This window comes from Engystomops pustulosus, chromosome 7 (genome assembly GCF_040894005.1).
Source record: "Engystomops pustulosus chromosome 7, aEngPut4.maternal, whole genome shotgun sequence".
In the NCBI taxonomy this organism is placed as follows: Eukaryota; Metazoa; Chordata; class Amphibia; order Anura; family Leptodactylidae; genus Engystomops; species Engystomops pustulosus.
The window spans coordinates 136244240-136383234 of record NC_092417.1 but is presented as its reverse complement, the minus strand read 5'-3'; the positions used below and the strand labels follow the sequence as shown (position 1 = coordinate 136383234).

General features: G+C 43.8%; 3 protein-coding genes across 7 annotated transcripts; 1 reads left to right on the top strand and 2 right to left on the bottom strand.

Annotated features, from left to right (window-relative positions):
• Positions 1-11316: 11316 nt before the first annotated feature.
• LOC140070880 (transmembrane protein 272-like) lies at positions 11317-34558 on the bottom strand. 3 transcript variants are annotated; one of them, XM_072117905.1, is made up of 8 exons: positions 34189-34558; positions 33839-34042; positions 31017-31232; positions 29450-29482; positions 24807-24866; positions 17702-17878; positions 16533-16680; positions 11317-12042 (listed from the first exon to the last, which is right to left on the bottom strand). In XM_072117905.1, the coding sequence occupies exons 3-8, from the start codon at positions 31168-31170 to the stop codon at positions 12018-12020; spliced, it is 597 nt and encodes a 198-aa protein (XP_071974006.1). In that variant the 5' UTR covers positions 31171-31232; positions 33839-34042; positions 34189-34558; the 3' UTR covers positions 11317-12017. The 3 variants fall into 3 exon arrangements, with proteins under 3 accessions (XP_071974006.1, XP_071974007.1, XP_071974008.1); XM_072117906.1 differs by having other exon boundaries at positions 33955-34042; XM_072117907.1 differs by having other exon boundaries at positions 33839-33922.
• A 7564-nt stretch (positions 34559-42122) lies between these two features.
• LOC140068969 (transmembrane protein 272-like) lies at positions 42123-99584 on the bottom strand. 3 transcript variants are annotated; one of them, XM_072114314.1, is made up of 7 exons: positions 99483-99584; positions 93194-93267; positions 92257-92292; positions 52502-52561; positions 52247-52423; positions 47757-47911; positions 42123-42307 (listed from the first exon to the last, which is right to left on the bottom strand). In XM_072114314.1, exons 2-7 carry the CDS (start codon positions 93258-93260, stop codon positions 42245-42247), a joined length of 558 nt encoding a protein of 185 aa, XP_071970415.1. In that variant the 5' UTR covers positions 93261-93267; positions 99483-99584; the 3' UTR covers positions 42123-42244. The 3 variants fall into 3 exon arrangements, with proteins under 3 accessions (XP_071970415.1, XP_071970417.1, XP_071970416.1); XM_072114316.1 differs by lacking the exon at positions 52247-52423; XM_072114315.1 differs by lacking the exons at positions 92257-92292; positions 93194-93267; positions 99483-99584 and adding an exon at positions 89660-90089.
• LOC140068821 (uncharacterized) lies at positions 93629-112087 on the top strand. Its single transcript, XM_072114207.1, has 4 exons — positions 93629-93727; positions 104907-106754; positions 109138-109197; positions 112040-112087. Exons 1-4 carry the CDS (start codon positions 93629-93631, stop codon positions 112085-112087), a joined length of 2055 nt encoding a protein of 684 aa, XP_071970308.1.
• Positions 112088-138995: the final 26908 nt, after the last annotated feature.

Sequence of the window (138995 nt, the reverse complement as noted above, 5' to 3'; positions counted from 1 at the left end):
ACAGTTCCCTCTGTTATTGTGCCCCCCCTGCAGCCCCCCATCTTTTAGTGCCTTCACAGTAAAATAATAAACTGACACTCACCTTTCCACATCCCCTACAGCAGATACTCTCCCCTCTGCTTCTCCTGTGTGTAGCAGTGAAGCTGGCAACAGGGATGACATCATCAAATGATGTGATCCACTGCCAGCTTTGCTACATACAGCAAAGAAGAGAGGAGCAGCTGCAAGGGAACATAGAACAGGTGAGTAGATGTTTTTTATTTTGTCAAAGAGGAACATCTATCTGCATTATCACTGTAATCAGCGCTGTCTATGTCCGGAGGTTGTGGACAGAGCTGATGTCCCGGCACATACCTCCTGCCGGGCAGGACAGATCCTGAAAACCGGGACTGTCCCGCTGGATCTGGGATAACTGGGAGGTATGTTTGCCGCCTAGCCTGGCAGAAAAGAGAGATGGAGAACAGGACGTGGAGAGAGGGAAGGCTAGATGGCATACTAGTGGCCATTTTGGTTAAAGGCAAGCTCTGCCTGTCAGTCTGTCAATGTACTAGTTTAAAATATCTGAATCTAGGATTTAGATGTGATAGGGGAAAGTGAGGAGTCAGCTAAGCTGAGGAGGAATTGTGTGTAGAAGACACAAAGACGAACTGGTATGTGGACTGCGGAAGATCAAAATACATTATAACATTAGATTAACCCCTTAAGGATGCAGCCATTTTACATCTTAAGGCTCAGTCCCATTTTTTGGATTCTGACTTGCGTCGCTTTATATGGTTATAACTTTTGAACTCTGTTAGTTACAATATTGTCACGGCAGGGACGCCGCCGCCTCGTCACATGACGTGGGGTGCAACTGTACGGGTTCATTTAGCCTACTCAAACTTGCGCTCACCTTTCATTCAGGACACAAATTGAGCATAAATCACACCTCATACAGCTTCAGCACCCCCCAGACACGCTGCCACCACTTATTGCATTTATACTGGGACCAATAATATCCCACTCTTCTCAGGCAGTCACCTTGTCACACCACTAGACATGCACACTCAGCACTCTAGCAGTCACACAGCTAACCACACCTCACAAGGCTATGAGTTCGCAGAACATACAGGGACCAAAATTTAAGTGAAAATCTTTAAGTTGGTCAGTGCATAAAAAAAGATATTAAAAACAAAAGAATTACAAAATAAAATGACACACAACACGGCAAAACAGTTATAAAATAAAAAGGAAAAATAACAGAAACTTATAACTTAAAGTAAATCCTGATTCCCGTGGGAGAAATAAGGAACACACTCAGCTTGTCAAGCAGCCCCCAAAATGTGAACACCATTTTTTGTATTTCATATTGTTTTATATCTTCTCAGTTTGGTTCAGGTTTCAGAACCTCCCATTCATTAATTAGTCCAGAGGGTCATTCAGGATTGGGCACAGTTTTAATGAGTGCGGAGAGTCCAGGAATATTAAACAGTTTCTTTGTTTCCAAATCCCTAGATTCAGGGATGGGGGTAGGTGCACAGAAGAGGTGACCAAATGGCTTTTGAGGTCACCACAGAACATTCTGCAGGTCAGAGTAAGGATCTCCAGGATGTTGTAAAAGAGGCCTGGACGCTTCAATGGATGCCATATATTTCAACAAAGTTTGTAATTGCCCAATAGTTCAACAAATCTTACACATTCAAGAATAATATTTCCTTGACAGTTATCAAAGCGATTCTGAGATATTTTTTCCCCACATGTTGTACTTCATTTTAGTGGTAAATGTTGGCTGATAAGTTTTACGTTTATTTTCCAAAAAAATAAAAAATGATGAATTTTTTAAAAAATTAAACTTTTTTGAAATTCGAAATCATTACATTTTCAGGTACCTTATATACTCGAGTATAAGCCTAGTTTTTCAGCACAAAATTTGTGCTCAAAACCCCTAACTCGGCTTATACTCGAGTCAACTAAAAACATAAAGACAAAACTCACCTTTCTGACGTCACCCATAGGTCCTCTTCTGTCTGAGACAGTCTGAGACAGAAGAGGACCTATGGGGGACGTCGGAAAGATGAGTACAGTGTTATTTTTTTTCCTACTACAGGGGCTGGGCAGGCTGTATGATACAGGGGCTGGCAGACTATATACTGGGAGGCTGTAACCAATGCATTTCCCACCCTCGGCTTATACTCGAGTCAATAGGTTTTCCCAGTTTTTTGTGTTGAAATTAGGGGTCTCGGCTTATACTCAGGTCGGCTTATACTCGAGTATATACGGTAGATAGATTTACCACCTAAATAAGTTTCTGGGTAACATTTCCCATATGTCTACTTTACATTTTCATAATTTTTGAAATGTCTGGATAATATATTTTTATGTTGCACGGCTTACAAATCGAATAGCGATTTTCTGTATTTTCAGAATTTACTTTTTTGCGAATAAATACTGTTTTGAATGAAATTTTACATATTTAGCATCAAAACCCCCTATATAATCAACCCATTTTCAAATCTGCACCCCTCAAACTATCAGAAACAGCTTTTAGGAAGATCGTTAACCCCTCGAGATCTTCATAGTAATAGAATGGTCAAATTGTGCCGGTTATACGTTCATTTAGCCCTAAAATTTACACATTTCCAAAAGATAAAAATAGAAAACCCACCATACAATTTGTTCTATAATTTCACCTGAGTACAGAAACCCCCCACATGTCGACGGTGAGACGCAGAAGAGAAGGAGCCCCCTCCAGCTGCCAGGATTTTAGTTTTCTCGTTGCCTCCTTTTGTATGCTATAACATTTTCGCTTTTTCGTTATTGGGGCCATGTGACAGCATTTTTTTTGCGGGATGAGATGCTTTTTCCAGTGTTGCCATTTTGGGGTTGGTATCACCTGTTGTTGAAAATTTAGGAACTCGTTCTTGAGGGCAGGAGTAGAAAAGCATCAATTCTGTACTGGATTTTTTACTTTTTTTTTTTTCGTGTTCACAGTTTAGCTTAATAATCATGTTATCTTTATTCTATGGGTCGATACAATTACGGGGATAACAGGCTTGAATATATTTTCTTACATTGCCGTCTTCCAAGTGGCATAACATTTTTACTTTTTTGGCTACGGAGCTTGATAGCTTGTTTTTTGAGGGACATTTTGTACTTTGCACCAGTATCATTCCGGAGTACATATGTTTTTTTAATCACTTTTTATTGCATTTTTTTAAGATTGAATAGGTAAAAATGATAATTTTTGGTGGGTTTTCAACAGTTTTTTTTATCGGCGTTCATGGTACGGGTTCAATAATGATTTACTTTTATTCTACGGGTTGTTACGGACGCAGTGATACTATATATGTGAGGTTTTTGTTATGATTTAGACTTTTTTGGGGTTATATGTCTCTTTATATGTTATGGGGCTTATGGGCATTTTTATTGATTTATTACTTTATTTTTTATTGAATAACAACACGCGGCATTTAACGTGTTGCACTGGGGTGTCGGCTATTAGTTACAGCCGGCACCCTGTGTTTCCCGATGCTGTTTCGGCTCCGATCCAGAGCCGAGCTGGCATCTGCTCAGTGGCAGATATATCCGCCACTGAGCACTAAGTCACTAAGGGGTTAAATACATACAATTACATGAAAATAACTATAGAAAATTTTAAGCAATAAAGTTCTTGGAAACATGCAGTAAAAGTTGAATAAAATACAAATAAACAAACAGAAACTGAAATGATAAAGTAAAAAAAATTCAGGTTTATGAAGAAAGCTGGGTGAGGGCTGTGTCGGAGAACCAAGGGTGAGACTGGTGGGATCAAACAAGGTAAACATTGATATATGTGAGGGAATGCGGGTGGTGACAGAGCAGTGTGAAGAAGCAAATGCGTAGACTATTATTAGAATCAGAGGAGGCATGGGGCCAAACAGCTGCTGAAGAGAGGCAAATTGCTTGATGGCAAGTAGCCATATTTGTTAATGGCAAAACCTCTGTCAGTTTTATTTAGTTGAACATGACATAAAATATAGAGATGAGAGGGGAAACAAAAGGAGGGGAGTGAATAGATATTGTAGGATTGTATGACAGGGAGGGTAATAATATGTAGGTTCAAAAGGTTGAACTAGAATGATGGAGTGATGGAGATCAAAATACGTTACAGTAAAAACAAATGTGAGAAAGCTCGTGTTTGAACAAATCCTGTAAAAAAGGAATAAAAATACATTGAAATACATTGATCTTAAATAAAAATAAAATTGCCCGTCATGCAAAAAGAAATTCCTCATAGTGATATACAGATACCGTACATTGATACTGTATCAATCTTCAAAAAACTAGTTTGTAATATTCTGCAGCATTTATTGAGCTCATCTATACAAAGTGGAAGTAAAATGTTTTGTACTTTACATCGGAATTTAAGAGACTGAGGCAGAGTTGCACACATATTTACTAAAAGTAGTGAAAACTGCACTAAATGCAGTTTGCCTGTGAATAGTGCAGGGTGTGCCATATTCAGGATTTCTGGCGCCGATTCATATTGCACTGTGTGAAAGGTGGACCAAAAAAAAGTTGGTGCACCCTGTCGGAGCAGTGCAGAGGACACCAGATTAATAAAGAACGTGCATCACATTTCATGAATCTGGAGCGCTCTGCAGGCAGATGACACATAACGCCTTATGATAAATTTTGGCCAATGATTTTGTCTTTATTTGAACAAAGTAAAATAATTACCAAATAATTTCAAGCAAAACACTGTACAAAAGGCTTAAAATTGAGTCAGTATGGAGAAGCTTATTCACAAATGTATTAATGGTCAGTCAAACAGTCCAAAACTACTCTATTGAACACATGGTTGTCCTTAAAAGATTTCTATCGACGGGGATCATGCAATAATTGCAAGATCATGCCATTCTTAATGGAAACATCTACCGTAGTCTAATATCCACATCCAATAATTTTGAGTATAGTATAAAAGAAAAATTTTCAAACAGAGAATTGGGGAACATTTATTAAATCCTATTTTGGTCTCAAGGACTCAGACCCATTTTTCAAATTTCCCCTTTGTCACTAAAGCAATAACGCTTTAGAACGCTTTAACATATCCAGGGGATTTTGAGACTGTTTTCTCGTGAAAAGTGTGCTTCAAATAAATTGAAAAATTTGAATGATATCTTTTGTGTTTAGTTATTAAAAAAACGGAAATTTGGGGAAGAATTTAAAAGATTCATTATTTTCAAAGTTCTAAATTCTCTACCTTTGAAGCAGATAGTCATAGCACCCAATTTAATTCATAACTTACATTTCCTAAATGTCTGCTTTATGTTGGCATGTTTTTAAGATACAACATTCTAGTAGAATACATGGTAAGGCTTAGAATTTTTTCACATTTTTGGAAAATCGTCAAAACTTTTATTTATAGTTCAGCTTTCAATTGACTTTGAGAGGCCTAAATAATAGCAATACAGGCGGTCCCCTACTTAAGGACACCCGACTTACAGACAACCCATAGTTACAGACGGACCCCTCTGCCCACTGTGACCTCTGGTGAAGCTCTCTGGATGCTTTACTATAGTCCCAGACTGCATTGATCAGCTGTAAGGTGTCTGTAATGAGGCTTTATTGATAATTCTTGGTCCAATTACACCAAAAATTTTAAAACTCCAATTGTCACTGGGGCAAAAGAAAAAAAATTGTCTAGAACTTCCATTATAAAATATACAGTTTCGACTTACATACAAATTCAACTTAAGAACAAACCTCCAGACCCTATCTTGTATGTAACCCGGGGACTGCCTGTACTCGTATATTACCCCATTATGAAAACTAAACCCCTCTACGTATGAAAAAGCACTTTTAAGAAGTTTGTTAACCCTTTAGGTGTTTTATAGAGGTTAAAAAAAATGGAGGTGCGGTCTACAAATTGTAATATTTTTGGACAATACCTTAATTTTGGGTGGAAAATTGAACATTTGCAATGGATTAATTGAAAAAAGGCTCCACAAAGTTTGAGCTGGGTTGTCACGGGTGCTCTCACGCTCCCTGTCCTGGATCGCGGGCATACCCGTATCCCTCCGTGTGCCCCCGGAGCCCAGCGGAGCTCACCTCTCCTGGCTCCAGCGGCAGTCTCCAGGGCCAGCACGCAGATAATTGGCACTGGCCTAACATAAATTCCTGCCCCTTCCTGTGACCCTTTCCAGATCTTTAAGCAATCCCCTGAAGAGAAAGCCCTCCTGTGTTCCTGCGTTCCTGTGAATCCTGTGTTCCTGTGTATCCGTTGTTGCTGTGTTCCTGATCCGTGTGCCAGCTCCTGTGATTCCTGACGTGAGTCCTAGTGTGCCTTCCTGTGCTGTTCGCCTACTGTCACCCCGGGTACAGACTGTCACCTTGACTGCCACCGCGGGCTTGTCGCATCTGTGGAGCGACCTGGTGGTAACCTCCGGCAGCAGCAAGACCATTCCGCTTTGCGGCGGGCTCTGGTGAAGACCAGGTGCCACTTAAACTCCAGTCCCAGGTGTCGGCTAGTACCATCTCCCGCGGTGCTCTAGAGGGTCCACAGACTCACAGTCCTGACAGGGGCTTATTTTTTGCCACATGAGATGCACTTTTTTGGTACATAATATGGCGGCATCTGTAGCGAATTGATGACATTTATTAACTCCTTACCATACCATAAAAATAGTATATTATTTTTATTCTATCGGTCGCCATGATTATGAAAATACCTCATTTATATAGATTTTTATTTTTGCCCAATTTTACTGAATAAAAAGTAATTTGGAGAAAATGTTGTTAAAGAAAACCTACCACCACATATCTACCTATAAAGGTCGCCCTTTTAAGTATGTAAATTTTCTAAAGTGTTTATTGGGGCGTGGAGTAGCCGGAGCTGAGGCTACACGGTGCGGCTACTCCACGCCCCAGTAGCTTCTTTGTTCCTCCTACCAAAAATCTTTGGCGCGGCTCCTCGTACCTACGTGCCCTAGTCCGAGAATGATGTAGTCCGCGCATGCGCAGTGGCTCCGGCTTCGGAGCAGTGATCGCACGGCCACGGACTGCTGTTCTGCGCATGTGCTGACGGCAGAATTCTCAGACGAGGGTGCCAAAGATTTTTGCTAGGAGGAACAAAGGCTACTGGGGCGTGGGGTAGCCGTGCCGTGTAGCCTCAGCTCTGGCTACTCCACACCCTAGTAGCCGCTTTAGAAAAATTACATATTTGCCCAATAAAAGTTAGCAAAAGATTGTGGGGACGTGAGGATTATCCCTGTAAAGGGCTATCCTCATGTCCTATAGATGCACCTACTACTTGATCATTGTTATGGACGCAGTGGTACCAAATATGTGGGGGGTTTTGTGTGTTTTATTTAATTTTACTGAATAAACTAATTTGGAGAACATTTTGTTCATTTTAGCATCATCATCTTTTCAGATGCATAATTTTTGAAATTTTTGGCTGACGATTCTGGTGAAGGCTGCCGCTTACACAGCTGATTGGGGGCGTATATACCGCTGAAGTATATATGCCTCATATCCGTCCCACCATCAACTGCAATGGGCGCACGGCACCCTGCGGGAGCGTTACGGTGCAGAACACATGCGGCACCATACTGCTCCGTACCATGTGAAAAGATAGGACATGGGCAACAGCAGTGTGAATGCGCCCTAAGAATGATTCTATCTAATGGACGCGTCAATACCAAATATGTGGATTTTTTGTGTATTTGTGTTTTTCATACTTTATTAAGTGTTTGTGTGGGAAAGTGACATTTGAGGGGCTTATATTTTATTTATTGTTTACCATATATACTAGAGTATAAGCCGACCAGAGTATAAGCCGAGACCCCTAATGTTAACACAAAAAATGGGAAAACATATTGACTCGAGTATAAGCCGAGGGTGGGAAATGCATTGGTCACAGCCTCCTAGTATATAGCCTGCCAGCCCCTGAAGTATCTGGAGCATGTAGCCTGTAGGCCCTGTAGAATGTAGCCTGCAAAAAAAAAAACAAAACTGTGTACTCAGCTTCCGAGGCCCACCTCCTGGCAGGTCCTCTTCAATCGATCGATGCTCCGGTATCTTCTTTGTGTGCTGATGCTAATGCATATAGTAGAAAGTCAGGGAGCGACTGACGTCACGATCCCTGCGTCGGACGGCACAGGGACACAGAGAAGATGCAATGATCAATTGAAGAGGACCTCCTGGGAGTATACACGAGTATAAGCCGATTTAGGGTTTTTCAGCACATTTTTTGTGCTGAAAATCTTCTTTATACAAACTTGGTGCTCTGATCACTGGTTCAAGTCCAATACACTGCTCTACAATGCTCATGAATTGTAGAGCAGTGTAAACTGTCTGGCATGCTCACGTGTAAGGGCCACTTGTGAGCCGGTGCCAGAAGCTGCGTGCAGTAGCGCGTCCTGGTTCAAGATATATCTTCCCGCAAGGACATGCTATTACGCCCTGGTGCGCATAGGAGTTAAATATTAAATCAACTTTTAAAAATCATTCACTTTCACTGCACTTTAATTGTTTATTTTTATACGTATTTTATATTTTTTTATTAGGATATCTAAACATTAGAACCTAGGCTAGAACCGCCTAAGACCCCTTAGTGACCGAAGTAAAAACTTGTATGGGTAGTCACTAAGGGTTAATTTGGGTGCTATCACTATCTGCCTGAAAAGTAGAGAATTTTGAACTTTGAAGACTGGGAGTCTTTTGATTTTGCCAAATCTCTGGGATTTTTTTTATAACTAAACACAAAAGAGATCATCCAAATGTTTAAACTAATTTGAAGCACAATGGGGGTCATTTACTGAGGGTCCAATTCGCGCATTTTCGCCAGGTTTCCCGTATTTTTCCAATTTCCGCCGTTTTTCCCTGAATTGCCCCGGGATTTTGGTGCACGCGACCGGATTCTGGCGCATCAGCGACGGCTTTCATGCGATGGAAATCGGGGGCGTGGAAAACCCGTCGGATTCGGCAAAACCGCAGAATTTTGTTTAAAAAATGTGTCGCTTGACACACACTTACCTGCACCAGGAATAGGATAGTAAACTCCGGCGGACTTCAGCACAGCAGTGACACCTGGTGGACATGGGCGCACTACCTTAGTGAATCGCCGGAAGACCAATAAAGGGACTTTTTGAAGATAATCAAAGTGAGTGCTCTTCTAACTTGCATTTGTATTTGTTAAAAAAAAAAGTTAGTACACACTTCCCAAGCAATGCACGGTGCTCAAGATAAATGAGGACCATGCCCCAGTTTTCAATAATCTGTGTGGTCAAAACTTGATTGTCGTTCACCTACTGACAGCCATATAGTATATATTAAGAAAATACTTGTATTCCCTATGAACTCTTGGCCATTTCTCATCGATATATATATACACTCACTGGCCACTTTATTAGGTACACCATGCTAGTAACGGGTTGGACCCCCTTTTGCCTTCAGAACTGCCTCAATTCTTCGTGGCATAGATTCAACAAGGTGCTGGAAGCATCCCTCAGAGATTTTGGTCCATATTGACATGATGGCATCACACAGTTGCCGCAGATTTGTCGGCTGCACATCCATGATGCGAATCTCCCGTTCCACCACATCCCAAAGATGCTCTATTGGATTGATATCTGGTGACTGTGGAGGCCATTTGAGTACAGTGAACTCATTGTCATGTTCAAGAAACCAGTCTGAGATGATTCCAGCTATATGACATGGCGCATTATCCTGCTGAAAGTAGCCATCAGATGTTGGGTACATTGTGGTCATAAAGGGATGGACAAGGTCAGCAACAATACTCAGGCAGGCTGTGGCGTTGCAACGATGCTCAAATGGTACCAAGGGGCCCAAAGAGTGCCAAGAAAATATTCCCCACACCATGACACCACCACCACCAGCCTGAACCGTTGATACAAGGCAGGATGGATCCATGCTTTCATGTTGTTGACGCCAAATTCTGACCCTACCATCCGAATGTCGCAGCAGAAATCGAGACTCATCAGACCAGGCAACGTTTTTCCAATCTTCTACTGTCCAATTTCGATGAGCTTGTGCAAATTGTAGCCTCAGTTTCCTGTTCTTAGCTGAAAGGAGTGGCACCCCACTGCTGCTGTAGCCCATCTGCCTCAAAGTTTTACGTACTGTGCGTTCAGAGATGCTCTTCTGCCTACCTTGGTTGTAATGGGTGCAGATTGAGTCACTGTTGCCTTTCTATCAGCTCGAACCAGTCTGCCCATTCTCCTCTGACCTCTGGTATCAACAAGGCATTTCCGCCCACAGAACTGCCGCTCACTGGATGTTTTTTCTTTTTCAGACCATTCTCTGTAAACCCTAGAGATTGTTGTGCGTGAAAATCCCAGTAGATCAGCAGTTCCTGAAATACTCAGACCAGCCCTTCTGGCACCAACAACCATGCCACGTTCAAAGGCACTCAAATCACCTTTCTTCCCCATGCTGATGCTCGGTTTGAACTGCAGGAGATTGTCTTGACCATGTCTACATGCCTAAATGCACTGAGTTGCCGCCATGTGATTGGCTGATTAGAAATTAAGTGTTAACGAGCAGTTGGACAGGTGTACTTAATAAAGTGGCCGCTGAGTGTATATATACACACACACACATATTAAAAATATGATGTAGTGCAGCAATGTTCAGGCATTCTCCAGTCTCTTCATTACGTAGCTAAAGATGGCCATATAAATTACAGTCGTGGCCATAAGTTTTGAGCAATGATTGCTTAGGATGATTTTTCTTTAAATAATTACCAGCATATACATTTTTTTTCAAGACCACAAAATAAAGAAATGTATAAAGCAAAAAATAACACTTTATTAAATCAATTAAAACCCATGCACAGCTAGCCAAGTAGAGTTTGTATGGGAACTTCGGATCTGTCATAGATTTAAAAAGTACAACTAGCTTATAAAGGGTCAAAATCACCCCCTCCAAAAAAAAAAAAAGAAAGAAAGAAAAAAAAAAAGATACAACATAAGCTTTCCAGACCAGAAGAACTGGTACACCGGTTTTCCTACTTTTGTGCTGCTCATCATCACCACTTTACACAATGATTGCTCAGGATGATTTTACTTTAAATAATTACCAGCATTTCAATTTTTTTGCTAAACCACAAAATAAGGAAGTGTAGAAAGCAAAAAATAACACTTTATTAGATCAATTAAAATAATGCATTTAAAAAGACAACATACATAGACAAGGTTCACCAATGGTCAAATAACTAAATATACATGATAAATATATCACAGTAACCTGTATAGAGGTCTAGAAGCTATAGTTCTTGAAACACGTCAAGGTATTTCCTTACAAACACCTGCACAATACACATACAGATATATACAAATCAAGGGTGGACACACACCACCCCATGTGTTTCACTTGCTTTGTCATTTTTTTGCAAAAAGAGAATTGCTCCTATTGTTCTTTAGGCAAAAAAAAATCTCTAATGTACCAACAAAACCCAAAGCTAGGAGGAAGAAAAGTTACTGTGCTTGTATGTACTAAAATAAAATGACAGGTATTTACGAAGAATTCAAAGATCCTCAAAATTATGAGACTTGTACTGAATGTATACTCCGATTGACAACTATAATTATTACTTTTTACATTAACATGAACGGAAAAGGAGTTAAAATACAAACTAAATTAAGGAACACAAAAGTCACAATAATCATGAGACTACAGCGGATCTGTGGCATGAAAGATGCAGTCCAATCTATCATTCAAGTTATAGAGCAGAAAGGGCTGGGGTGATTGACATATACATGTAAGGGACAAGAAAGGCAAGGAATCGGTTTATAAAATTTCTGCTGTGAAAGAGGTAAATTGTTGTTGTTGCTGAAAGAATATGTGCACACATTGTTTTCTGGGTAGAATTTATATCCCAAAATTTTTTTATAATTCCTCGGTAGAATGGAAAGGTCAATTGGTTTGCCGCAGGTCCTAATGCTGATAACTCCATTGATTGGGGCTGGTGAACTGGTGTCCACCACTATGACTGTCTGCCTACTTCTGGGCATGGACTCCGTAGAAATTCATCTTCAATAATTATATGCAACCATTTTTCTTGGACCATATATATGTGAGAGAGAGAGGACAAAATAAGGAGATGACATGTAAGTGGGAGTCACTAAATGTTCAGTTGATGAAGTATGAAGAGATCCAGATGTGGTCAAGTCTAAAATTTCAAGGATGAGTGAATTTTGAAAAAACACTACAGGCGGTCCCCTACTTAAGGACACCCGACTTACAGACAACCCCTCTGCCCGCTGTGACCTCTGGTGAAGTTCTCTGGATGCTATACTATAGATCCAGACTGCAATGATCAACTGTAAGGTTTCTAATGAGGCTTTATTGATAATCCTTGGTCCCATTACAGCAAATAATTTTGAAACTCCAATTGTCACTGGGGCAAAAAAGGTTTTTGTCTAGATCTACAATGATAAAATACAGGCAGTCCCCAAGTTACATACAAGATATGGTCTTTAGGTTTGTTCTTAAGTTGAATTTGTATGTAAATCGGAACTGTATATTTTATCATTGTAATCCCAGTCAGAACTTTTCTGGTCTCTGTGACAATTGGATTTTAAAAATGTTGGATTGTCATAAGAACCAGGATTAACACTAAAGCTTCATTACAGACACCTGTGATAATTGTTACAGCAGATCATTGTAGCCTAGGACTAAAGTACAATAAATTACCAATATCCAGAGGTCCTTTTGTAACTAGGGGTCGTATGTAAGTCAAGTGTTCTTAAGTAGGGGACCGCCTGTATACGGTTTCGACTTACATACAGATTCAACTTAAGAACAAACCTATGGACCCTATCTTGTACGTAACCCAGGGACTGCCTGCAATGGTATTTTCCGTAGCACTTCAAATGTCCTGCTACTTCATCTATAAGATGATAAAAACTCAAACTGCCCACAGCCAATATTAGAAGCTCTTTGCATAAAAACGTATGTAAGTACACATGAACACAAAGGGAACTGTATATAAAAAGTTGTTAAAACAGAGTTATACATGATAACATAAATTATATCTCTGCAAAGCACTAATAAGACCACAAAATTACCTCTTAACTGTACGTTATATGGGACTAAGAAGGTAATATTTTAGACGAGGTGTCATTCAGAGTATTTGTCGCATGAAATTCTTCAATGTCTAAAAAAATCCTATTGCTCATGGCCAAAGTTCATTATAATTATATTCTATCTTCTGTTTCTCCAAGTTATAATACATATATTGGTTAACACATGAAATTAACACATGAATTTATTGATTATAGGAAAAAAGATAGCAAAGATACAACTGATATAAACAAAACTAAACAATTTTCTATATGTGTGAACCAATTTCAGTTCAGTTTTCTTAGTGCACAGAGCCAGAAAACGGGGGTGAATATGAGCCCCAGAATGCAAATGATAATTTAAAAATCAATATATATATTTATATGGTGGATGAAGGATATGCATGAAATACAGAATATGTATACAGTCATACACATATATGTATACTGCCACACATAAACTGGCATACAAACGTTTGGAATCATATGGGCCTCAATGTTCAGCAGAATATGGAGTCTGTAAGGTCTCAGTAGACTGCTACATCAGTCTCCTTGAAATGTCTTACAGCTTTTACTTATAATACAGTTGAAACTGTATAAAGAGGTAGATGCTAGTCCCTTTCATTGTATGCAGATTTTCATTAATAATAAAAAAATGTTTAGAAACAATTCTGGAAGAATGTGCATTTTTCCCTTGATACTACATATATGTTGGTCCTATAAAATAATAATAATTTTTGGACAAAATACAGAGTATTCCAATACAAATTGTCGGATCACAATTCCTCACCTTAGATGATTTTAAAGTGAACCTGTCACCAGGAATGTCATTCTTAGCTGGTGACAGGTTCCAATAGTCTATGCTATGCTTATTTTAAAAATGGCTTTGTCAGCATTCTGAAGCATTTTAGTACTTTCTAACAGTTTATTTTACATTACCTAGCTTTTTGCCTGCTGCATGTGGTGAGTCCTATTGGGGAGGAGGCAGCTGCCGCATGTGTATTCCTGTTTCAGTCTCTTCTTCTCCACACTCATCCAACTCCCTCACCTTTGACCACTTCCTGTTATTTGCATTGAGCAGGCAAAGGAGGGCAGGGGATGCTGTGAAATAGAGGAGGAGTGCATAAGGAGACACAGAAACAGATTGCTACAGCTGCCCCTCTCTCGGATTAACCACATGCTGTTGGCAGGGAGCCAGGTAATGTGAAATAAACTATTATAAGCTACTGAAATGATTCAGAATGCTGACAAATGCATTTTTAAAATCAACATAGCAAAAGCTATTGGAACCTGTCACCAGTTAAAATGACATTCCTGGTGACAGGTTCACTTTAATGACTATGATTATCTGTAGGGCGGCACGGTGGCTGAGTGGGTAGCACTTCTGCCTTGCAGCACTGGGGTCCTGGGTTCGAATCCCACTCAGGTCAACATCTGCAAAGAGTTTGTATGTTCTCTCCGTGTTTGCGTGGGTTTCCTCCGGGTACTCCGGTTTCCTCCCACACTTCAAAACATACTGTTAGGTTGTTTAGATTGTGAGCCCCATGGGGACAGGGACCAATTTGATATGCATGTGCAGCGCTGCGTAATCTGTGTGCGCTATATAAATAAAGAATTATTATTATTATTATTATTATTATTATCTGTATTATTCACTGTAGAACATGATATATAATTATATTTGTCTCTTGTCTCTGATTATAGTACATGAGTACAAGGTTTTATTTCCTAAAATAAAATAAAAACTGTTGAAAGTATATACAGGCAGTCGCCAGGTTACATGCAAGATAGGATCCAAAGTTTTGTTTTTAAGTTGAATTTGTATGCAAGTCAAACCTGTATAGTTTATAATTGTAGATCCAGACAATTTTTTTTTTGCCCCAGTGACAATCGGAGTTTCAAAATTTTTTGCTGTAATGTGACCAAGGATTATCAATAAAGCTTCATTACAGACACTTACAGCTGCTTATTGCAGCCTGGGACTAAAGTAAAGCATCCAGAGATCACAGTGGGTAGAGGGGTTCCTCCATTAACTAGGGATCGTCTGTAAGTTGGGTCTCCTTAAGTAGGGGACCGCCTGTAAATATATATTTTTAACAATATATTTTTGTGGCCTACTATGTTTTAATATAAAATTTTCACAATTAATAATAATTCCTTTATTTATATAGCGCTCACAGTTTATGCAGCGTTACACAGAGCTTGCCAAATGAGTCAATTGTCTTAATATGTTTGCCATGATCAGGAAGGCATTGCATTGATCAGGGAAGCAGTGATGCTTCATTATTTATGTCACATGTAAGTGTTGCTTCATTTATGTACCTAGAGCTGCCCTTGTTCATACCAGGCCATGCTGATAATTGTCCTGGACCGTGAGTAATAGTCTTGTGTTTATTTTGGTGTATACTGCCAGCATGTACCCATGTCCAAAAGTTTTTTTTACAGTGTGTTGAACTAGAATTCATATCCCTTTGACATTTCCTCATTAAATGTTAGCCACAAACTTAAAGGGGTTGTCAGAGAGTTCCATTAAATTAAGAGTCAGGTTGGGGCAGGCTTTTTAAAAAAATAAACATGTACTTACCTCTTCCGTCACTCCTGATGTTCCGCGCCATGCTCTGACCGATTTGTGCCCCTGTTTGTTTACAGGAGCACGGAACATGAGCTCGGAGAGCTTCACCATATCCCAGCTCCGGATTCAGTGCTGGAAATAGGGATAGGTGGGTGTGGCACGCACCACGGACCGGGACATCAAGAGCAATGGAGGAGGTGAGTAATAAAGTATTTTATTGATCTTTTATGAGATAAAGCAATCCAAAGTATAAAGCATCTTTGAAATGTATAGCTTTTTCACATTGTTTCATATAAAAAATGAAAATAAATAAAATCCAAGCTCTGAACTGTAGTGTAGCAAAACAGTTAAATTAAAAAGGCAGAGCTATCTGTGAAGCATGACAAATGAAGCAGCCAAGAGGCCCAGGGCAGGGGTAGCTGCAGAGATCCACACCTCAAGTGGGAGAATCTGTTTTACTCCAAAAACATGGCCATTGCCAACGTGCCATTTGAAGCATGAAAATTCTATGCAAGGGACACAGCAAGCAATAGTCTTGCCAGAGCCTCCCGGGATGTGAATTAAACTTATATAAACTACTGAAATGATTTAGAATGCTGACAAAGTCATTATTAAAATCAGCATAGCATAGGCTATGAAACTCGTTACCAGCTAAAAATAGCATTCCTAGTTCGCTTTGAACTGCAGCCTCAAGGCATTGGATTCTCTTTTTAGAGCATGCTGTTGTATGCTGCCTGTCATAAAGAGTGCCAAGGGATTACCATACACTGGTACTATGACACCATGTATTCAATTACCAAATTATGTTTGCTAGTATTTTTTAAGGCATCAATACTATGTAAATACTGTAATAATTATATACTTATTTTTATAATAATTTAATAAGGTATTTAAGTATTTCATTTAATACTTACTTTTGAGGCTTGGAACAACAGTAATAGCACAGACATGCCAGCCATAAAATAATCCATTCAAATGCCATAGAGCCATAAGCAAATAAGTAAAGGTTTTTAGCACATTTTCCTTCTTTTTGGTCAAACATGTCAAAAATCCAAAAGCTTCCTATAAAAATAAAAATAATTATACATGCATTTGCCAACAGTTTTTATCTTAAGTATAGCATATCTATTCATCTATCTGGCTCCATCCTGCACTCCTTTGACTGCTAAAGGACTTCTCACACAGCATAAAGTATGGAAGTTATTCCAAATTATGGAAGTTGCTCCAAATTATGGAAGTTGCTGCATTATGCAAACAACATCCACCACCGACACCTGTGATTGGTGCCAACGTTAACCATTTAGCTGCCGGCGGCAATTAAATGCCAACACTATCTTGGATAGAATCATTGCTCCCTGGAACATTATTAGAGAATGACAATCCATTCCCGTGGCAGCCTGGAGTCTGTATACGTCCTGTTATTCATCCATATCAAATTCTCAATATACTGCAATACTGTAGTAGGACTGATTAGATTCCATTGGGTACACCCAAGGTTTTCTAAAAAAAATATTTTAAAATATGCCAAAAGATAAATAAAAATCACCCCCTTTATTTGCCATTTTAACGTGTAATAAATTGAATAAAATGTGATCAAAATGTAGTAACACCCCAAAATGGTAGCAATGAAAACGTCTTCACATCCTGCAAACAATTACACATTACACAGCTCTGTACGTCGAAGTATGGAAAAGTTAGTAGCTTCAGAATAAGGCAAAATGCAGACAAAAATTTTTAATTTGGTAAAAATCTATTAAACATAAAAAACCTATGTTAATTTGATATCCCCCTCGATTGTAACAACCACAAAAAAAAATAAAGTAGGTGTCTTTTGGAGGGTAAGGTGAAAAAAGAATTGTGCCCACAATGCGTTTTTTTCTACAATTTCATGGCATTTGGAATTTTTTGCTGTCATCAGAGGAGTACATCGGGCCACCTTTCCTTAGTGTTGTGACCAATAGCTTTAGTACTTGATCAGCCAGAATAGACTGCCCAAATACTAAAGATTTAGTAATACATACTCAATTGTACCAGCTGTAAATCTGTTATTTGAAGTACATACCTACAATATTAAAGTACATACCTGCAATAAACCAGCAAAACATGAAAAAAAAGATTACTGTGTCTAAAAACACGCTATATAGTTGGCGCAATATTCTCAGAAGCAGATTGGAGGAAATAACTAAATGAGCAACTCCTGTCACCAGTAAGAATATTGGTATGTTGGGCTGAATGAGGCAATCATCTTTGTACAGACCTCCTGTTATGGAAAATAAATCAGAGTGTTAGTACTGTATTGGCTGCACATGGAAGTTAGTATAATATATAAATAGGATATCCTAAGTAGCCTCTAGTTTTCAGAAGTAAGATCAAGTTAAATATACACAAACCTCCATTATTATTGTTTTATAATCATTATTGTTTTTTTTAAAAAGCACAACACTTTTAAAGGACACCTGTCATCAGGTCTATGTCACTATTTCTGTCACCACTACCTGTTGGAGCAGCTCACAAGGAACCCATCACAGCCTTTATCTAGTCAATTCATACATTAATCATTGTAAAATCATCTTTTCTGTATGATGTAAATGAGGCTGGTCACATGTGGCAATTTTTATCGGGGTCTGAATATGGACTGTATACTTTAACAGTGTATTACTTATGCAGAGGGCGCAGCTGCCTACGTTTTGTTCTCTTTGAATGCTTATCACTTGGATTACTATCAGCTGTACGTGCACGTGCCATCTTCTGCTAAACACTGAAGGATTAACAAAGTTTCAGCAACCAGTACACTGTGCTCCATCATGCAAACTGAGATGGAACAGGTTAACGACCCTGACAATATCGATACAGCCTTAAATGCAGGTAGAGAGGATGCCGGCACGTTTTTTGATCTTTGCAACTCACAGGACTCACTGCAAGTACTTAGTACTAGGAATTTAGAAATGAAGATACAAGTTTTATCAGAAAAAGAAATCCGGCTGTTCTGGACGATCAAATCTCTGAAATCATACCAAGCCAACCATCGAGTTCCTCGAGGACGGAGGTGTTTTAAAGAACCTGCGATATATCAGTCTGACCCAGTGTTTACTCTAGAATGGAATAAATTATTCAACCAACACTCCTTGAACCTTATGCAATTAGTTATGAGGCGAAACGAGATGGAGTATGAGAAAATCGTTACCGAACTGTAAAGCCAAGATTGAACTTAGAACAAGATTGAACGAAACTCAACTACAAGTATTCTTTAAGAAGTTAGAAAAAAGGATCACGATAGTTCAAAACGAAACTAAAGAAAAAAAACGGGATAAGTTTCTACGTGATAAAGCAGATTATGACAACAACCAAATCTTCACCTGGAATACTAAATCGAGAAAGAGTGCCTCTATGCAACGGAAAAAAGGCTCCAACAAGAAAGGGAGAAAAGTCTCAGAATATTGGGTGACGGAATCAGATACAAGCACCTCTGAGGAGAACCTAAGCATGGAAACACTCCCTTCTGCAAGTCACACACAGCAAAAAGAGAAAAGCCAAATCAAAGAAAATAATGATTTTGCACCCCCTTTAGGAAGAGAGTTCGAAGAGGGCGCCACTGTAGGAAATCGAAAGAGAAATGGAGGAACGGAACGAAAAACGGTATCTTGGAGAAAACAACAATAGAAGAACCTGAGAAGATGGATAGGAAACATGGGGACATGGGAAATAAAAGAGTTATTAACTTATCATCTGTCACCCTGTCACAGGACTGTATTAATTTGCTATCGAAAGGACTGAGCTATGCATTAGTCGAAGATTTCAATGAGGTGGACTTTGAGATAGACCTATATAAAGCAATCAGAAAAATTAACTTGCACAAATGGTTTATTAATAATCCACCGCGTCCCTCTAGCATTAGAGAGGGTGAGATCCCTGTTACTATAGGTCCCCTAGGTTTCATAGCGGGTATTTCGTCCTCAGAAAAAGACAAGGAAACTTTAGAATTACTACTAGCACTCAATGAGGATGAAGTAGAGGAAACCAACACGATTGAAGTACAGGGCTTCAGAGGAGGCATAAAATCCAGATTCCCCCCCCCCCCCCTTGTCCGCAGGAACACCCCTCGAGATCTTTCAAAGTCAAGTACTTAGGGATGTTCGCTCTCAAATATACCCCACAATTGAGGACAATTTGTCCATTGGGGAAAAGAAAGCCCTTAAGACTCTGAGATCTACTGAGGGAATTGTAATAAAACCTGCGGACAAGGGGGGAAATGTTGTGATCATGGACCAAGCATATTATGTACACGAAGCACATCGCCAATTGTTCGATCAATACACCTATACTGCATTAGACAAATGCCCCTTGCAAAAGTTTAAAGAGAGGTTACAATCCCATCTTAGGAGGTACGTAGAGAGAGGAGTCCTGTCAGAACAGCTTGCCAGTAAATTATTTCCCTCTTTTCCACGCAAACCACAATGGTACTTTCTACCTAAAATTCACAAGTCACTCACAGATCCCCCGGGCCGCCCGATTGTGGCTGGGATCGGGTCCCTGACAGAACCACTCTCAAAATATATAGATTGGTTGCTTCGCCCACTATTGAAAGATGTTCCCTCCTATTTGAAGGATACGAATTCCTTCTTGAGATGCATTGAAGAGATAGAGTGGATAGAGGGTTACGGGATGGCATCTGTTGATGTGGAGAGTTTGTATACTCGGATTCCTCAAGCAATGGCGGTTCATGCAGTTAGAAAAGTGTTAGAATCTACTAACAAAAGTGAAATGTACATTGATTTTGTCTGTGATTCCCTCCTCTTCATCCTATCCCATAATGCATTCCAATTTAACAACAAATGGTTTTTGCAGGTAGTAGGTACAGCTATGGGGACCCCAGTAGCCTGCACCCTAGCAAATATCTTCTTAGCGGTCTTCGAAGAGGAATATATTTTTACGATTCAAAATCCATATATTAAATATATTAAAACTTTTTCTAGATATGTGGACGACATATTCCTGATATGGGCGGGTTCAGAATCGGAATTTGAGGGCTTCGTGATGTATCTTAACAGTAATAACATGAATATGAAATTTACTACCAAATTCAGCAAGGAATCATTAGAATTCCTAGATGTTAGGGTGACTATCCATGCAGACGGGTTATCCACTGAGGGCTTTAGAAAAGAAACCGCTACGAACTCTATTTTACATTATAAGAGTTTTCACCCCTTACACACCAGGGATGGCATCCCATATAGTCAACTTCTACGACTCCGTAGAATTAACAGTAGAGAAAATACCTTTAACTCCCAGGCGGACAAGCTAGAAACCCGTTTGAGAGAGTACTAAAAAAAGCGAGAACCAGAATCATGAAAACAAGACTATCCGAATTATTAGAAAGATCAAAACCACCTCCGACTAGGAAAGACACACAACAGAAGAGGTTCACTTTTACATTTGGGTACAGCCCTCAAGAAAATATTATCCGTTCTGCTATACTCAATAATTGGCACCTCTTAACTACAGACCCTGATTTGCAAAAAATAGTTGATACTAGACCTCTTATATCGTTTAGACGCAGTAGAACACTTAGAAGCGAATTAGTGCATAGTCGGTTCTCTCCAACTCAAGACACATGGTTAGACCGTTCTATCCCATATGGTAACTTTAAATGCGGCCAATGCAACTATTGTAACTATAATTTAGGCAAAAAGACCATAACCATGGGTGACATCTGTCACACTGTAAAACATTTTTTTAACTGTAAATCACAGTACGTGGTAAATGTCATTTTTTGTCCTTGTCGAAGATTTTACATTGGGAAAACGATTAGACATTTACATACCCGGTTTCGAGAACATATTAGCTCCGTAAGAACCGGACACGGTTCTCCTCGATTCATAGAACACACTAGAATAGCCCATTCAGGACGCACAGAAGCATTGCGCTTCATGGGCATTGATAAGATTAATATGAATCCGTCAGGCGGAGATAGGAACAGAGAACTCATGAGATGCGAGGCCATATGGATTATGCGCACTAAAGCGACGGGACCGATAGGTCTCAATGATCGCAATGAGTTAAGCGTATTTTTATAATCCACGATAAAGAAACATGAAGGAATTACTTAATTTTCTTTCCAGTACGGTAATTGCAAAGTAACCTGTGTTTGTTGATCATTTTATTATGTGGTGGAGGTTCACTGTTTATCGTTTCCATGGTAACCTGGCCGGAACTCGTCTTATACGAAGTACCAGCCCATTGCATGATGTCACAGACTTGAGAAAGCGCGTTACGCGCGAAACAGCCTGTTGTTTGTGGCGTGCCCGGCACCTCTCTCTGTCATCCTGCTGGCGTGAATAAAAAGACTGCTTTTTCGGTGAGTGACCCGTCTACTGTTTTCTTCTTTATCTATTGGATATTATATCAACTGGTCTTTCGACAAAAGGAGTGCACCACCGTGGCAATTTTTATCGGGGTCTGAATATGGACTGTATACTTTAACAGTGTATTACTTATGCAGAGGGCGCAGCTGCCTATGTTTTGTTCTCTTTGAATGCTTATCACATGTCTGTGTGTAATGTATAGTAAAGCATTACTAGTGTCTGTGCTTTATCTGCTGACATGCTTCTCCTCCCATACATATGTGTGAGACACAGACATCAGCTACACATGTACCTGACATGTTCTGCTATAACATGGCTGCCTGGAGCTGATGTATCTCTCCTATACACACACACACACAGGCTGCAGGGGATGTGGCCGCCAGCACCAGGAAGCACATGGAGGAGCCATTACACCATTATATCTCACACCATTATACAGGCTGTCAGTCATGTGTATAAGAGTATCTCATACACACACAGGCTGCAGGGGGTGTGGCCGCCAGCACCAGGAAGCACATGGAGGAGCCATTACAACATTATATCTCACATCAGTGCCTCCCACTCATGAATAAACTGGACAGCTTGAATATGATAATGACTCATTGGACATCACACAGGTCATTTTCATACAGCTTTAGGACCTCTTTGCTTAAGTTTACAGGCATGTAGAGGGACGATGAAGGGATAGAGGCAATACTTTCTAATGGCAGTTTATGAAAATATATTTAGTTTAGGGGGTTAATTTGCCTGACGGGTTCTCTTTAACCATATAATTTATATTAATTTCTTTCCATAAAAACTGTTCAACTTATTTTTTTGTTCAAGTACACAGTGAGAAATTTGTACAAATGCTGTTTTTTGTATTGCAGTTCATTCATTTGAAAGATACCGAGCTGCAAACTTGCGAGGTTACAAATAGACATGACATCAGTGAGTTGTGAAGAGGAAGTGGTGGACAATGCAAATCGTTCAAATTGATGATTGTTGGGGGGTGCCTGGTGGCAAAAAGAATAGGTGACTAGTTTTAGTAAAGCAGTCTTCAGTTGCACAGCCATTAGGTGTCTTGATTGGCCTGCCAATGGCTATGTGTACTTGCTTACTACCCAATGGGAGCATTTAACTACCTATCAACAAGCAGTCCCAAACCACCAAACTTTGGAATATTTATTGTAAAACCAAGCAGCCATGGCCAGACCCGGAGATGAAGCAACAAAAAGACAGGTAAAAACAATCAGGCTACATAGCACAGTGGTAGAGAACCGATTAGAAAGGCCACAGGATGGCCGGTTCAGGATTTGAACCGGCATCCTGTGGCCTTTCTAATCGGTTCTCTACCACTGTGCTATGTAGCCTGATTGTTTTTACCTGTCTTTTTGTAACTGGTGTCTCTGTATTACCTGCTGGAGTTGCAGCGATACATACTTCTCCCATAGACAGGCAATGGCCGCAAGGAGCGATACGATACTTCTCCATACACAGGGAAAAGATAGGACATGCCCTATCTGCCCCATGTTGTGGGCCGCGCCGTGGAGCACTATAGAGAGGGGAGGGGTCATCCCTCCTACTCTCCATCGAGGTTGACGTATGCCCGACACCCGCAGCCGATGGGCATACATCAGTGTGCATGTGTTTAGGAGTGTTTGTGCTCAGGAGAGAGAAGTTGCCGGGTCAGAGCTAGCCTGGGTAAGCTGACCATTTCCCGCAGGCATGGACTAGCTTAACCTTAAAGTAAGGGGCAGTTTCCCAGTTTTCCTAGTTCTTTCTGCTCTCTTTATATGGTTTCCCGCTTCCTTGTAAACCGTGACACCTGGGTTGTGACTTAAAGTACATCTACCACCAGGATGAAGAAATGCAAAAACCAAGCACACTTACATGCTGGTGTGTGCCCCCTAGGGTAGGATCCACTCTTGTTTTATGTTAGTATGCCCTGATTTTTTAAGATCAAAAGGATTTAAGAATTAGGTGAATGAGCCTTAGGGGCTCCAGGATCCATTAATATCTATGAAGCCTGGAGCTTCTTAGGCTCGTTTTAATAATTTTAAAAACCTTTTTAGTAAAAACCAGGGAATAAGGAGATAAAAGAAGAGCAGATCCTGCCAGAGTGTGCTTGGTTTACAATCCTTTATACTGGTGGTAGATGTCCTTTAATACCAGTACTGTACTTTGCATGTAGCGCATATATGTACCATTATCAATGATAACAGCAGTATCAGCAGTACATAGCACTATACTGTAACTGCTGTCTTTTTTTGTCTTGCCTGCTCCTTATTCTACATGGGTATAAAAATATATCAGCTACAGTGTGCCATCTACAGATTTCCTCCTAACAATGTGACATACACAGATCAACCCAATGTGTAAATAACAGATGCTCCAAAAAGAGTTTGGGACTATGGTTTTAAACCAAATACCATATATACTTAAGTATGAGCCGACCCGAGTATAAGCCGAGGCCCCTAGTTTTACCAACAAAAATTGGAAAACCTATTGACTCTAGAATAAGCTGAGGGTGGGAAATGCATTGGTCACAGTCTCCCAGTATATAGCCTGCCAGCCCCTCCAGTATATAGCCTGCCAGCCCCTCTAGTAGATAGCCAGCCTGCCCCCTATAGCATATAGCCAGCCAGCCCCCTGTAGTAAAAAGAAATTAACACTGTACTCACCTTTCCGACGCCCCCCCGTAGGTCCTCTTCTTTCTTAGGATTTTTTGGTTAAAAAAATGCAAACATGCATATAGTGTTTTTGATGAAATCTGTCTTTTTTCTGCAGCATACTGTATTATTTAATGCAATATCCAGGAATGAGCTTTACTTGTTTGTAACTTACCCATTACAATCATGGCAACACCTAGTATAATCCAGACTGTAACAGCTGATAACTGTAAATCTAAAAAGATATATTAACACATTACTAATAAAATATTATGTTTAAGGCTATATACATAACACCTTTCATTTGTTTGGGAAACGCAAGATGCATTCCCTGAAGTTGCCTAAAGACCTCTGATAAATGACGATAAATGCCACAAGTGTTCTTAAAACCTTTGTCATAGGTAAACATAAGCACTAGACATTTCTTGTCATGTTAATGCAATGTTATTGTCCTTGCCTACTACGGGAGAGAATCTAAATGGTGAAAAAAAGTGTAATAAAACTTAACTTTTACTTACGGTATATCAGATAAAAAAATGCTGCATAACCTTGGAGAATAAGATGATTGGGCACCTCAATCTGCAGTATACTTATTGTCACTCAAATTCTCTTGTTTTCCAAGGGTATGCGGTATGTGGAGCCACAGAGGGGTGAAAGACACACTGGGGCAGATTTATTAAGTGTCTGAAAGTCAGAATATTTCTAGTTGCCCATGGCAACCAATCACAGCTCAGCTTTCATTTTACCAGTGCTCATGAATATTTTAAAGGGGAGCGGTGATTGGTTGCCATGGGCAACTAGAAATATTCTGACTTTCAGACACTTGATAAATCTGCCCCACTGAGTTGTTAGCTAGTGGGCTACTTTGGACAGACAGGACCGGGTTTGGAAGATTATCCAAATTTGGCACTCTGTGAGTTATGGAGCCTGAAATTCAAAAGTGTAAAAAATTGTAGCCATTTTGTTTGTCAGTGTATGCGAATTGAAAATAAATGCTATTGTACTGTGGGAAGTATAAAACACAAATGCAAACATGGAAAAAGGGAACTTGTCACTAAACAGGCAGCCTCCACAAGTAGGATATGAAATGTTTTGTTTAGAAAGCTTCTTTAACCACTTACCAATGTGTGACCTAATAGTTGAGCCAATATTGAGCCTCTGAGCCCTCTCCATACAGCCGAAATCGACGATGTACTGTCTCCAGGGCTGGATTATAGGGAAGGCTTCCAGGGCACATACTAGAGGTAAAAATCAATTGTGGGGAGGGCTCCCACCACTAGAACCTATCTAACCTACTTAACGTGGGGACTGCCTGTATATGGATCTGAAATGATGCAGTCTTACAGTTTTCTCTTCATTTTTAAATTACTTGGGAGGAGCTTTTTATATGTTAATGGGGAGAGTTCACATAAAAGCTGCAATTACAAAAACTGCTAGTTTAGTTTGGTAAAAATAGGTGAAAGGTTTTCTTCGAAGTTAAAGTAGCTGCCTAGTGTATGTTTGGTTAACCTAATATTGCTTAGATTGCAGAATTATTAGATCTGTACATTAACCTCTTCACGACTGCCATACGGCTATATGCCTCCTATTTGCACATGCCCCGTGCAGAAAGGACGTTTATAAAGGTCATGACAGTGACCAACTTCAAACGGCCATATCTCCTGAACCATGGCACCTAGAAACATAGTTTTTTAAACAGAAGATTCTCCCCTTTAATATAATTGTTTATGTATGCATAACAGAACCATAGATATCCAGACTTTAAAAAAAAATATTTTTATGTACAGCTTTCTATTACCCGGTTGTAACTTTAAGGCTGCATTCACACGGACATGTATTTCTCCAGTCCTGTATCTACAGGCTGTATTTCTGTATAAATACGTGACGTTTTTCATCCGTATGCAGCATGTATTTAACCCGTATTTTATACATGCCCACAGACTTTTAGGGCATACAGAACTGAAATACGGGAGAAAATAGGACATGCTCTATATTTTTATACGGCCAGTATACGGTCCGTACACTCCAGTGTCAAAAGCGGCAATATAAATGGTTGGACGTATTGTCCATTGAAATTAATGTGGCCGTATGTAACCCGTAAAAAAACGGTACGTATACGGCCGTTTTTATACGTCCGTGTGAATGTAGCCTAAGAGTGGATATCTCCAGTTCTGTTCAGCATCCATAAACAATTATATAAAGGGGATATTCTTTTGTTAATATGACACAACAATTTTGTCTTTAGATGAAAAGGTTCAGGAGATATTGGCATTTGAAGTGTGACCCCCATATAGCCGGTCAGCTGAAGGCAGAATATAGAATAAGCTGCAGGAGACTTTCACTTTGCAGGAGTACATGCACCCTCTGCATCTGTAGCTGAGTCTGGGAAAGGGCGATGGAATAATTCTGTACATATTTATTTACCATTTCAGATCGTCGGTGTAAGCTGTAAACACTGAGCACCAGCTCAGGTTGAGCTGGTGCCGGTGCTTAGTTTCGTTAGTGTTATAAACCGCGGTATCGCGGTTTTAACACTTTTTAAACTTTATAGCAGAAGCCGCTTCGGCGCTGCGCGCGACCGTGCGCGCGCAACGCCTGCGGCATTTCCTATGTAGGCGCACGCACGATCGTGCGCACGCAGCGCCGAAGCAATTTCTGCTATAAAGTTTAAAAAGTTTTAAAACCGCGATACCGCGGTTTATAACACTAACGAAACTAAGCACCAGCACCAGCTCACCCTGAGCTGGTGCTCGGTGTTTACAGCTTACACCGACGATCTGAAATGGTAGGTTTCCTTTAAAGTGACTTTAATTGGAGAAATGACAAAAGCTTTTTTTTCCAATTTTTGTCAATTATTGGCAAATTTTTAACAAAAAAATATGTAATTAATAAAACTACCCCATCAAGTTAAAGGGGTTGTCCGAAGGTTGTCGTGTCCGGCCGGAAGCTGAATCCAGCGCTGCTCCGGCGCCCATGTTTGTTTACATGGCGCACGGACCGGATACGGGAGGGCACCGGGAGGTAAGTACAGCTTTATTGTTTTAGTCAGCCCGCTCCCGGCCACATATATTTTTTTATCAAAACTCGGACAACCCCTTTAAAGTCTCACATGTCATGCAAAAAACAAAGTGAAAATTGTTATGATTTGTAAAGCTTTTCCAGAGATATCGACATATAACCCCTTACCGACATACTACTACATCACATGCCAGCTGCGGGGGTATGGAGAGGGCTCACGGCCTGAGGCATATTGCAGCAAACACCCACCAGTAACACCTGTGGTCAGTGCTAGCACCGATCGAGGGTGCTGACCCTTTTAAATCCTGGCAGCGTGTGGGTGCCCCATTTTGGATTAGATCACCGCACCCACCCATGACATCATCGGAGGGCGGTGATGGGTTGCCATGACAGCTTTGGGTGTGTTGAAGGCCCAAGGCTGTCGAATTTTAACCTATCCATTACAATGTGCGATTTGGACATTGAAATGAATGAGGAGGAAAATCGCAATATACTGCCATACTGTAGTATATGGTAGGATCAATCATAAAATCTAGGTTTAAAGTACCCTATAAAATAAATACATTAAAAAGTATGAAAAAAAGCATTATATTGAAAAACCCTCAAAATTCAAATCACCCCCCCTTTCCCTAGAAGTCATATAAATAAACAGCAAAAACATAAACATGTTAGGTATTGCCATGTTTCAAAATGTCCAATTTATCAAAATATAATAACAGTTTTTTACAGTGTTTAACCCCATAATGGAAAGACAAAAATACCACTTTTTTTGCCATTTTGAACAAATATTAAATTCAATAAAAAGTGATCAAAAGGCTGTAGAGTCCTCAAAATGGTAGCATCGAAAACATCACCAAAAGTCACAAAAAATTACACCACCCACAGCTCTATACACCAAAGTATAAAAAAGTTATTAGTGCAAGAAGATGGCAAAATGATAAAAAAAAATTGTACAGGAGGTTTTAATTTTTGTAAATGTATGAAAACATATCCAATTTCAGTATTCCAATGAATGAAGTAGACATGTCATTTGGGGCTCAATCCAATTTTTTCCCAATTGCACTGCATTCCTAGTACATGTCATGGAATATTAAATACCGTCATTATGAAGTGCAATTTGTTATGCAGAAAGCAAGCCCTCATACAGCTTTTCATATGGAAAAATAAAAAGGTTATTGATTTTTGAAGGTGGGAAGTAAAAAATGGAAACGCAAAAATGAAAAAGGTCCTCGGCATTAATGGAAACCTACCACTACGGATCTACCTATTAAAGTAGATCCGATTGTACTACTGATCATGCGCAGAACTCCGGCTGCAAGGGTGAGTGTGCGCAGCTCATTGTAGCTGCACGTTGAAGATGTCTGGGTAGGGGAATCAAAGAGTCCACTGGGGTGTGGAGTAGCCATGCGGCATAGTCTCAGCTCCGGCTACTCCATGCCCCAGTAGCCTCTTTAAAAAATTTGTATATTAGCCTGATTAAAGATTAGAAAGGATGGAGGGAAGTAAAGGATTAGCCCTAAAAAAGGGCTATCCTTACATATGTTAGATGCAGCTACCACCAGATCTACCTTAATAGGTAGATCCATAGTGGTAGGTTTCCTTTAAGGGGTGAAAGAAGGGCATAGCAGAATGCCAAAAATTGACCTGGACATTCAGGCACCAATGACCATCGGTCATGAAGGGTTTAAAATAAAAAGCCTAAATGTAATATTTTCATGAGCTGCTCACCATACATTGGAATCCAGATGGTTTTATTAATATTCTATCTGTGAAAAAGATATTGAGTGAATTCATACTCACAGAAAATGACGTCATTGTGCCAATTTTGTACTTCTAAAAAAAGAAAAAAATTACATTTTATAATACAATATATATTGCTCACTAGTTTTTGTTTAAATTATTACCTACTGAAATAATAATATATAAATATTCATGTGCCAACTGTGTGTATATAAGCCATCACCCACCAATCACCACCCATTTAAGAATATTACAACAGTCACAGTGCCTGGATCTATGAGTAAGGGCTCTTGCATATGAACATGTGCAACATGTGAAAACATGCTGTATGGTGGCACAATCCCACGGGCTGCACAAAGTGCACAGTGCCAGGAGAACACCTGCGCTGGAACTGTATTAACTATTAAGAAATGCTGGGCCTCCATTCCACAAGCCTAATGATAAACTCACGCTCCTAAGTGTCCCTGGTTTATCATGCTTGATTTTGATTGAAGATTCAATACAGAGCTATGGAAGGTATAATTTTTTGCAGGATCAGCTGAGGTTTTAAATTGACACCATTTTGTGGACCGTGATGCCACCACCACTATATGTGGTGAAAGGGCTGAAAGAGTAAATTTGGAAGTTTTTTCCTTTACGGAGTTCACCACAGAGAATAATCATTTATATATTTGAGCATTTTCAGACGCAAGGAATATCTAGCATGTTTATTATTGTATTTGTTTATTATCATTCTAGAGAAAGGGAGGCATTTTAAACTTCTAGGGTTTTTTTTTTTTACAATTTGTTAGTCTCCTTGGGGTACCTTAACCATAGGAGGTCTGATTGCTAATAGATGTATATTGCAGTACCACTGAATTGCAGTATATTGTGAATTTGCAAAATCTGAATGAATTCAAGTTTCGAGGAGACTTCTAGCTGTCACAGCAACAGAACTCTGCTCCCTGATGAGTCAAGATTAGAGAAGACAACCACCAGGATCGGGATGAACTGGTTGTGTTTTACTTTTCGGAAGTGGTAGATTTCCTTTAAAGCTCAGTTCACAACTTCGATTGAGACTCTATGCTGTATAATTTTTTTGAAATGCTAAAAATTACATTGGTTATTATTAGTATCCATCTTATATCTGGAAGCCAATTCTTATGTGTGACCAGAGCCTAAGTATCTTCTCATATCTTCCTTGCAAAATATGTTTGGTTTTTAAATCCATTCATTGGAGTTAAAGAGTAGATACCTTTCAAACTGCTCTGGCAATATCCTATAGCAGGGATGCGGAACCTATGGCACTGGTGCCAGAGGCGGCACTCGGAGCCCTTTCTGTGGGCACCCAGGCCATCACCCCAGAATGAAGTTCACCAGACAGAACTCAAAGAATCTTCCTACAGAATCTTCCTACAATGACAGATAAATTTGCCCTCCTCTTTTCAACTGTGTTGGTGTCCTTGGGAGGCTGAAGGATTGAAAGTTGTCAATGAACAAGGAGAAATACATTACTGCTTAAATTGCTGCTCTGGCACTTTCCAATAAATATGTGGCTTTTGGTTGAAGTTTGGGCACTGAGGCTCAAAAAGGTTTGCCATCACTGTCCTATAGATACTACACTAGGACCAAGTTGGTAGCTTCTTACCTTGTATCATTAAAAGCTTCGATTCATGGTTTATTCCAGTACGAGCTCCCATTGAATCCAAATGGTGTGTTATGGGTTTAACTATGTTACTTTGAACAGATGCCATTGAACAACTTCCTTGCATGAGTAAAATTGAAAAGAACATGAATGACATGATCCAAATGGACAAGACCAAGTTCACACCTGCATTTGGACCTTTTTTATTATTTTCAGTCACTAAAACGAGAAGAACGAAAGTCCAACAGTTCTGTTAGAATGTGCAAGGATTCCAATGCAATTTTAATGGCCATTAGCGTCCATATGCACAACTTACTGTAGGTTTATTGCATCCAATTCTCATCAAACTCAAAATGTGTGTTTGCTGGAATGTCTGGCCTGAGCGCTTATAAACTGGCACCGAACTGACATGTTGAATTTACTTTCAGTTTTTGAGCGTTTGGGCTGAAAATTCCAGCAAACATACAATACGAGTTTGAAGCAAGTTGCACGCTTGTGTTGCTTTTACACTTACGTTTACATGATGTTTGCAATTAGTTTGTTTGCGCGACTTTTGCATTGCATTTATGTTGCATTTGCGTTTTATGTGGCGTTTCATAGTGTTTATGTACCATTTACATTTAATTTGCGCTTATGTCGTGTTTGTGTCACGTTCACACTTACACTGCACTCACTTCACATTCCTGTGATGCTTCTGTTTGTTGCGTTGACACTTACGTGGCGTTTGCGTTCTGATTAACCGACATTTGCGTATACACTTACATGGCGTTTGCATTTGTGTCGCGTTTATGCTTATGCGCCGTTTGCGTTTGAGCATAATTACGCTTACCCTCATGTAGCATTTGTGTTCCCTTATGCTTACATGGTGTTTGTGTTTGCATTGTGTTTATGCAGCGTTGGCGTTTATGTCATGTTGCTTTATGTTTACGCGCCATTTACGATGATGTGGTGTTTGCATCGTGTTTGCGATTACATCCTGTTTGCGTTTGTCGTGTTTGTGTTTGTTCCGTTTACACTTATGCCGTGTTTGGGTTTATGTTGCGTTTGCATTAAGTTTACGCTTACATGGCGTTTGGCATTTACACTTATGTTTATGTGGCAATTGCGATTATGTCTCGATTACACTTACATTTACATAACGTTTGTGTTTGTCGCATGTGCATCACATTTACGCTTGTGTTTACGTTGCATGTATATCTCATTTGCATTTTGTTTACATTTACATGGTTTATGTGGCACATGCATCACATTTGCATTTACGTCTGTGTGGCGTCTGCATTCACATGGTGTTTACATTGCATGTGTGTTTACAATGCATTTACATTTACACTGCGCTCTTGTTTGCATCCTGATCGCATTGCAATATGTAACATTGTATTTTTTTTAATGCAATTTTAATGGAATTTTTTTTTAGATGAGGATAGAGAAATCACAGCTCACTGCTTTTCATAGCAGCTTCTCTGACATTGTCTGCCATTGATTGAACAGTATAAGAGAAGATTAGTATAACACACGCCTCCAGTCCTAGCTCCTCCTTTCTGACCGAACACTGATTACAATGGTCAGAAACTGGGACGGTTATCTCTGCAACCGTGGGGGCTACACAGAAAATTCAAAGTGCCCCTGAATCTGTGTAGCCACCTGTACAAATCATATGCTAATCTCCATATAAGTGAGGCTATAAAAGCTCCTCTTTAAGTCCACCGATACAAGGTTCTATCCCGGAAATCCCACTAGCATATGGAGTTAGTTTCTCTGACTGAACTTGCTTGTGAGAAACTGGACTTAGGAACCTACACAATCCTTTAAAGAATATTACTTAGCCCAGTGTTCTGTTGTGTGAGGCCAATCCCTTGTTTATAATAGTTTCTCCATCCTTTCCAATATGCACATGAACTGACCCCGACATCTGGGGCCTTCATTGAATAACATTGCACATAGCACTGTACATATTTTATTTTTTCACAATGAAAAAAAGAAGTGTAAAGAGAATTTGTAGCATAGCCTGCATGATGTCTACAACAGAAAACACAACATTTAGGCTGCATTCACATGACCCTAAGGAGACCTGTGTATGGCCGAAAGCTTTCCTCTGTAGTTACGCCCCCCATAGACAGCAATGGCCGCACGGAGAGAGATACAGTGCTGAACATGTGTTGCACTGTACCGCTCCGTACACAGGAAAAAAATTGGACATGTCCTATCAGTCCCCGTGTTCCGGGCTGTATGTAATGCTTTACAATGGAGAGGGGTCACCCCTCCCATTCTCCATCGCGGCTGACATATGCCCGGCCGTAGCCGTGCGGACATATGTCAGTGTAAATGCAGCCTTAGCATGTATTTCTCTTCTATTGATTTTCATCATAGACCCTGAATGATGACTGACCAATGACTGAGAACGATACATCCCCATGAAAATTATATAAAATCTGCTGCGGGTTAAAAAAAAAAAAAAAAACAGGAGGAACTGAGAAAATTAATATATTGTTTTGTGGTAAACTTTTCTGTATCAGGGCATTTCCATTGCATGTGCGCAAAAAGGCAAAAGTTTGCAGTCTGTTTGATTTACATATCTTCATTGCATTCACATTCTTTTTCACATCCATTGGTTTTTATTTGTGGTTTGCAAAAATTATATGTCAAAACACATGCTAGGGAGCATCACCAGAGACTGCACACAAAGGTCATACATTTTATCAGACATGCGAATAACCTCATTGACAATAAAAAGGTCAGTATGCTAGCCGCAAAACAATTTCTGAAAACAAAAAAACAAAACTATGGTATATTAACCCGTTCAGCCTGTCCTGCTATATTATATTTACCTGGAGTTCATTTTCATGGTGACTTGTTACCTTTAAAATAGTCACTGCCTATCAGTACCTTTAAACCAAAACCAGAAGTAGAACCTGCAATGAAATGTATAAAGTAGTGAACACACCTCTTTTGTGTTTTGGACTGATTCAATGTTCGTGTTTACAGTTCCTAATGTAAAGCACATGAGGAGCAAATATTGGAAGGAAAGTAGCCTGAAATAAAGGAAAGTAATTAACCCTTGTTTTCATCTGACATGTACAAGCTTTTTTTAAATCAATAATTCCTGTTAAATGTCTGTTTCTTATTGTTCTCAGATCAGGTAGGTACTGCATATTCTTATACAATATAAACTACTCACCTTTTCTCAGGTAAAACAGCAGAAGAAAATACATATGAAAATCCAATACGAAGAAAAAGGCTTACTAGTCTGCTAACCAAACCCAAGTTTGCATTTGTTTATGAGGTCCTTCCTTAAACTGAGGAAGAATGCAGTCAGTCTACTCTTTCTTATAAATTGTTCTTGAGCTAAAAATGTAAACCCCAGGTTAAACTGTCACACAGGATGTAAAAGACTAGTGTAAAAATGCATAAAGACATCTAACATCAGTTTCACAAATAGTAGACTAGTCCTACAAACCAGTCCATGAGGAACTATGCTTCTCAGGACTTCATTTATTATAACCCTATACGCATTGATTTTGGCAATATAGAGTTATTATACTAATCAGTCTTGGGTGCTCCGGCTACATCAATGGAGAGCCTCAGAGCACCTTTATTCACTCTCCCGTTACGCTTCCAGTCCCACCTGTTCTCTAATATCACCTGCTCGATGCACGGAACCCCTTAAGTGTCCCCAAATGCTTTGGTAATAGCGCTGCATGGGGCTCCCATCTTGGATCCACCTAGCACCCCATCTGATCTTATTGGTGGCCATTGTCCGGTTGCTATGACAGCAAGGACCCTTACACAGGGCCCTTCTGACAACTTAATTGTTTGAATAACCCTCCAATTGTTGAAATTAAAATACGCTTGCAATTAACAGCTTAAATAGTATTTCTTCACCAGGCCCACATTCACTGGGTAACCCAGCCTGCAAATCCCTCAGCTGTATATTCCTTAGCCGCCTTGCCCTCCATATTTTAACCTATAAGGAGACTAACTTATCCTTTCACAACCTATACTCCATCAACTTTGGATATACAGTTGAGTTTTTTAGGAATTTCAAGTTATTCTACTGCAAATAGTATCCCAAAACTGTTGCCATCTTCTCAACTGAAAATAATCCAATAGTGAATAAAAGGACATCTCTCAATACCAACAGCAGGAATTACACTCAGTGGAAACAAAGCAACAGGTCTGCCATGCAACCCCAAACCACTTTTAGACAACTTGTCTGCCATCACCTCCACAATATACCTTGTGGAACTTAAATTCTTCCACATCATAATCCCAACCCCTTGAACAATTTCAAATCTACAACAAAATTGTCCTCACTATTTTGAAATGGTATAGTCTTGCACAGCCAAACTGGTGATATCCCCTAAATTCCCTCCCATTGGCTTGATGGATTTAAAGCACCAATTAACTCGGTGTGACCCGCTACTGGAGGTGCACTCCAGATATCAAACATAGCCACAACCCAATATCGCTGTCTACCCTGTGGACTAAACCCCCTTCTGCTGATGTAATCTTCTCCAGCAACAATGAGAAATATCAATGTATTCACCCTACCAAATACAATCCCAAGCCTCCCGTTTTAAATTTAACCCTTCCCCCCATGTCCCCTCATGGCAGACATAAAATTCCTTTTGCTGCATCAACCAGAAACAGATCTGCCTCCCACAACACCACTTAACAGACACAGATGACAAGTCACTAATCCCTCCTCAGTCCACACTGACCCCTGGCCAAACCCGACCCTTGTGACGTAACAGTCTCCATTCTGCTCCCTTGTGCTCTAGGATGTTCACCAATTTCCCCTTTAACCCTCTGCTACCAGGCTCCCCCACTTGGAGCCAATTATGAATATGGAATGCGCCACCTGGCTGTCTGGGGCTATGATTTTCATAGCTAAGCCATCCTGTTCCTGGTTTACATCAATTGCCATCATCTACAATCTGACTTTCCAGCAATGCTACTGCTAGAGGCAACAGAAGATGCTTTAAAGATAGTACCAGACATTGAAGGGGCAGAGCGCTTTCTCTCCATACTGAAACCAGGCCAGGAAGTAAGCCACTGGCCCTAGATGATTGTACACTTCATTAAAAGGCTCTCCAAGAATGTGGAGAGGAAGCAAAGACCCACTGTTGGCAATCCCTGCAGCAAGAATTGGAGCGCCCACATTTTTTTCAACCACAATTTAGACTCTAAATGGTCTCCTCACCCATAAATGTTCGAGGGATCACCTAATAGCTAGGGTGCTCCAGAGGCCTCATCCTTCATGGCAAAACATTTTCAAAAGTTTAGTCAAGCTCCCCAGCAGCAGGCTCAGCACTTAGACCTGCAACCACTGTGGCTCAAGCACCTCATTAACATAATACAACACAGGAGGTAAGCAGTAGTGCAGGGCTTAAACTGATGACTTGTGACACAAAAGGGACTCCATCAACTTAAATTTTTTTCCCCTTATAACTCATCCCTAAACCGAACGGTTGCCTAATTAACTCAATTTCTGTGAAGGGACTTGCATGAACAACACAAGCCCCTTGTGTCAGGTAGGCTTACAAAGTTAATTTTCTGGGGGAGAGAAACTATGCATTTTTTAGCTAAAAAAGGGGTGGCAATAGTTATCAGAGTCCTATGGAAACATGTAATTAGGTTTATTAGTGAACATTTTGTGACAGGATCCCTTTATGGGAAAACATATGCTAAAACAATAATTTCATTAAAGGTTTTGTCCAAAAGTATAAAAAATAAACATGTACTTACCTCCTGGCATCCAGTGCTACAATCTCTTCGCCAATTGCCCTAAAGTTGGCCAACCAAATATAGCTTCCCTCTATATTTATAGGATGCAAATGATTGTTAATATCATTATTAGTTATTATTAGGAAATATACTCATATACTGATATTTACACATCATGTAACTTTTAAAATGACCCATTTGTTAAGCTGCAGGACTACTCTACCATTCAGACTTATTTCTTTTGTCACATGGTAATACGTATGATTTCATCTGTGTATACTTTTCAGATATGATTTTCAATGACATCTGGCTTTTAATTCCTGTCAAGTGCTAACATTAAAATCACTAAGTAAATAGGTTTCAACTTCATCGACAACACAATATAGAATTCAATTTGAATGTCACTTGTTCTTTCTCCGTATTTATAGTATGTGGTTTTAATGTACAAATATAACCCATGTGATTGTGTTCAACTATTTACCCAGGTCTGTGCGCTGCAGGTTTTTCTTGTTGTAACTATGGTTGGTGAGTATCATCAACAGACATATGAATTTGCCCAAGGTCATTATCTCCTCCTCATACGCATTATTAAGTATACAGGCTGACAAACCAGTTCTCTTTCCTGCATTTGGATTTCTTATTTTATTAATAAACTTAGGCCTTAGAACCATTTTCCTCAGAGAATAGGGTTTCTTTTACTTTGGAGGAGAGTACAGCAAAAACAGTAAAATAAAAATAAATAATGAAAAATAGTTAATGAGTTTTGCAGGTCTGGAGAGTAGATTCTTCTTTTTATCCATTAATAGAACTACCTTTGTCCATGGTCAGTGTCTGATTTTATTTCTAATTTTGGACAATTTCTTTAATTATTTTTTTGTATTTCATTTTACAACTACATCGAATGAAAACATAGGCTGTTGGTTGTAGTATCTTTTTCTCATTTCAATGAATTGTAATAGAAGGATACAAACATGGACAGCGCCCCATGTCTGAGCCCCCCCAAAACAGTGAACAAGCTTCTCAAAGGATTTGGCTGTGTGCTGGATAACATGTGCTAAACTGCCATAAAAAGGTTGACAATGGGGGGGGGTGTGGCCTGAACATGGTAGCATGAGGAAGCACTGTGCCAAGCTCCTCTGTACCCCAGCACATTCAGACATAACTGGGCCTCATGACTGCCCCACCGAACCCCCAAACACCTGTGGCACTTGCCAGCTCGTCCATTGGCAACTCCTTCAGGGGGAAAGCCGCTACAGCAAAATGCCTATGCCGGCTGTCACCATGCAGACCCAAGATGGCCACCTGTGCTCCGGACTGCCAGCGCCTTTCAATGGGGTATCCCCAGCCTCCGACACCTCCTTGCCCTGCCCCTCAACTGGCAGAGCCCCAGCGGGAAGCCCACAGACACCTACCCAGTGCCAGCTGACACAGAACAACGGCAGCACATATAGCAGCAGCAGCACTGCTCCACAGCCTGCCCGACATCCGCTGCCAGGGAGCGGAGTGCAGGACACCCGTGATGCACCACTGCCTACTTTGGCGCTACAGCCCGGCGCTGAAATACCCTCTCCTGCCGTACAAGAACCCGCCTTGCCAGATTACCGCCCATCGGATGCCTCCCAGCACTCTACCCAGGACCATCCACAGGCTGTAAGTACTGCAGTGGCCCCAGGGCCTATGGTACAGGCCATGTCCACCCTAGACACCTCCACATCAGCTCCCATGGGGGAAAGCACATGACATTAAATCTCTACTCTCTTTCCTACCCACCAAATAAGACATGTCACAATTTGCTTCTCAAATCCTAGCCCAATGCCGACAGGAATTAGCACATTTGCATTCTGACTTGTACTAACCGGGGTCTGGAGACCATGCAATATACCATTCATCAACATCAAATGCAACTACAGGCACTGCAGCAACACATAGACGGTATTAAGAATAGAAGCAGGTGCAACAATTTGCGTATTAAAGGCCTGCCAGAATCCGTGCAACCTGCATCGCTATTCTCCTCTGTTACAGAAATTCTCAATGGAATCTTTAGTCCACCCTCCACTACACATATAGAAATAGAGAGAGCTCACTGGGCCCTCCGTCCCCCAGACCCCAACACACTGAACCCAAGAGATGTAGTGTGCCAAATCCACTTTTGCTCCCTCAAGGAACAAGTCTTGGCAAATCTAAGGAACCAAAAGGCAAGTTCCATACCATGGAGTCCCGAACAAGATACTGCCAGACCTATCTCGCTTCACTCTGGCGCAAAGAGTGGCTGTTCGACTGGCACAACTCCACCTACGGATGAGGTTTCCCACTCACACTTCACGTCTGCTACAGGAGGGGGGGGGGGGGAGAGGACGTTACTCTGTGAGCTCCAGAAACCTTTTCTACAGGCTCTACATCTACCTCCCGTGTCCCTGGGCTTCTGGCCCTCATTTCTTCCTCCCTCAGCTACCCCACCAATGGACTCCTCTGCTAATCTCACCTCGCTGGGCTTTCCCAAAAAAAGGCCCCGGAAATGCCAGATGTCAACTGGTAATGGAAGTGCGAGAAGCCCTGCCCACTCAAAACCTGTCTCACCACCCTGAGCAGCGTTCACCACATTGCCTCAAACTGGCTATCCATGGCCCCTGGCATAACAGAACATGGTTTAACAATGCTCCTGTTTAAACCACAAGAATGTGCCCTCATGTGTATGAGGTTTTCTCACAACCCTTCTCTTTAGGAAGCAGCGTCTGCAACCCTCGTCATGTGTTGAGATGTCGGTAACGGCTCATTGATTCTACCAATACACATCCCGATTAGGATACGGGAACTCGGACGACATTTGTTGTTAGTCTTTCATCTGGTCCACTGGTCGCCCTAGAATCCGGAGGGACATCCTGATTTGGCCCAAAGACTTAGGAGGAATTGGGTTACCTCTATTATTTGTCAGCAGCCTAAGTCCGTTTCCAAGACTTTTTCCAGGGCAAGGCCTCTAAGACGTGGGTAGGGCTGGCACAGGAGGTCTCGCGCATGAACCTTATGATGTTCCCCTGGACATCCTCCCTTGACCCAGTCTCCCTTTCTTTCACCACAACCCACACCCTCAGAGCATTAAGAGGAGCGAAACCGAGCCTCTCCCCAATAGACCCAACAGGACCTCTGCTATAGACTACTGATAACCCTACATTTCCACCAGGAACATCCAAAGGTCACTTTTAGCCCCCCCCCCCCCCCCCCGCAATAACCCACTTAGATTCCCTCAGGCGCTTATGGGATCTACACTTCAACCCATACAATTCCTAATACCCCATGAGGCACCCACTCCCACACACTACCTCCAATGCAACCAATTTAAACATTTCTATAACAACATCCTCACTCCCCCCCCCCCCCCCCCCCCCCCCCATACTGAGCTGCCTGTGAGGCAGAACTGGGCAAACATTTCTCCCAACCACGGTGGTCAAAATGTTTCTGTCTATCTCAAAGATCTGCAATTGCCACCAGACACCAGCTACAAAATCCTCTCCAGGTGGTACAGAGTGCCTACAATTGCATTGTACATCAGGTACCCAGAGGTCCCTGGTGTTTGTTGGCGATGTGAGGCCAGCAAAGGCACCATGACCCACATTTGGTGGTCCTTCCCACAACTAATGCCACCCCCTCAACCCACCCCTCCCCTTTCTCCTTTTTTCTTTCCTCTGGTTTTCAGTTCTCATGTTATAGATATGACTAAACAAGTTAATGTCCTATTTTGCATTGTAACTGTACCATGCTGATATAATCATGGCTTTGGATTCATATTTACCTAAAAGGCGCTAAATTGCTTTCATATGTATGTCATGCCACTGTTTTACCCATGTCTGCTGTTTAATAAAGTTTTTTCTTGAATGGAAAAAAAGGTTGACATTGGAGGAGGTAAACAGGAGCGGGACGGAATGTCTGATTCTTATACAAACTTGAACAGCCCATAGTATAAAATATTGGTTCGTCACATCCAAGAAAAAGCCACACAAAAAAGGCTTGATATTAGGATAGTTAACTCTAATAGAGTTTACTCCAAAAATGTGTTTCCTTTTGCAAGCTTATCTGCATATATTTTGTCCCATGGATCATTACATTTCCTATCCAACTCCCAGCTGATCATATTCACAAGGAGAACAGTTTCTTTCAAGTCATAAATCAAATACTTCAAACTACCTAAATGATGTGGCAAGAATCCTAAAAATATATCTGCTTAGTAGTTATGTTGTGGAGCATGTTGGGGTTTAAACGGTAACTAAGAAGATGGCATGAGTTAAGAAATAAAAATAATAATTAATTTATATGGCGCTCACAGATTACACAGCGCTACACAGAGCTTGCTAAATCGGTCCCTGTCCCCAATGGGCCTCACAATCGAATCAACCTACAAGTATGTTTTGGAGTGTGGGAGTTAAAAAAAAGTTAATAAAAAAAAATTCTATATATTGTAGTTAATTCATTTATGTGCACTTTGTGTTTTTTCATTTAACAACTGCACAAAAAAAAAAAATGGTGTTTTGCAATGAAAACTAAGTATTTCCAAAAAAAAAAAAAAAAAAAAAACACATCTCGGACAGTAAGAAGGCTTATGGGTTTTGGGACAGTGGCCAAGCTAAAACAAAGGTTTTCTTGTTTATTGTAAACTTAATACTGGGGATATTAAACCAATTGTATTACAGGGTGTCCCCAGGTTATGAAGGTTTGTTTTTAAGTTGAATTTGTATGCAAGTCGGAACAGGTATAATTTTGTAAGTGTAATAGCGGTCAGAAAAAAAAAAAAAAAGTTTGTCACTGACTTGGGTTGCAATTGAAACAGAATTAACAATAAACTCCTCCTCTTCCCTTGATCCCAGAGTGTCTTTGCTGATCTTGATACACCAGAATCACAAAAAAAAAAAAAGAAAAAAAAAGGAGCCTGGAGCATCGATGTTTGGCGCTCTGGGCTGCTAATTATTCTTGCCTTCAGCAACATCCTTCTTGAGGTGACGTCACACAAGAGGCGTGAATGAACACCTCCTGCGTGCTAAATGCCTCCCTCTCCCATGTTGGAGGAGGAGGTGTCGTGCCAGAAATTGCGTCCCCACACACCAATATGTGTTTTATAGATATAAAGTGATCTTGGCAAGTCTGGATTAGCAAAGGCCATGCCGGGATCAAGAGGAGAGTAGGTGAGTATTTTCAGTGCAATTTGCCTTCCAGCTACTGATAGATTAGAGGTCATCGAGGGCACAGAGTTGTATGTGTAACTAGGAGTCTGTTAATTGCTGGTAAAAATGCTACATTTCACATGTTATTGAAACACAAAACAATTCATAAATGTTACACAATTAAATATGTGCTTTGCAAAAAAAGTAGCATTAAAACCATGAGCAAGTCCGGAAATTGCAATTTCAAAATAGTCAAATAGGTTTATTTTAGTATATCTTAATATGTAAACATGAATAATTTTATTACATTTTTAATATAATATTACATTGAAATGCATTTATTTAATTTATAATGTTTTAACGTTTTTGGGGGGACAAATGTTCCTTTTCATCTTCGATATTTATTGCAATCCTTGCCGTCTGAAGGTAGAAAAAAAAAATTAATGTTCTTCATTTCTGCAATGCAACATTTAGTAGCAAAATATCCAACCCAAAAATCTTATAATATACAAATTAGCATATTTGGATCCTTTGTTTTTCAGAGGCCCTGCTGCAGCACACAACTGCATTGAAATCATAGAGTCTACGTGCAAGGCATTTTTATGGCATTTTAATAATTTTAGACTGAACCAGTCTAAGAGGGTTTTTCACAAACATCTGTCTTAAAAAGGGGTTTCTGACCAATTACAGTTATCCCATATCCAAATGGCCAAGAATGTATAGACTGCTCACAAATGGTCAAGATGGTATACTTCAATTTTAGATTTAAATCATAAAAACAAGGCTATAAAAGATGTGCTTATTTGCTTTAGGCAAAATGGGGAACGATGACGTAAGCCGACACACGTGCGCTCTTGGAGACAGGGACATGCGTGCACAGCCACTGGACCAAAAACAGGGAGAGGACAGGCGATTCGGAACTATGGGGCGCTGGGGCACACGGAGGAGCATGGGTGAGCCCGTGACCTGAGGCATCCTGCAGGTCGCGGGAGCACCTGTGATAGTACCCCCCATTAGGCCTCCCCCTCTTCTTGGGTTAGAAAAATCTCTGTAGAAGAACTTGGTCCAGTATATTGTCCTCGGGCTCCCAAGATCTCTGCTCCGGCCAGAACCCCTTCCAGTCAACCAAGAAGAACCACTTAACCCTCACCATCTTCATATCTAGGATCTCTCTCACCTCAAAGATGTCGGTGGAGTCAGCCTCAGGAGCAGGAGGAGGTACTTCCCGAAAGAAGCGGTTCAGGATGACAAGCTTGAGCAGCGAGACATGGAAGGATTTTAGGATGCGCATGGTGGGAGGAAGGCACTGCTTGTAGGACAGTGGATTGAGGCGACTCAGCACCTCGAAGGGACCCAGGAAACGAGGACCAAGCTTGTAGCCAAGGACCTTTGTACCTGGGAGGACAACTAGACTGTCACCTGAAGAGAAGACAGGGTAGGCCTGCTTTTTTTTTTTTTTTTATCAGCCTGGCTCGGGCAAAAGCCTGTAACAAGGAAAAGGAGAGTCTGCTCCCAAATGGACTTCAGGTCCCACACCAACTCCTCAACAGCAAGGACACAGGCAGTAGAAGAGGAGGGTGTGAATGCAGATCATAATTGATTAAAAAAAAAATGGAGCGGAGCCAGCAGAGTCCAGGGATTGTAAGAAAACTCTGCCCATGGAAACAAAATGGTGGAGATAGCAGCAAAGAGTCTGATTAACTCTTTCCACCTGCCCATTAGACTGGGGATGATAGGCGGAAGAAAAGTCCAATTTCACATGAAGTTGGTTGCAGAGTAATTGCCAAAATTTAGAGACAAACTGAACCCCTCGGTCAGAGACGATGTGCTGGGGAAGTCCATGGAGTTTTAAGATGTGATGGAAGAACTGGCTGGCAAGGCATGGAGCAGACGGCATACCTGGCAGAGGAACAAAATGGGACATTTTGGAAAAACTGTCAGTTACCACCCAGATGATGGTATTGCCTGATGAAGGTGGAAGGTCAGTGATTAAGTCCAAAGCCATGCTAGTCCACGGGCAGCTGGGTATCAGCAACAGTAGAAGAAAACCAGCAGGTTTGAGATGTGACGGCTTATCCCGGGCACAGGAACCCACAAAGTCCCAAACATCCTTGGCCAGATCTGGCCACCAATAGAATGAGGAAATGAGGGCAACAGAGAGCTGCACCCCAGGGTGCCCAGCCACATGTCCCCAAGTCAGAATTTTCCTCTGGAGAGCAGGTCATACGTAGGTCTTGCCAGGAGGTAGCTGTCGAAGATCCACTTGAGCGGCCAGAACCAATCGCTCAGGAGGGATGACATGCCAAGGAGCAGGTTCTTCCCCAATGATATCCGAGGCATGAGAGATGGCGTCAGCCTTGATGATCTTCTCTGCCGGACGGAAATGGATAATGAAATTAAAACTGGGAAAAGAAGAGTGACCAATGAGCTTGTCGTGGATTGAGTTGCTGTGCAGTCTAGAGATAAAGAAGGTTCTTATGATCTGCGATGATGAAGACCGGAAAATTAGCTCCCTACAGAAGGAAACACCACTCTTCTAAGGCAAGTTGTATCGCCAATAGTTTCTGATCTCCTATGGAGTAATTCCTCTTTGCAGAGGAGAAAGTCTTCGAAAAGAAACCGCACATGAGGTTTTCGGCCTTTTGGCTCTTTCCGGGTAAGCCCTGCTCCTTCTGAGGAGGTGTCAACTTCCAGATGGAAGGCAAAGGCAGTCTTTAATTTAGAGAAGGCCTTTTCTGCCGCCTATGGCCAGAGTCTGGGTTTGGCGCCCTTTTTGGCGAGTGCCATGATGAGAGATACCAGGGAGGAGAAGTGCAGAATAAACTGGCGGTAATAATTTGCAAAGCCTAGAAACCTCTCTATTGCAAGTAGTCCTACCGGATGAGGCCATTGAACAGAAGTCAACTTAGCAGGATCCATCTGGAGGCCTCTGTCTGATGATATAGCTGAGAAAAAGGAAGATTCTGCTGGGGAAACTGGCACTTCTCAAGTTTGGCGTAAGGCGATTGGCCCTTAAACGACTGAAGACTTGCCATACTTGGGACTGGTGGGACTCAAGATCCGGAGAGAACACCAGAATGTCGTCCAGATAGACCAAGATACAGGTATATAGCAAGGCTCTAAAGAAGTTATTAACAAATTCCTGGAAGACGGCTGGTGTGTTACAGAGCCCAAATGGCATTACCAGGTACTCAAAGTGTCCATCACAAGTATTAAAAGCGGTCTTCCACTCATCCCCCTCGCAGATACGAATGAGGTTGTAGGCCCCTTGATGGGCCAGTTTGGAGAAGATAGCTCTGCTCAACGGCAACAGATAGTGGTTCTTAAATGTGACCTTGTTAAGTCCGCGGTAGTCAATGCATGAACAGAGTGACCAGTCCTTTTTGGTCACGAAGAAGAAGCCTGCACCAGCCAGAGAAGAGGACTTGCGTTTGAACCCCCCTCCGCAGGTTCTCTTTGATGTAGTCAGACATAGCTGCGGTTTTAGGCACAGCAGGGGGGAAATCAACAATGTGTCTCAGGTTCCGCCAGTTTGTAGCTGGAAAACACTAGTCTTTCCTGCGAGATTTATCACTGTGATTATGAATTCTGGTGCAGCATAGGACTGTCTGTTCCTACTTTAGACCTACTTTTAGTTGGTCTAAACTGTGCACCAGAATTTTGGCGCAGGGATGATTTCCCGTAAGTCACGCCCCTTTCTCACGAGACCATCCCCATTAATTGGACAAGTCAGGAAAGTGCCAAAAAAAAGTTCTAAAAGCCTTGAGAACTCTTTGTGTAGCACACCGACTTGCAGGGACAGAGGCTTGGAGCGGTCAGAGAGGATTTGGTCACTGACAGAGGAGATGACCAAAGGCTTCTCGAGGCTGACCATGGGGAGGTGATGCTGGGAGACCAGAGCGGCATCCACAAAGTTCCCTGCAGAGCCCAAGAGGGACGAAATTTGGAACTGAGGACCTGTTCCAGAGCTGAGCAAGACGGAAATATTCAGGCGTGGAGAAGCTTTATTCTCACCTAGGGATACTTCTCCCAAGAACACTAGGTGTGTGCGTTTCCCGGATGCAGAGGGCGAACTAGGAAAATCTCAAGAAAGTGCTCCAGGATGGCACAATACAGATAGAGGTTCACGAGTCTTCACCTGGAAAGTTCTTGAATGATCAGACAAGCTCTATCCACCTGCATTGGTTCCTCAATAGCGGACACAGAAGATGGCAAAGACTGTCTTTGGAATACAGGAGTCAGATGGGGCAAGTGTCGAGTCCTGAGTTGCAGATGCTCCACACCATGTTCCACAGAACGCTCAGCAAACCGGATGTCAGTCTGAGACCACTCAGAGTAGACGGCAAATCACTAACGGACAGTGCATCTTTAATTCGTCCTGAAAGTCCCTTTTTAAAGGTAGCAATGAGTGCTGCCTCATTCCAGGCTAGCTCAGAGGCCAGAGTATGGAACCACACTGCTTAGTCACAAACCGGAGAGTCCCCTTGATGCAGGTTCAGTAGTGCAGATTGAGCAGAAGATGCCCGAGCAGGTGATGTCAGCTGTAACCAGGTCTTTCCGGTTCCAGAGAGGAGTAGCCTATTCCAGGACCTTCCCAGAGAGGAGGCAGATGATTAATGCCACCTTGGACCGGCATAAGCTCAATGTGCAGGGAGCACTGGGTTATAAAGCCCCTGCACAACTTGGGATCCCCATCGTACTTGGATGGCATAGAAAGCCTAGGTTCAGTGGAGGATAGGCCAGCCGGAGTGGCAGGAGGTGCCGCAGAGACTTGGCGCTGCTGCTGAGTAACCATGGGTTGCTGCAACATGGCGGTAAGTTTTCCAAGCTGTTGACCTTGTGTAGCAATCTGAAGGACCACGACAGTGGTAATATCTGCCAGTTCAGGTAAGGTAATTTTGGCAGGGTCCATGGCCCGATCTTAATGTCAGGCTCCAGGGGTAGTGGACCCACTGGACTACCACTGATGATGACGTAAGCCGACACCAGGGAATGGAATCCAAGTGGCACCCGGTTTGCACCAGAGCCTGCTGCAAAGCAGGTTGGACCTGCTGTGGCGTGGTACCACCAGGTCATTCCACAGGTGCGACTTTGTCCGTGGTGGCAGCCAAGGTGAGGTACACAAACGGAAGGCAGGTTCGTGGTTGGGGACCGGCAGGAGGTCAGGACATGTGGCACAGGATCAGGGTCAGAGGCAGAGCAGAAGATCAGGGCTGGCAGCGGAGGAGCGTAAACGGGAACAGGTCCGGGAAATCACTCTAATGGCAGAGAACATGGGAATATGCTTTTTCGAAGACTGTAAGGCACAAAATATTGGGTGGGGTGTGCAGGGAGACGCTGGTATCTAAAGGATTCTGGGTACAGCCAGCACCAATCAGCAGCGTGCTGGCCCTTTACATTTTTTATGCCGGTGAGAGACGGGGGCGCGCACGCATCCATCAGACCGGAAACTTGAGCAAGGACAGGCGAGTTGGAACTACGGGGCGCTGGGGCATGACATGGGTCGCGGGAGCACCCATGACTCAAAAGATACCAAACTTAAAACACAATTGTGTTTGGGTTCACTCTTTGGTATGTGGAGTACACAATGTTACACAAAATTAACATAAGACATATCCCGTTTCATAAAGGAAATAAGCAAATGGCCACGTTGGGTCTTTGAGCTTGAGCAAGTTACAAGCTGTATAGAGCTGTACTGCTCCAACCATACAAATCTACAGGCTCCTACTAAACCTCAATGTGTTTCCAAATTGATACAGAGGCTTCATGTTGCATAAATACATAGCGAGTCTACAATATTTTAGTAATGCAGAGCCACAGCAAGGTAGAGGCCTCAACCATGTGCCGGAATACATAGATAAATACTTACCAGGAAACCAACGCAAAAAGAACAGAGGCAGACAAATGAGGATATAACAGCTAGACAGATATATTGGAATACAAGTGCTCCAAAGGCAAAATTGAAGACAATATTATTGCAGTCTCTGGAATCATCATGATAGATAGTAAACACCCAGATGCTTCCTAGAATAAAAAAAAACCAAATATTAATGATGCAGTTGAACAAACTCACCATAAAGAGAAACTGAAGAAGAAAAATCCAGCCTCCAAGCAAAAAATGCAAAATACTGTTAAAAACATTACATTTATTTATAGTCAAAATATTTTTTGATTTTTCCAATATAACAACACATAAGATCATACACAGATAAACAGGAAATAATTAGCATGTACAAAATACTAAAGTGAAGGACACACAGGACCATACAGTATATGGACATTAAAGACATATCTTAGTTCAGTAGCGGAAGGTCCACTCTGATACTTGTGGATACTTAATGTACAAATATAGCTTTGTGCATGACATCAAACCTGATGATTAAACAGAAACCTCAGAAACATACAATGTATAACAATTATCATTACTGAAGCCATGGGTGAAAAAAATTGCTTGCAATCACCTGCTGGTGGCCCTGGAAAGGGTAAGGATTGTCCAACAAGTAGATCATCTATCAATGTGCAGTTGGCAAGGGTGAACGCCATATGCCGAGCTAAACCATCGGGCCCTTATCATTGTACTTTATCCCAACAGGGGATTTGGTATTGGCCCACATGGCTTTAATAGACCGGTAATGGTATGAAGGCAGTAAAAAGGACAACAAAAATAGGAGATTTAAAAAAAAAAAAAAATACACACACACACACGGAACAGAGGAACAGGGAGGGGGACAAATTCAGGAAAGGGCAGTGTAGTCAGGAACGGAACCGGGGTCACAACTGGAAATCAGGATAAACGCAAAGGGAATCAAATACAGCTTTTCTCTAAGGCACTAAGCACAAAGATCCGAGGGGGTATGTAGGAAGGGGCCAGCTATTTAATAAATTAAGGGATGGCCAGTGCCAATCAGTGATGCACTGGCCCTTTAAGAGTCACAAAGCCGCGTGCCCTAGGAGAAGAAGACATGCACGCCGAACAGCATGAGGCATAGCAGGAATGCAGACAGGTAAGCCAGCCTGTCGCGGAGGAGTTGGGGGACAGTGAAGTGCATGGGTGCACCTGCGAACTGGGACATGGATTGCAGGAGCACCTTGCAGTCGATCAAGAAGGACCGCTTCCCCCCTAACTGTCTTCATGTCTAAAATCTCTAATTAGTCTCAGGAGCAGGAAGAGGTACTTGCCTGGAGAAGTGGTTCAGCTTCTCTAGCTTCAGAAGAGAGACATGGAAAGAGTTTGGGATGTGCATGGTGGGAGGAAGACAAAGTATATAAGCCATGGGATTAATGCGCTTCAGCACCTCAAATGGACCCAAATGGGAATATTCAGCCAGATGTATTCAGAAAACAGCCACACTTTGTTACTCGGAGAAATGACTGGAGGCGGACTGCGCTTCTTATCAGCCTGGGTTTTGGTGTGGGTGGACACCAGAAGTAGAGACTATTCCACCACATGAAAATCAGAAGGGACAAACAGAGGGAGAGGTAGGCGTGGCTGACGTCCAGACAAGAAGGGAGCAGCCCCAACAGATTCAGAGTCCAGAGAATTCTGCCCAAGATAAGAGGGTAGACCAAGCTGGCAATGCAGGGAGCTGACGGCAGACCCAGCAGAGGAACAAAGTGGGACATGTCAGAGAACCAGTGTGTGACCACTCAGATGACGGCATTACCGGAAGATGGCGGAAAGTCCAAAGTAAATCCTTGGCCACATGACTCCACGGGCAGCTGGGTATCAGCAATGGCAGGAGGAGACCTGCTGGCTTCAGATGGGATGACTTATTTTGGGCACAGGAAGTGCAGGAACTCACAAAGTCTCATACATCCGCGACAGACCTGGCCACCAGTAGAAATGAGAGCGACAAATCGTTGCCCCCCAGGATGCCCAACCACATGAGAGCAATGTCCCCAAGTTACTATCCTCTTCCGAAGAGCAGGTCAGACATAGGCCTGGCTAGGAGGATGCTGCCATAGGTCAACAGGAGTAGCTATAACCACTCATTCAGGAGGAACAATATGTCGAGGACAGGTTCTTTCCCAATAACATCAGAGGCACGAGAGAGCGCAACGTCCTTGACGTTCTTCTCTGCACAATGGAAACTTATCAGGAAATTGAAGCGGGAGAAGAAGAGGGACCAGAGAGAGTCTGTCGTGGATTGAGAAGCGGAGCCGTCTGGAGGTATAGGAGGTTTTAATGATCAATATAGATACTGACTGTATGACGATCTCCTTCCAGAACATAATGGCACTCATCCAAAGCAAGCTTTATGGCCAAAAGCTCCGGATCACCTATGGAGTAGTTCCTCTCTGCGTGCTGAAAAGGTTGTAGAGAAGAAACCGCAAATGAAAGTTTAACTCTTCTGGGTGAGAACAGCTGCAGCACCAACCGAGGAGGCGTCAACCTCCAACAAGAAAGGTTTCTGCGCATCAGGCCAGATGGGAACAGAAGAGGAGGAAAAGGCAGACTTCGACTTCAAGAAAGCTTCTTATGCCGCAGGAGCTTGGTAGAGCCTGGTATATAGGTGATTGGCCCTTAGGCGCCTGAGATCATGCTGTACATGGGACCGATGGGACTCAAGGTCCGTGGAGAACACCAGGATATAGTCTAGATAGACCACAACACAGATATAAAGGAAGTCTCTAAAAATGTCGTTGACAAACTCTTGGAACACGGCAGGTGCATTACAGAGTCCAAACATCATTACAAGGTACTTGAGGGGCCCATTTCGCCAGGTTGGCCTTGCTGCGGTGGGATACCACCAGATCGTTCCATAAGCGAGACTTTGCTTGCAGTGGTGGCCATGGCACAGTACAGAGTCATAGAGCAGAATCGCGGTCGGGGACAGGCAGAAGGTCAGGACAGGCAGCACAGGATTGAAGTCAATTTCAGAGCAGAAGGTCAGGTCTGGCAGTAGAGGAGAGGGGAATCAAGATAAACGTACATGGAATCAAATACAGCTTTTCTCTAAGGCACAACGATCTGGCGGGGGAAGGTAGGAAGGGGCTGGCTATTTATTAGATTAAGGGATGGAAGGTGCCAATGAGCTAGCCTTTCAAGATTCAGAAAGCCGAAGCGCATGACGGGGACACGTGCAGCAAACACCACGAGACAGAGCAGGAACACAAATAGGTAAGCCAGCCTGCGACGGAGGAGTTGAAGGACAGTGGGGTGCACCTGCGACCCGTGACATGGGTTGCAGGAGCACCTGTGACAATTGTAGTTCACTTAAGGATCTGGTTTCTGATGTATTGAAAAATGATACAAGTGTTGGGAAGAATGTGGTAGTAGTTGGTTAGCCAAAAGAAAAACTTCTGTGATAGAAAAGCTACCATATTTTCTGTATTAGAAGATGCACTTTTGATTACAATAAAATGTCTTTCTATAGAGTGCCTGCATCTTATAGTCGGAATTCAGGAAGATTCAGCACTGCTAGACCATCCCGACTGCTGTCCTGGAGATTAGGTGAAGCACTATACAAGCAGTTCACCCAGTCAAAGAGAAGAGCCATTGCACCCCTCTCTCCCTGTTCATCCCAACTTGAGTATTACAGGCAATATGGAGGAGATTAAGGGCCTTAGTAATGCAAGAAGCATTTGACTGATAACTTGTTTCATCATTGGGGATGGAAGAAGTTGCAGCTGGGACTGGGTATGTAGAAGAGGAGATTAACCATATTTCTAAATGATAACCCCCCAATGATTATCAATATTCACTGTGTGCCAGAATTTGATGTCCCATCGCACCTCTCAGGACATGCCAGATATATACTAATAGGTTCCAGCCTCTTAGTATATCAGGCACATGACCATGTAGTCAGATAATACTTTGTATCAATTTTACATGGTTTTCAAGATCTCTGCTTGATTACAGCCCATTAGTTTTTATGACTAACATACTGACAGTAAACAAAAAAATTACATTTAACTGTGATTGGTTTTTTATACATATATTTTATATACATGTTTTTTCTTAGTGCATGATTTTTTTTTAATTCATGAAGGGGATAATCCATACGCATAGTCCAGTTGAGTTTGTTTACCTGGTTTTTCAGATCTACTAATCCTCTATACACATACACTTTTCTGTGCCGGTTCACCGGGGACAATGCAGCCCATTAACGATCCATCCCCGACTCCTCCGTTACCACTGAGGTACAGGTCACAAATTTACCCCAGATTAGCTGTACTACTATTTTTTCCTGCTCCCCAATATCTTATCATACTTCACAAGAGAACTATAAATCAAGTTTTGTATACCTGGATAAAGGCTATGGCTAAGGTGTACTATCAGCATTTTAAGTGTGTTTTTTAAATGCAAAGAAAAATTGTGTTAATTGTATCAGTATACATTTGTAATATTTACATTACCTGCTGTAAACCAACAGAAGGAAAACAGGCTCACGATAACTTCCAGCCAAAATGTCAGTTTCAGAGCACATATCTTCAGTATCAGCAGCACAATGCTAAATAAATAAGTGGCACCAGCCACAATCAGATAGATGGGAATCATTGGCTCAGTTGTGCAATCATTTCTGTATAAGGACCCTGAATAAATAGGGTAATTCGATAGTTTATTAATTTTTCCAAATAGGTCATAATCCTTTAGAAAAATATATATATTACCTATAACAATCATGGTTGTGCTGAATGCTACCCAAGTCACAAGACAAAAGATCTGTGAACCTGAAATGAAACAATAAGTAGTTAATTCTTTTGTTGATTGATCAACAGAGTGCTAAAGAACAAAATGTCAAAATCCTATTCATCAGTTCTACAGTTTTACATTTCCAGGAACAATTAAAACAAACAAAAAAAATCTCATTCTTAAAGGGGTTGTGTCACCATAGCAAATGGCTGTAATTGGGTCCAATGCATTGTGACAAATACTTTCACCATTTACACTTATTACAAAATATGCAGCCTTACTGAGATAACTCCTTTTGTTCTGGTAGCTGTGTCCCGTCCTGAGCTACAGCTGATCTGGCTGAGTCTGCGCACAAGGATTCCCCCAGCTGCTCTGCACTACAGATCACTCCAGGGGCTCTCACAGCTCCTCTCCACACTGAGAGATCAGCTGACACACTGCAGCCAATAGGAGGTGAGAGAGGAGGAGGGTCAGAGATTGTGCTGTGATGGCCACTGCTTACCAGCTCCACAAGAGCCTACAGCAACAGATACAAGGTAACTGCAGCCAGACATGACTATCTGCTGCACAGAGGAGTCCTCCCCCAACATGGATCATAGCAATGTAGCAGCCCTCTCCTCCCTCCACCATTAGTCAGGTCACACAGGAGGCTGCTGAGATAACACAAGTAACAGGCTGAGCTCTGACCTCTCCTGATGCAGTCCTCCTCCTGTACTCTCCACAATACACTGTCCCTCCATGCTACCCTGCTGTCCTGCAGTCCTCCTCCTGTACTCTCCTCCATTCACTGTCCCTTCATGCTACCCTGCTGTCCTGCAAAGGGGCCCCTGTCACTGATTAGCAGGGAAGTAGCTAAAGATCAGCAACATGTGAGAAGCTGTCACCTATTTATCTATCCAAGTCCTATAATCTATCACCTGTCATCTATCCATCCATCCATCTCATAGCTATCTATCACATATCCATCTATCTCATAAATATCTATCTATCTAGTGATTTAGTTGCAATTCCTTACAAAATACACAGAAAGAGATGCAATTAACGGCTCCAAAGTAACATACAAAAATACAAAAGTTTATTAGTAAAAGTCATAAAAACTACAAAGATCCATGTTATTGCACCTAATTTTGTACAACCAATGCATACAAGTAAAGCAAAACAATGTATTCTCACAGCATCATCATCGGTCAGGCGGACAGTAAAGTGTAAATATTTTGGAGGTCTAGAAAAATGCAGGGACGGCAAACTCCATGCGTATCCTCACTTCAAAGTGACTTCCTCAGGGGTAAAATGATGTCCTTCCGAATGCCTTTTTTGGAGCACACCCTGCACCTCTCCTGGGTCCTTCCCTTCTTGGCAGTTTGGGGAACTTCTGGAAAATGCTGCCCTGGTACAATGCCATACCTCCCAACTTTTGGGCGAGAGAAAGAGGGACAAAAAGCCCCTCCCCTTTTTCTAAGCCACGCCCATTGTCACAACCTAAAGCATAGTATAATATTGACCTTGATGGTCCCCACATAGAACACTGCCCCTTACTTTGCCCCCCCCCCCCCGGACCCGTATAATTACACCTAATGCAACTCTGCAACATATAAAACCCCTCTTTAATTTTATCCTCCCTTTACATTTGGTTTTCCACTTTTATTTAATCTCCCAAATTTATACATAATCCTATCTGTACTCCTACCCCCTCCTCCATCCTCCTCCTGTATCCTCCTCCTGTATCCTCTATCCTCCTCCTGTATCCTCTATCCTCCTCCTGTATCCTCTATCCTCCTCCTGTATCCCCCTGTCCTCCAGCAGCCTCCTCCTGTATCCTCCATCCTCCTCCTCCTCCTGTAGCCCACTGTCCTCTAGCCTCCTCCTGTCCTCCATCCTCCTCCTGTAGTCTCCTTTCCTCCATCCTCCTCCTGTGCCCCCTGTCCTCCATCCTCCTCCTGTGGCCTCCTGTTATCCATCCTCCTCCTGTGGCCTCCTGTTATCCATCCTCCTCCTGTGGCCTCCTGTTATCCATCCTCCTCCTCCTGTAGCCCACTGTCCTCCATCCTCCTGTGCCCCCCTGTCCCCCAGCAGCCTCCTCCTGTAGCCTACTCCTGTAGCCTACTGTCCTCTATCCTCCTGTGCCCCCTGTCCTACAGCAGCCTCCTCCTGTCCCTCCTGTCCCCAGCAGCCTCCTACTGTCCCCAAGCAGCCTCCTCCTGCCCCCCAGTACCACCTTCACTGTGTCCTTCACCTGTGTCCTCCAGCTCTCTCTGTCCTCTATCCTCCTTCTGGCCCCCTCTTCCTGTGGCCCCCTGTCCCCTCAGGTTCTTACCTCTCCTGGTTCCAGTCTTCTCCCGGGCTCCGACTTGACTCGCGGAGGGGGCGGGGCCAGCCGGGGGCAGAGCGACCTCCTCACATGACTCATGTGCGGAGGTAGCAGGGGCGGGACCAGATGGAGGCGGGACAAAGGGAGGGAGAGGTGGGGGGGAAGCCGTGACATTCTCCCAGCCGCCCGTGACGCGGTTACAGAGACCAAAAAAAAGGGGACTGTCACGTCAAAAACGGGACGGTTGGGAGGTATGCAATGCGTGATGTGGCCTCGCTTCATGATGTGCTGGCACTCCCCCCTTCCTGGTCCCCAAAAAGAAAGTACTTTATTACCACCTCTTGAAAGTACCCCTCTGGCCTGCACATCGATGTAACACATAATTATATAGTGCTATCTGCATGATATGCACGACCAGCTTCTTACACCACACCCACTATTTCTGCTTGGTGTTGTATGGCCAAAGCACCCGGTCCGACAAGACAACCCCTCCCATCTAAAATACAGTCTATACATCCAATAAATAATCTTTTCCTAGACAATATATCTGAGGTTACTCAGAATACTTGTCAAAAGACTGCACCAAATAATCAAACCACCAGGTGGCTATAGAGTTCTAAGCCAGGGAATATTTTATTATTTAAGACTAGAGATGAGCGAACATGCTCGTCCGAGCTTGATGCTCGGTCGAGCATTAGGGTACTCGAAACTGCTCGTTACTCGGACGAATACTTCGCCCGCTCGAGAAAATGGCAGCTCCCGCCGTTTTGCTTTTTGGCGGCCAGAAACAGAGCCAATCACAAGCCAGGAGACTCTGCACTCCACCCAGCATGACGTGGTACCCTTACACGTCGATAGCAGTGGTTGGCTGGCCAGATCAGGTGACCCTGGGATAGACTAGCCGCTGGCCGCGCTGCTCGGATCATTCTGTCTCTGGATGCCGCTAGGGAGAGAGCTGCTGCTGGTCAGGGAAAGCGTTAGGGTGTTCTATTAGCTTACTGTTAGGCAGGAGTGATTCTCAAAGAACCCAACAGCCCTTCTTAGGGCTACAATAACGTTCTACTTTTTTTATTTTAATTTGCATCTATTACCATTTTGTGAGGAATTAGCAGGGGGACTTGCTACCGTTGTGTTTAGCTCTTAGTGGCACACATATCCATAGCAAAGACCGAAGTGGGAAAATTCAGTAGGGGTTGGATTTCTATTAGGCACTTACTCAGTGTCATCTCATCTGGCATAGTAGTGTGCTTCCTTTGATACTTGGCTAGAAAATAGCCATAGGAGAATACAAACAGCTTCTTGAAGCCTACAGTAGCGTTCTATATATTTGATTTCTGGTTGATCTGCTGGTGGCTGTAGTTTCTGCAGTGCATGTACTTGCCAATTCTGAGCAATTTGTAGTGAGACTTGCGACCGCTGTGTTCTGCGCTTAGTGGCGCACATATCCATAGCAAAGGCCGAAGTGGCAAAATTCAGTAGGGGTTGGATTTCTATTAGGCAATAACTCAGTGTCATCTCATCTGGCATAGTAGTGTGCTTCCTTTGATACTTGGCTAGAAAATAGCCATAGGAGAATACAAACAGCTTCTTGAAGCCTACAGTAGCGTTCTATATATTTGATTTCTGGTTGATCTGCTGGTGGCTGTAGTTTCTGCAGTGCATGTACTTGCCAATTCTGAGCAATTTGTAGTGAGACTTGCGACCGCTGTGTTCTGCGCTTAGTGGCGCACATATCCATAGCAAAGGCCGAAGTGGGAAAATTCAGTAGGGGTTGGATTTCTATTAGGCAATAACTCAGTGTCATCTCATCTGGCATAGTAGTGTGCTTCCTTTGATACTTGGCTAGAAAATAGCCATAGGAGAATACAAACAGCTTCTTGAAGCCTACAGTAGCGTTCTATATATTTGATTTCTGGTTGATCTGCTGGTGGCTGTAGTTTCTGCAGTGCATGTACTTGCCAATTCTGAGCAATTTGTAGTGAGACTTGCGACCGCTGTGTTCTGCGCTTAGTGGCGCACATATCCATAGCAAAGGCCGAAGTGGGAAAATTCAGTAGGGGTTGGATTTCTATTAGGCAATAACTCAGTGTCATCTCATCTGGCATAGTAGTGTGCTTCCTTTGATACTTGGCTAGAAAATAGCCATAGGAGAATACAAACAGCTTCTTGAAGCCTACAGTAGCGTTCTATATATTTGATTTCTGGTTGATCTGCTGGTGGCTGTAGTTTCTGCAGTGCATGTACTTGCCAATTCTGAGCAATTTGTAGTGAGACTTGCGACCGCTGTGTTCTGCGCTTAGTGGCGCACATATCCATAGCAAAGGCCGAAGTGGGAAAATTCAGTAGGGGTTGGATTTCTATTAGGCAATAACTCAGTGTCATCTCATCTGGCATAGTAGTGTGCTTCCTTTGATACTTGGCTAGAAAATAGCCATAGGAGAATACAAACAGCTTCTTGAAGCCTACAGTAGCGTTCTATATATTTGATTTCTGGTTGATCTGCTGGTGGCTGTAGTTTCTGCAGTGCATGTACTTGCCAATTCTGAGCAATTTGTAGTGAGACTTGCGACCGCTGTGTTCTGCGCTTAGTGGCGCACATATCCATAGCAAAGGCCGAAGTGGGATAATTCAGTAGGGGTTGGATTTCTATTAGGCAATAACTCAGTGTCATCTCATCTGGCATAGTAGTGTGCTTCCTTTGATACTTGGCTAGAAAATAGCCATAGGAGAATACAAACAGCTTCTTGAAGCCTACAGTAGCGTTCTATATATTTGATTTCTGGTTGATCTGCTGGTGGCTGTAGTTTCTGCAGTGCATGTACTTGCCAATTCTGAGCAATTTGTAGTGAGACTTGCGACCGCTGTGTTCTGCGCTTAGTGGCGCACATATCCATAGCAAAGGCCGAAGTGGGAAAATTCAGTAGGGGTTGGATTTCTATTAGGCAATAACTCAGTGTCATCTCATCTGGCATAGTAGTGTGCTTCCTTTGATACTTGGCTAGAAAATAGCCATAGGAGAATACAAACAGCTTCTTGAAGCCTACAGTAGCGTTCTATATATTTGATTTCTGGTTGATCTGCTGGTGGCTGTAGTTTCTGCAGTGCATGTACTTGCCAATTCTGAGCAATTTGTAGTGAGACTTGCGACCGCTGTGTTCTGCGCTTAGTGGCGCACATATCCATAGCAAAGGCCGAAGTGGCAAAATTCAGTAGGGGTTGGATTTCTATTAGGCACTAACTCAGTGTCATCTCATCTGGCATAGTAGTGTGCTTCCTTTGATACTTGGCTAGAAAATAGCCATAGCAATAGGATAGGATTGTTTGGTTTTAAAAACTCAAAAAAAAAAAAAAAAACACAAAAAAACACAAAAAAACAAAAAGAAGTAAAAAAAAAAAAAAAGTTATAACTCTCATTTTAAAAATGTTTAACCCGAGGGCTAGGGGTAGAGGACGAGGGCGGGGACGTGGGCGTCCAACTACTGCAGGGGTCAGAGGCCGTGGTCCTGGGCGGGGTGAGACACCACCTGCTGATGAGGGAGCAGGGGAACGCCGCAGAGCTACACTCCCTAGGTTCATGTCTGAAGTTACTGGGACTCGTGGTAGAGCACTGTTGAGGCCAGAACAGTGCGAACAGGTGATGTCGTGGATTGCTGACAATGCTTCGAGCAATTTGTCCACCACCAGTCAGTCTTCCACGCAGTCCACCCATGTCACCGAAATCCCCACTCCTCCAGCTCCTGCACCTCAGCCTCCTCCCCCCCAGTCTGCCCCCTCCCAGGAAAATTTGCCATTTGAACCGGCATACTCTGAGGAACTGTTTTCTGGACCCTTCCCACAGTCACAAACCACTTGTCCGGTTGCTGCTGAGCAATTTTCCGATGCCCAGGTTTTCCACCAGTCACAGTCTGTGGGTGATGATGACCTTCTTGACGTAGTGGAAGTGTGTAAAGAGGTGTCCGACGATGAGGAGACACGGTTGTCAGACAGTGGGGAAGTTGTTGTCAGGGCAGGAAGTCCGAGGGGGGAGCAGACTGAGGGATCGGAGGATGATGAGGTGACAGACCCAAGCTGGGTTGAGAGGCCGGGTGAACACAGTGCTTCTGAGACGGAGGAGAGTCCTCGACCTGAACAGGTTGGAAGAGGCAGTGGTGGGGCCAGACGGAGAGGCAGGGCCAGAGCTGGTGCATCAGCGCCACTGTCACTAGTGAAGCTCCCGTGGTGAGGGCTCTTGCGGCGAGGGCTAGATCTTCAGAAGTGTGGAGGTTCTTTAAGGAAACACCGGATGACCGACGGACTGTGGTGTGCAACATTTGCCAAACCAGGCTCAGCAGGGGTTCCACCACTACTAGCTTAACTACCACCAGTATGCGCAGGCATATGAATGCTAAGCACCCCACTCAGTGGCAACAAGCCCGTTCACCTCCGGCCGTGCACACCACTGCTCCTTCCCCTGTGTCAGCTGCTAGTCAGCCCCCTGCCCAGGACCCTGGCACAAAAACCCCATCGTCGCCTCCACGATCCTCCACAGCATCCACCAGCGTTCAGCTCTCCATACCCCAGACGCTGGAGCGGAAACGCAAATATAGTGCAACCCACCCGCACGCCCAAGCCCTTAATGTGCACATCTCCAGATTGCTTAGCCTGGAGATGCTGCCCTATAGGCTAGTAGAGACCGAGGCCTTTCGCAACCTCATGGCGGCGGCCGCCCCTCGGTATTCGGTCCCCAGCCGCCACTACTTTTCCCGATGTGCCGTCCCAGCCCTGCACCAGCACGTGTCAGACAACATCATCCGTGCCCTGACCAACGCCGTTTCTGACAAGGTCCACCTGACCACAGACACGTGGACGAGTGCTGCCGGGCAGGGCCACTATATATCGCTGACGGCACATTGGGTTAACTTGGTGGAGGCTGGGACCGAGTCTGACCCTGGGGCTGCTCATATACTGCCGACGCCGAGGATTGCGGGGCCTACCTCGGTCCAGGTGTTTCAGGCCTACTATGCCTCCTCCTCCTCCCACCCCTCCTCCACCTCCTCCTCCGAACTACCATCCGTGGGCACGGCGCCATCAGTCGGTAGCTCTAGGCACAGCAGCAGTGCCGTCGCTAAGCGACAGCAGGCGGTGCTGAAACTGCTGAGCCTAGGCGATAAAAGGCACACCGCCCAAGAGCTATTACAGGGCATTCCACATCAAAGTTGTTAACTTTGTCGCCACCCTGCTGTGTAATCCACAAAATATACTGGCAAACTTTTACCATTTAGGGATATTATTTCAGCGCTTCTTGCGCATCTGTTTACATTCCCCTCACCCGGCATATCCTAAACTTATAAGAACGCTACTACACTTGATCTTATACAAAAGGTTCTTAGAAGTGCTGTTTGGGGAGTAGCCTAGAAACAGGGGCTTGGATTGGCGAAAGCTCGCCTGGCTGCAGAGCGCCAGCTCCATCACAAGATCCAACTAACATAGTTGCAGCACCTTTAATCTACTACTAGTTCACTGCCTCCATAATAATAATAATCTTTATTTATATAGCGTCATCATATTCTGCAGCGCTTTTCAAATCATAGGAAACAAATACAAATGTAATGTAACAGAGCACAACATTTGTATGGAACAACAGGAGTGAGGTCCCTGCTCGCCAGAGCTTACGGTTTATGAAGATGATGGGGTAACACGAGGTAAAAGAATATTTAATGGTCAAGCCATTCTTCTTAGGGAATAGAAAAAAATATAATAAATGGAATTGCTGTCGCTTGAAACACTCAGCCGTCATCTTATATACCAGGTCCAGGGTGAATGGGACTGCAGAGAAGTCTGGTGCCTGTTGGTTGCTGGATAACAGATGGGAGGACGACACAGGACGGGTTAGTAGAAGAGTTAAAACTTCATGCAGTTAATGAGTGTTATAGGCTTGCCTAAAGAAATGGGTTTTAAGAGCACGTTTGAAACTTTGGAGGTTAGGTATTAGTCTGATAGTCCGGGGCAGAGCATTCCATAGAATTGGTGCAGCTCTAGAGAAGTCTTGGAGACGCGAGTGGGAGGTCCGCACTAGGGTAGAGGTTAATCTAAGATCACTGGCGGATCTAAGAGCACGGGTTGGGCGATAGACTGAGATAAGAGAGGAGAGGTAGGGGGGTGCAGCATTATACAGAGCTTTATGGATGAGGGTTATTATTATTTTAAACTATTCGAAAGGAGACTGGCAGCAAGTGCAGCGACTGGCATGAACTGTAAGCATACATGGTCCCCTTATCAAACGAGCTGTGTCAGGCAGAATTTGGGGTTGTTTTCATGGCTTCCATGTTAACTTTGTCGCCACCCTGCTGTGTAATCCACAAAATATACTGGCAAACTTTTATCATGTAGCGATATTATTTGAGCGCTTCTTGCTCACCTCCTTTGGTTCCTCTCTGCCACCCATTGGTTTGAAGCCTGAGTCCATTTAGGGTATGTCGCCATGCCACTCTCTAGCCTGCCGCTGCTGCCGCTGCCTCTGCATGCCGTCCCCTATAGTGTCAGGGTCAATTATTGGATGTTTTAGATGCTATCTAGCTTCATTCTGTCACTCTGTCATGGCCATGCTGTTGCCCATAATTTTGGCATAATGGTGCGATTAGGCAGCCTCAGAGGCATCCATGCATGCTGCCCCTGCTGTTTCCTGTCCATTTCCGTGGTGTTTCCATCCTTTTCTGAGGTTCCCAGGTGTTTGGCCAAGCTTCCCTGTGCAGAGCCTTGGTCCCCTTGAAAAATGCTCGAGTCTCCCATTGACTTCAATGGGGTTCGTTATTCGAGACGAGCACTCGAGCATCGGGAAAAGTTCGTCTCGAATAACGAGTACCCGAGCATTTTAGTGTTCGCTCATCTCTATTTAAGACCAATAATGTAATACATAAATAATTCAAACAGCAACAAATTTCTTCAAGAAGATAAAATATAATATCTAAAGTTACAAAATATTAATAGAGAAAGACAAGGGAGGATTTAGCACAAAGCAGAGCAGATAATAACAAAGTCAGGTATGTTATAGTAAACCAGCTATAAGATTATGCAGAGGTTGTACTGTCAAGTCAAAGTATTTTCCTGTTGCAGTATTCCCTGAATAGAGGTCAGTTGTAAGGAGTTGTACCATTGCTGCAGCGAGGTAGTGATATTGGAGCTCAATAGGTACTTACAGGGGGAAGCAGCAGGAACACTAGGAGGGATTACCAGTGAAGACCAGGAAACACACCCTCAACATTACCTTGCTTGGTTGTTTCTGTACTGGTACCGGGGTGGTGGTGTGCCCACAAGGACCTCTCTCTTGTCCTTGTACTTAATACAGAATAGAGTGAGACCTCTCTGATTTCTGCATACAGTGCAGCATGCCGCAGTATTTCTGGAAGCGAGGCACTTGAACAGGGTAGTGCTGGTGTAGAAATTGTCCAGGTAGAGGTGGTAGCCCTGGTCCACCAAATCCCACATTATCTTCCCTGTATATGCCTGGGCAAACTTGGCACTAAAATGATCTAATATGGGCCTGATCTTAAATAAATGATCATAACTGGGGTCACCTCTGGGTGGGCACTGTGTGTTGTCGTTGTAGTGCATAAACTTATGGATGGCTTCAAAGCGCATCCTGCTCATTGACATGCCGAACATCAGGGTGTTGTACAGAATGTCTGTGCTCCAGTCGTCCCCGATTGCGGGGCTTCTTTACAATCCCCATAAGAAGTATTATGCCCCAATACTTCTCCATCTCTGCTCCAGTGACAGGTGTCCACCTGTAGGGTAGTTGGACGCGGCGACCGGTGGAAGTAGCTTTTACAAAACCAGTGACTGGACCTGTCGTAGTTTTGCTCTCCATGCCGTGCGATACATCAAGAGGCTCAAGCCTCTTGATGTATCCGATGCAACGAGCAGGGCCAGTTCTAGACAAAGTGGGGCCCTGGGCAAAACTAAAAGTGGGGCCCCAAAATAAAACTATTTTATGACCAGTCACAGTCAGTAAGAGGCTCTTTTTAGTATGGTAAAACAAATATGTAATATGGGAGAAGTTTATAGGAGATAGATCATAGGGAGATTGAAGGGCAGCACGGTGGCTCAGTGGTTAGCACTACAGCCTTCTACGCTAGTCAACATCTGCAGAGAGTTTGTATTTTCTCTCTGTGTTTGCGTAGGTTTTCTCTGGGTCCTCCGGTTTCCTCCCACACTCCAAAAAATTACTGGTAGGTTGAATAGATTGTGAACCCCATGGGGACAGGGACTGATCTGGCAAGCTCTGTGTGCGCTATATAAATAAAGGAATGATTAATTATAATTATTATGATAGAAGATACATATGAAAGATGATAGAGATTTCTAGATGCAGAACTATAAAGTAGATTGTGTATATACAGCAGATGGATGAGAGATATATACAGGAGAAGAAAAATAGAAAAATGATTAATAAATAGACAGAGAAAAAGCGAGATATAAAAATGGTCAGATTATAGGACATAGGGCCACATCTATCACTTTTGTGCGTTGACCCTAAATTCTGGCGCACTGTTGCGCCAGAATTATCACAAGCTACAACCATCTGTGATAAGTTAATTTCCTGCCTCTTATTAATCGCTTTACTTTAACACAGTTTAGGCGCAATTTTGGCGCAGTGAAAGGGAACCTACCACCACAAATCTACCTATAAAGGTAGATCGGGTGGTAGGTGGATCAATGGGACGTGAGGATAGCCCTTTTAAGGGCTAATCCTCACGTCCCCGCACTTTTTTAGTAACTTTTATTTGACTTTTATGCTAATTAAATGCTTATGCGGCTACTGGGGCGTGGAGTAGCCGCATCTGAGGTTACACGAGGCGGCTACTCCACGCCCCGGTAGCCACTTTACCCCTCCTACTCACCATCTTTGGCGCGCAACCCGCGCTTGTGCAGACCCGGCTTCGGAGCAGTGACCGCGCAGGCGCGGGCCTGCTGTTCTGCGCATTGATCCACCTACCACCCGATCTACCTTTATAGGTAGATTTGTGGTGGTAGGTTCCCTTTAAGGTGCAATGTTAAATTCGGGCACTTACATGTGATCCTGCTACAAGCTCCTCTCAGCTTTTCACACATCCCAGAATGAAGAGAACACTCACAGCAGCAACCAGGTGTGTGACACCAAGCACCCAGTTACCTCCTCAGCAGTGGCTTCTCCTGGAGGGGATCCCCAAGTGCTGGTCTCCTTCTGCACCCCTGTAATTCTGCACAGTATCCCCCTCTCAGACACCAGTGTGATCATCCTGCTACACGGGGGACACTTGTCTGTACTATCTGCAAAATTCGGCAAAGTTCTCTTCTCTCTTTCTCTGAGCTGAGGATTTTGCAGAATCTTTTGTAAATAGAAGGTGATGAACTGTAAATAGAATCTGCAGCTCCTGTCTGCAGTGTGTGTAGTGTCTGTATTATCTGTACTAGTGTCTGCAGTGTATGTAATGTCTGTACTAGTGTCTGTATTATCTGTAATAGTGTCTGTACTAATGTCTGTAGTGTCTGGTTGAGCTCTGCTGCTGTGGATGAGATGTTTTTGCGCCCTTTTTTGTGCCTAAATGAAAAGTTGCAAGTGATGAATATCATTAGGCGCAACAAAACATCTGGATTGGTAGGATAGATTAGGGAAAGCTGGTTATTTTTGCGGCACGGCTACTTTGGCGTTTAATCGCAAAAATGGCGCAAAAACGGTGCGCCGGTATCAAAAGGCAAAAACAACAGAAAAAAAAAAAAAAAGAGTGATACATGTTTACAGGCCCATAGATAACTAAACAGATAGATATATAGACAGGAGATACATAATAAGCATCTTCACCTGGGAATTTCTGGATATTTTGTCCCGTTATTGACGAAATTACAGCAAAAATAATTAAAAGTAAACCCAACAAACCACATATTTTCTGAAAGCAGACACTTGCCACATTTTCAAAATTGCATTAAAGAGTATAGACATAGACACCTTCATGCAATTTTGATTCAAACTGAAACATTTTATTAAAAAAAACACTTAAAATTTGACTGATGGCAAATAATGTTATGAACAGAAAATATTTACCTTCACATCTCCTAAATGTGTAGATGTGTAGAGTTCACAAATGTCCCATATTGATATCTTTACATGAATAAATCCACATACTATCACTAAAACTGTAATATCTAGATATCTGCTTTTCAGCTAGAAATTTTAAAACAGTCACAATTTGCAAAATATAGCAATAAAACAGAATAAAACATTAAGGCGCCATAAAACCTATGTAATTTTGAAAGGAGACAACCAGGCGATGCATTTGGCAATTAACATTCAAAATTTCCTCTAAAATATACTTTCCTTAAACAGTAAGATGTGAGGAGAGCATACAGACCCCACATGTGTATATTCACCAAAATATGCAGCAAAGGGAATGTTACATCCACAGGGGACATCAGACTATTTTTGCAGAAAATTGCACTGAGCTTCACACAGATCTATCATTGTATCTCCCTTAAAATGGTAACCCAAATAAATAACTATATATCCATAAACCAAACTAATGAGATAATAAAAGTCACATTTAGATGTCACCATTGTATTAGCATCACAATAACAGAACCCTCCCTGCTTCATAAGAATGAGGGTTCATTCACATGCGGGCATACCACCGTGTGCTGGAGAGGATGAGGAGGTGACCCCTCCTCCCTCCATCGAAAACAGCAGCACACGACTATACACTCGACAAAAGATAGAGCAAGCTCTATCTTTTTGCGGTGTGCGGCCCGGATCGGTGCCACATATGTGTGGCACCGTATCCCCGCCGCGCCGCTATTGCCGTCTATGGGGACGTACATGCGGCCGCAGATTTGCGGCCACATATACGTCCCCGCAGACGGCCATGTGAATTTACCCTTAGAGTGAGAACATCATAACTTAGGTGTAAACAATGGAGGATTGTGTGTAATAAAAACTTTATTCCAGAACATGTGTGCGTTTTTGGTGTTACATAAACCTTTATGGACATGTTCTGGTTTGCGGCGTTTCGCAAAAACAAAAAGACTATCACGAAAAAAAAAAGGCAATAAGAGAGTGTTTTTCCATTATCTGTGAGGAGCAGCAGCTCCTGTGTCCAGCAAATTCTCCCTGCAGCCTGATGGCGAAGAATCTGGAGGGGGGGGGGCACACTTCAGGGGGCTGTGTCTCTGGCTCTGTGACACATAGAACCTCACTTCTTTTTTCCTATCAAAGAAGAGAGTCTCTTCTTTTATATGAATCTTTGTGTTTCTAAGTGTCAGGAAAATGGAGATATTAACTGTCAAACTGCCATCAGGAGTAATTTTTAATATATGAAAATGGCACCTGATATTCTCACTTTAAACCTGAATATCTTTGGATCCATAGCACCTAGAAACAAAATTCAAGATTGATTTGAAAGAAGAGATTCTCCCCTTTCAGTGGGCCCTGGGCAATTGCCCACTTTGCCTACCCATAGCACCAGCCCTGGCAACGAGGGTGTGTGCAGGGGTGTACCAATCCTGTCTGCTGCCTGAGGCGAGCCATAGAGAGACAACCCCCCCCCCCCCCTGCCCCTGGGCCCATAGATGTAATATATCAGGGAGTGTCAGGACCAGATCCATCATGGTTTGGTGTAAAAAAAAAGCTATGCAAAATGCATACATCGTGCCGCCATATAGTATAAAATGCATACAGCGTACCGACATCTGGTATAAAATGCATCCAGTGTACCGCCATGTGGTATAAATTGCATCTAGCGTACTGCCATGTAATATAAAATGCATACAGCGTATCGCCATGTAGTATAAAATGCATACAGCGTATTACCATGTAGTATAAAATGCATACAGCATGCTGCCATGTAGTATAAAATAGATACAGCGTCCCACCATGTAGTATAAAATGCATACAGAGTACCGCCAAATAGAAGCCCTGATAAATATCACAAATGCTGCATATAGATACAGCATATATACACACACAAAGATATATACACACACAAACACATATTACATATTTATACACACACATATATATATATATATATGCGCAAAGATAAAGTACCTTACCTCTCTGTTGTGTTCTTGGAAAGTTCAGTGCCCTGTCCTGCAGCGGCGGTGGCGCGGTGAGGGAGCCGAGTGCGGCTAGGTCGAGAGCCGGGAGCAGCTAGGTCGAGAGCAGCTAGGTCGAGAGCCGGGAGCAGCTAGGTCGAGAGCCGGGAGCAGCTAGGTCGAGAGCCGGGAGCAGCTAGGTCGAGAGCCGGGAGCTTGAGAGTGGGTGGAGGGAGCAGGGAGCCAAGAGCCAGGAGGGGGGGGGGGACATTAGCGGAGCCGGGTTTAGACAGGAGTGGAGGGGGAGACGGGAACGGAGAGCCAAGAGCGGGTAGGTCGAGAGTCGAGAGAGGGGGTGCGGAGTGAGCGGCAAGGGAGCCTGGAGCTTGAGCGGGGGCAGGGGGAGCAGGGAGCCGAGAGTCTGGAGGGGTGGGGGGGTTGTTATCGGGATTGAGACGGGAGTGGAGGGGGAGCCGGAAGCAGAGATATGAGCAAGAGAGAAATTATGCGAGGAGTGGGGGGGCGTCAGCACATTGGCGGCCGGAAGCATGGTGACAGACAGAGCACTGGAAACTGGTGCTGGCCGCCCGGCAGGAGTTTGATGCAGGCCGGCAGGGGGGCGGAAGCTCTGTGCCGGCGGCGTTGGGGGTGGGCGCAAGGTGCTGGCAGTGTCGGGGAGCAAGGTGCCGGACGGAGGGCTGCAACGTGGTCCCGTCCGGCGAAAGAAAGCTCAGTGCCGGCCCACTCGTTGAGCAGGAGGCACGCCGCCTGAGGAGAGATGCTCAACTCGCTTCATGGCAGGTGTGCCCCTGGGTGTGTGGCTGCTATCATATGATAAAAGACGCTTTGGGGGAAATTTAAGGCCAAATTAGTGCGTCTACTTAAAGTGTTAATGCATTGCCAAAGGAGGTAAAAACAACATCAATGATTGAGTGTTGCTACAGTCTATAGGGAGAAAAATTATTTACAAGTGGAAAATATTCAAGATCGTTAGTTGACGTCGCTTCGGGAGTTTGACATTGAATGTGTGCGGCTCAACTCTGCTACATGATTAACCACACGCTCTATTTTATCAATTATTTTTAACAGTTTTATTAAGGTTTTATTAAGAAACTTGTATATAGTATAATACAGTGAATATGAAGTTTATGTTTACATATATTCACTTACTCATTTGTGATTATTGTGCAAATAAACAGCATATTACTTATTGTTATTAGAGATGTGCGAGCACTAAAATGCTCGGGTGCTCGTTACTCGAGCCGAACATTTCCAGATGCTCGAGTGCTCGTTTCGAGTAACGAGCCCCATTGAAATCAATGGGAGACCCGAGCATTTTTCAGTAAAATTACAAACTGAACGAGCACAGTGAAATAACACAGTGCAGAACAGATTGCAGATGTTCGGGAACATCTGCGATCTGTTCCGGAGACATGCGCGCAGAACGGTGTTCTCCGCAATAGTATTTGAAGAACAATATGTGTGAAGAACAACTTGCAGATGTTTCCAAACATCTGCAATGTGTTCTTCACACATATTGTTCTTCAAATACTATTGCGGAGAACACCGTTCTGCACGCGTGTCTCCGGGACATCTGCGATCTGCTCCGGAGACACCCGTGCAGAACGGTGTTCTCCGCAATAGTATTTGAAGAACAATATGTGTAGAGAACAACTTGCAGATGTTTCCAAACATCTGCAATGTGTTCTTCACACATATTGGGGCAGATTTACTTACCCGGCCCATTCGCGATCCAGCGGCGCGTTCTCTGCACAGGATTCGGGTCCGGCTGGGATTTAAGAAGGTAGTTCCTCCGCCGTCCACCAGGTGGCGCTGCTGCGCCGAAAATAATCTTAACGCCCCGGAATGCACCATCCCATAGCAGGTGAAGGTAAGCGCTTCCCAAGCGACACATTTCGGATTTTAAATGCGGCGGTTTTTCCGAATACGTCGGGTTTTCGTTCGGCCACGCCCCCCCGATTTCTGTCGCGCGCATGCCGGCCCCGATGCGCCACAATCCGATCGCGTGCGCCAAAAACCCGGGGCAATTCATGTACAAGCGGCGCAAATCGGAAATATTCGGGTAACACGTCGGGAAAACGCGAATCGGGCCCTTAGTAAATGACCCCCATTGTTCTTCAAATACTATTGCGGAGAACACCGTTCTGCACGCGTGTCTCCGGAACAGATCGCAGATGTTCCCGAACATCTGCAATCTATTCTGCACTGTGTTCTTTCACTGTTTTCTTTAATTAAACGATTAAATTAAATGTTTTCATTGTATTTTTTTACTGTTCTTCACTTCTTTTTTTTCAATTAAATGCTCGTTATCGAGCAGGGCAAATACTCGTCCGAGCAACGAGCCGGTCCGAGTATGCTAATACTCGACCGAGCATCAAGCTCGGACGAGTATACTCGCTCATCACTAATTGTTATGCATGAAACAGAAAATTTACAGCATGTTATACAAACTAGGCAGTGATCAAAGGATATTAATCCCTTAAAGACACAGGGTTTTTTTGCTCATTTCTCGCTCTCCATCTTCAAAAATCCATAACTTTTTAATTTTTCCGTGTACAAACCTGTGTGAGGGCTTATTTTGTGTGTAACAAATTTTACTTTTCCGTGATGTTATTTATTATTCCATGCCATATACTTGGAAGCAGGGAAAAAATTCCAAATGTGGAAAAAAATTTTTTTAAAAATGCATGGGAGTAAAGTTCTTGTGGGCTCATTTGGAGCGCAGAGTGAAGTCGTAAAAACTAACACCTCTACTTTATTCTTTTGTTCAGTGCGATCACGGTGATACCAAATTTATATAGGTTTTATTGCGTATTTTAATAAATTTTCAAAAATTAAACAAATGTGGGGGTGATTTGAATTTTTAATATTTTATTAATTTTTTAAACTTTTTTTCACTATTTCTTAGACCCTCTAGGGTACATTAACCCTAGATGGTATGATTGTTCCTACCATATACTGCAATGCTACTGTATTGCAGTATATGGCATTTTTGCATATGTTTCATTACAATGAGCCACTGGCTTTAGGTGCGCCGGCGACTTTGCCTGGCGGCAGAGAAGAGGTCAACACCCACGATTGGTGCAAGCACTGACTGCGGGTTATAGCGGTGGGTCTTTGCTGCAATATGCAGCAAAGCCCATCTCTGTATGAAGAGGGCCCGTGAGCCCTCTTCATACACCTTTCATAGCTCTGTGGCGGATATATCCTCCGCAGACCGTGGGTTAAAAAAAAAATAAAACTTTAAAATAACAGATTGATAAATACAGGGACATCTTATTTACGACAGGATGGCAATAAACACACTAAAAACCTGTGAGGCGAGACAAGAGAGCCCTGGCTCTTATATGCTTGTGACCTCCGGGTCAGAGATAAGAGGTCATGAAGCTGGCATGAATGTGAAGACCACTTTGTAAGGTCTTGAATCTCCACACTAATTTATACTCCCATTCCCTCTGTGTCTTAAAATGTCCCATTAAAATAGTAATCTGCAAATCTTCCATAGAGTGATCCTCTCTGCAGAAACGTGCAACTACTGGTACTTCTTTCCTTTCATTTTTAATATCAGAGTTCATGCGCTGATGGAGTCTCTGGCATGTTTCCCAAACATAAAGGCCTGTGCTCACATGGAGGAATGACACGGGTGACCAGGTACCTGTACCTCAATCACAGCAGGACATAAGATCAAGAGGACATTTTCCTGTAGATCTTCCAATGTGGTCTACCTTATTATGTGTTGATATAGTAGCAAAAGGAAAACCGTCCGCACTAGCTTCACAGGATTAAAAGTCCATATTTATTTAATCCAAGACATGATTAAATATTGTGATCACAAAGAAATTATGCATATCAGTGACGCGTTTCAGTCATCGCTCTTTATCTGTCCTTACTCATACCTATGATACCTCATAGATCTATTTGAAGCCAAGAACGCTTTCTTATCCTAGGATCATGTGTGTGGCTTTGTATTATCGTTTAGAGTATGACATTGTTATAAATGTTAGATACACGTGGATGTTTTTGTCACTGAAATGTAGAAAATAGAGAAAGCTTGCAACAATATCTATGTAAATATGTAACTATATCCCTAGATGTGTGCATCATTGCTGCTTGTTTGTTGAAGATGAAGTTACATATTTATTGATCATTGCATGCAATAAAGGATGAAATAGCTGGAATACAAAACTTATACAGAAAAAAATACACCAAGTGCAGAGTTCAAACATTCCACTGCTTGTGCTATTGTAAACAAAGAGTAATCCAATGAATACCTGTATATTTGTGACATATGTCATTTTAGTAAATGTAGGACAGATTCTATAATTCATGCGTGTATCCAGAAGCATTATCCAATATGCTTCTCTCATATGTAATTTCTTAGTGTGCTCTCTACCTCTTTTGTTTAATGTAACATGCTCAATGGCAGTAGTGGTCATAGATTGTACTAACCCTTGATGTTGGTCTCGGAAATGTTTCCATGCACCGGATATATTTAGTGTGCTGGCTAAGTTATTTAAGTTTGCGACCCTAAGTGTTCGGATATAAATGATTTTACTTTCTGAATAGTACATCCCACGTACTGAGATACACAACATTCGTGGACTCACAATTAAGATGTTTATTTATGGGGAAAGTGGCAAGAGTTGTTGCGGACCTAAAAGTAGACGTTTTACGCATATATTTACAGATATTATATATCTCATGCCGCCACAACATACACGGCCTTTAAATGACATCCAAGTAGTTGTGATCTGATGGTCTGTGTATTGGTTGGGGGATATTCTACTGCCAATTGTGGGGGCTTTCTTGGAGACACATTGTTGACCCTTGTTGTAAAAGAATATTCAGTGTTGCATCATGACATAATATTAAATATTTTTTCTCAATGTTAGTGATTTTTTTAGTTTGTGATGAATATTGTGTTGTAAATATTAATTTCTTGGACTGTTGGTCGGTAACTTTGTTTTCTAAATAATGGGATTGATCATGTTTATTTGTGCTACGGATGGCTCTCAGACATAGAACTCACTGGTAACCTCTTCCTTGTTGTCGTTTTGTTATGATTTTACATTCTGATTGATACCTGTCATTAGTGGATGATGTTCTCTTTGCCCTTATATATTCTCCAATGGGTAAATTCTTTATAGTATGATTTGGATGGATCAGCTTTAAGAGGGGTGTTACCTGCTGTAGTTTGTGAAAGAGATTAGTGTGAATTACACCTTCAGGTCGGTGAACCCTCTAGTAGTATATGTAAGAAGGGAAGGGTATGTGACTGATGTTCATAGGTGAACTTTAAATTGAAATTTTTGTTGTTATAGTAAGTTAGAAAATCGACAACTGCCTCCAGGCATCGCTGCCATATGAGGAGGCAGTCGTCGATGTACCCACCATACCATGATATTTACGGTGTGAAAGGATTGGGAGGAAAAAGATATCTTTCTTCCCAAATCGCCATGTACATATTGGCTAACGTGGGAGAAAACCAAGAGCCCATAAGGGACCCTACTTTCTGTAAAAAGAAATCATTGCCAAAACATTAAAAAAAATTATTGCTTAACAAAAACCTTACATCATCCACTACATAATTTTGCAAAATTGTACTGCAATTACTGTATTTACTATATTGATATGCCACGGCCCTGCACGCCCCATCATGAGGGATGGATGTGTACAGAGCCGTGACATCACATTTTTTTGTCCTTCATTAGAGATGAGCGAGCACTAAAATGCTCGGGTACTCGTTATTCGAGACGAACTTTTCCTGATGCTCGAGTGCTCGTCTCAAAAAACGAGCCCCATTGAAGTCAATGGGAGACTCGAGCATTTTTCAAGGGGACCAAGGCTCTGCACAGGGAAGCTTGGCCAAACACCTGGAAACCTCAGAAAAGGATGGAAACACCACGGAAATGGACAGGAAACAGCAGGGGCAGCATGCATGGATGCCTCTGAGGCTGCTTAAACGCACCATTATGCCAAAATTATGGGCAACAGTATGGCCATGACAGAGTGACAGAATGAAGCTAGATAGCATGTAAAACATCCAATAATTGACCCTGACACTATAGGGGACGGCATGCAGAGGCAGCGGCAGCAGGCTAGAGAGTGGCATGGCGACATACCCTAAATGGACTCAGGCTTCAAACCAATGGGTGGCAGAGAGGAACCAAAGGAGGTGAGCAAGAAGCGCTGAAATTATTTCCTCTGTGAACAAAAGGTTGACGGTATATTTAGTCGATAACACAGCATGGTGGCGACATAGTGACCAAGTTCCATAACGTATCTGGTGAAACACCCGAAAAATGAGCCTGACACAGCTCGTTTGATAAGGGGACGACATTTGGAGGCAGCCATGGAGAGGACTTCCATTATTAAGAGCGACAGTATGGGGCATCCATATTGCGCTTCTATGATTGCAACTGCAGGTCTCCAGCATGGCGGCGACAGACGCGCCGAGTTCCACTATGTATGTGGTGAAACGCCTGAAAATTCTGCCTGACACAGCTCGTTTGATAAGGGGACCATGTATGGAGGCAGTGAACTAGTAGTAGATTAAAGGTGCTGCAGTTAAAACTATGTTAGTTGGATCTTGGGATGGAGCTGGCGCTCCGCTGCCAGGCGAGCTTTCGCCAATCCAAGCCCCTGTCTCTAGGCTACTCCCCAAACAGCAGGTCTAAGAACCTTTTGTATAAGATCAAGTGTAGTAGCGTTCTTATAAGTTTGGGATATGGCGGGTGAGGGAAATGTAAACAGATGCGCAAGAAGCGCTGAAATAATATCGGTAAATGATAAAAGTTTGGCAGTATATTTTGTGGATTACACAGCAGGGTGGCGACAAAGTTAACAAGTTTGATGTGGAATGACCTGTAATAGCTCTTGGGCGGTGTATGCCTTTTATCGCCTAGGCTCAGCAGTTTGAGCACCGCCTGCTGTCGCTTAGCGACGGCACTGCTGCTGTGCCTAGAGCTAGCGACTGATGGCGCCATGCCCACGGATGGTAGTTCGGAGGAGGAGGTGGAGGAGGGGTGGGAGGAGGAGGAGGCATAGTAGGCCTGAAAGACCTGGACCGAGGTAGGCCCCGCAATCCTCGGCGTCGGCAGTATATGACCAGCCGCAGGGTCAGACTCGGTCCCAGCCTCCACCAAGTTAACCCAATGTGCCGTCAGCGATATATAGTGGCCCTGCCCGGCAGCACTCGTCCACGTGTCCGTGGTCAGGTGGACCTTGTCAGAAACGGCGTTGGTCAGGGCACGGATGATGTTGTCTGACACGTGCTGGTGCAGGGCTGGGACGGCACATCGGGAAAAGTAGTGGCGGCTGGGGACCGAATACCGAGGGGCTGCCGCTGCCATGAGGTTGCGAAAGGCCTCGGTCTCTACCAGCCTATAGGGCAGCATCTCCAGGCTAAGCAATCTAGAGATGTGGACATTGAGGGCTTGGGCGTGCGTGTGGATTGCACTATATTTCCTTTTCCGCTCCAGCGTCTGGTGTATGGAGAGCTGAACGCTGGTGGATGCTGTGGAGGATCGTGGAGGCGACGATGGGGTTTTTGGGCCAGGGTCCTGGGCAGGGGGCTGACTATCAGCTGACACAGGGGAAGGAGCAGTGCTGTGCATGGCCAGAGGTGAACGGGCTTGGTGCCACTGAGTGGGGTGTTTAGCATTCATATGCCTGCGCATACTGGTGGTAGTTAAGCTAGTAGTGGTGGAACCCCTGCTGATCCTGGTTTGGCAAAGGTTGCACACCACAGTCCGTCGGTCATCCGGTGTTTCCTTAAAGAACCTCCAGACTTCTGAAAATCTAGCCCTCGCCGCGGGAGCTTCACTACTTGACACATTTGGCGCTGATGCACAAGCTCTGGCCCTGCCTCTCCGTCTGGCCCCACCACTGCCTCTTCCAACCTGTTCGGGTCGAGGACTCTCCTCCGTCTCAGAAGCACTGTGTTCACCCGGGCCTCTCAACCCAGCTTGGGTCTGTCACCTCATCATCCTCCGATCCCTCAGTCTGCTCCCCCCTCGGACTTCCTGCCCTGACAACAACTTCACCACTGTCTGACAACCGTGTCTCCTCATCGTCCGACACCTCTTTACACACTTCTTCCACTACGTCAAGAAGGTCATCATCACCCACAGACTGCGACTGGTGGAAAACCTGGGCATCGGAAAATTGCTCAGCAGCAACCGGACAAGTGGTTTGTGACTGTGGGAAGGGTCCAGAAAACAGTTCCTCAGAGTATGCCAGTTCAAATGGCAAATTTTCCTGGGAGGGGGCAGACTGGGGGGGGGAGGAGGCTGAGGTGCAGGAGCTGGAGGAGTGCCGATTTCGGTGACATGGGTGGACTGCGTGGAAGACTGACTGGTGGACAAATTGCTCGAAGCATTGTCGGCAATCCACGACATCACCTGTTCGCACTGTTCTGGCCTCAACAGTGCTCTACCACGAGTCCCAGTAACTTGAGACATGATGAACCTAGGGAGTGTAGCTCTGCAGCGTTCCCCTGCTCCCTCATCAGCAGGTGGTGTCTCACCCCGCCCAGGACCACGGCCTCTGACCCCTGCAGTAGTTGGACGCCCACGTCCCCGCCCTTGTCCTCTACCCCTAGCCCTCGGGTTAAACATTTTGAAAATGAAAGTTATATAACTTTAATTTTTTTTTTACTTTTTTTTTGTGGTTTTTTTTGTGGGGTTTTTTGTGTTTTTTAGTTTTTAAAGCCAAACAATGCTATCCTATTGCTATGGCTATTTTCTAGCCAACTATGAAAGCACACTGCTATGCCAGATGAGATGACGCTGAGTTATGAAAAAGTAAACGTAAAATAAAAAGGAAATGGCAGACTGTGCCTAATTGAAATCCAACCCCTAATAAATTGTCCCACTTCGGTCTTTGCGATGGATATGTGCGTCACTAAGCGCTAAACACAGCGGTCGCAAGTCTCACTGCAAATTCCTCACAATATGGTAGTAGATGCACTACAGCAAGGCCAGCCACCAGCAGATCAACCAGAAATAAAATATATATAACGCTATTGTAGGCCTAAGTAAGCCGTTTGGATTCTCCTATGGCTATTTTCTAGCCAAGTATGAAAGCACACTGCTATGCCAGATGAGATGACGCTGAGTTATCAAAAAATAAACGTAAAATAAAAAGAAACTGGCAGACTGTGCCTAATTGAAATCAAACCCCTAATAAATTGTCCCACTTTGGTGTTTGAGGTGGATATGTGTGTCACTAAGAGCTAAACACAACGGTAGCAAGTCCCCCTGCAAATTCCTCACAATATGGTACTAGCTGCAAATAAAAAAAAAAATAATAATAATGTATAACGTTATTGTAGCCCTAAGAAGGGCTGTTGGGTTCTTGTTGAATCACTCCTGCCTAACACTATTCTAATAGAACAGCCTAACGCTTTCCCTGACCAGCAGCAGCTCTCTCCCTAGCGGCATCCAGACACAGAATGATCCGAGCAGCGCAGGCAGGGGCTAGTCTATTCCAGGGTCACCTGATCTGGCCAGCCAACCACTGCTATCGACGTGTAAGGGTACCACGTCATGCTGGGTGGAGTGCAGAGTCTCTTGGCTTGTGATTGGCTCTGTTTCTGGCCGCCAAAAAGCAAAACGGCGGGAGATGCCATTTTCTCGAGCGGGCGAAGTATTCGTCCGAGCAACGAGCAGTTTCGAGTACGCTAATGCTCGAACGAGCATCATGCTCGGACGAGTATGTTCGCTCATCTCTATCCTACATGACATAAAGAACAGCTTTGCTGTCTTGTATAAATCCTAGTAGGCTTGTTACAAAATGGTTGTAACAAAGTGTCCAGACATGAACCTAGTCTCTCAAAAAGAGAGCCTATGCCCGAAACCATCGGAGGAAATTTAGATGGGAAGATGTCCTTGTGGATTTTTGGTGTCATATAGAAATTGGGCAAACTGGATCTGATGACATCATATATTCTGCTGTGAATGTGTCAAAAATGCCCAAATATCTGCCTTCTATTAATCTTCCCAAATTGATGGATTACGTTTAGAGATGAGCGAGCACTAAAATGCTCGGGTACTCGTTATTCGAGACGAACTTTTCCCGATGCTCGAGTGCTCGTCTCGAATAACGAGCCCCATTGAAGTCAGTGGGAGACTCGAGCATTTTTCAAGGGGACCAAGGCTCTGCACAGGGAAGCTTGGCCAAACACCTGGGAACCTCAGAAAAGGATGGAAACACCACGGAAATGGACAGGAAACAGCAGGGGCAGCATGCATGGATGCCTCTGAGGCTGCTTAATCGCACCATTATGCCAAAATTATGGGCAACAGCATGGCCATGACAGAGTGACAGAATGAAGCTAGATAGCATCTAAAACATCCAATAATTGACCCTGACACTATAGGGGACGGCATGCAGAGGCAGCGGCAGCAGGCTAGAGAGTGTTATGGCGACATACCCTAAATGGACTCAGGCTTCAAACCAATGGGTGGCAGAGAGGAACCAAAGGAGGTGAGCAAGAACGCTCAAATAATATCGGTACATGATAAAAGTTTGCCAGTATATTTTGTGGATTACACAGCAGGGTGGCGACAAAGTTAACATGGAAGCCATGAAAACAACCCAAAATTCTGCCTGACACAGCTCGTTTGATAAGGGGACCATGTATGGAGGCAGTGAACTAGTAGTAGATTAAAGGTGCTGCAGTTAAAACTATGTTAGTTGAATCTTGGCATGGAGCTGGCGCTCCGCTGCCAGGCGAGCTTTCGCCAATCCAAGCCCCTGTCTCTAGGCTACTCCCCAAACAGCACTTCTAAGAACCTTTTGTATAAGATCAAGTGTAGTAGCGTTCTTATAAGTTTGGGATATGGCGGGTGAGGGGAATGTAAACAGATGCGCAAGAAGCGCTGAAATAATATCGGTAAATGATAAAAGTTTGCCAGTATATTTTGGGGATTACACAGCAGGGTGGCGACAAAGTTAACAAGTTTGATGTGGAATGCCCTGTAATAGCTCTTGGGCGGTGTGCCTTTTATCGCCTAGGCTCAGCAGTTTGAGCACCGCCTGCTGTCGCTTAGCGACGGCACTGCTGCTGTGCCTAGAGCTACCGACTGATGGCGCCATCGCCACGGATGGTAATTCGGAGGAGGAGGAGGTGGAGGAGGGGTGGGAGGAGGAGGAGGTATAGTAGGCCTTTGAGACCTGGACCGAGGTAGGCCCCGCAATCCTCGGCGTCGGCAGTATATGACCAGCCCCTGGGTCAGACTCGGTCCCAGCCTGCACCAAGTTAAGTGTAGTAGCGTTCTTATAAGTTTGGGATATGGCGGATGAGGGGAATGTAAACAGATGCGCAAGAAGCGCTGAAATAATATCCCTAAATGGTAAAAGTTTGCCAGTATATTTTGTGGATAACACAGCAGGGTGGCGACAAAGTTAACAACTTTGATGTGGAATCCATGAAAACAACCCAAATTTGTGCCTGACACACCTCGTTTGATAAGGGGACGATGTATGGAGGCAGCTATATGGATGACTTTTGGAGGTAGCAATGGAGACAACGTGTGGAGTCTGCTATGGAGACAATTTAATTTGGATAGTGCCTGTATGTGGCAGTCCCAAACATTTTTCAAACCAGAGGAGCAGGTAGGTGGCCCTCCAGAAAAATGAAATAGATTGAGTGCCTGTATGTGGCACTCCCAAAAATTGTTTAAAACAGAGGACCGGGTAGGTGGCCCTCCAGAAAAATTAAATGCATAAAGTACTATAGCTAGAGCCAGTGGGCCCTGTCAAAAAATAGCCAGTTTCCTCTGCTTTAGTGTACAAAGAGGAGGAGAAGGAGGAAAATAAGGAGGAGGAGGAGTGCATAAATTATTCAGGTTGAACTTCCTTCACCTGGTGGAGATTGGAAATTATGAGAAATCCAGGCTTTATTCATCTTAATAAGCGTCAGCCTGTCAGCGCTGTCAGTCGACAGGCGTGTACGCTTATCGGTGATGATGCCACCAGCTGCACTGAAAACCCGCTCGGACAAGACGCTAGCGGCAGGGCAGGCAAGAACCTCCAAGGCGTACAGCGCCAGTTCGTGCCACATGTCCAGCTTTGAAACCCAGTAGTTGTAGGGAGCTGTGTGATCATTTAGGACGATGGTATGGTCAGCTACGTACTCCCTCACCATCTTTCTGTAAAGATCAGCCCTACTCTGCCGAGACTGGGGACAGGTGACAGTGTCTTGCTGGGGTGACATAAAGCTGGCAAAAGCCTTGTAAAGCGTACCCTTGCCAGTGCTGGACAAGCTGCCTGCTCGCCTACTCTCCCTCGCTACTTGTCCCGCAGAACTACGCACTCTGCCGCTAGCGCTGTCAGAAGGGAAATACTGTTTCAGCTTGTGCACCAGGGCCTGCTGGTATTCATGCATTCTCACACTCCTTTCCTCTCCAGGGATGAGAGTGGAAAGATTTTGCTTGTACCGTGGGTCCAGGAGAGTGAATACCCAGTAATCGGAGCTGGAATAAATTCTTTGAACGCGAGGGTCACGGGATAGGCAGCCTAGCATGAAATCTGCCATATGCGCCAGAGTCCCAACGCGCAAGAATTCACTCCCCTCACTGGCCTGACTGTCCATTTCCTCCTCCTCCAACTCCTCTTCTTCTGCCCATACACGCTGAACAGTGAAGGTCTGAGCAATGCTCCCCTCTTGTGTCTCGCCAACATTTTCCTCCTCTTCCTCCTCATCCTCCTCCACCTCCTCCGATATGCGCTGAGAAACAGACCTGAGGGTGCTTTGGCTATCAACAAGGGAATCTTCTTCCCCCGTCTCTTGTGACGAGCGCAAAGCTTCCGACTTCATGCTGATCAGAGAGTTTTTCAACAGGCCAAGCAGCGGGATGGTGAGGCTGATGATGGCGGCATCGCCACTGACCATCTGTGTTACTCAAAGTTACTCAGCACCTGACAGATATCAGACATCCACGTCCACTTCTCATTGTAGACTTGAGGAAGCTGACTGACCTGACTACCAGTTCTGGTGGAAGTTGACATCTGGCAGTCTACAATCGCTCTGCGCTGCTGGTAAACTCTGGATAACATGGTTAATGTTGAATTCCACCTCGTGGGCACGTCGCACAACAGTCGGTGAGCGGGCAGTTGGAGGCGGCGCTGCGCTGCCCTGAGAGTGGCAGCATCTGTGCTGGACTTCCTGAAATGCGCACAGATGCGGTGCACCTTCGTGAGCAAATCTGACAGATTGGGGTATGTCTTGAGGAAACGCTGCACTATCAGATTTAACACATGGGCCAGGCATGGCACATGTGTCAGTTTGCCGAGTTGCAGAGCCGCCACCAGGTTACGGCCATTGTCACACACAACCATGCCTGGCTTCAGGTTCAGCGGTGCCAGCCACAGATCAGTCTGCGCCGTGATGCCCTGTAATAGTTCTTAGGCGGTGTATGCCTTTTATCGCCTAGGCTCAGCAGTTTGAGCACCGCCTGCTGTCGCTTAGCGACGGCACTGCTGCTGTGCCTAGAGCTAGCGACTGATGGCGCCATGCCCACGGATGGTAGTTCGGAGGAGGAGGTGGAGGAGGGGTGGGAGGAGGAGGAGGCATAGTAGGCCTTTCAGACCTGGACCGAGGTAGGCCCCGCAATCCTCGGCGTCGGCAGTATATGACCAGCCGCAGGGTCAGACTCGGTCCCAGCCTCCACCAAGTTAACCCAATGTGCCGTCAGCGATATATAGTGGCCCTGCCCGGCAGCACTCGTCCACGTGTCCGTGGTCAGGTGGACCTTGTCAGAAACGGCGTTGGTCAGGGCACGGATGATGTTGTCTGACACGTGCTGGTGCAGGGCTGGGACGGCACATCGGGAAAAGTAGTGGCGGCTGGGGACCGAATACCGAGGGGCGGCCGCCGCCATGAGGTTGCGAAAGGCCTCGGTCTCTACTAGCCTATAGGGCAGCATCTCCAGGCTAAGCAATCTGGAGATGTGGACATTAAGGGCTTGGGCGTGCGGGTGGGTTGCACTATATTTTCTTTTCCGCTCCAGGGTCTGGGGTATGGAGAGCTGAACGCTGGTGGATGCTGTGGAGGATCGTGGAGGCGACGATGGGGTTTTTGTGCCAGGGTCCTGGGCAGGGGGCTGACTATCAGCTGACACAGGGGAAGGAGCAGTGGTGTGCACGGCCGGAGGTGAACGGGCTTGGTGCCACTGATTCGGGTGTTTAGCATTCATATGCCTGCGCATACTGGTGGTAGTTAAGCTAGTAGTGGTGGAACCCCTGCTGATCCTGGTTTGGCAAAGGTTGCACACCACAGTCCGTCGGTCATCCGGTGTTTCCTTAAAGAACCTCCAGACTTCTGAAAATCTAGCCCTCGCCGCGGGAGCCCTCGCCATGGGAGCTTCACTACGTGACACATTTGGCGCTGATGCACCTGCTCTGGTCCTGCCTCTCCGTCTGGCCCCACCACTGCCTCTTCCAACCTGTTCTGCTATAGGACTCTCCTCCGTCTCAGAAGCACTGTGTTCACCCGGCCTCTCAACCCAGCTTGGGTCTGTCACCTCATCATCCTCCGATCCCTCAGTCTGCTCCCCCCTCGGACTTCCTGCCCTGACAACAACTTCACCACTGTCTGACAACCGTGTCTCCTCATCGTCGGACACCTCTTTACACACTTCTTCCACTACGTCAAGAAGGTCATCATCACCCACAGACTGCGACTGGTGGAAAACCTGGGCATCGGAAAATTGCTCAGCAGCAACCGGACAAGTGGTTTGTGACTGTGGGAAGGGTCCAGAAAACAGTTCCTCAGAGTATGCCGGTTCAAATGCCAAATTTTCCTGGGAGGGGGCAGACTGGGGGGGAGGAGGCTGAGGTGCAAGAGCTGGAGGAGTGCTGATTTCGGTGACATGGGTGGACTGCGTGGAAGACTGACTGGTGGACAAATTGCTCGAAGCATTGTCCGCAATCCACGACATCACCTCTTCGCACTGTTCTGGCCTCAACAGTGCTCTACCACGAGTCCCAGTAACTTGAGACATGATGAACCTAGGGAGTGTAGCTCTGCGGCGTTCCCCTGCTCCCTCATCAGCAGGTGGTGTCTCACCCCACCCAGGACCACGGCCTCTGACCCCTGCAGTAGATGGACGCCCACGTCCCCGCCCTCGTCCTCTACCCCTAGCCCTTGGGTTAAACATTTTGAAAATGAAAGTTATATAACTTTAATTTTTTTTTTACTTTTTTTTGTGGTTTTTAGTTTTTAAAACCAAACAATGCTATCCTATTGCTATGGCTATTTTCTAGCCAAGTATGAAAGCACACTGCTATGCCAGATGAGATGACGCTGAGTTATGAAAAAATAAATGTAAAATAAAAAGGAAATGGCAGACTGTGCCTAATTGAAATCCAACCCCTAATAAATTTTCCCACTTCGGTCTTTGCGATGGATATGTGCGTCACTAAGCGCTAAACACAGCGGTCGCAAGTCTCACTCCAAATTCCTCACAATTGGCTAGTATATGCACTGCAGCAAGGACAGCCACCAGCAGATCAACCAGAAATAAAATATATATAACGCTATTGTAGGCGTAAGTAAGCCGTTTGGATTCTCCTTTGGCTATTTTCTAGCCAAGTATGAAAGCACACTGATGAGATGACGCTGAGTTATGAAAAAATAAACGTAAAATAAAAAGAAACTGGCAGACTGTGCCTAATTGAAATCAAACCCCTAATACATTTTCCCACTTTGGTGTTTGAGGTGGATATGTGTGTCACTAAGAGCTAAACACAATGGTAGCAAGTCCCCCTGCAAATTCCTCACAATATGGTACTAGCTGCACTACTAGTGCCAGCAAGCCCAGCCACAAGCAAACAAAAAAAAATAAAAGTATAACGTTATTGTAGCCCTAAGAAGGGCTGTTGGGTTCTTGTTGAATCACTCCTGCCTAACACTATTCTAATAGAACACCCTAACGCTTTCCCTGACCAGCAGCAGCTCTCTCCCTAGCGGCATCCAGACACAGTCTATCCCAGGGTCACCTGATCTGGCCAGCCAACCACTGCTATCGACGTGTAAGGGTACCACGTCATGCTGGGTGGAGTGCAGAGTCTCCTGGCTTGTGATTGGCTCTGTTTCTGGCCGCCAAAAAGCAAAACGGCGGGAGCTGCCATTTTCTCGAGCGGGCGAAGTATTCGTCCGAGCAACGAGCAGTTTCGAGTACGCTAATGCTCGAACGAGCATCAAGTTCGGACGAGTATGTTCGCTCATCTCTAATTACGTTGCAATTCGACAAGGGCTTTTTTTTCTTGTTTATGTTGGATATCATGTTTTGTGCTTTGCTTTGTGAATCCGGAACAAGTGTCCTCCTATACAATCTCCAGCACAGCTGAATCAAAATGTGTGTGGCATCTTTGGCTGAGCCAAGCACATTTTTTTCTTTTATCTTATATTTATGCTTATTATATGTCAACTGTGACCAAGCACAGGCCTTTATGTTGGGGAAATATGCCAGAGACTCCATCAGCGCATGAACTCGCAACGATCTGATATTAAAAATGAAGGGAAAGATCTCCCAGTAGCTGCACATTTCTCCAGAGAGGACCACATTATGGAAAATTACAATTTTAATGTGTTTATTGCCGTTCTGTCCTAAATAAGAAGTCCTTGTATTTATAAATTTGTTGTTTTCATTTTTTTTATCCTTTGATGATCACTGCCTAGTGTCTATAGAATGCTGTGAATTTTCTGTTTCGTGCATGACATCATGTCTGTCCAAGAGAACTAGTGTTCTCGAAAGCTCACCGTCAAATATACTCAGCCTCAAAAAGGTATCGTCTGATTTCTTCACTCTTCTTCTATTAAATCAGCCTTTTCAAATTGTACCATTGAAGTAGACCAACTGTTTCACATATTCCCCTAAATTTGGGACCAATTCCCTCGGCCACATATAATATATTACAGCACATTAACGCTTACATTTTATTGCAGCAATAGTGCCAGTGTATGGGTTTTTATCTGAAGGTGCGTTCACAGCTCTGAATTTCCCAGGCATTTGCCGCTTGTTCACTGGCTTCACAATGACACAGGGGCAAAAGACTCACCAGCCTCATGCCAAGAGTTTAGTTTGAGCCCTCAACGCAACTTTTTCCTCATTCAAGAAAGTCACAAACCGCTTAGCAGCAGTGTGGGACATATTCTTGCATCTTTAACAGCTAGTTCCAATCTTTAAACAAAAAAGAAAACACAGAGGAACAAGCCCCAAATAAATATATGAGTACTGTCATAAATTATGGGTTATGAGTTCCCTTCTTATGATAGGAGAGTCACCTTTGCCCCATAAGATAACGTAATTAAGGACATATACCATAGGGCAACAGATCCCACCCCCCTCTGTGATCCCCTTTGTTCTCTTCCCCCCCCCCCCCTTATCAAAAGAATTGGTAACTGGTTTCCTCTGTCTCTTAGAGGTGTTAATTGGTTTCCTGTGAAATGGTAGACTTTGTGTCTCCAAGGGCCTCATGGTTTTTCATGTGTCTTAAAATGACTCCTTAAGAACATGAAAAATTATACTTCAAAGAAAACTTAGTCATAAAGCAAATATTTTTATTTCTGGTCAACGGATCTGGACCAGTATCCCCTTATAGTCCTGGGGTGTCAAGCCCAAAGGATTTGAGAGGAAGGAAGCCAAGAAAACGCCTATTAGACAATTGGGCCAACATTTAATAATGGTGTTTGGTACTGTTAGATTTGTTAATTCATGCTGGTGACTGTGGTGGGCATGTCTTCTTATCAGGGGACTCTTGGGAAAAGATATAACATATTTTGGAAAAAATGTCCCTGATTTTCCATCTTGATTAAGGTGTAGCCACACCCCTCTCACATGACCGAGGGGGCGGATCGATTATGTAGTTAAAAGTAACATGCCAGCATTGAATCCTTGTTGTCCATGGGGAATGCCTTCAAGCTGGCAGGGCTTCCAAAATTTTCATCGGTTTTCCCCACCGCGGATCTTTATGCCAATCCAATTAGTAAGAGGTCTGTCTTTTCTTTTATTTTATCCCCTTTTATTTTACTGTTTGCTGTTATGTATGTCTGTTATTTTACCCTTTTTGTAACCATTAAGCATTGTGCCTATTTTGCATATTAAATAGTCCTTTAATAAGTTTTTCCTTGTGCTCTATACGTTCCCAAACCTCTGGAGAGGGGAATTACCGCTAAGCCGTGTTACCGTGTGAATATCTTTGTGCTAGTAGTAGCTAAAGACAGGGTGTGTCCAGGTGAACTGTACTGCATCTAGAAGAGTGTGTATCTGGGTGTATGTGTGCGGTCCTGGTGTGGGCTTCTCGTAAGCCATAATTACGAGTGGTGGCAGCCGTTGTATGGAACGGGTGACTTTCGGGGTGCAGCGTGGCCCTGTGTAGTAGCGTTCCATAGGCACGTAAGTGGTAGGGGGGTACATAGTGTGGTTGTGCGCCCCCTGGGCTGTGCGTGTGTAGTGTCTGGGATCCGAATGCGTTTGGTTTCCCTGACATGAGAATTAAGCTGAGTGGGTTTGCCGTGTGCTAGGAGAGTAGGAATTAGCGTAAGGACGCCATTTTGTGTGAGTGGGCGGAGCTTAGGGCTAATTTGCGTGGTCCCCTGGCGTACGCGAACACCGTGTTTAGAACCCGGCGACTCGGGTTCGTGACAAATTGGTTAGCAGCGGTGGGATACATTTTTTGTAATAGAGCGTTAAGTGCTTGGTTTAAGTAATTAACCCTTGCACTTAAGGACAGGTGGAATCCTTGCGAGGAGCACCCCAGTCTACAAGGAAAAACTCAGTGCTTATTGTAGTAAGACATACTTGCAAAACAGTCCCCTCCCCTCTTGTTTTTCTTTTCTATCTTTTATTTGGCAAGTAACTGCTAAGATGGCGGCTACTTATAAGAAGGCGAATGGAAGAGACGCCAGCTGGGCACTGCTTCTCCAACTGCTGGGAGAGTGTGACCCAGAAACGCATTTACGGTGTATTTTACAAGAATGTCAAGCTGAGCAAAAGTTTGAGGAGTGGAAAGCGCAGATGGATCAAAAGTCGGCTGAGCTTGAAATACGAAGGGAGCAAGAGGAAGCAAGGCTACGAGGCCAGAGTGAGCAGGAGATTGCAAAGCGTCAAGCCCAGATGGAACGAGAGTCTGCAGAGCTTCAAGCCCAGAGGGAGAAAGAGTTTGCAGATCATCAAGCTGAGAGGGAGTTCCAAGTGCAGTTAGCCCGTCTCCGGGTGCGCAATTCTTCAGCCCAATGCATCGGGCAGCAAGCTTTAATGGCCCGAGAGCCTAAGGATGAAAACAAGACCGCAAGGATAGCGGATTCCTTTGTTTCCAAGCCAGTAGCAGCCCTGAGGAGGCCTACTAAGGATGACTGGATGGAGGGTAAGCCTACCACCTGTGCCCCCTCTACTCCCACCCAGTCTGTGTTTAATATTGGTAGGTGTGGTGTATGCAACCAAATGGGACACCACGGCCCTACTTGTTTTGGGGGATCGAGGAACACCCCCACAACTAAGCTCCCTATTTCTTCTGTGTTTGGGAGAGTCAACCCTGATGGAGATATAGCATCTGGATGTCGATCGAAGAAAGTCCAGGAGTCTGAGATGATTTCTACTAATGTTTTACTGGGGACTAATCCAGGGCAGTTAGTCTCCCAGTCTGTGGTGGATGTTTTTCCCACCACAGTTGAAATGCCTAATAATGTGAATGTCATATGTACTACACTGGGTGGTACGGAGCCTAGCCTGTGTGATGATGAGGACATTGTGCTATATCCAAAGAGTCTTGATGTGGTACCGGATCTGGGGCGAATAGTATCCAAGGATGTTGCAGATATTCCCCCAAGTGCCGCAAAAATGTTTTATCACGTCCAAGTCTTGGGTTCTCTGAATTATACTGTTTCTAACACCAACACAGAACTGGACAGTGGTAATGTGATAGGTTCAAACGAGCCTGAGGTGATGCCTGACCTGGGGCCATTAGCATCCAAGGATTCTGCGGATATTTCCCCAAGTGCAGAGGAGATATCAAACCCTGCCCCATGTACTCTGAATTATAATGTTTCTTCCACCAATACAGGAATGGACAGTGATAATGTGATAGGTTCAAACGATCCTGAGGTGATGCCTGACCTGGGGCCATTAGCGCCCAAGGATTCTGCAAATGTTTCCCCAAGTACAGTTGAACTGTCCTATAATGTCAACGTGATATGTGCTCATATTGATTGTACTGTACCTTGCATTGACCAAACAATGTGTGATGATAATAATGTGTTATGTCCTAACAAGGATGAGGTAGTGTGTGGCCAGGGTGAGCCAGGATTCTTAGCTGACCTGCTGACACCTGTTGTATCTGAGGTCACTAACAGTCCAAGTGTCCATGATTCAGACATCAGTCTGAGTTCTGAACATTTAGTAACCCCTGCAGAGGAGGGGATGGGGCTATCTTACAGCCCAGAGATTTTTACAGGAGAGCCCAGTGAGACGGTCTCTGTAACATGTGTATTGACCACAAAGGACCAGAGGTGTGAGGCTGCTTTACATATGGACAGCAGCTTGGCAGAGTCATGGGAACCGTTACTGCAGGTCTCACAGGATATGCCACTAGCTGGATTTTTGGGTATTCCTGAGACTAAAGTCCAGCTAACTTTGAACCTCTATTTGTTTAAAATGGGAATAGGTGTCGTGGAAACGGCTGTATATTTGTATTGTCTCACCAGTGGGGAGCCATGGAGATGGGCTTGTGAGATGATCTGTGGATCGATCTCCCATGCCATCTCTAAAAAGGGGAGGTGTCATAAATTATGGGTTATGAGTTCCCTTCTTATGATAGGAGAGTCACCTTTGCCCCATAAGATAACGTAATTAAGGACATATACCATAGGGCAACAGATCCCACCCCCCTCTGTGATCCCCTTTGTTCTCTTCCCCCCCCCCCCCTTATCAAAAGAATTGGTAACTGGTTTCCTCTGTCTCTTAGAGGTGTTAATTGGTTTCCTGTGAAATGGTAGACTTTGTGTCTCCAAGGGCCTCATGGTTTTTCATGTGTCTTAAAATGACTCCTTAAGAACATGAAAAATTATACTTCAAAGAAAACTTAGTCATAAAGCAAATATTTTTATTTCTGGTCAACGGATCTGGACCAGTATCCCCTTATAGTCCTGGGGTGTCAAGCCCAAAGGATTTGAGAGGAAGGAAGCCAAGAAAACGCCTATTAGACAATTGGGCCAACATTTAATAATGGTGTTTGGTACTGTTAGATTTGTTAATTCATGCTGGTGACTGTGGTGGGCATGTCTTCTTATCAGGGGACTCTTGGGAAAAGATATAACATATTTTGGAAAAAATGTCCCTGATTTTCCATCTTGATTAAGGTGTAGCCACACCCCTCTCACATGACCGAGGGGGCGGATCGATTATGTAGTTAAAAGTAACATGCCAGCATTGAATCCTTGTTGTCCATGGGGAATGCCTTCAAGCTGGCAGGGCTTCCAAAATTTTCATCGGTTTTCCCCACCGCGGATCTTTATGCCAATCCAATTAGTAAGAGGTCTGTCTTTTCTTTTATTTTATCCCCTTTTATTTTACTGTTTGCTGTTATGTATGTCTGTTATTTTACCCTTTTTGTAACCATTAAGCATTGTGCCTATTTTGCATATTAAATAGTCCTTTAATAAGTTTTTCCTTGTGCTCTATACGTTCCCAAACCTCTGGAGAGGGGAATTACCGCTAAGCCGTGTTACCGTGTGAATATCTTTGTGCTAGTAGTAGCTAAAGACAGGGTGTGTCCAGGTGAACTGTACTGCATCTAGAAGAGTGTGTATCTGGGTGTATGTGTGCGGTCCTGGTGTGGGCTTCTCGTAAGCCATAATTACGAGTGGTGGCAGCCGTTGTATGGAACGGGTGACTTTCGGGGTGCAGCGTGGCCCTGTGTAGTAGCGTTCCATAGGCACGTAAGTGGTAGGGGGGTACATAGTGTGGTTGTGCGCCCCCTGGGCTGTGCGTGTGTAGTGTCTGGGATCCGAATGCGTTTGGTTTCCCTGACATGAGAATTAAGCTGAGTGGGTTTGCCGTGTGCTAGGAGAGTAGGAATTAGCGTAAGGACGCCATTTTGTGTGAGTGGGCGGAGCTTAGGGCTAATTTGCGTGGTCCCCTGGCGTACGCGAACACCGTGTTTAGAACCCGGCGACTCGGGTTCGTGACAAGTACATATACTGCATATTAGAGACAGCATATACAGTAGTAAGTTAATCATTCTAAAATGGCAGCTTAAATACCCTTGCTCAGATCTGCATAATATAGATACCTCAATAGTGCAGTCACAAAATATTGTTTAGATACCAATTTTACACAGGGCAATGGATCCTCAAGATGGGAAACATTTCAGTTAAGTAGTAACTTAGCTGTTAGACACTTCAAGCTGCATCAACCAGCTAATAATAACCGCAAACAGATATTCTTGCAAACAGCCGACATAACAGCTGCAATGGAGTAGGGCATGTTGAGAGACTTGGGTAGCAAGTTTTAACTTCCTTGGTAATGTCAAACAACTGTGTGGTTCTCTCACAGTAACAAATGGGACAAAAAAAAAAAAAAACACACTGGATCACATGTAAATAAAATAAACATTGCTCATATGACAGGTTATAATGAGCACTTCAATGTTTGATCTTGGCTGTTTGTTTGCACACCTAAGAGTAAATTCAAGTGTGCTATGTTCAGCCAGCATTTAATAGATCCATTCATCCTTGTGTCTGATAATCTTAAATACTTACATTGAAGATAAAGGGACATGCTTTACAATCCAAATTTCCATACAGATCTTGATATCAACTCTGAATCTGGGTCAGATCCTTGTTCGGCATTTAACCCCTTCAGAACGTAGCCAGTTTATAGCTTAAAGGGGTATTCCAGGAATCAGCATACTTTATATACAAATGGGTCTTTAAAATATACGCTAATATGTAATTAGTTGTTATCTAAAATTTTGTTCCTCTGAGCAGAAAAATGCTGTGGAAATACTCTGTAATGAAGAATTAAAATGCTACTGGTCCTTTAGTAAGTTGATTTTCTCCGTGCGAAACAGACACAGGTCACATGTCCACATCACATGTCCTGCATCTGCCTGGGCAGGTCATGTAATCACCACTACATTTGGCTGTCGGTTGGTTGCAGTGCATGCAGTATGACCAGTGTTGTGGTGCTGTGCAGGGATGGCAGTTACAGACATTACTATGGTAACCGAGCAGGACAGTGTGTTACATCATTACTGGGAGCAGAGCGCAAGAGGTATGAGGAGTTACTGAGAACTAAAGGATCATGGGACCTGTAGTTTTAAGTGGCGGCCATCTTGGTGATAACTCTGCATACTTTAGAGAGGTACCGTATATACTTGAGTATAAGCCTACCTGAGTATAAGCCGAGACCCCTAATTTTACCATCAAAAACTGGGAAAACCTATTGACTCGAGTATAAGCCGAGGGTGGGAAATGCATTAATCACAGACCCCCCCAGTAGTATACAGCAGCCCCCAGTAGTATACAGCACAGTCCCCAGTAGTATACAGCCAGCCCAGCATTAAAAGAAAATAATAAACTTATATACTCACCCTCCGGTGGCCCCGACCTGCAGCGCTGCTCCCCCGATGTCCGCGCGGGCCCTCTTCTGGCTTCGGCGCCCGTCTTCTTTCTTCACTAACTTCGTGCCGGGCGCCGCCATTGTTCTCCCCTGGACGGCACCAAGTATGACGCGAAGTTAGTGAAGACAGAAGACGGCCGCGGGAGCCAGAAGAGGACCCGTGCGGACATCGGGGGAGCAACGCTGCAGGTCGGGGCCACCGGAGGGCGAGTATATAAGTTTATTATTTTTGAAAGATTTTTTTATGACTGTATGACTCGTGTATAAGCCGAGGGGATGTTTTTCAGCACATTTTTTGTGCTGAAAAACTCAGCTTATACACGAGTATATACGGTATGTTTTTTTTATTTTATTAATTGTTTATTTTGTTATAAAACCTTTTTTTTGCATTTTTATTTTACTTTTTTTTTTACTTGTCCCGTTATGGGACATGAACAAGCGATTGTTCAATTGGGTGTTACACAGGGATGTCAGCGATAGATTACTGCTGACACCCCATGTTTCCCCAATGCGGGCTCAGCTCCGGTGCAAAGCTAAACCGACATTGTCTACAAGCCTTACTATTACGGCGTGGAAAGCTGCACTCTACGCAGTACTAGTAATTGTGTGCAGGGCTATAGTTACATCTCATGTTGCCCCATCCACAAGTGCACAAAATCGGGCTCATTTATAAATAGAAAATTATAATTATTTGCTTGTTTCTATAACTGATATTTCTTATAATGAAGGATGAACTATAAAATTAGACTATGACCCACTTCCCCCCACATCAGTTAAATTACTTGTATTCCCAGTCCTCTCTACTATGACCCCACTAAGCCTGCACTCCCATACATTGGGGCTCATTTACTATGGGTCCGCGGATCGCATTTCCGGCAGACTTTCTGGATACGCGGCTCTGTGACAGAGATTTAGAAGGGGATTGTGTGACACACGATCGGATTGTGGCACAGCGGTGCTGGCTTTCATGCGACAGAAATCAGGGGATTTAATATTCAAATTGTGTCGCATCCAATGCGCTTACATACACCGGGAAGAAGAAGATGAACTCCGGCGGACCTGAGCGGGGAAATCGACACATGCACAATATCGGGCGCTCAATCTTTGTAAATCACGGCACAGTTCTTTGGAGTCGGACAATGCACTTTCAGGGATCTCCAGCGTCCAGGTAAGTAAATGTCCCACAATATGTCACTTCTGTGGTCTCCAGTAGACTATAAAACTCAGTTCACACTTCTATAGTCTGCCACTCCCTTAAAATGTTCCCCTTCATTATAATATCCCTCTTCCCCCTATAGACTTTGCACACGTCTACTGGCACTGAAGGATGGGTTCTCCCAGAGTGCTTTTAACTGCTGTGACATGATTTTTTTTTAAAATTTCTTTCTTTCATTTAGCCTATGTTATTATGTTAACTACTTTCCATAGCACATTTTGGACAGGGCAACCGCCCTGTTATTACCATCATTTTCCAGCCCTTTAGCCCTTTCTGCCCACATTTTCAATGAGGTTTGGGTTCAATTTCATGCTCCCCTATTTTTTCCGGTATTTGGGGAAACCACTCAAACCCCAATTTCACTCTTCCCTAGCAGGGGTGATAAAGTAGCTTTGTAGACAAGTAGATAAATTGCTGCTTTAAAACTGCAATATAATGCACCATAAATACCAAGTAGATGGTCTGCATGTAGATACTGAAGATGCCACACAGCAGCACCGCAAGTCTTTTACTACTCACCTGCACTGGTGCCTGAAAAGGTCTTCACTGGATTTTCTGAAACACAGATAGACAATGATTAGAGATGAGCGAACATGCTCGTCCGAGCTTGATGCTCGGTCGAGCATTAGGGTACTCGAGACGGCTCGTTGCTCGGACGAGTATTTCCCCTGCTCGAGATCGAGCATTTAATTAAAAAAAACACAGTGAAGAACAATGAAGAATAGAATAAATACAGTGAACACAGGATCATTTAAGATAAAAACACAGTGCAGAACACAGTGCAGAATAGATTACAGATGTTCGGCACATCTGCTTACTTGTCGGGAGATACGCGCGGAACGGCGCGAACAAAATAGCATGTGAAGAACAATATATATGTGTGAAGAACACATTGCAGATGTATTTAAACATCTGCAATGTGTTCTTCACACACATATATATTGTTCTTCACATGCTATTTTGTTCGCGCCGTTCCGCGCGTATCTCCCGACAAGTAAGCAGATGTGCCGAACATCTGTAATCTATTCTGCACTGTGTTCTGCACTGTGTTTTTATCTTAAATGATCCTGTGTTCACTGTGTTCACTGTTTTTATTCTATTCTTCACTGTTCTTTACATCTGCTAACTTGTCGGGAGATAATATACGCGCGGAACAGTGAAGAATAGATCGCAGATGTTTGCAAATTATCAGAAGACATTATTTTTCAATTAAATAACACATTTTATTCCTGAACCATGGTCCCTTTGAAAAATGCTCGGGTCTCCCATTGACTTCAATGGGGCTCGTTACTCGAAACGAGCACTCGAGCATCTGGAAATGTTCGGCTCGAGTAACGAGCACCCGAGCATTTTAGTGCTCGCTCATCTCTAACAATGATCAAAATGTAGCTTACCAAATACCAGATTTAGTAAAGATGTGTGTCTAAAGATGTGTGTTCCACATCACTATATTCACCTGAGCTAGTTGAATTCTCTTTCTGTATTAGTGCTTCACTAGAAATATGTGAAGAGTCTTCCATCATTGATGTTCTGAGAGACATAAAAACATTTTAATTTAATTATCAATTACAGACTGTAAAACACTCCTGGTTACACATGTAGATTTAAGGCAACAAAATATAGATTTTTTTTAAACTAATGAAACATTTTATGTGCTTTACTGAATACAGTAGTTAATGGGCATCACCGGACCACCAAAACTCTCAAACTTTTAAGGGGGAGGGGCACCATATTACTATATGGTAATTTATCTGTGAAAGTAAACATATAGCTGTTCAATAGAACTTTACAAACTGTTTTTTTCTTGCTGTGCGTCTATGTTAAGATGCATAAAAATTACAGCATGTCCTACTTTGATGCGAGTATAAGGAAATAAATGCCCCACGGGTCCATGATAAAAATTGACAGCACTATGATACATTCTAGTGCTATCAGTGTTTCCTGCAAAAGTTTCAAGGAAGTAGCCGAGAGCAGAGATAATCTTACCCAGGTAAGAGATGATTTGTGCAAACAAAAAAAAAACAAAAAAAAACACATACAACACACACACACACAACACATTGGTTACCTTTTCTCGCAACCTGACTAACTCTACGTCATAGGATGGAGGTATTTCCTGCACCTTGATGTAAAGTTACATCATGGTGATCGCCTGGGCTCAGAAGCTGAGCCTTTGTGATCACTATGGGATCTCGGCAGCACGCGATAGCTGGGATCCCTCAGTAACACGGGGGATTGCGACTATTGCAAACCCAGCTGTTTAACCCAATTGACATTTCAGTCATTGTGACCGGGAAGTCTTTAGTGCATCGTCGCAACAATCGGTGGCAATGAAAAAAAAAAAATAATAATAAGTCCCCTGATGTCCCATCCCATGTAATAATCAAATACAACATAAAAAAAGTGAAAATCACAAAAAAAAAAAAAAATAAATAAAGACATATTGGGCATCATCACGTCCGTAACCACTCAAAACAAAATAGTGACTTAACCCGTATGGCGAACGCCGAAAAAAAACTCAAAAATGATGGCATGATCTCATAAAATCAGCATAAAAAGTGATCGAAAAGTAACATTTACCCCGACATGATACCAAGAAAAAGAACAGCTTGTTCCACAAAAAATAAAACATAAAAATAAAAAATGTTATGAATATTAACCCCACACCGAGGCGTAATAGAGCGGTGTGCGTCGGGTGCTTGTGCATGGAGCATGGTGCTGCTGGTGTATGGAGAGGGCTCAGGGCTGAGCTCTCTCCATAGTCGGCAAGTCTGCTTCATATGCTAGCACCGATCTCGTTGATCGCCACTGGCAAAGCTGCCAAAGATCGTTGCTCCCCGTGACATCATATTCCGAAGACCCGAGGCTGTCTCGTTTTAACCCATTTACCCTATAGTATGGCAGTATATGGTAGGATCGATCAGACAACCAAGAATTAAAGTACTCTAGGGGTCTGAAAATAGTAAAAAAAAAAAAATTATAATTTAAAAAAAATCTAAAAATTCAAAATCACCCCCTTTCCCTAGAAGTCATATAAATAACCAGTAAAAATCAAACAAGTTAGGTATCGCCGCATCCAAAAATGCCCAAATCAAAATATAATTCGGTTATAAAACGGTTTTCACTTCATTCAACCCCGTAACAGAAAATAGCGCCCAAAGTTGAAAATGGCACTTTTTTGCCATTTTGAAAAACATAGAAAATTGAATAAAAAGTGATCAAAAAGTCCGAAAAATGGTAGCATTGAAAAAGTCATCAAAAGTTGCAAAAATTATACCACCCAAAGCTCCGTACACCTGTATGAAAAAGTTATTAGCGCCAAAGATAGCAAAATTTTTTAAAAAAAGTGTACAGGAGGTTTTAATTTTTTATTTTTTAAATGTATGAAAACATTATAAAACCTATACAAAATTGTTATGCTCTAGATATTGAATTTTGGGCGCTATTTTCTGTTACGGGGTTGAATGCAGTGAAAACCCGTTATTATATTTTGATCGGGCATTTTTGGACGCGGCGATACCTAATGTGTTTATGATTTTTACTGTTTATATCAGTTCTAGGGAAGAGGGGTGATTTGAATTTTTCTTTTTTTTTTTTTTTTTTTACTGTTTTTCAGACACCCTAGGGTACTTTAACCCTAGGTTGTCTGAGGGTTCCTACCATATATTGCCATACTACAGTATGGCAGTATATGAGGATTTTGCACACCATCTATTATAATGTGCAAATCGCACATTGTAATAGATAGCCTCGGATCTTTGTGTGAAAGGGGCCTAAGGGTGCAGTCACAAGTAACTTTTGCAATTTGTTATTTTTTACAGAACATTTAACGGTGCGTCCACATATTCAGTTTTTCAGATGCAGTTTTTGAAGCCAAAAGCAGGTGTGGATGATAATGGGTTGAGACAAATACAGGCAGTCCCCGGGTTACATACAAGATAGGGTCTGGAGGTTTGTTCTTAAGTTGAATTTGTATGTAAGTCGAAACTGTATATTTTATAATGGAAGTTCTAGACAATTTTTTTTCTTTTGCCCCAGTGACAATTGGAGTTTCAAAATTTTTGGTGTAATTGGACCAAGAATTATGAATAAAGCTTCATTACAGACACCTTACAGCTGATCATTGCAGTCTGGGACTATAGTAAAGCATCCAGAGAGTTTCACCAGAGGTCACAGTGGGCAAAGGGGTCCGTCTGTAACTATGGGTTGTCTGTAAGTCGGGTGTCCTTAAGTAGGGGACCGCCTGTAATTGAAAGGTTCTACCACTCCTACTTTTACACAGTATTCATCACAATGCACAACTGGCTCATTGTAACAAAACTCCAAAGACGTTCGGGGGAGCGACAATCGCAACAAAGATGGCAAAGTACCAACTGTGGGTATTAGCGGTGGGTGTTTGCTGCAATATGCAACAAACCCCACCTCTGTATGAAAAGGGCTCAGTTGTAAAAACTGAGCCTACAGGAAATAGACGCAGATGTGGGTTTTTTTTTTTACCACATTTGGATTTTTTTCCAGCTTCACTGTACACAGTGTCATGGGTCCTCCCGCGATCCCTGTCTCGGAATGCGGGCGCACCCGTGTCCCTCTGTGTGCCCCCGCTCCAACTGCAGCCCCGAACTCATCTGTCCTGGCTCCTGCTCCCCAGTGGACTGCCGTGCGCGCACGTCCCCGCCTCCTAGGGTGTGCTTGCGCCGGCTGTCGAAGCTTTAAACACCTTCTCCTGATAATCTGGCACCTCCCTTCCTGCCTCACCGGATCTTTGTGCCTATGCCTTAGAGAAAGCGCCCCAGTGATATTCCTGTATTGCGGTGCTCCTGTGCCAGCGTTCCTGTTCCCATCTGCCTAGTCCTCCCACTGCTGACACCAGATTGGACTTTCCTTGCATCTTTGCCGCCTGCCCTGACCCTGTGCCTGGACCTGACCACGAGTCTGTCTTCCACTAAAGTACCTCGACCTCGGCTGCCACCGCGGGCTAGTTACACCTGCGGAACAACCTGGTGGTAACCTGCCGCAGCTAGACCATCCCGCTTTGCAACGGGCTCTGGGGAAGACCAGGTGTCACTTAGATTCCGGTCCCAGGTGTCGGCTAGTACCACCTCCCGCGGTGGTCCAGGGGATCCACTCATCCCGAATCCTGGCACACAGCATGAAATATTAATATTGAGTAAAATTTGTAACGTCGAAAATAAGCCTTCACATAGCTTTGTACACGAAAACTGACTGACTGTGTGGTAAAAAGCAGAACATTTTGAACTATGAAAATCGAGAATTTTTCCAAATTTTCACCAAATATCTGATTTTCTCATAAATTAATGCAAAACATACCATTACATTTTTTCAACTAACATGAAGTACAAAGTGTCACGAGAAAACAATTTTAAAACCACTTGGATATGTTAAAGGAAACCTACCACTTGAAGTGGCAGGTTTCAGATGGAAATACCGAGCACCAGCTCAGGGTGAGCTGGTGCCGGAGCTTACTTTTGTTAGTGTTTTAAACCGTGGTATCGCGGTTTAAAAACTTTTTAAACTTTATAGCCGGCGCAGGGAGGTACGCGCTCGGCGCTTACCGTGCGCGCGGCTACATAGGAAGTGAAGGAGAGCCACGCGCATGGTAAGCGCCGAGAGCGTACCTCCCTGCGCCGGCTATAAAGTTTAAAAAGTGTTTTAAACCGCGATACCGCGGTTTAAAACACTAACAAAAATAAGCTCCGGCACCAGCTCTCCCCGAGCTGGTGCTCGGTATTTTCTTCTGAAACCTGCCACTTCAAGTGGTAGGTTTCCTTTAAAGCGTTTCAAAATAACCATTTATAGTGAGACAGGGCAGATTTGAAAAAATGGGCCGTGTCAGGAAGGTGAAATGTGGCTTTGGCATTAAGGGGTTAATATTGCATGCTGTGTACTGGGAAGCAGGAAAAAAAAATTCTGAATGCAGTGAAAATTGTTGCAAAACTCATTTGTGGCGTTTTCTTGTGGGGTTGGATTTTACGGATTTCACTGTGCGCCCCAAATGACATGTCTACTCTTTGGTTCGGTATGATAATGAGGATACCAAATATGTACTGGTTTTAAAAATTTTTCATACATTTGCAAGACTTAAAACCTGTACAATTTTTTTTAATTTTGCCATCTTCTGGAGCTAATAACTTTTTCACACTTTGCTTTATGGAGCTGTGGGTGGTGTCATTTTTGCTACTTTTGATCACATTTTCAATACTACCATTTTCAGGACTTACAACCTTTTGATCACTTTTTATTGAATTCTTTTATATTTTTCCAAATGGCAATACCTAATGGGGCACATTTACTTACCCATCCCGTTGACGCCGCCGATCTGAAATGTGCGACAAGGAATCGGAGCTGCCGCGATTCACTAAGATCGTGCATCCAATTTCCTGCATGTGTCGCTTCAGCGCTGAGGTCTCGCGGAGTTCACCTTCTCCTCGGTGCATGTAAGTGCTGATCTTACGACACAATTTCACTTTTAAATTCCGCGGTTTGTCCGGATCAGTTGGGTTGTCCGATGGCCACGCCCCCCGATTTGTGTCGCATGAAAGTCGGCACCGATACGCCACAATCCGATCGCGTGCAAAAAGGAAAAATTTGGGTAACCCAACGAAATTGCGTCCGACGGACCCTTAGTAAATGTGCCCCCACGTGTTTATGATTTTTACGGTTTACTTATATTTATATCAGTTCTAGGGAAAGGGGGAATGATTTAAATTTTTAGTTTTTTTTTTAATTTATTTTTTTTTTACTATTTTTCAGACCCCCTAAGGTACTTTCACCCTAGGTTCTCCGATTTATACCTACCAGTATAGGGGGATTTTCCTCCTCATTCATTACAATGTGCTAATTGCATGTCGGGAAGGAGGTAAATATGCGATTGGGCTGTGGAATACCCCTGTGTGATTTGACTCTATTTAGAAACAGAATCCAAGCGCTAAACAAGTGACCGCACCCTAAGGGCTTATTCAAACATCTTTTTTTCACATCCATTGTGCTTTTTTTTTTTTGCTGACCCAAAAAGACTTCTATTGCTGTCAGTGAAAATTATGGGACGGCAAGCGTGAAGAAAATAGGACAGGATCTAACAGACCACAGATTAGTAAAAATATAATGGATATCAGAAAAAAAAAAAAAAAGGGGATGTGTGAATAAGACAAACTATAAATCAGAAATTTAAAGGCATTGCACCATCCATCAACTGTCCACAGGATAGGAACCCTGAATCATGAGAAACAGAGGACTAATTGAAGTCCCATAAAAGAGACTGGAGCACAGATCAAACATGCCTGTTGTTCTGTACTGGGCTTTTCAGGGGACCTTTAGTTTCCCCTTTGTGCCCATCATTGGGGGCCCTATGGTTACACTCACAGCAATCCACAGGAGAAGTTTCTTTGGAGATAAGGGACCATGGTTGTCAGGCTGTACCATGCTGATTCTCGGCTGTGGCTTAAAGACATTTTTATCTGTTTATCCACAACCAAGTCACATTATGTGAAAAGACAGATCATAAGCTGGTGATATATGATAGTGATGTAGGTGTACCTACACGGTCCCTTACCACCTTCTAACAATGAGTACATTACTTCAAGCATCAAGTAAAATAAAGATAAAAGAATGAATGACAGCTCATTCATAATTCATTTTATTTTGTGATTCAATTTATATCCTGTATGTGCAAACACAAAATATGCTACTACATCGAAATACAATGGAAAAAAAGGAGCGTTACATACCTTAGAAGGCATTGAGAAAAAATCTTGCTTCACTCACATGTTCCCTGGAAAGCCTGCCGATAAGAACGCTCTTATTAAGACAAAGGGCCGGAGGTGCAAATGCAGATTCAGCTGCTATAGTCTGTTCACCTACTGATGGCTTTTATAAGCAAATACCCTTTAACCCTTTCAGCGCTAAGGGATTTTCTGCTCATTTCTCGCTCTCCACCTTTGAAAACCCATGACTTTTTCATTTTTCTGTGTACAAAGCTGTGTGAGGGCTTATTTTCTGCGTAACAAATTTAAACAAATGCGTACAAAAAAACAAAAAAAAAGTCGCCTTCTTCTGATGCTATTAACTTTTTCATACTTTGGTGTAAGGAGCTGTGTGTGGTGTCATGTTTTGCTAAATGAGCTGATGTTTTCATTGCTACCCTCTTGAGGACTGAGCAACATTTTGATCTCTTTTATTTGCATGTTTTATGTTAAAAGGTGTAAAAGTAAAGTTTCGGACATTTAGGGGCTATTTTCCATCATGGGATTCAACTGGCAACAAGGTTTTTATATTTTGATAGATCGGACATTGTGAGACGCGGCAAAACCTAACGTGTTTGTGATTTTTACTGTTTACATTTACATTTTATATCGGTTCTAGGGAAAGGGGATGATTTGAATTTTTAAGTTTTTTTACATTTTTGTTTTTTTACTATCTTTTAAACCCTCTTAGGTACATTAACCGTAGATAGTCTGATGGTTCCTACCATATACTGTAATACTACTGTATTGCAGTATATGGCCTCTTTACAAAGTATTCATCACAATGCACAACTGGCTCATTGCAACAAGCTCCAAAGACGTTCGGGGGAGCGACAATCGCAACAAAGATGGCAAAGTACCGACTGTGGGTATTAGCGGTGGGTGTTTGCTGCAATATGCAACAAACCCCACCTCTGTATGAAAAGGGCTCAGTCGTAAAAACTGAGCCTACAAGAAATAGACGCAGATGTGGGTTTTTTTTTACCACATTTGGATTTTTTTCCAGCTTCACTGTACACAGTGTCACGGGTGCTCCCGCAATCCCTGTCTCGGAACGCGGGCACACCCGTGCCCCTTTGTGTGCCCCCGCTCCAACTGCAGCCCCGAACCCACCTGTCCTGGCTCCTGCTCCCCAGTGGACTGTCGTGCGCGCGCCGGCTGATTGGTGCGCTAGATGAACACCTTCTCCTGATAATCTGGCACCTCCCTTCCTGCCCCGCCGGATCTATGTGCCTATGCCTTAGAGAAAGTGCCCCAGTGATATCCCTGTATTGCGGTGCTCCTGTGTGTTCCTGCGTGCCAGCGTTCCTGTGTTCCCGAGTGCCTGTATCCCGTGTTCCTGTTCCCATCTGCCTGAAACCAGATTGGACTTGCCTTGGATCTTTGCCGCCTGGACCTGACCACGAGTCTGTCTTCCACTAAAGTACCTTGACCTCGACTGCCACCCCGGGCTAGTCGCACCTGCGGAACGACTTGGTGGTAACCTGCCGCAGCTAGACCATCCCGCTTTGTGACAGGCCCTGGTGAAGACCAGGTGCCCGTTAGATTCCGGTCCCAGGTGTCGGCTAGTACCACATTCCGCGGTGGTCCAGGGGATCCACTCATCCTGACATCACAGCATGAAATATTAATATTAAGTAAAATTTGTAACGTCGAAAATAAGCCTTCACATAGCTTTGTACACGAAAAATGAAAAAGTTGAAGGTGGGGAGCAAAACATGACCAAAAAAAGACTGCCTCCTTAAGGGGTTAATGGATTTTTGGATAAAGTGTCTTAACTTGCGTTTTCACCCGTGTGATTTTTATTTTGTGTCTGCCTTTTTGAGGTGCATTTTCATTAACCCTTTGATTGCCGCCAGCAAAGTCGCCGCTGGAATTTAAAAGACGTGGCATCTTTATTCCGATCGCCGCGCCCCCGAACGTCATCGGGGGGCGGCGATCGGTTGCCATGGTAGCCTCGGGTCTTCGTTTGCCAGTGGCTCATTGTAATGACAAAGCTGCAAAAATGCCATATATTGCAATACAGAAGTATTGCAGTATATGGTAGGAGCGATCTGACCATCTAGGGTTAATGTACCCTAGATGGTCTAAGATATAGTGAATATAGTGAAAAAAAAAAGTTTAAAAAAAGTTTAAAAAAAAAAAAAAATTAATAAAATATTAAAAATTCAAATCACCCCCCTTTCACTAGAACTGATATAAAACATAATAAACAGTAAAAATCACAGACACATTAGGTATCGCCGCGTCCCAAAATGCCCGATCTATCAAAATATAAAAACGGTTACGGCCGGCGGTGACCTCCGAGACGGGAAATGGCGCCCAAATGTCTGAAATGTACACATTCGTTTAATTTTTGAAAATGTATTAAAACACAATGAAACCTGGATAAATTTGGTATAACCGTGATCGCACCGAACCAAAGAATAAAGCTGAGGTGTTATTTGGAGCGCACAGTCAAAGTCGAAAAAACTGAGCCCACAAGAACGTGACGCATGTGCGTTTTTTTTCCCATTTTTCCACATTTGGAATTTTTTTTCAGCTTCGCAGTACACGGCATGTTAAAATAAATAACATTACGGGAAAGTAAAATTTGTTACGCACAAAATAAGCCCTCACACAGGTCTGTACACGTAAAAATGATTTTTGAAGGTGGAGAGCGTGAAATGAGCGAAAAAACCCTGCGTCCTTAAGGGGTTAATGTGTAACAGCATCCACACAGAGGTCTTCAATTCAAGCATATAAGGTATTGTGTTTTAAAAACGCAACTGAACTATAAGAGCAGATGTGTGTAGGGGGGGGGGTATGCTATGCTACATATTATATTGGGGTGGAGTGTGCTGTGTTACATATATACAGTGGGGGTGCTTTGCTACATATACAATACAGGGAAGTGTGCTGTTCTGCATTAATGTTGGGGGTTTTTCCTGTGTAACATATATACAGTGCGTGTGATGTGCTACCTATATACAGGGGTTAGAGGCGTAGCTAGGGGTTCAGCATAGGGGGGCAAAACCCACAAAATTGGGCCCCCAGCCCAGGTGTATCAGTATTTCAAAATACAGTGACCATATAGTGGTAGTCACTTTCCCATATGAGAAAGCTAATACTATAAACCATACATTTTATTCGGGGCCCGGCACAGACTTTGTACTGGGGCCTATCAGCTTTAAATTATGGCACTGCCGATGAGGGACATTGGACTTACATCTGGAGCTCTTGGCACCCCCTCTCAAAATTTACAACATCCCCCACCGGGGCATAGCCTTTCTTCGGGTGACAGGAGGCAGCCGGGGTGCAGAATACCGGAGTGGCAGGCGTATGTTGCCTTGGGCACGCTATGGTCGCGGTGTTTAGTACTTGGTATATCCATCAACTTGGCTTTTTTATTACTAGCAGTGAGCTGTGCCCATACAAACAGGACAAGGGGTATTAGTACTCATCTGTGCCCGCATATACAGGCTAGGGGTAGTAGTATTGAGCAGTTCCCATATATACGGGATAGAGATAGTAGTACTGAGCTGTGCCCATATATAGGATAGAGGTAGTAGTACTTATTTGTGCCCGCATATACAAGCTAGGGGTAGTAGTATTGAGCAATGCCCGCATATACAGGATAGGGGTAGTAGTATTGAGCAGTTCCCATATATACGGGATAGAGATTGTCAAGGAGATATTAATTGTGAATGCATAAGATTGGTTTAACTATTGGGCAATTACAAACTTTGTTTAAATATTTGGCATCTATTGAAGCGTCCAGGCAGCTTTTATGACATCCTGGAGCTTTAACAGCCTGATAACCTCTGAACTGAAGACTGGTCTGTTCAGACCCCAAAGGACATTTGGTCTCCCTACCCCCCCTCTTCTGCATCAGGATTTGGAAACAAAAGACTGTTAAAATATTCCTGGACTCTCCCCCCCTCATTAAAACTTTGCCCAATCCTGAATGACCCTCTGGACTAATTAATGAATGGGAGGTTCTGAAATCTGAACCAAACTGAGAAGTTATAAAACAATATGAAATCCAAGAATTGGTGTTCACATTTTGGGGGCTGCTTGACAAGCTGAGTGTGTTCCTTATTTCTCCCACCTCCAGGGATCAGGATTTACTTTAAGTTGTAAGTTTCTGTTATTTTTCTCCCCTTTTATTTTATAACTGTTTTGCCGTGTTGTGTGTCCTTTGTAATTCTTTTGTTTTTAATATCTTTTTATGCACTGATCAACTTTTTGTAATTAAAGCTTTTCACTTTAATTTTGGTCCCTGTATGCTCTGCGAACTCATAGCCTTGTGAAGTGTGGTTAGCTGTGTAACTGCTGGAGTGCTGAGTGTGCATGTGTAGTGGTGTGACAAAGTGACTGCTTGAGAGCAAGAGTTGATGTAGAGTGGGATACTTATTGGTCCCAGTATAAATGCAATAAGTGGTGGCAGCGGGTCTGGTTCTGGTGCTGGAGCTGTATGAGGTGTGATTTAAGCTCAATTTGTGTCCTGAGTGAAAGGTGAGCGCAAGTTTGAGCAGGCTAAATTAACCCGTACAGTTGCACCCCACGTCACGTGACGAGGCGGCGGCGTCCTCGCCGTGACAAATTGGTGGCAGCGGTGGGATAAATTCATTTTTGTCAGAGCATTAAGTGTTGGGATTAAGTAACTAACCCCAGCACTTAAGGACTAGTGGAATCCTTGCGAGGAGTACCCTAGTTTTACACTGACCAAATCAGTGCTGTTCTAAGACACACGTGCAAACAGTTCCCCTACCCCGTTTTTCTTTTCTATCTTTTATTTGGCAAATGTTGCATTCAGTGATGGCAACCATCTACAAGAGACAGAGCAAGGAGGCTCTAGTCCACCTCTGTGAGCAGAGAGGTATCGACCCGGCTGACAAGTCCAAAGAGCTGCTGGTTTATGCTTTGATGGAGCAAGATGCAGAGCAAGGATCTGGCACGGCTCAAGGGAGCCAAGATATGGACATTAATCCTGGAAGAGTTTCCCCTGAGGCTACCCACAGCAGGAGCCCTCAGGTAGGCATGGATGTGTCTCTACAAATGGCCCTACAGCAGCTAGGTGAATGTGATCCTAGCCTGCGTCTGCAGCTTATCCTTCAGTTTAATCAGGCGGCTGCAGAGCGAGAGAAGGAGAGAGCGGCCGCAGAGCGAGAGGAGAGAGCGGCCGCAGAGCGAGAGGAGAGAGCGGCCGCAGAGCAAGAGAAGGAGAGAGTGGCCGCAGAGCGAGAGAAGGAGAGAGCGGCCGCAGAGCGAGAAAAGGAGAGAGCGGCCGCAGAGCGAGAGGAGAGAGCAGCCGCAGAGAGAGAGGAGAGAGCAGCTGCAGAGCGTGAGCGCCAGGCTGATAGAGAATTCAGGCTGGAAATGGCGCGTATTGAAAGGGGTATCAATTCTGTGCAACCCCAATCCCAGGCTGTAGACCCCAAAAGACCTCGTCAAGAACGTTTTCCAGTACTGGACAAGGATGGGGACTTGGACATTTTTCTGCGGTCGTTTGAAAAGACCTGCAGACAATACCATCTGCCCTGTGAGCAGTGGGCACAGTATTTAAGCCCAGGGCTAAGAGGCAAAGCCCTGGAAGTATTTGCTGACCTTCCTCTTGAGCTTGATGAGGACTATGATGCTATAAAAGCTGCTTTGATTAAAAAGTACAACCTAACTCCAGAGGTTTACCGCAAGAAATTCCGGAGTGTAAAGCGAGAACCAACCGACAGCTACGCTGATACAGTAGGCAACCTACGGACTACCTTTCTACAGTGGACCCGAGGACTTTCTGTCAACAGCCGTGAGGACCTGGAGGATCTCATGATAAAAGATCAGTTTCTGCACATTTGTCCTGTGGATGTACGACAGTTTGTTTGTGACAAGGAGCCTAAAACTGCGGATGAAGCTGCGCAGATTGCAGACTCCTATACTGCCAACCGGATGCCTGAAGCCAAGAGGGAAACTTCCCCCCAAAGGTCCACCAGCTGGAAGGAGAAACAAGCCAGGACAACATCACAGCCTTCTGTCTCCAAAGTGGGTGAGAACATTACACTGAGGGAGTCTATAAATCAGGGGGATATGCGCAAATGTTTTAATTGTAACAAAGTGGGTCATCTGAGGTCTGCGTGCCCAGAGAGAGGGGCAACTGTCTACTCTACAGTACCAGTAGTCATGCTGCTTTCTGGTGATATGGACAAGTTACAGCACCATATGCAAACTGTGATAGTGGGTGATAGAGTCACCCAGGGATTAATAGACTCAGGGGCAAGTTATTCTTTAGTTCGCCCTGAGGTCATAAACCCTAAGGACATCATTCCAGAAAAGACTTTGCCTGTGAAGGGGATAACTGGATGCCATCCAGGAGTGCCCGTTGCAAAGGTTTTTATGGACTGGGGTTCTGGTAGAGGTATCAGACAAGTGGTAGTGTCACAAGAATTGCCTGTGGATGTATTGTTGGGAAATGATTTGGGAAAAATGACAACTGTGTATGTGCCTGATGTACAACAATCATATGAGAAAATGGACAGAAGCCCAAGGGGACTGGTCTGGGAAGGAGGACAGGATAGCAAGAGCAAGGCTATGCCTGCTCCAGAACCAGAGGTGTCCCAGTATGAGGAAGCTACGGGGGAGGGGGTGGTGAATGGGCCCCCAGAGATAACCCTGCAGTCAGCAGATATGGTGAAGGGTGTGAGAGGCTGCCAAGATGGAGTCTCTGAATCTGCACCTCAAAGCTCTAAGGTCGTGAGTGTGGATCTGGTGGAGGCCATTACTCAAGGAGAGGTCCTAGAGCAGACAAGAGGTGTCAAGATGAGTAAGGCTCAGAGCATGAGCCACAAAGATGCCTCTACTCAGACTGGGGAGATGCAGTGTGTCTATGAGCCAAAGACAGCGTGTACACTAGAACCAGTGCTGAGAGAGGCGACTGGGGTCCACAGTGAGGTCGGGTTCCCGGTGATGAGTGTTGCCAGTGCAGTTTTGGGGAGCGATCAGAAAGGGGAGCAGGAGCATATGGACTCTCAGGAGAGCATTCAGTCAGTGGTCCAACCTAAGCCCTGTAGTATAAATGATAAAGAGAGGGACTCTAATAGCTGTACAGCGGGAAAACCAAAACACAATGTAACTGGGTACAGTAGTCCTACACTTAACTCCATTGGCATTTCATCCAGCAGGGAGAGGGTTAACCATTTCACACTTGGGAGAGGGGACACAGAACTTAGTGTTTCTGCAGCACAAAGCCATAAAGTCAGCAGGGGGTCCCAGCACAGCAGTGTACAAGTGATATTACTTGGCCTTATACACAGGACAAAGGACCAGATGGTTGATGTGCCAATGTTATCACATCTTATGGCAATGATTTTTATGGTACTGAACTTCTGCTATGTATTATTGGTTATTGGCTTGGGAAAATTTAAAATGGCGTGGGTCATTTCAAATTTGCCCAATCTTGAAAGGGGGAGGTGTCAAGGAGATATTATTTGTGAATGCATAAGATTGGTTTAACTATTGGGCAATTACAAACTTTGTTTAAATATTTGGCATCTATTGAAGCGTCCAGGCAGCTTTTATGACATCCTGGAGCTTTAACAGCCTGATAACCTCTGAACTGAAGACTGGTCTGTTCAGACCCCAAAGGACATTTGGTCTCCCTACCACCCCTCTTCTGCATCAGGATTTGGAAACAAAAGACTGTTAAAATATTCCTGGACTCTCCCCCCCTCATTAAAACTTTGCCCAATCCTGAATGACCCTCTGGACTAATTAATGAATGGGAGGTTCTGAAATCTGAACCAAACTGAGAAGTTATAAAACAATATGAAATCCAAGAATTGGTGTTCACATTTTGGGGGCTGCTTGACAAGCGGAGTGTGTTCCTTATTTCTCCCACCTCCAGGGATCAGGATTTACTTTAAGTTGTAAGTTTCTGTTATTTTTCTCCCTTTTTATTTTATAACTGTTTTGCCGTGTTGTGTGTCCTTTGTAATTCTTTTGTTTTTAATATCTTTTTATGCACTGATCAACTTTTTGTAATTAAAGCTTTTCACTTTAATTTTGGTCCCTGTATGCTCTGCGAACTCATAGCCTTGTGAAGTGTGACTAGCTGTGTTACTGCTAAAGTGCATGTCTAGTGGTGTGACAAAGTGACTGCTTGAGAGCAAGAATTGATGTAGAGTGGGATACTTATTGGTCCCAGTATAAATGCAATAAGTGGTGGCAGCGGGTCTGGTTCTGGTGCTGGAGCTGTATGAGGTGTGATTTAGGCTCAATTTGTGTCCTGAGTGAAAGGTGAGCGCAAGTTTGAGCAGGCTAAATTAACCCGTACAGTTGCACCCCACGTCACGTGACGAGGCGGTGGCGTCCTCGCCGTGACAGAGATAGTAGTACTGAGCTGTGCCCATATATAGGATAGAGGTAGTAGTACTTATTTGTGCCCGCATATACAAGCTAGGGGTAGTAGTATTGAGCAATGCTTGCATATACAGGATAGGGGTAGTAGTATTGAGCAGTTCCCATATATACGGGATAGAGATAGTAGTACTGAGCTGTGCCCATATATAGGATAGAGGTAGTAGTACTTATTTGTGCCCGCATATACAGGCTAGGGGTAGTAGTATTGAGCAATGCCCGCATATACAGGATAGGGGTAGTAGTATTGAGCAGTCCCTGCATATACAGGATAGGGGTAGTAGTATTGAGCAGTCCCTGCATATACAGGATGGGGGAAGTAGTATTGAGCAATGCCCATTTATACGGGATAGAGATAGTAGTACTGAGCTGTGCCCATATATACAGGTAACAGAGTGAATGAGTTACAAAGACACAGACAGAAACAGCAGACACAGAGACAAGCAGAAAACACATACCACTTGCCTCACACATGTCCTCATTCTCCCCTTAGCATTGCTGCACAAACAGCAATGCCAATGACCTGTCGAAATGCATGTGTTTTGTTAACACATTGTTGACAGCAAGGTAATTAGGAAAGTCTCTTCTTCTTAGTATTTGTATTTCATTTGAAAATCATGTATTAACGTCACGTGTGAACACTCCCTTAAAGTCCCTGGACCTCCACCTTGGAGCTACCGCTCCTCCTTCCCCTCTGGTAGCTATGCCTCTAACTGGGGGAGAGTGCTGTGCTACATATATACTGGGGGGGGGGGGGTTCTGTGCTACATATACACTTGGGGAGTGTGATGTGCTACATATATACTGGGGGAGTGTGCTGTCCTAAATTTATTCTGGGGGGTGGAGTGTGCTGTGCTGCATTTATATTGGGAGGGTTTGTGCTGTGTTACATATTTACAGTGGGGGTGCTTTACTACATACATATACTGGGGTTGTGTACTACACATATACTGAGGGGGGAGAGGGTGCTGTGCTGTGCTGCATGCACTGCAGATCAAAATGAGAGAACAATATGTGATCAATTGATTTTTTTCAGAAATAATTTTATCTCTATTGATCAACAATGAATAGATTTTTGTAAGGGGGAACATCATGTCACTAGAACAATGTTTTACAATGTTAACAAATACAACAGTCATCAATAAGTTGAAAGTGCACAGGCCTTGCTGTGAATGACTACAGCACATCTGTGGCCACAGGACCTCACTACTCTCTTACACTGTACTGATGTGATTTTGTTCCACTCTTCTTTCAGTCTCTTCCACAGTTCTGTGACTGTTGTGAGTTTCTTGGCTTTAACTTTGTCACCAGTTGCGTACCGATCACGGTCGCAGCGGTCGCACTTGCGACCGGGCCCATCGGTCTGGGGGGCCCGGGCCGGGGATGTCACTAATGCATCTGTCCAGGGGCATAACCGGGCAGTCACATTCGCGGCCCGGGCCCTCCTGTAAAAGCTTAACACCCCGGCGATAGCTGCCGGGGGAAGGGGGCGGTGATAGCTACTGCGGCCCACCCACCCGACGTGCTTCCAGGCACACCCCAGCTGACATTCTGCACGGCCCGCCCCGTCTGACCTGCGCAAGCCCTGGCCCGCATCGTCTGACCTCCGCACGTCCCGGCCCGCCTCGTCCAACATGCGACCAGGCCGGCCCGCCCTGTCCGACCTGCAACAGGTACCGGCTCGTCCACCCTCTTCACCAGCGGGCAGGCCTATCCACCCACCGCAACTGCGGCCCGTCCTGTGAGTGGGTGAGTATAATTAATAGTAAATGTATATGTGTTTGTATATGTAATTGTTTATATATATGTATATATATGCTTTATCTATTGTTTATACTGGATGCATGTGTATATATGATGTGTATGTGTGTGTATGTTCTGTATATATGCTGTATATGTGTGCATGCTGTATATATGCCTGTATGTGTGTATATACTGTATGTGCATATATATATATATGCTGTATATGTGTGTATATAGTGTATGTGTGTATACATGCTGTATATGTGGGTATACATGCTGTATATGTGTGTATATACTGTATGTATGTGTGTATATACATGCTGTATATGTGTGTATATACTGCATGCTGTATATGTGTATGTATGCTTTGTATACTGCATGCATGTGTATATATATGCTTTAAATTTGTGTGTATGCTGTATATACTGTATGTGTGTGTATGCATGCTACATATGTGTATGTATACTTTATATACTGCATGCATGTGTGTGTATGCTGTATATACTGTATGTGTGTGTATACATGATGTATATGTGTGTATATACTGTATGTGTGTATACATGCTGTATATGTGTATGTATGCTGTATATACTTGATGTGTATGTATATATGTTGTATATGTGTGTGTATGTTGTATATAATGGATGAGTGTTTATATATTCTGTATATGTGTGTGTGTATGCTGTGCATGTATGCTGTATATGTGTGTGTATGCTGTGTATATATGCTGTATATGTGTGTGTATGTTGTGTATATATGCTGTATGTGTGTATGCTGTGTATATATGCTGTATATGTGTGTATGCTGTATACGTGTGTATGCTGTGTATATATACTGTATATGTTGTAAATTTTATGTGTATATACTGTATGCGTGTATAAATGTATGAATGCGTAGACACGTGTATGAGTCTAAAAATGAATGTTTTTGTATAAAGAGCTTCATTCAAAGGTCTGTTATGGGGCCCTGTCTCAGCTGGTTATGCCCCTGTGTGTTATGCATATGTAGTGTATATGTGTTTATGTCTGTGGAGTGTATATATGAAATATGTGTATTCTGAAGAATTACATGCGGTATGGAGCCGGCAGTGAGGGTTTAGGTGTATGGGGGCCCCGTTTCTAAGTTCACACCGGGGCCCACTGGGGTCTTGTTATGCCACTGTTTGTCACCAAGCATTTTCCAGAGTTTTTCTAATGGGTTTTTACTGGGCTGGCCATTTAATTGTTTAAAAGTTTTTTTGCATCACCCTTTTTTGCTGGGTGAGAAGGGGCAGATTCCTGCATGAATATTGCTGGCTGATTTAGTGAAGAATACAAGTAAGGAACCACATGTTGTTAAAGGGGTTGTCCACTTTCAGCAAATAATTGATATGTTAAGGATTTGTGTAAGGAAAAGTTATACAATTTTCCAATATACTTTCTGTATCTATTCCTCACGGTTTTCTAGATCTCTGCTTGCTTTCCTGCTATAGAAAGCTTCTATGTTTACTTCCAGTGGATAGATATTTGTCCATGGTCACACAGGTGTCAGATTTCTATCCACTGGAAGTAAACATAGAAGCTTTCTATAGTAGGAAAGCAAGCAGAGATCTAGAAAACCATGAGGAATTGATACAGAAAGTATATTTGAAAATTGTATAACTTTTCCTTACACAAACCTTATCAATTATTTGCTGAAAGTGGACAACCCCTTTTAAAGAAGACTCTGATTACATTCACTCAGCCATGTACAGGTAATCCCCGGGTTACATAAAGCAAACACACAAGCAAGTTGGCATCATAACATTTGTCTTTGTGTTGTTTATGTATAATACAAAGGGAAAAATGATAATGCCTTCTAAGTAGTAGAATATAACATTTTTGTCCCTTACGTACCAGAAAATAACTACTTTATTGTGGCCAAGTAGTACAACTACTATAATCCCGCTCCTTAAAAAAATAAAAAAAAAAATAAAAAACTATAATACTGCCCCCTATGTACAAGAATAAAACTACTATACTACTGCCCCCTATGTACAAGAATCTAATTACTATAATACTGATCCCTATGTACAATTATATAATTACTATAATACTGCTCCATATGTACAAGAATACAGCTACTATTATACTGTCTCTTGTGTACAAGTATATAACTACAAGTGGTCCCAGACTTAAAGGAAACCTACCATCTGATTTGATGCATTATGAAAAAAACATACCTTGAAAATGTGTAGCTACACTGATGCAGGATCATATCTTGGTTAATCTCTGTGCTGTACGCAAGTTTTTCTCTGCAGGAGAGGATTATGCAATCACTCCTCTCCCTGACAGACAGAATAATCAATTGCTGCAACCTCCCCCAGCTGCTGTGTTTGAGTGATCCAGCTCAGATTGATTATTCATGCTTGACTAATCTCCATTTGTAATTTCAAGCACTGTGATCGAGGCAGCCATGCTGAACCAACTTTCTCAAAGTCCTGAATGTTATAATTGTTTTTTCAGCAAAACCACTCAGCTCAGGGATTCAAGATATGATCCAAAATATGATCCAAGATATGATCCTGCATCAGTATAGCTAGAGCAATCTCAGTCCCAGGCTACAATGATCAGCTGTAAGGTGTTTGTAATTACTGTATATACTCATGTATAAGCCCGGTTTTTAAGGACAAAAAATAAGCTGAAAAACCTCACCTTGGCTTATACATGAGTCAATTAAAAAAAATAAACTTACATACTCACCCTCCGGCGCCCCAATAATCTTTGCGGCTCCTTATCCTCAGCGTGGCTCCTCTCCGGTCTTCTCTCTGCTGTATTAGCCGTCAGAGACGTGTCCATGCGATCTGCCAGCCGCCCCACACTGTGATGTGGCGCTGCTGCTGATGTAATAGTGTGTGCCGCAGATCGCTGAGCATCAAATCAAATGGTAGGTTTTCTTTAAGAATTAAATAAATGTTTTATCCCCAAAACCTGTGATATTTTTTTCTCTCCAGAAAGTCATCCAGGCCTCTCTTGAACATGTACATAGAGTTCCATAGTCTCACTGCTCTTACAGTAAAGAACCTTTGTCTATGTTGATGGTAGAATCTGTCACGGGTGCTCCTGCGATCCCTGTCTCGGATCGCGGGCGCATCCGTGCTCTTCCGTGTGCCCCCGCTGCAGCCCGGTCTCGTCACTCACCTCTCCCGGCTCCTGCTCTTCCCCGGACTGCTGTGCACGCACGTCCCCACCTCCTAGGGCGCACACGCGACTCCTGCTTAAAATTTAAAGGGCCAGTGCACCGCTAATTGGTGCACTGTCTGAACACCTCACCTTTAAGAATCCGGCCTCTTCCTGTGTCCCCCGCCGGATCTTTGTGCCTCACAGCCTAAGAGAAAGCTTCCTCGTGATTATTCCTGCGTTCCTGTGTATTCCTGCGTTCCTGTGTATTCCTGCGTTCCTGTGTATTCCTGCGTTCCTGTGTGTCTCCGCTCCTGAGGCCTGTGTAGCCGTGTTACCCGAGTTCCTCCATGTTGCTGTGTTCCGTGTGCATGTGTTCCCGTTCCCACCTGCCTGGACCTCCCATTGCTGACCCCGGATTTGGACTTGACCTTGCATCTCTGCCGCCTGCCTTGACCCCGAGCCTGGACCTGACTACAAGACTGTCTTCTGCTAAGGTACCTCGACCTCGGCTGCCACCGGGGGCTAGTCGTACCTGGGAACGACCTTGTGGTATCCTGCCGCAGCAAGTCCAACCCGCTTTGCGGCGGGCTATGGTGAAAACTTGGATTCCGGTCCCAGGTGTCGGCTAGTTCCATCTCCCGTGGTGGTCCATAGGATCCACTGATCCTGACAGAATCGCCTCTCCTCTAGCCGTAGAGGATACCCCCTTGTCCTGGTCAATGGCCTAGGTATAAAAAGATCTGTGCAGAGATCCTTGTACTGCCCGTTCATGTATTTGTACATTGTAATGAGGTCTCCTCTCAGCCGTCTTCTTTCTAAACTGTCATTGTATTCTAGTCCCCACATTCCCTGAATAAACTTGGTTGCTCTCCTCTGCACCTGTTCCAGTTCTACTATGTCCTTTTTATACACTGGTGCCCAAAACTGTACACAATATTCCATGTGTGGTCTGACCAGGGATTTGTATAAGGGCAAAACTATGTCTTTATCATGAGAATCAATTACTCTCTTGATACATCCCATGATTTTATTTGCTTTGGCAGCAGCCGCCTAGCTCTGGTCACTAATATTAAGTTTACCATCCCCGGTTGCAAACTCACAGAAGGGATAGTAAAATCAAAATCTACAAAATGCCCCCCCCTTATCACAGTGCCCTGTGGTGGAAGCATTTGTGAAAGCGGTAATGTTTGACCTTGAAAATATTGATTCTGATGGAAGATTTAACAACATGAGGATGGGGGAAAGGAAAGCGCTTAGGGAGATGGAAAGATGGAAAGATGTCGAGTTTAAGCAAGCAGATAAAGGGGGGAACTTGGTTATCTGGGCGAAGGAAAAATATGAAAAACAAGTATTCAAATTATTAAATGATAAAAACTGTTGTTATAAACGACTAGACACATCTCCCCTTTCTCATTTTCAGAAGGAACTGCTAAATATTCTAACAGGAGCAGTTCAAACAGGAGTCATCTCTAAAAACACCATGGAGGGATTGATCAATAAAATGGCAAAAATACTGACGTTTTACATTATACCAAAAATCCATAAGAATAAGGAGGACCCACCGGGGAGACCCATTGTTTCCGGAAAAGAAGGTATGTGCGAAAAAATTTGTCTATTTGTGGACTATTTCTTAAAAGAGATAGTGAAGGAACTACCATCTTTTATTAAGGATACAACAGCTGCCCTGAACAGGCTGAATGATGTAGCGATGGAAGAAAACATGCTTCTAGTGACTGCAGACGTAGAGGCTTTGTATACCTCAATCAGACATGTGGATGGCTTAGCAGCAGTGAAATTCTTCTTGGAATCAAGCAATCTCCCCAAAAATCTCTCAGAACTCCTTGTAAAATTAATGGATTTTATTTTGACACACAACTTTTTTACATTTAAAGACCGCTTTTTCCTCCAAATACAAGGAACAGCAATGGGGGCCGCTTGCGCCCCCTCATATGCGAATTTGTTTTTGGGAGCATGGGAGAGAAAAATATTTCAAACAGATCCCATCCGGGGTATTGAACATGTCCACAATTGGATGCGATACATCGATGATGTATTATTCTTATGGCAAGGGACGATGGAGGATTTGCATGATTTTATGAAGGAACTGAATATTAACACAGCCAACATTAAATTGACATATAAGGTGGGATCGGAAATTGATTTTCTGGATGTCAGGATAAAGGTGGATAAAAAAGGGAAGATGGAAACCGAAGTATATCGTAAACACACCGCAACCAACTCGTTGCTACACGCTGAATCAGCGCATATCCCTTCAACAATAAAAGGTATACCGGTAGGTCAATTCCTAAGGCTTAAACGTATCTGTTCCAATGAATCCAGCTTTGAACAGCAGGCGGAGGACCTAAAAGAACGCTTTCTTGAACGGGGCTATTCTAGGAGGAACATTAGAAGGGCCTACCGGAGAGCCAAATTTACATCCAGAAATGAATTGTTGTGTCCCAACGATGAGAAGAAGAAGTGGAAAACAGCGAAGGAAGGCAACACCACATGTTTAATTACGACATACAACAATGATTGGAAGAGACTGACCTCTACGATATCCAAATATTGGCCAATTTTACATTTGGATAAAAACTTAAGTAAATTGATCTCAAAACAACCAAAAATTACGGCACGAAGAGCACAAAACCTAAAAGATAGATTAGTCCACAGTCATTACATTCCTGAAAAGACGAACCTGTTTGGAACGAAAGGCCCAAAATGGGGATGTTTCCCGTGTAAAAACTGTAAAGCGTGCGAAAATATTGAAAGATGCAGTACGTTTTGGGATCAAGACCACAGGAAGGAATATAAGATTACACAACATATCTCATGCAAAAACCCCGGGAATAATATACCATGCAACATGCCCGTGTGGGAAAATCTACATTGGCTTAACAACGAGGGACTTCAAATTACGAGTTGGGGAACATCTACGGGACATAGAAAATGCCAGAACAGATGAACACATTGAATCATTGAAAACGCTACCAAGACACTTCAAACTGCACCATCAATGCAACACTAGAGGACTGGTCTTCAGAGGCATCGATAAGGTACAATTGGGAGTACGTGGGGGGGACCTGATGAAAAAATTGGCACAAGTTGAATGCAAATGGATCTTTACATTAGGCACAATGGCACCTTTAGGACTCAACGAGTCATTAAGTTTTGGATCCTTTTTATGAAACTGTTTGTGTATTTGTTTTTAATTTTTTGATCCTTAAACCTAGATTCATGTGATGTCCATTATGCCATGGGAAGTATGACTCACCTGAGGAGATGGACGTGGTTATGGACGACCGTGGGGAGGAAAACCGAAGATCTACATGAGAAAAAGAAAGACAAATGGGACTAACATCGAAATGAATTGAAAGACAATAATGGACGGTAGGCAGCAATGCCAAAGAAGAAGAAAAAAGTAAAAACACTAATCCACCTATAATAACCTGTATATTTGGTATTATACTCTCAAAAATTGCACTCAGCACCTTTATTTGGGGCAAAAACTGGAAGATAATAGGATTACACTTGGATGATAGAATTTCGGGCAGTATAAATTGTTTACACCAGCACATTTTGCACACATGCCTGTCCCTCTTTACAGGGCACACATTGGGATGTATAACATTTCAATCCTTAAAGGGGTATTCCAGGAATCAGCATAATTCATATACAAGTGGGCACTCAAAATATAAGCTAATGTGTAATTAGTTGTTATTTAAAATTTTGCTCCCCTTAGCAGAAAATGCTGATGACATAGACTGTAATGAAGAATTAAAATGCTACTGGCCCTTTAATCAGTCCGTTAATTTCCTCCGCGCGGTCCGTTGCAGGACAGAAGATGGCCGCTGGTCACATGTCCACATCACATGTCCTGTACCTGCTTGGGCAGGGTCATGTGATCACCACTAAGTTTGGCTGTAGTCGGTTGGTTGCAGTGCATCCAGTATGGCCAGTGTTGTGGTGATGGCAGTTACACATCATTACTATGGTAACGGAGCAAGAAAACCTGTTACATCATCACTGGGAGCAGAGCCTGAGAGGTAGGAGGAGTTACTGAGAACTAAAGGATCATGGAAGTTGTATTTTCCAGTGCCACCTACTTTAGAGAGGCCATAAATTTTGTAAATCATAAAAACAAACTATTTAAGCTCCGTTTTGTGACTAATGACCTTGAGTATTGTTGTATTCATTTATTTATATCATCATGGGTTTTTGTGTCAGATGTTCATATTCCCGGAATACCCCTTTAAGTATTTTCCGGATACAACATATACACATACAAAATAAACACCCGATGCACTACTAAGCACTTTAATGAGTATATTTTATAGATCTGGTACAATTTTATTAATTTGATAGTAGCACACTTTAGCACTTTTAACGTATATCACACTTTTAGGAATCTATGTCTATAGAAAGACTAGTAGCATGGTGACTAGAACATTTAGAACAACAAGCACGATAGACAGTGACATAATATCTACAGCATTTCATATTCCCCTTACCTGTGTGCGCATCCCGGCGGTGAACTCCGCTGGCGACGGCTTCTTCCATCAATATGCCAGTGCGCATTCGCTGATCTGAATAAGGGATAGAGATCTTCTCTCCCCGTTCGGATGGCGCAGGCGCAGTGGTGACCGGAAGAGGGACGTCGCCATATTGGTACAGGCGGATGTAACGGAAGGGCATGCGCCAATCAACAGGTTAATACCACTACACACGTTCACCAATCATAGTAGGTTTAGCGATCACATGTTTCACTCCCAGAGCTTTAAATAACCAGACATCCCCTTAGTTATACACGCCTCCTGAGGAAGTAATAGGCAAAACGCGCGTCGGGGCGAGGGGCGCACGGCAGCCACAGCAGCAAGGTAATTAAAACTGAACCTTTATTATGGAAAGAAAAGTTTATCTAAACAATGGGAATGCCAACATATGATACTGTAATGTAATGTAATATATTACTGACTTGCTACAGCTGGGCTGCCTGAGCCCCAATCTACCTTGGGATCATTTTAAAGTTGAAATAAATTGCTAAACGTATGTTTTATTGCTGATGAAATAAAAAGAAGAAATTTTTAAAAAAAATATTTTGTAAGTTCCCCTACTTTTTAGGGTATTGTAAGTTAGATTGGGGGGAAGCTACCCATACTCCTCTATAGGACATAACTTATTTGGGTTATATTATATATAAAAAGATCTGTGCAGAGATCCTTGTACTGCCCGTTCATGTATTTGTACATTGTAATGAGGTCTCCTCTCAGCCGTCTTCTTTCTAAACTGAATAATCCCAAATCTGTCATTGTATTCTAGTACCCACATTCCCTGAATAATCTTGGTTGCTCTCCTCTGCACCTTTTCCAGTTCTACTATGTCCTTTTTATACACTGGTGCCCAAAACTGTACACAATATTCCATGTGTGGTCTGACCAGGGATTTGTATAAGGGCAAAACTATGTCTTTATCATGAGAATCAATTACTCTCTTGATACATCCTATGATTTTATTTGCTTTGGCAGCAGCCGCCTAGCTCTGGTCACTAATATTAAGTTTACCATCCTCCGATACTCCCAAGTCCTTTTCACCTCAGTATTTATTACTTTACACAGCTTAGTATCATCTGCAAATATTGAAACATGACTGTGTAAACCCACTACACGGCCATTAATAAAAATATTAAAAAGAAGTGGCCCCAATACTGACCCCTGTTTTTTGTACAGTGAGATACTCCAGGATAGCATCTCTAACAAACCCCTCAAATATTTTTCCCCACCACAGAAGTTAGACTCACAGGTCTGTAGTTTTCAGGATTGCTTTTTGATCCTTTTTTGTATATTGGTACCACCAATGGAATGCGCCAGTCCTTTGGAACATAACCAGTCCTCAGGGAATCTTCAAATATTAAAAATCACGGTCCATCTATCACGATACATAGTTCACGTAGAACCCGGGGGTGTATGCCATCTGGCCCTGGTGATTTATCTATCCTTGTGGTTGCGAGGCGGCGCCGTACCTCTTTCTGGGTTAAACTGTTGACGTTCCAAAGTGAATTTACATCATTCCTCAACGTGTCTTCCACCAGTGCATTTTCCATTGTAAAGACAGTCGAGAAGGCGACATTCAGTAGATTGGCCCTTTCCTCATCTCCTTCCACCTTGACCCCCCATGTTATGCCAAAGAGGGCCCACTCTCTCAGTTTTTAGTTTCTTATCATTTATATACTTGAAAAATAATTTGGGATTATTTTGCTCTCCCTGGCAATATTTCTCTCTGTCTCTATTTTTGCGGCCTTTATCTGCTTTTAACAGGATTTATTTTTCTCTTTATAATCCTGTAATGCTTCATAGCTACCTTCATGTTTTAGCACCTTTAACACCTTATCTTTCTCACTCATTGCTTTCCTTACAAGACTAGTTAGCCACATTGGCTTTCTCTTGTTCCTCTTATGCTTTTTCCAATTTGGTACGTGTTTCTCATGGGACTGTTTGACTATATATGAGAAAAATTCCCATTTTTGGGGGGGCTTTTGTCTTTGAGAACTTTGTCCCAGTTTATGCCTATAAGGTCTTCCCTTGTTGCTGAAAATTTGCCCTCCAGAAGTTTAAATTGTTTGTTGCCCCTCCACTAACGCTCTTAGTAAAGCCTAATACAAAATCAATTATATTATGATCACTATTACCCAGGTTCCCCCCAACCTGTAATTTTGATACCCTGTCAGGTCTGTTGGTAAGTATAAGGTCCTTTTTGTCTTTTGTCTTCTGTTGTCGACAAAAACCTGCTACCTTTGAAGGCCCTGCAGGTTTCTGCCCCCCAGTCAATATCTGCATAATCGAAGTCCCCCATGATAAGTGGGCTATATACGGTATGTCTCACTCATTGTCTCCATAACACCACAAAATGTTAAATATCCAATTGTCACTGGGACAAAAACATTTTTGTCTGGAGCTACAGTTATAAAATATACCAGTTCCGACATATACAAATTAGACTTAAGAAAAAATCTAAAGAAATGATCTTGTACGTAATCTGTGGACTGCCTGCTCGCTATGTAAAATAATATATCTACTATAATACTACCTTTAAGGTCAGTGATTTACATAGAGGGAGTTGCACAAACCCTATGTAAGAAAAGAAGAGGGCAGGCCAATGTAAAATATAGAAGTATAGGATGCAGAAGTCCTGCATAGATTATTTACATGGCTTCTGCACCCCATGGCCCCATACTATATGCATCATGGATAGAAAAGGTCTCCAGGCTAGATACGGTGCCAAATGATCCAACTTAAAACCTTTTGTCTTTGTTTAAGGTTTCTTTATTAGCTTGAGCAAGGCGCGTTTCGAGCCTGGACCGGGCTCTTCCTTAGTTGCATGAAGTATGCAAATAACATCAGTTTTTTGGGCTTATATAGCAAAAAAAAAAGTTGGATCATTTGGCGCCGTATCTAGCTTGGAGAACTTTTCTATCCATGATACATACTCCATAGATGATTCTTCACCACGGAGACCAGGAAGGCTGCCGGATCCGCCAAAACCACTAAAATCTCGCTAAACGTGTTGTACCGGCTGTACAACAGGAGAAGGTGAGCACATCAACTCTCATTACTATTTAACAAATCTTTAAAGGATTTCACACATGTGGCGCCCTCTCTGTATCTCTTCTTCTATTTGAGCCCCATACTATGTGCAGAAATGCTGTGATCTGCTCTTTATCTTTCTCTACATAGGACTTCTACTTCCAACTTCAGGTATATTAGAAAATGTAATACTTTGCATTGGGCAGTCATAAGTGCCATGTAGCAACCCAAAGATGACGATCTGCTCCATTTAGTATAGACCTGCACAGTGAATTCTTCAGCCCATAACTTGGCGATGCAAAATTTGTCCTCAGTTGTTGTTGACTCCTTGCAGCCCATTTCCACACTGTTCCCTATAGTTACATACAGTACAATTATGTTCTCCTAAATAATACACTATTTACCTTTAGCATTACAACTGAACATACTGTGCTCCTAGAATAAATATTATATTTATTGTCTATTAAATGAAAAATAATACAGTTCTCCCTTTACTTCACTATTATACATTGGTTCCCACTACATTATAATAACTACAATCCACCTGAATATACATTAGTGAATAAAGTACACAAGTTCACAATAGTGATTTATGTCCACAATTCTCACAACTAAACATATTGCCAGGGTTCGGGATCAGTAGATCCTCTGGACCACTGCGGGAGGTGGTACTAGCCAACACCTAGGACCAGAATCTAAGGGGACTACAAGGTCTTTCCACATGTGCGGTGGCAGCCAAAGTCGAGGCACCTTAGCAGGAGACAGGTTGTGGTCAGGTTCAGGCACAGGGTCAGGGCAGACGGCAGAGATGCAAGGTCAAGTCCAATCCGAGGTCAACAATGGGAGGTCCAGGCAGATGGGAACAGGAACACAGAAATGGACAGGAACACACAGGAGCACAAGAACGCAGGAACAGGGGAACAGGAACATGGGAACAGGAACGCAGGAACACACAGGAACACAGGAATATCACATGGGAGCTTTCTCTAAGGCGTAAGCACATAGATCTGGCAGGGGACACAGGAAGGGGCTGGAATTTAACAGGGAAAGCAGCTGGCCAGGTGCCAATTATTGGCACCGGCCCTTTAAATTTTACAGAGCCGGGGGGAAGGACACCCAGGGGACTGCCGCTGGAGCCGGGACAGGTGAGTTTTCTCCTGAAGCCTGCCAGCTAAGTAAGGCACACGGGTTACCCCCGCCATCGGCCTCCCCCTCTTCTTGGACTGGAGGAACCTGTGTAGAAGAGCACGATGCAGGGTGTTCTCCTTGGGTTCCCAAGAACTCTCCTCTGGGCCGAACCCCTTCCAGTCGACAAGATAAAATTGTTTCCCTCTGACAGGTCTTCATATGAAGGACCTCTTTTAACTCAAAAACATCAGAAGCATCGGCTTCATTAGCATGAGGAGGTACTTGCCGGGAGAATCGATTCAGGATGACAGGTTTCAGTAGGGAGACGTGGAAAGAATTAAGGATGCGCATGGTGGGAGGAAGGAAGATGTCAGGATGAGTGGATCCTCTGGACCACCGCGGGAGATGGAACTAGCCGACACCTGGGACTGGAGTCTAAGTGGCACCTGGTATTCACCAGAGCCCGCTGCAAAGCGGGTTGGACTTGCTGCGGCAGGATACCACCAGGTCGGTCCCAGGTACATCTTGACGGTTTTACCCGAGGAAGATGGAAGATCGGTGATAAAGTCCATTGTAACGTGAGTCCACGGGCAGCTGGGTATCAGTAACGGCAACAGAAGACCAGCAGGTTTAAGATGAAGTGGCTCATTTTGGGCACAGGAAGTGCAGGAGCCCACAAAATCCTGTACATCCTTGACCAGATCTGGCCACCAGTAGTGTCAGGAAATGAAGCCGATAGAGCGCTGGGGTGCTCAGCCACAAAAGAGCAATGTCCCCAAGTCAGTATCCTTTTCCAAAGGGCAGGTCAGACATATATCTTGCCAGGAGGAAGTTGCCAAAGGTCCACAGGAGCAGGAAGAACCAGCCGTTCAGGAGGAACAATGGGGCAGATTTAGTTGCCCATGGCAACCAATCACAGCTCAGCTTTCATTTTACCACTGCTCATAAATATTTTAAAGGGGAGCTGTGATTGGTTGCCATGGGCAACTAGAAATATTCAGACACATGATAAATCGACCCCAATATGTCTAGGAGCAGGAGCATCGGTCTTAACATTCCTCTCTGCCGGACGGAAATGTATCAGAAAGTTGAAACGGGCGAAGAAGAGAGACCAACAAGCCTGTCTTGGATTGAGATGCTGGGCAGTCTAGAGGTACAGGAGGTTTTTATGATCAGTATAGATACTGACTGGATGACGAGCCCCCTCCAGAAGATAACGTCATTCTTCCAAAGCAAGTTTAATAGCCATAAGCTCCCAATTGCCAATAGATTACTTCTGTTCTGCGGCTGAAAAGAACCCACAGGTGAGCGTTCGGCCCTTGGGAACCTTCCGTGTGAGAATGGCTCCAGCACCAACGGATGAGGTGTCAACCTCTAGCAGGAATGGTTTCTCAGAGTCAGGCCTTGTGAGAATGGGAGCAGATGAAAAGGCAGATTTTAGCCTCATGAAAGCGTCTACAACCGCTGGAGGCCAGTGCCTGGGGTTAGCGTTCATTTTGGTCAGTGCCAAAATGGGAGCAACCAGGGAGGAAAAATGTGGGATAAACTGCTGGTAGTAATTGGCAAAGCCCAGGAATCTCTGGATAGCTCGTAGTCCTTCTGGACGCGGCCACTGAAGTACTGCAGACACCTTGGCAGGATCCATCTGTAGTCCCTTGTCTGAAATAATATATCAAAGGAATGGAAGACTCTTCTTATGGAATTGGCACTTCTCAAGCTTGCCATATAGGCGATTGACCCTTAGGCATCTGAGAACTTGCCGTACATGGACCCGATTGGATTCAATGGGGGTCATTTATTAAGGGCCCGATTCGTGTTTTCCCGACGTGTTACCCGAATATTTCCGTTTTGCGCCGCTTGTACTTAAATTGCCCCGGGATTTTGGCGCACGCGATCGGATTGTGGCGCATCGGCGCTGGCATGCGCGCGACGGAAATCGGGGGGCGTGGCCGAACGAAAACCCGACGTATTCGGAAAAACCGCCGCATTTAAAAACCGAAAATGTGTCGCATAAGGACCGCTTACCTTCACCTGGTCCAGCTCGGTGCATTCCGGCGCGATGAGTTTACTTTCAGCGCAGCAGCGCCACCTGGTGGACGGCGGAAGAACTACCTTATTAAATCCCGGCCGGACCCGAATCCAGAGCGGAGAAGCCGCCGCTGGAACGCGAATGGACCGGGTAAGTAAATTTGCCCCAATGTCTGCAGAGAACACCAGAATGTCGTCCAGGTAGACCACAACACGCGTATAAAGTAAGTCTCTGAATATGTCGTTGACAAAGTCCTGGAACATCGCCGGTGCATTACAGAGACCAAAGGGCATAACAAGATATTCGAAGTGCCCATCTCGAGTACTGAAGGGGGTTTTCCATTCATCACCTTCACGTATGCGGAGTTATATGCCCCTCGCAAATCCAACTTGGTGAAAACTTTGGCACCACGTAGACAATCAAACGGTTCCGTGATAAGGGGAAGTGGGTATTGTTTTTTCACCGTGACTTGGGGCCGTGGTAATCGATGCACGGACGTAGAGAACCATCCTTCTTGAACACAAAGAAGAAGCAGGAGACGAAGGCTTGCGTATAAAGCCCTTCTGCAGGGTCTCCTTTATGTAGGCACGACATGGCCGCGGTTTCAGGAACAGATTGGGGGTACACTCAACCCCGTGGAGGAGATGCACCTGGCACCAAGCCTATGGGACAGTCATAGGGTCGGTGTGGCGGCAGAGTCTCTGCTTGCTTTTCTGAAAAAAAACATCTGCATAGTCTGCATATGGAATAGGGAGACCCAGCAGAGACTTGGAGGACTCCGGAAGTGAAACAGCTGAGATGGGACAAGGCGGTTCCAGACATCATGACTGACACTTCGGTCCCAATCGGAGAACTTCACCTGTCTGCCAGTCGAGCACTGGTGTGTGGTACTGTAACCATTGAAGACCCAGAAGAACTGAAAACATGCAGTGGGTTAATACATAAAAGTAAAGTCTCTCCTTGTGCAAGACCCCTACTTGTAGGCATAGGGGTTCAGTGCAGTACCGGATCAGATACTGGACAGGTACTGGGAATAATGGCTGCTGGGGGCTGCAGGTGTGACTATTGACTTCTGTGGGGCTGTTGGTATGAGTACTGACTACTATGAATGGCTGTTACTATTGGCTACAGTTTGGGGGCAATGTAACTGTATTAGCTGCTATGTGGGGGAACCATTACTGTTTTCGTGACTGTGGGGGCACTGTTACTATATTGGCTACTGTGTGGGGGGCACTGTTACTATATTGGTTACTGTGTGGGGGCACTGTTACCATATTGGCTACTGTGTGGGGACACTGTTACTATATTGGTTACCATGAAAAGAATGTTACTAAATTCGTTACTTTGAGGGGAATGTTACTAATATATTTGTTACTGTAGGCATATAATAGTTATCTATAGGGGAAAAACATAAACGTTGTTTCAGTACCTTCCAGCAAACCGCGCAACCACAACCAGGCTTCGCGCTAGCTGTCAGCAGGGCCGCATCTGCCATGAGGCGAGATGAAAATCTCGCCTCAGGCGGCAGAATGCAGAGCCCTTTGGTAAGTGGCATTATTTTCAACAATATGGTGGGCGACTTGGGCGCCCTTTAGCGCCTTAATCGCCCACCAGGTAATTCCATCGCACCTGTCTCTTTAAGGCAGGTGCAATAGATATCCCGAGCGATGCAGCGCCTTTCCGGCTGTCTGCGTTGCTCCGTATGATGCAGTGACACAGGCAGCGGGTGATGATGTCACGCTGCCTGTGTCTCTGCACGGAGCCAGGAGAAGACGGGAGCGGGACAATACGGTACCCGTGAGAAGACAGTGTGGGAGAAAATGGACTGCATGTAAGTATAAGTTTTATTATTTTTATTGGCAAAGGATGTATTAAAAGGGGGGCCTGGGGTCTATATATACATATATATTCATATACACCTTAAACTGGGAATTAGACTTGATAGGGGATTTCTATTTGACTCTCAATAATATAAATAACAGGTGGCTATATTTTAAGTTATATGTATATATATTGTGAGGGGGCTTCTGAATATAATAAAACTAGGGTGGGAGAATATGTATGGGGCAAGTTAATTAATCTAGGGGGCTATATAGCAGGTTGTATATAGTAAAACTGAGGAGGATCAAAATATGGGGACGACATATTAATTAAACTGGGGGTACTATATGGTAGGCTGTATATAATTAAACTAGAGGGGGGCTATATATTAGGGTCAGATACTAATTCAGCTGGGGTGGTGGATAGAGATGAGCGAGCACTAAAATGCTCGGGTACTCGTTATTCGAGACAAACTTTTCCCGATGCTTTCCCGAACTTTTCAAGGGGACCAAGGCTCTGCACAGGGAAGCTTGGCCAAACACCTGGGAACCTCAGAAAAGGATGGAAACACCACGGAAATGGACAGGAAACAGCAGGGGCAGCATGCATGGATGCCTCTGAGGCTGCATAATCGCACCATTATGCCAAAATTATGGGCAACAGCATGGCCATGACAGAGTGACAGAATGAAGCTAGATAGCATGTAAAACATCCAATAATTGACCCTGACACTATAGGGGACGGCATGCAGAGGCAGCGGCAGCAGGCTAGAGAGTGGCATGGCGACATACCCTAAATGGACTCAGGCTTCAAACCAATGGGTGGCAGAGAGGAACCAAAGGAGGTGAGCAAGAAGCGCTCAAATAATATCGGTACATGATAAAAGTTTGCCAGTATATTTTGTGGATTACACAGCAGGGTGGCGACAAAGTTAACATGGAAGCCATGAAAACAACCCAAAATTCTGCCTGACACAGCTCGTTTGATAAGGGGACCATGTATGGAGGCAGTGAACTAGTAGTAGATTAAAGGTGCTGCAGTTAAAACTATGTTAGTTGGATCTTGGCATGGAGCTGGCGCTCCGCTGCCAGGCGAGCTTTCGCCAATCCAAGCCCCTGTCTCTAGGCTACTCCCCAAACAGCACTTCTAAAAGTTTGCCAGTATATTTTGTGGATTACACAGCAGGGTGGCGACAAAGTTAACAAGTTTGATGTGGAATGCCCTGTAATAGCTCTTGGGCGGTGTGCCTTTTATCGCCTAGGCTCAGCAGTTTGAGCACCGCCTGCTGTCGCTTAGCGACGGCACTGCTGCTGTGCCTAGAGCTACCGACTGATGGCGCCATGGCCACGGATGGTAATTCGGAGGAGGAGGAGGTGGAGGAGGGGTGGGAGGAGGAGGAGGTATAGTAGGCCTTTGAGACCTGGACCGAGGTAGGCCCCGCAATCCTCGGCGTCGGCAGTATATGACCAGCCCCAGGGTCAGACTCGGTCCCAGCCTGCACCAAGTTAAGTGTAGTAGCGTTCTTATAAGTTTGGGATATGGCGGGTGAGGGGAATGTAAACAGATGCGCAAGAAGCGCTGAAATAATATCGGTTAATCATAAAAGTTTGCCAGTATATTTTGTGGATAACACAGCAGGGTGGCGACAAAGTTAACAACTTTGATGTGGAATCCATGAAAACAACCCAAATTTCTGCCTGACACACCTCGTTTGATAAGGGGACGATGTATGGAGGCAGCTATATGGACGACTTTTGGAGGTAGCAATGGAGACAACGTGTGGAGGCTGCTATGGAGACAATTTAATTTGGATAGTGCCTGTATGTGGCAGTCCAAAAAAGTTTTCAAACCAGAGGAGCAGGTAGGTGGCCCTCCAGAAAAATGGAATAGATTGAGTGCCTGTATGTGGCAGTCCAAAAAAGTTTTCAAACCAGAGGAGCAGGTAGGTGGCCCTCCAGAAAAATGGAATAGATTGAGTGCCTGTATGTGGCAGTCCAAAAAAGTTTTCAAACCAGAGGAGCAGGTAGGTGGCCCTCCAGAAAAATGGAATAGATTGAGTGCCTGTATGTGGCAGTCCAAAAAAGTTTTCAAACCAGAGGAGCAGGTAGGTGGCCCTCCAGAAAAATTGAATAGATTGAGTGCCTGTATGTGGCACTCCCAAAAATTGTTTAAAACAGAGGACCGGGTAGGTGGCCCTCCAGAAAAATTAAATGCATAAAGTACTATAGCTAGAGTCAGTGGGCCCTGTCAAAAAATAGCCAGTTTCCTCTGCTTTAGTGTACAAAGAGGAGGAGAAGGAGGAAAATGAGGAGGAGGAGGAGGAGTGCATAAATTATTCAGGTTGAGCTTCCTTCACCTGGTGGAGATTGGAAATTATGAGAAATCCAGGCTTTATTCATCTTAATAAGCGTCAGCCTGTCAGTCGACAGGCGTGTACGCTTATCGGTTATGATGCCACCAGCTGCACTGAAAACCCGCTCGGACAAGACGCTAGCGGCAGGGCAGGCAAGAACCTCCAAGGCGTACAGCGCCAGTTCGTGCCACATGTCCAGCTTTGAAACCCAGTAGTTGTAGGGAGCTGTGTGATCATTTAGGACGATGGTATGGTCAGCTACGTACTCCCTCACCATCTTTCTGTAAAGATCAGCCCTACTCTGCCGAGACTGGGGACAGGTGACAGTGTCTTGCTGGGGTGACATAAAGCTGGCAAAAGCCTTGTAAAGCGTACCCTTGCCAGTGCTGGACAAGCTGCCTGCTCGCCTACTCTCCCTCGCTACTTGTCCCGCAGAACTACGCACTCTGCCGCTAGCGCTGTCAGAAGGGAAATACTGTTTCAGCTTGTGCACCAGGGCCTGCTGGTATTCATGCATTCTCACACTCCTTTCCTCTCCAGGGATGAGAGTGGAAAGATTTTGCTTGTACCGTGGGTCCAGGAGAGTGAATACCCAGTAATCGGAGCTGGAATAAATTCTTTGAACGCGAGGGTCACGGGATAGGCAGCCTAGCATGAAATCTGCCATATGCGCCAGAGTCCCAACGCGCAAGAATTTACTCCCCTCACTGGCCTGACTGCCCATTTCCTCCTCCTCCAACTCCTCCAACTCCTCTTCTTCTGCCCATACACGCTGAACAGTGAAGGTCTGAGCAATGCTCCCCTCTTGTGTCTCGCCAACATTCTCCTCCTCTTCCTCCTCATCCTCCTCCACCTCCTCCGATATGCGCTGAGAAACAGACCTGAGGGTGCTTTGGCTATCAACAAGGGAATCTTCTTCCCCCGTCTCTTGTGACAAGCGCAAAGCTTCCGACTTCATGCTGATCAGAGAGTTTTTCAACAGGCCAAGCAGCGGGATGGTGAGGCTGATGATGGCGGCATCGCCACTGACCATCTGTGTTGACTCCTCAAAGTTACTCAGCACCTGACAGATATCAGAGAAACCTTCCCTATCAACTCATTCATCAATTGCAATTCCGATTTTGTTATATATCTCTTAGAATGTTCCTGCACCCTACAGTATGTGGGCAGGACATCCCAAACACTCAGGGAACGCATGAACACCCACCGCAGCAAGGCTAAGGCAGGCTTCTTACTTCATAGTGTCTCTAGACACTGTCTCACTCACCACGATAGGGACTTCTGTAGCCTATCTCTGATCCCCATCGAAAGGATCCCGAAGAACCATCCGAACAGACTGGATCAGTTGATTAAACGAGAAAACTTTTGGATTTTCAAGCTGAACACCTTGTTTCCCAACGGTCTCAACGAATCTCTGGAACGCGTTTGAAGACATCTCCCTCCAGGATAGCTTTTCATCCACACCAAGGATTCCTGTATCTACGTAATGAACTCAGAGACTGACTCTTGATTTGTGCTTAGCACATCTCACGGCCATCATAGCCCAATATATGTGTCATTGTTTTCCCTTTCAGTTATCTATTCATCTATTTTATCGCTCCATATTTATACTCTCCCATGTGTTTTCCCTTTTGTATTGCTTTTAACCTATTTCCATCACAATATTGTTGTTTTAACATGAATTCTTTAATTATGTTGTGTGTCACTGTTCTCCCATTCATGCATTTACTCATCCATTTTGCCGTTCTATATTCATATCCTCCCACGTGTTTTCCCCTTTGTTATTTTTCTTACCTAACTCCCATCACAGCATCGTTCTTCTAACATGAATTTTTTTAATATTACTATTGTCCATTATTAACCTACTTCCCAACAACATGTCTGTTGCTGTTATTATAATTTCTTCTTACCATCCTAACACCAGTCATAATTCATACATAGTATTCACCAGGGTACCCCTCCTGCGTACCCATTAACTTTACCTCAGCCCTCCCCATTCCCTGCCCATATAGCTTACCCCTATCCATTCCCCTACCTACCTACACCTCCCCGTTCCCCGCTCTTCACCCACCGCTATCTATTCAGGCTCCACTCCACAACTAATACTGCGCATGCGCCAAAAATCGGACGCTCCGCTCCGCGCATGCGCCAGTTTTCGGGCGCCTTTTTAAGCAACCCTCCGTGTTCTCTGCAACACCATTGGATTACAGCAAGCAGCGCGCACCTCCCGCCGGACCACTGTGAGTACCGCTCCACATGTCCTCTATCCCCCTACCCCCCTTTACTTTTTCCGCACCCCCATTTAGCCCTATCATCCTTCACCACCTGCAGCTATTCATCCGGTTAACAACCAGTGACGCTGCCCTTCTACCCTGCTTCAGTACTCTGCAGGTATGTTTAACCCCTCATTCTTATTTTGTCCCCCTCCCCCCCCCCCCCCCATTCCATTCATTTACCCCATATCCCTTTTCCTATGCAGGATTGCAATACTTTGTATACAGTATTCCCCTCTGTTATACCCTAAAGTATTATATCCAGGTAAGCCTCGTTGTCTATACCTAAACACCCTACCTCTCATTGATGACAGTCACACCGCCCAGACCGGTCCAGCATCACCACCATGTTCTTTACCATCTGTATACTATTATTATTTTCATGCACTTTGTCTAATTTTATGTCATCATTATCTTGCATCTTGCTGAACTTTATGTAATTTAAGAAATTCTGTACATAGTCCTAATCTCTTGCACATCTATTTTATCTATTTATACCTTTGGAATTTGTTTTAACGTACTTTTGAATTTTTTAACGTACTTATGTTTCTATCTATTTGTATTACCCCCCTACCCCCTACCTTGTTCGATGTCTTTTAGTGTTATATGCACATGGACCTGATGAAGAGGACAGTTCGTCCTTGAAACGCGTCGTCCACCATTGTAAAAATAAACCTATTATATAAGAAACATTCTTTATATTCCTTCAGGAGTCTACCTCCATATGACTTTCTAGATATAGGGGCAGCGCGTACATACTTACCTGTGCTTTTCTTCGGACTTCTATGTCTAATCGCTACCTACCTGACAGATATCAGACATCCACGTCCACTCCTCATTGTAGACTTGAGGAAGCTGACTGACCTGACTACCAGTTCTGGTGGAAGTTGACATCTGGCAGTCTACAATCGCTCTGCGCTGCTGGTAAACTCTGGATAACATGGTTAATGTTGAATTCCACCTCGTGGGCACGTTGCACAACAGTCGGTGAGCGGGCAGTTGGAGGCGGCGCTGCGCTGCCCTGAGAGTGGCAGCATCTGTGCTGGACTTCCTGAAATGCGCACAGATGCGGCGCACCTTCGTGAGCAAATCTGACAGATTGGGGTATGTCTTGAGGAAACGCTGAACTATCAGATTTAACACATGGGCCAGGCATGGCACATGTGTCAGTCTGCCGAGTTGCAGAGCCGCCACCAGGTTACGGCCGTTGTCACACACAACCATGCCTGGCTTCAGGTTCAGCGGTGCCAGCCACAGATCAGTCTGCGCCGTGATGCCCTGTAATAGTTCCTGGGCGGTGTGCCTTTTATCGCCTAGGCTCAGCAGTTTGAGCACCGCCTGCTGTCGCTTAGCGACGGCACTGCTGCTGTGACTGCTGCTAGCGACTGATGGCGCCATGCCCACGGATGGTAGTTCGGAGGAGGAGGTGGAGGAGGGGTGGGAGGAGGAGGAGGTATAGTAGGCCTTTGAGACCTGGACCGAGGTAGGCCCCGCAATCCTCGGCGTCGGCAGTATATGACCAGCCCCAGGGTCAGACTCGGTCCCAGCCTCCACCAAGTTAACCCAATGTGCCGTCAGCGATATATATAGTGGCCCTGCCCGGCAGCACTCGTCCACCTGTCCGTGGTCAGGTGGACCTTGTCAGAAACGGCGTTGGTCAGGGCACGGATGATGTTGTCTGACACGTGCTGGTGCAGGGCTGGGACGGCACATCGGGAAAAGTAGTGGCGGCTGGGGACCGAATACCGAGGGGCGGCCGCCGCCATGAGGTTGCGAAAGGCCTCGGTCTCTACTAGCCTATAGGGCAGCATCTCCAGGCTAAGCAATCTGGAGATGTGGACATTAAGGGCTTGGGCGTGCGGGTGGGTTGCACTATATTTTCTTTTCCGCTCCAGCGTCTGGGGTATGGAGAGCTGAACGCTGGTGGATGCTGTGGAGGATCGTGGAGGCGACGATGGGGTTTTTGTGCCAGGGTCCTGGGCAGGGGGCTGACTATCAGCTGACACAGGGGAAGGAGCAGTGGTTGTGCACGGCCGGAGGTGAACGGGCTTGGTGCCACTGATTCGGGTGTTTAGCATTCATATGCCTGCGCATACTGGTGGTAGTTAAGCTAGTAGTGGTGGAACCCCTGCTGATCCTGGTTTGGCAAAGGTTGCACACCACAGTCCGTCGGTCATCCGGTGTTTCCTTAAAGAACCTCCAGACTTCTGAAAATCTAGCCCTCGCCGCGGGAGCCCTCGCCACGGGAGCTTCACTACGTGACACATTTGTCGCTGATGCACCTGCTCTGGCCCTGCCTCTCCTTCTGGCCCCACCACTGCCTCTTCCAACCTGTTCTGCTATAGGACTCTCCTCCGTCTCAGAAGCACTGTGTTTACCCGGCCTCTCAACCCAGCTTGGGTCTGTCACCTCATCATCCTCCGATCCCTCAGTCTGCTCCCCCCTCGGACTTCTTGCCCTGACAACAACTTCACCACTGTCTGACAACCGTGTCTCCTCATCGTCCGACACCTCTTTACACACTTCTTCCACTACGTCAAGAAGGTCATCATCACCCACAGACTGCGACTGGTGGAAAACCTGGGCATCGGAAAATTGCTCAGCAGCAACCGGACAAGTGGTTTGTGACTGTGGGAAGGGTCCAGAAAACAGTTCCTCAGAGTATGGCGGTTCAAATGCCAAATTTTCCTGGGAGGGGGCAGACTGGGGGGGAGGAGGCTGAGGTGCAGGAGCTGGAGGAGTGCCGATTTCGGTGACATGGGTGGACTGCGTGGAAGACTGACTGGTGGACAAATTGCTCGAAGCATTGTCGGCAATCCACGACATCACCTGTTCGCACTGTTCTGGCCTCAACAGTGCTCTACCACGAGTCCCAGTAACTTCAGACATGATGAACCTAGGGAGTGCAGCTCTGCGGCGTTCCCCTGCTCCCTCATCAGCAGGTGGTGTCTCACCCCACCCAGGACCACGGCCTCTGACCCCTGCAGTAGATGGACGCCCACGTCCCCGCCCTCGTCCTCTACCCCTAGCCCTCGGGTTAAACATTTTGAAAATGAAAGTTAGATAACTTTAATTTTTTTTTTACTTTTTTTTGTGTTTTTTAGTTTTTTTTTGTGTTTTTTAGTTTTTAAAACCAAACAATGCTATCCTATTGCTATGGCTATTTTCTAGCCAAGTATGAAAGCACACTGATGAGATGACGCTGAGTTATGAAAAAATAAAAGGAAAATAAAAAGGAAATGGCAGACTGTGCCTAATTGAAATCCAACCCCTAATAAATTTTCCCACTTCGGTCTTTGCTATGGATATGTGCGTCACTAAGCGCTAAACACAGCGGTCGCAAGTCTCACTCCAAATTCCTCACAATTGGCTAGTATATGCACTGCAGCAAGGACAGCCACCAGCAGATCAACCAGAAATAAAATATATATAACGCTATTGTAGGCGTAAGTAAGCTGTTTGGATTCTCCTTTGGCTATTTTCTAGCCAAGTATGAAAGCACACTGATGAGATGACGCTGAGTTATGAAAAAATAAAAGGAAAATAAAAAGGAAATGGCAGACTGTGCCTAATTGAAATCCAACCCCTAATAAATTTTCCCACTTCGGTCTTTGCGATGGATATGTGCGTCACTAAGCGCTAAACACAGCGGTCGCAAGTCTCACTCCAAATTCCTCACAATTGGCTAGTATATGCACTGCAGCAAGGACAGCCACCAGCAGATCAACCAGAAATAAAATATATATAACGCTATTGTAGGCGTAAGTAAGCCGTTTGGATTCTCCTTTGGCTATTTTCTAGCCAAGTATGAAAGCACACTGATGAGATGACGCTGAGTTATGAAAAAATAAAAGGAAAATAAAAAGGAAATGGCAGACTGTGCCTAATTGAAATCCAACCCCTAATAAATTTTCCCACTTCGGTCTTTGTGATGGATATGTGCGTCACTAAGCGCTAAACACAGCGGTCGCAAGTCTCACTCCAAATTCCTCACAATTGGCTAGTATATGCACTGCAGCAAGGACAGCCACCAGCAGATCAACCAGAAATAAAATATATATAACGCTATTGTAGGCGTAAGTAAGCCGTTTGGATTCTCCTTTGGCTATTTTCTAGCCAAGTATGAAAGCACACTGATGAGATGACGCTGAGTTATGAAAAAATAAAAGGAAAATAAAAAGGAAATGGCAGACTGTGCCTAATTGAAATCCAACCCCTAATAAATTTTCCCACTTCGGTCTTTGCGATGGATATGTGCGTCACTAAGCGCTAAACACAGCGGTCGCAAGTCTCACTCCAAATTCCTCACAATTGGCTAGTATATGCACTGCAGCAAGGACAGCCACCAGCAGATCAACCAGAAATAAAATATATATAACGCTATTGTAGGCGTAAGTAAGCCGTTTGGATTCTCCTTTGGCTATTTTCTAGCCAAGTATGAAAGCACACTGATGAGATGACGCTGAGTTATGAAAAAATAAAAGGAAAATAAAAAGGAAATGGCAGACTGTGCCTAATTGAAATCCAACCCCTAATAAATTTTCCCACTTCGGTCTTTGTGATGGATATGTGCGTCACTAAGCGCTAAACACAGCGGTCGCAAGTCTCACTCCAAATTCCTCACAATTGGCTAGTATATGCACTGCAGCAAGGACAGCCACCAGCAGATCAACCAGAAATAAAATATATATAACGCTATTGTAGGCGTAAGTAAGCCGTTTGGATTCTCCTTTGGCTATTTTCTAGCCAAGTATGAAAGCACACTGATGAGATGACGCTGAGTTATGAAAAAATAAAAGGAAAATAAAAAGGAAATGGCAGTCTGTGCCTAATTGAAATCCAACCCCTAATAAATTTTCCCACTTCGGTCTTTGCAATGGATATGTGCGTCACTAAGCGCTAAACACAGCGGTCGCAAGTCTCACTCCAAATTCCTCACAATTGGCTAGTATATGCACTGCAGCAAGGACAGCCACCAGCAGATCAACCAGAAATAAAATATATATAACGCTATTGTAGGCGTAAGTAAGCCGTTTGGATTCTCCTTTGGCTATTTTCTAGCCAAGTATGAAAGCACACTGATGAGATGACGCTGAGTTATGAAAAAATAAAAGGAAAATAAAAAGGAAATGGCAGACTGTGCCTAATTGAAATCCAACCCCTAATAAATTTTCCCACTTCGGTCTTTGTGATGGATATGTGCGTCACTAAGCGCTAAACACAGCGGTCGCAAGTCTCACTCCAAATTCCTCACAATTGGCTAGTATATGCACTGCAGCAAGGACAGCCACCAGCAGATCAACCAGAAATAAAATATATATAACGCTATTGTAGGCGTAAGTAAGCCGTTTGGATTCTCCTTTGGCTATTTTCTAGCCAAGTATGAAAGCACACTGATGAGATGACGCTGAGTTATGAAAAAATAAAAGGAAAATAAAAAGGAAATGGCAGACTGTGCCTAATTGAAATCCAACCCCTAATAAATTTTCCCACTTCGGTCTTTGCGATGGATATGTGCGTCACTAAGCGCTAAACACAGCGGTCGCAAGTCTCACTCCAAATTCCTCACAATTGGCTAGTATATGCACTGCAGCAAGGACAGCCACCAGCAGATCAACCAGAAATAAAATATATATAACGCTATTTTAGGCGTAAGTAAGCCGTTTGGATTCTCCTTTGGGGTGGATATGTGTGTCACTAAGAGCTAAACACAACGGTAGCAAGTCCCCCTGCAAATTCCTCACAATATGGTACTAGCTGCACTACTAGTGCCAGCAAGCCCAGCCACAAGCAAACAAAAAAAAAAAAAAGTATAACGTTATTGTAGCCCTAAGAAGGGCTGTTGGGTTCTTGTTGAATCACTCCTGCCTAACAGTAATCTACTAGCACCCTAACGCTGTCCCTGACCAGCAGCAGCTCTCTCCCTAGCGGCATCCAGACACAGAATGATCCGAGCAGCGCGGGCAGCGGCTAGTCTATCCCAAGGTCACCTGATCTGGCCAGCCAATCACTGCTATCGACGTGTAAGGGTACCACGTCATGCTGGGTGGAGTGCAGAGTCTCCTGGCTTGTGATTGGCTCTGTTTCTGGCCGCCAAAAAGCAAAACGGCGGGAGCTGCCATTTTCTCGAAGTATTCGTCCGAGCAACGAGCAGTTTCGAGTACGCTAATGCTCGAACGAGCATCAAGTTCGGACGAGTATGTTCGCTCATCTCTAGTGGTGGACTATATGGGAGACTGTTTATAATTAAACTAGTGATTTCTGCATATGGGGCAGGATTTTAATTAAACTAGGGGTGTCTATTAATAGGGCACAGAATATAACTAAGCTGGGAGGGCTGTATATGTGGGGTCAGATTTTATTTAAGCAGGTCTGTATATTATTTAATTGGTGGGGGTATATTTTGAAAATATTATAGGGGGGGTTTACATGCTATAATTCCAGTAGAATATATATATATATATATATATATATATATATATATATATATATATATATATATAATGAAGGAATGTTTTATATGTATGGAGAGTGAGGTCAGTTGTGTTGTGAGGGGTATATATTAGGAGCACAGTATTGTTATCCAGGAGATTTTATACTGTAAGTGACTGTGGTATTTTTAGGAACTCCGGGTGGAAATGCTGCACGGAGCTGAAGATATCTGGCTGTGATAAATCATGGATATGTGATACGTCATGGATTGGGGAACCCGGAATAAAGTCCTCCTGATGGAAGAGATTGTCATCTATAAGGTACTAGATGCCACTAACATTTGTTAACACAATGTTAACACATGTGTTCGCTCAAGTGTTAACATTTGCGTTTTGTAAGTGCAAGTGTTAACAGCTGTCTAATTAGGTAGACTAGGTAAGTGGTGGCGAACTCACCGTGCGATGTCCCTGCGGGCTGAGCCCCTGCCTAAAGCAGATAAACCGCCCTGGAAAGGGCGTACCCACTATCAGGAACCCAACGTACGGTCGCTGAGTGACCCTACAAGATGAAGGGGAAAACTTACTTCGTCTGGCAGCTGCTGTATGGTGGAGCCGACAGGTAACCGGGATACAGATCAGGTCAGTGTTCACACTGGTAACAGAAACCGACACTAGACAGACAGGAAGGTGGGGTCACACTAGGAGATAAACAATACTGAGGGACAAACAACAGATACCGACAGACAAGCGAAGTCAAACAAACCGGGTCAAAACCAAGATGGCGGCAAAGGTACAGAAACATATAGCAATTAGCATGGTCAGTAGGCAAAGCAGAAGTCAATACACAGAATAGCAAGAAACGCAAGAGCACTAGATACACAGATGAGACTGCAATAACCAGCACCCAATGAAGGGGCTGAGCAGTATATAAGGCAGTAATGGACGCTACCTCCAGCACTGACTGGCTCAGCCGTCCATCACTCAAACCACAGCTGCAGCAAAACGACTTCAGAGACACACCCAGCTTTCCCAGGATCAGAAATGCAACTGTCAATCACAGGCAGCACTGGGTGTGGTTTTCCAGCAAGAAGCCTGAAACCTGATCTCATCTGAACAATTTGTGAGTTCTGACATGTTGGGTCTATTTTTATGTACTTGGCTGGGTTCCAGTACTGTTTTTTGTAATAGGCTGGGTTCTGGTGCTGCATTATTTTGCTGAACTTAATTCAGGTGCAGTATTTATTTATTGATCAAAGTTCTGGTGCTGTATTTTTTTCTTCTATTCTCAGTCCTGGTGCCGTTTTTATGTACTGAACTTGGCTCTGGTGTTGTAAATATGTATGAACTTGAGAAAGGCTCACAGAGCCAAAATGTTCCCTGTTATGGAAAGGTCCACTTTTTTCACTTACAACATTCTTTCTGAAGTTTTTCTCTATTGTTATTTTTGGAACGCCCCATAGCCCGAGATCATCTAGCGTGCAGCCCCCAGCAGATCCTTCAATGTTGTGCTGGGACTTTTACATTGTTTGTATGTATTTGGTTATGGGGCTGTATTTATGGTATGATCGTGGCCCTGGTGCTGTATTTATGGTATGTTATTGGCACTGGTGCTGTATTTAACTTGGTTCTGGTATTGTACGTTTTTTGACTTCTCGATATCCTTGCTCCATAATTAGAGAAAACTTTTAATCCCATCCTTGCATAGAGCACTTAACTCCTTGTTGCTGATGTCCTTTTTACATGTTGCGTTTAAAGGAAATGTACCATCAAAATCAAGTATGGATAAACTAGGGGCTCATAGATCCAGGGACTTATTATATATGTTACCCATGCCCTCCTTCCTTCTGAAATCAACTTTTAACATTATGTTTATTCTACTATTACTTGGCGATTCTAAGATCCCCTCTGTGCAGCAGCTACACAGGCTGTTAGTGTGTAAAGAGCACTTCCCCCTCCTACTGTGGGCTAAAACTTCCTGTGCTGTAGTGAGATTAAATCTGGCAGAAGGAGGGGGGAAGTGCTCAGGAAGCAGATGCAGAGGGTGAGACAGTCTAACAGCCTGCAAATCTGCAGCATGTAGGGGTTTTGGGAAACTCCCCAGTAGCCCTACAGACTCATTAGCATTAGTTAATTTTATGGTGCCTGGGTTTATGATTATGTGTCCTTGGTTTATCCATGCTTGATTTTATGGTAGATTTCCTTTAAATTTTTGGCTCTCTTCCTTTTACACTAGTTGGCAAGAGAGGATGATTGTTTTACTTCAATAACACGTCTTAATTATGACATGTTAGTTTTATTAGATCATGGATTTTAATACTCACCTAAACTTATTGAAATATTGTGCATATAGTTGGGCTAGGCTAGTGATGGCGAACCTTTTTGAGACCTTTTTGAGTGCCCAGACTACAACCAAAACCCACGCGTTATCACAAAGTGCCAATATAAGCAATAATTTATTTCTTTGTTGAACTGTACTCCTAACCTACCAGCATCCTAAGGACACTGATACATTTGAAAGCAGGAGGGCAAATTCGGACTACCACTGTAGCTTCCCAAGTCCCAAGGTGCCAATAGATTCTAGGTGCCAGGGATCTAAAGTTATGGCTCCTATTTTC

Coding starts and splice junctions, on each gene's coding strand:
- LOC140070880 (XM_072117905.1), bottom strand. CDS start 31,170: ATGTCATTCATGTTCTTTTCAATTTTACTCATGCAAGGAAGTTGTTCA. Junction 29,483..31,016: donor GAAGCTTTTAATGATACAAG/GTAAGAAGCTAC, acceptor TTCTTTTTTTAG/AAGTACAAAATTGGCACAAT. Junction 12,043..16,532: donor TGTTGTTCCAAGCCTCAAAA/GTAAGTATTAAA, acceptor ATATGGTCCAAG/AAAAATGGTTGCATATAATT.
- LOC140068969 (XM_072114314.1), bottom strand. CDS start 93,260: ATGATGGAAGACTCTTCACATATTTCTAGTGAAGCACTAATACAGAAA. Junction 92,293..93,193: donor AGAGAATTCAACTAGCTCAG/GTGAATATAGTG, acceptor TCTGTGTTTCAG/AAAATCCAGTGAAGACCTTT. Junction 52,424..52,501: donor CACAACCATGATTGTTATAG/GTAATATATATA, acceptor CTATTTATTCAG/GGTCCTTATACAGAAATGAT.
- LOC140068821 (XM_072114207.1), top strand. CDS start 93,629: ATGATAAAAATTGACAGCACTATGATACATTCTAGTGCTATCAGTGTT. Junction 93,728..104,906: donor GCAGAGATAATCTTACCCAG/GTAAGAGATGAT, acceptor CCCCAATCCCAG/GCTGTAGACCCCAAAAGACC. Junction 109,198..112,039: donor TTAACTTTGTCACCAGTTGC/GTACCGATCACG, acceptor TGTAATTTCAAG/CACTGTGATCGAGGCAGCCA.